The following is a 122442-nucleotide window of genomic DNA, read 5'->3' on the forward strand; positions in this document are numbered from 1 at the left end:
TTATGTTCACAGTAAAAGTCAATGTAAAGTACAGAGAGTTCTCATGTGTTCTCTGGCCCCAACACATAGCATCCTACAGAAATGCAAAATATTTTTTTTTTTTTTTTTGTCGGCCGTGGGGCTTGAACTCTGGGCCTGGGCGCTGTCCCTCAGCTCTTCAGCTCAAGGCGAGCGCTCTACCACTTGAGCTACAGCACCACTTCCGGTTTTCTGGTGGTTTATTGGAGATAGGAGTCTCACAGTCTCTCCTGCCCGGGCTGGCTTTGAACTATGATCCTCAGATCTCAGCCTCCTGAGTAGCTAGGATTACAGGCGTGAGCCACCAGCAAATTTTTAATAAGCAAAGGCAATGGTTGTGCTTTCAACTACAAAACATATCCATTGGTGATATGGGAAATATAGAAAAGTAAAAATTAGAAAAGACAGCCGGGCGCTGGTGGCTCACGCCTGTAATCCTAGCTACTCAGGAGGCTGAGATCTGAGGATCGCGGTTCAAAGCCAGCCCGGGCAGGAGAGACCATGAGACTCCTATCTCCAATAAAACCACCAGAAAACCGGAAGTGGCGCTGTAGCTCAAGTGGTAGAGCGCTCGCCTTGAGCTGAAGAGCTGAATGACAGCGCCCAGGCCCAGAGTTCAAGCCCCACGACCGACAAAAAAAAAAAAAAAAAAAAAGAAAAAAGAAAAGACAGTAAAACCAGAAAAGTTTGCTAGAGTCTATCTCAAAAATAACCAGCAAAACTAAGTGTTGGCTGGGTACCACTGGCTCACATCTCTAACCCTAGCTACTCAGGAAGCTGAGATCTGAAGTTCATGGTTTGAAGCCAGCCAGTGCAGGAAAGTCCATGAGACTCATCTCCAATTACCCACCAAAAAGCTAGAAGTAGATCTGTGGCTCAAGTGGTAGAGTGCTAGCCTTGAGCAGGAAAGCTAAGGGACAACTCCCAAGCCCTAAATTCAAGCCTTTATGAGCAGTGCGCATGCGCGCGCGCGCGCGCGCGCTCGCTTGCACACACACACACACACACACACACACACACACACACACACAGTTAAAAGACAGTACCTAGGCTCTGAGTACAAGCCCCCATTAAAAAACAGGGTTGGAGCTCAAATGATAGAATGCCAACTAAGTAAACTGAGCATGTGTAATGTCCTGAGGTCATGTGTAATGCCCTGGTACTTGACAAGAAAAAAATTAAAGAAATATATAGGATAGCTAGGCATAGTGCATACCTGTAATCCAGGAACTCAGTAGGTAGAGGCAGGAATCAAGGAATCAAGGCTAGCCTGGGGTATATAGAGAGCCCTGAAAAGGAAAAAAGGAAGGAAGGAAGGAAGGAAGGAAGGAAGGAAGGAAGGAAGGAAGGAAGGAAGGAAGGAGGGAGAGAGAGAGAGAGAGAGAGAGAGAAAGAAAGAAAGAAGGGAGGGAGGGAGGGAGGGAGGGAGGGAGGGAGGGAGAGAGGGAGGCAGGCAGGCAGGCAGAGTGGAGGGAGGAATGGAGGAAGGGAGGAAGGAAGGAAGAAGGAAGGAAATACAAGTACCCAAAGATATATGTGGTAATTTTGTTTTATTTTGTTTTACCAGTCCTGGGGCTTGAACTCAGGGCCTAGGCACTGTCCCTGAGCTGCTTCTGCTCAAGGCTAGCACTCTACCACTTGAGCTACAGTGTCACTTCCAGCTTTTTCTGTTTATGTGGTACTGCGGAATCGAACCCAGGGCTTTATGCATCTTTATGCATGCTAGGCAAGTACTTGACCATTAAGCCATGTTCCCAGCCCGTATGTGGTAATGTTGACCCTGATGTCATTTGTAACAATAATAGATAGCAACAGAAATTATTACATGCCAGGATTTATTCTAAAAACATGGGGTGTTAACTCAGTGAAGCCTTGAAGCAACCCTCAGTAACAGTAGGTATTATGGGATTTTTCATTTTATGGCTGAGAAGACTGAGATAGAAAGAGGTCACAATGCCAATTGAGGGTTCAGAAGTCCACACATCCAGCCTCCATGCCATAATTGTTTACACTACAGTGATAGTGAACAGAGGGAAAAAAATGTCAAAGGAGACTTTAATTTTTTAAATCAATAAAAGCTCATATAAACACAAAACAAGCGAGCAAGAACTTAAAAATAGATCTGGCCTGTCAATACAATGGACAAACTGTTGAGGATTTACACCATTGTCATGAAGGAGAAAAAAAAGAGCACGATAGAATGATGTATCTGTAATGCCATTTTAAAAGTTACACAATTATACGCTAGGCACTGGTGGCTCACACCTGTAAACCTAGCAACTCAGAAAGCTGAGATCTAAGGATTGTGGTTCAAAGCCAGCCCAAACAGGAACATCCATGAGACTCTTATCTCCAATTAACTCAAAAAAGTTAGAAGAGGAACTGTAACTCACGTGGTAGAGTGCTAGCCTCAAGCAAAACAACAACAACAACAACAACAACAAAAAACCCCAAAAACCAAAAAGCAAAAAACCTCAGGGACAGTGCCCAGGCCCTCAGCTCAAGACCCAAGACTGACGCACACACACAAAATTACATAATCATGAGAGTTAGATAATTGTTTCTACCCACAGAAAAAATAGTTTTGGGGGAAAAAAAGATGTACACTAAATGTCAACCATCCTTATACAATTAATATAAGCTTATAAAAACTGTTAACCATTTTTTTTCAGGAAACCAGCATTATGGGTGTCTTTTTCCCATCTCATTCCATTCTATATATTTGGGGAGTAAAATGATTCTGCATTCCTTTTAGAATCTCAGAGAAGCGATCAAGCTATGTTTAAAGGATCATGACCATTGCTGCTCCTGGCAGAACACAAGAGTGCTGGCTAGTTAATTTTCAGACAGAAAGCCTGGCTGCCACTTCATGCAAGCTCTCGCAGATAAGGCTCTGGGCAGTGGGCTGGCCTCAACACAGAGGCTTCCTGTTTCTCAGGAGCCCAGACACAGTTTCCATGATTGTGCTACAGACATAGGAGGAAACGTCTCTAGGCACCCGATCACATTAGATTTTGGCTGGATTTCCAGTTTGTGGCCTAGACACTTATATTATTGCTTCATTAAACACACTGGTCCTGTCTCTTTCCCTAGAACTTCTTCCTTCTGGACTCATAGACTATATAGACCCTTGGTAACTAACCCACAAGGAGATTTGGCAAAGGTGGTGACTTTATGCTCTTCTAATCTACCTGTGTGCCTGTCTGTATTGATTTTGTTTCATGCACAAGGATCTGTGCTTTTCTGTGCTTCATCTGTAGTGATGTACAAGCATCCTTTTGGGTCCTGATCAGCTTGCCTGGGAAATGGTTAGAAATTCAGAATCTTAGTTAGGTGCTTGGTGGCTTATGCCTCTAATCCTAGCTACTCAGGAGGCTGAGTTCTGAGGATCATGGTATTTGAAATCTTTGCTCCCATCCAGATCTGCTGAACTGACATGAATTTCTTTGCCCATTTTACTGAAAAACAAAAAAACACTCCACAGCTCTAGGTCACAGGTACTATTTTCTTCCTGTCTCTAATTTTAGGAGCCCAGAGGGTTTGTAGACTCTGGCATCTGAATGCCCTGCATCTTTCTTTCTCTTTGGTGACCACTTCTCAACCTTCTTAGTGCAGACGAAGAAGGGTTCATGAAGGCCCTGGGCTCCTTCACAGAGCTCTGAGCAAGCGCCTGGGAAGCCAGCCCATGGATCTAACCCCCATCTTGTTTTCTCCTCAGGCCTGTTTGTTATCTGGCAGAACCCTGCATGGCAGGTGAAAGAAGCCCATCTTCCCAAGAGCTGGGAGGAGACTCCCCCTTTCCCTGGACTCAGCTCCCCAGCTCTAGCCTTGCTGACCCTGACTGGCTTGGGGATGAGCACATCCGGGCAAAGAAGGCCAGGGTGGAGACCATCGTCCGAGGCATGTGTGTGTCCCCCAACCCTCTGGTACCAGGCAATGACCAAACCAGGAACAGTCCGTGTTGTCCAGAGAAGTTTCGAGAGCGGAAGAGGAAGCAGAGCCTTCCCATCCAGCAAGGCCCCTTGAGGCCAGGCTCTGCCCAGGACCAGGGCATGAGAATGGGGAGTCCCCGAGTGAAAGAACAGCTGCACCTACTGAAGCAACAGCTCCGACATCTGCAAGAGCACATCCTGCAAGCTGCCAAGCCCAGGGCCCAAGCTCGGGGCCTAGGAGGCACCTGGAATGCACCGCAGAAGAATGGCTGCAGCTCTAGCTCCTGGGCAGCTGGCAGTGACCAGCACCAGGGATCCAACAAGTACTTCTGTGGAGCAGAGACACACAAGGTAGCTGACGATGGACACCAGTCTGAGGAGCCCAGGTGTCTTCCTTCCACAGCCCAGGCTTTGCTGGAGATTCTGAGGAAGGAAGTGATCAGCGTGGTAGCCCAGGCTGTGGATTCAGTGTTCCAAAGGGTGCTAATGGATCTTCCAGACAACCTGCCCCAGCAAAGCACCAGCTTCCATAGGTCGGTAGCAGAGAGTAGAAGTGAGCATTCACCTCCTGGAGGGGGTGACTATAAAGATCCACTTGCTCCAGCATCTTTTCCCAGAAGGGTCCAGGCACAAGCTGGCATCCCTTTAGAAAACTCATCACTGACCAAGCCTCTAGATTCTCCTAAATACCCTCTCTCTCCAGGAAAGGTCCCCAAACCCTATCAGGGTTCCCCAGCCAACTGTCCCTTCACTGTGCCTTCCTATATCCAGGAAAATCAGGTTTATAATGGCTACTGGAGCCATGGTCGTCTCCAAGATTCATCTTCCCAAAGTCTCCCATCCCCAGAGTCTTCTCTGCGTCCTTTGGTTTTGAACCAGCCCCACCTCTCCCTGCCTTTTATGGCAGCCCATCTGGAGAGCCAACTCCTTCCTCCCTCAGTGAAGATAGAGCAGAGTGGCCTGCAAGCTGTCACCGACGTACTTCCTTTCTCTTCCATTCACATATCCTTTATTGGTCACTGAAATTCCTGTGGTCACTGCCCTGCCGAGAGAAACAGGAAAACTAGAAGTTGAGGAGGAGGTGGGGACAAATATCATACTGCGCAGGGAATAACTTTACCTTCTAATGGTTGGTTGGTTATTATTTATTTATGGTTTTACTCTGATCAAACTCAGAGCCTCTCACTGGTAAGCACTCTACCACTTGAGTCACACCCTCAGTTATTTAGCTTTTAAGTTTTATGTTTTTACCAGAATCAGACTTAAATTATGCTCCTCCTACCTGTACCTGATTAGCTGATATCATCACCACATCCGGCCTTTCTACTAGCTTCTTTTTTTTTTTTTTTTTTTTGGTCTGGTTGTGGGGCCTGAACTCTGGGCCTGGGCGCTGTCCCTCAGCTCTTCAGCTCAAGGCTAGCGCTCTACCACTTGAGCCACAGCACCACTTCCGGCTTTTTTCTTTTTTGCTTATGTGGTGCTGAGGAATCGAACCCAGGGCCTCATGCGCATGAAAGGCAAGCGCTCTACCACTAAGCCACCTTCCTAGCCCCTCTACTAACTTCTTTTTTATATATAGTAATTTTTTTATTGTGATTAAGTGGTTACACAAATTTCACAGTATTGTGGGATAGTGATGCTTAAAGTCACAAATACAAGCCTTCTTAATGTTACTTCTTCACCTTCCTTTCTTGTTTTTCACAGCCTGTTGACTACCTGACCATGCCAGGGTTTCATGATGTAGTGAAAGTATATTTCTATGACTCATCAGATTCTGCCATGACTGACTTGTTCATTTGGGTCAGAAAGGGTTTTGTTTGCTTTTATTTTTATTTATATGTTTATTTTTGGTGCCTGTCCTAGAGCTTGAACTCAGGGCCTTGGCATTGTCTCTGAGCTTTTGTGCTCAAGGATAGCACTCTATAGTTCCCCCCACAGTTCCATACCTGCTTTTGGTGTTTAATTGTAGATAAGAGTGTCACAGACTTTGGACCATGATTCTCAGATCTCAGCTACCCGAGTAGCTAGGACCACAGTCACCAATGTGATATGGAAATTTGATCAGAGACATACAGAGAAGCCATGCTTTGAGAGGTCAAACTGGGAGTTTTATTAGAAAGCTGGTGACTGCAAGCAGTCTAGTGTCCCAAAGAACCTGCAGTGCCAAATGTTGTTAGCATAAAGCTTAGAAAGGCAAAAGCCACATCAAAGCAGATGCCACATGGTATGTTTACAGAAGTAAAACAAGCCAGTTATGGGTTAACTAAGGTGGGCAGTTAGAGTCTGTTAGAAATTAACTAGTGGGGACAACCAGAGATGGAGATTTATTAGATTCCAACAATCAGGGAGGGGTAAAGAATAGGGATTTTCCTACCAAGGATAGAGGTTTTCTAACAGTCCATGACAAATCTGCAGTTCTCGAAATGACCTATGCCCCATCTATTGTTCTCAGAATTGAGTGAAATGTCCTTGTCACCTATTAAGGCATTAAGATGGCGGTGGAGGCCGGGTGCCAGTGGCTCACGCCTATAATCCTAGCTACTCAGGAGGCTGAGATCTGAAGATCGCCATTCAAAGCCAGTATGGGCAGGAAAGTCCATGAGACTCTTATCTCCAATTAAACACCAGAATACTGGAAGTGGCACTGTGGCTCAAGTGGTAGAGCACTTGCCTTGAGCTGAAGAGCTCAGGGACAGTGCCCAGGCCCAGAGTTCAAGCCCATAGATTAACCAAAAAAAAAAAAAATTTTTTATATATATATATATATATATATATATATATATGGCGGTGGGGATAAGATAGCTGCTTAAGCCTAGTACCCATATTTCACCAGCTCCTGACTTGGGTTTGCTTTTAAACTCAAATAAGCTTCCAAAATTATCTTAGACCCTAGGGATGGAAGAGCCCTATAATTTGGCTGCGAGCTACCCATACTGTTGAGTAGAGGGGGTGAATGACTTCATCTGAGGTGTGGCTGCCCCAACCTAATGACTCTGTAGATAAAAGGCTTGTGGGGCCTAGATAATTCGTGGGGAAGACATGAGGGACTGAGAACTTCTGGATCAAAAGAATAGTTTTTCCTAAGAGACTAGACCCAGAAAAAGCAATTGAAAAGAGTTAGAAGGCTTCCATTTAAGGATTAATTTCCAAGCTTCAGCGGCAGAGGCTGGACGCTGGGGCTAGAAACAAGTAAGTGTAGACCACTACCCTAGGAAACCTTAAAGGCTCAGGCTGTGCTGCAGCAGTCTGCATCTTACTGAATCTTCTTCCCAACCCTCAGGCAGACATCATTGTCCTATAAAACAGAATAACTCTTGGAATATTATTAGTTGATGAGTTAGAAGAAAATGTAGCATAGGCAAATACAGGTGTTTTTTTTTTTTTTTTTTTTTTTTTTTTTTTTTTTTTTTTACTGTGAAACTTCTTGGAGCCCTTAATATGATCTAAGAGGAGAATGGAGGAGCCTTAAACTTGTGTGACCCAAAACCCCTCTTCCAACCAGCATCTAACAGGACTGATGTTCCTGAGAACATGTGGACGTTGCTTTTGTTTTATTGAGCTTTGCTCATGCTGCTGCTATTTCTCATGAGCCCTGTCTCCAGGGTGGTGTCTGGAGTCTGCATGTGGGAACAATTCTGTCCTCCACATGGCCTGGACAGAGAGGAATGGGGTGGAGTCTGCTTACTGCAACCAGAGCAGGTCTTCCAGACCTAAGTGCTTTGAGTGCCCTCTGCTGGTGTCATGTTAACAATGCACTAAATCCCAGGCTTCCCTGGAAGGCAATGAGCGAAGAACAGTAAGAATAATTCATTAAAGTAGGGCTCTGGTGGCTTGCACCTGTAATCCTAGCTATGCAGAAGGCTGAGATCTAAGGATTGCGATTCAAATACAGTCTGGGAAGGAAAGTCCATGACACTCTTAGCTCCAATAAAACACAAAGAAAAAGTGTTCTGCTGTGGTTCAAGTGGCAGAACACTAGCCTTGAGGAGAAGCAGCTCAGGGACAATACCAAGGTCCTGAGTTCAAGCCCCAGGACTGGCAAATAATAATGATAATAATAATAATAATAATAATAATAAATAATAATTCACTGGCCACCACCACCACTTGGCAGTAGGAATCTTCTAGGAGGTAGATACCAGCATTGATTTGCAGTTACCTTCCTGAGTTTTTGGTAAGAGATTGCTGGTTAGACTCTGTTGAAGTCTGATAATAGGAACCTACTTAAGAACTCAGTCCTGCTGGGCACCAGTGGCTTACACCTGTAATCCAAGCTACTCAGCTCTAAGGATTGCAATTCAAAGCCAGCCCAGGCAGGACAGTTTGTGAGACTTTTCCTCAAAGATAACTACCAGAAAACCAGAAGTGGTGTTGTGGTTGAGTGGAAGAGCACTAACCTTGAGCCAAAAAACTACTCAGAGACAGTGCCCAGACCCTGAGTTCAAACCCCATGACTAACAAAAACAAAACTCGAAGTCTCTGAGCTGGTGCTGGGTGGCTCATGCCTACAATGTTTGATACTTTGGAGGCTGAGACCTGAGAAACATAGTTAAAAGCCATGTGGAGCAGGAAAGTGTGTGAGACTCTTATCCCTAATTTTGGGCACAAATCTAGAAGTAGAGCAGTGGGCAAAAGTGGTAGAGTGCTAGCCTTGAGTAAAAACGTTAAGGGACAGTATTCAGGTCCTGATTTCAAGCCCCAGTAGAGACAGACAGATAGACAGACAGACAGACAGACAGACAGACAGACAGACAGACACACACACACACACACACACACACACACACACACACACACACACAACCCAGTCCCCAAATACCAGTACAGCCCAGCAGAACCTGGGGCAACAGATGAAGAGATGCCGAGGCAGTGATATCTCAGAACATGGTTTATTAAATAATTAATATTCAATGACCACCATGAGGCAACAAATGATTTTAATTGACAGATGTTAAGCTGAAGCTGTTCCCCCAGCCCCCACTTTGTACGTTCAAATTAGCCCAGGACAAAATTAAGAGAGTTACAGGAAAATAGACAAAAAGGCACATTCCAAAGGGTAGATGACCAAAAACAAAAACAAACACAGAAAAACAAAAACAAAAAATCCGAGGAAGTATTTAAGCAGTTTTAGTAAGGGATCTAGGAATTTCCACACTAAGATAAATACATTGTCTTTTGATAGGAATGAATGGAAAAGATCAAACACTCATAATCCTGTGTCTTTAGACATAGGATAAAAAAAATAATTCAATCATTCATGGCATCATTCATGCTTCCAGCACACCATCAACCCTCCTGCAGCTAGTCACCATCCCCACAAGCCTCTAGGGTTCCTACACCCAAAAGTGTGCTGCTGTTTGCTTAGCACCTACATGTGCCAAACCCTGCCTGAGCCCAGAGAGTTTTGGGAGGCTTAGAGGTCCATCCTAAGGTAGACCTAGATGAGGCTTAAGAAGGCCAATAATGGGGCTGGGAAGGTGGCTCAGTGGTAGAGCGCTTACCTTGCATGCATGAGGCCCTGGATTTGATTCCTCACCACCACATAAGCAAAAAGAAAAAAGCTGGAAGTGGCACTGTGGCTCAAGTGGTAGAACGCTAGCCTTGAGCTGAAGAGCTAAGGGACAGCGCCAGGCCCAGAGTTCAGGCCCCATGACCAGACTGCCAATAAGGCAGGAGGGGGCAGGAAAATTCCCTGCAGCATGCTAGGTAGCTAGGTCAGCTGTAACCACAGTTAGTGGGTTTGGTTTATCATACTGGGGAGTCACAAGCCTGTTGCCCGATTTTATTCTGTGGGGAACTTCTCACCAGCCTGTGGACTGTCCCTGGGAATGCTAAGTGTTCTTGTGAGGGTCTTTGTGGGGCGGGGGGTGTCACACCATGGCATTCCTGCTTTGTTAAAAGAATATAAATTCCATATATGGGTATGGATAAGGCTGACCATCTACTCATTCCTTCAACCAACATACATTTATTGACCAACTATTATATGCCTAGCACTGAGATAGGCACATGGTACACAAAGATGAAAAGGTATGTCCTTGCCCTTAGGGAGCTAACAGTCTAAATGGAGCAACCACACATACAATAAAAGCTCTAGGAAAGTTGTTGCTACAACAGAAGCTTGAAAAGGAGTCTTGGGCGTCCTAGGTGAAGAAGGCCTGATTTAGCAAGGAAAGATCCCACAGGGGATGGAGCCTCTGAGTCTGAGTTTGACAGATGAACATTCTCCCAGGTAGATGGGGGTCATGGGGAACAGAGTGGGTGGTGGATGTAGCACAGAGCTTCAGTTTCCGGCCATGCAGGTGTATCATGTGTGGCAGTACTCAGGCTGGCTAGATGCTTGCAAAGGCAATTAGAATGACAGCCAGAGTGGAGACCATGTTTTACAGATGAGAAAGTTGAGGTAGGGGGAAGGTTAAAAAAAAAAAACCAACCAAAACCTCCTCATTCTTGGGGTTTCAAAATGGTTTGCCTAGGATACAGGCACCATCTTCCCCATCCCATCCTAAAAGGGTACAAAGTATAGCAAGCTGGATTTGGTATCATACATGACATATGATATGTAATCTCTCACATGTGGGGCTTGAACTCTGCGCCTGGGCGCTGTCACTGAGCTCTTCAGCTCGAGGCAAGTGCTCTACCATTTAAGGCACAGTGCCACTTCTGGTTTTCTGATACTTAATTGGAGATATGAGTCTTATGGACTTTCCTGCCTGGGCTGGCTTTGAACTGAGCTCCTCAGATCTCAGCCTCCTGAGTAGCTAGGATTACAGGTGTGAGCCACCGGCACCCAGCTCCTGGGAGTTTTAACTGCAGCACGGCTTCTAGTTAGAAAATGGAGCAAGCTCTCCATTCACCCAGAAAAAAATAAAAATAAATAAAACAGAAACTAGAAGGAACAAAAGACTCAACATTGGGATCATCTGGTAAGCATTATTTGATAGTTTTTTTTTAAATTGGCTTATCTGGGAGGGGATTTCACTTTACAGTTGTTAACATGGTGTTCCAATCACTTTACCCCCTCTGCCAGACTTGCTGCATTCTTCCCTCTAGGAAACAGTATCCCCAACAGATTTCCTTGTTCTGTTTTCAGAGTTGCAAATACTCTAAACTTGTGTTCTAACGTGTTATTTTTCCTTGACACTGAGACAAATCCAGGAAGGCTTAAACCCTGGTCACCTGAAGAAGGCCAAACTAATGTTTTTCTATACGCGGTATCCCAGCTCCAACCTCCTGAAGGCTTATTTCCCTGATGTTCAGGTAAAGACTCCTTAAGTTTCTGCCTCTTACTAGTAAAATTCCCAAGTGTCAGCATAAGGCTGGTCCTGGGTCTTTCAAGCTCCTCTCATAGAGCTGATAGAACCCATGCAATTTTCAGTGCTGAGACTGTGCAGATAATCATGAATAATTATGAATAGATTTGCGATAGGAAATTTGGGTATTTGAACTTTTAGGCTTTTCGAGCAATAGGTAATTCCAGAAAAACATGGAAGGTGAGGTAGGAGGAAAATCGCTATGAAGTGGAATTTTTGGCCTAGTTTTTTATCCCCTGGGAACCTTATGAAAAAAAGTAGTATTATATAAGTATTATATAAGAGTATTATATAAGTAATATAAACAATACATATTTTGGCTGTGGTCCACAATCAAAATCTGCATACAGATCAAGTGTGACAATAGGGAAAAATCACACTGATCAGACCCAAACCTTGCTTGCCTGTTTACATGTGGTCTCTAGCCTTCATGATTGGTTAAGAACTGTTAATACTTTAGATCTATCAGTTAAGATTTTTCAGGCCTTTTCTCCACATACAGTTGCTTTATGGATCAAATTCTTATTAGATTTCCCATTTATTCTGCAACGTCAATTTGCCAATAAACTTCTCCCTCACCATACTGTTACACCTTCCCTTGGCATTTAGCCAGGCTGAAGGTTCTGGAGCTTGACCCTAGGTCCTCTCAAAGTTGTATTTACACATCATGAAAATATTTTCATGGGTGAAAACCTTCATAAATCTAACACCAAAATTATTTGCTAATGGGCATTAGAGTTCATTCTGGTTTATTTTTAAGCTCAACTATATAGACTTGGCAAACAGCGGTGGATTGTTTTTCCAATAGAGGCCTAGTAGTGTTGGTTGAAGCCATCCATATTCACCCCACAAGGAACTTGGTACTGGTAGTTCTGATTCTGAGCTCCTCAGAGTAAATGTCTGACTTGATGGATCCTTTGTTTGCACAGTTCAACCGCTGCATTACTTCTCAGATGATCAAATGGTTCAGCAACTTTCGTGAGTTTTATTACATCCAAACGGAAAAATTTGCTCGGCAAGCAATTTCAGATGGTGTCACAAATCCCAAAATGCTGGTGGTTCTCCGTGATTCAGAACTTTTCCGAGCTCTAAATATGCACTATAACAAGGGAAATGACTTGGAGGTAAGACAATGCACTGGGTCCTATGTTTCTGAGATACATCTTCTCCCTGTAGGATTGGTGTTTTTTTTTTAAGACCCCCTGGACTGGAAATGTGTATTAGTGATAGAGTGCTTGCAACCCAGGGTTCAATTCCTCAGTACCACATAAACAGAAGATGCCGGAAGCAGCCCTATGGCTAAAGTGCTAGCCTTAAGCAAAAGAAGTTCACAGACAGTGCCCAGGCCCTGAGTTCAAGCCCCAGGACTGGCAAACAACAACAGCAGCAGCAACAACAAAACAGAGATCTCCTGTTTGTTCTTAAACCAGTGAGAATCATGGTGGCCTGAGGTTGTTCTCTGCACAAAGATGACAATAATTTCAACATCTTCTCTCAGCCAACAGGTAGATAGAAACAATACAATTGTCCTTCCTGAGATCTGCCAGGTGTTTTACTATTCTAGACTTTTTACTCTGTTGTCAGGCTATAGAACTTGTAGATCTCAATGTCTTGCTTCGCTTCAGGGCCAGGAGGCTGTGGACTCAATGCCGAGTTCAGGTGCAGTACCTACTCTTGACCTAGGTTTTCTCACTTGGCTCTTAATCTGTATTCTCAAACAATTTTATTTGTGAGCCATCCATGGCCATTCACCTTAAATTATGAAAACAGTGATGCTCAACGTTTCTCAGCTCCTTAGGATCTCTATGAAGACAACCTGTTAACACCTTAAAGGTGAAATGTCAATAAAGGGTGAGCCTAAGGTGGCATAGGTGTGAATTCCTATTGGGAGATATGGACAGCCTCTTGAGTGGCTGGCAGCTGTTAGTCTGGCTTCTTATTCTGCAGGTGCCATATGTATCTGGTCAAAGACTCCATTTCTCCCCTGCCTTCCCACTTGGCTGTGATCACGAGTAGTTTACAGATACCTCCAAGACTGTAAGATCTACTGGCCTCTACTGGTAGAATTCCCAGCCAGAAGTTTTGGAAACCTAAACCTCCTGTGGGGAGGAGAGCACTGCCAGGGCAGTGTGGTATGGTATCCCTGACACATCTTTCCATGTGGGATGGTCACTTGGCAGGCAATGGTGGCAAGCTCCTAGCTAAGCTGCATTGACAGGGCCTGTGGGGACACTCTCTCCCTTACTATGGTGCCAGTCCTGGAGATGGGTGTCCAGGGACAGCCCTCCTCTCCCCAGCTGGCTGTGGAAGTGGAAATGCAAGCCCTTGAGATCCTGCCTTCAAGGATGGTAGTTGAAGCTTGCGGGTATTCCTTCCCTCAGCAGGCCTAAGCAAAAGAGGTTGGAAAGACCTGGTTAGCGGAACGAGCTCCTCCTACAAAGAGAATGTTTGTAACAGACTTGTTCCTGGGGCCACCTCACTGGAACCATCATTTTAAGGTTGTGCCTGGCAAGGAGGAAAGGGTTTCCTAAGGCTTTAGAACCATGAGCCCTGTGGGCCAGGGATGCTCTTAGCACACTCGCCAGGGAGCAGACAACTTCTACCAGTGGGCTCTCTCTGGTACCAGTGCTTCCAGCCTCACGTCTTCTATTTCTTGGGGGTCTCTTTGGGGATGCAGGTCCCGGACTGCTTCTTGGAAATCACCAGCTTGACATTACAGGAGTTCTTCAGGGCTATCATTGCAGGGAAAGACTCAGATCCTTCCTGGAAGAAACCCATTTACAAAATTATTTCCAAACTGGACAGTGACATCCCAGAGATATTCAAATCTCCCAGCTATCCCCAGGAACTGTTTCAAAATTAGGATCAAAGAAAATGAGTGGCCTTAAATGGCAGTTTAACTGGAGAAGGGGCACAAGGACTCCCCCACCTCAGTAGGCACCATTACCAGTGTGATCACTTAGTTCCTTTGCCAGAATCATTATTAACTACAGTATAACGACTAAATCATGGGCATGTTGGCAGTACATTGAGTTTGGAATCAGAAGGCTTGAATCTCAATTCCACAGTTGCTGGGAACTTCCTGATGTCTCTCCATCTGTAAAATGAGGTTCTAAGGACTGCAGGATAAAATGTCCTGAAGTCTTCTGTGCCATGGGACACCAAATGCTAGCCTCTCTCCTTTCTCTAGCTTTCAGATGTTATCTTTTTTTTTTTTTTTTTTTTTTTTACAAATATAGCTGTTTCTTTTCAGTTATCTATTGAGCTCTATTTGTAGATAGTCTTACATTATCTTTATGCTTTCACCCTGAAAAGCAGCTATTATCCTAATTTTTAAAATGACCAAAAAGAAGGCTTTTTAAAAAAAATTTTTAACTGTGAAGCAACTCCTCAAAGGCTGAGGCCAGGCCAGAAGTGCAGAGTACCTCATGACTTGTGAACTAGACTGCACACCGGACCAATCATGCTGTCACTCAGACTTTCAAGTGGCAAATTAACCTAAGCAAGCTTCCAGCCACCTGACATCTGTGCCTGGCACTCAGGAATCCTTCATCACCCAAAATTTTCACTGATGCTTTCATTAAAGCTAGCACACACTCCGGAAGGACTTGAGCACTGCTTCCTGTTCACATTCTTCTGCCCGACACCTGATATAGCATCTAGTTGACTGAGGAAATTGAAGTCCTGGCTCTCTCTGTGCAACAGAAATGGAACTACAACGGGTGGTAGCTAGACAGAGCCTTCAAGGAGCACCTGGCTCAAGCAGCTGCTTAATCTGGAGAGGCAACTGAGGCCCAAGCAGGAGGCTAACATAGGATGTGCACACACTCACAGGTGTGAAGGGCATAAATGGGACATAGAACCACACACAGAAGTAGAGGTTCTCCAACTCCACAAAGGAATTACAGTCCATAACTGAATGTCCACAGATGACAAATGTCATGAAATCCACACACTCTCCCCCATTACTGGCCCAATGCAAATGGTAGACTGACTGAACAAAAAGCAAGATATCTGGAAAACTGAGCAACTGTATCTGTCTTCTAAACTACAGAACCAAGCCTGGAAGCACTGCCAAAGGTGTGTGGGTAGGGCTAATCAGAGTGGAAAAAGGGGTCTGTGACTGTGTTAGCATCTTCACTTCCCATTGACATGAAACAAGTTCCATATTCAGTGACTTTATTTTCATGACTTTATGGGTGGGTTGCTAGCTGAGACAGATGAGAATAAAAGTCCCTAAACTGTTGCTATGTCAGCAGAAAGAGGTATGAAAAAAGGACTTTTGATTTTCTCTTCAGGTGAGGAGCAATAAAATATGCTCGGGCTAAACCAGTCTTAAAATACATCTAGATTTTAAAACACATTAGATTTTAGTGCTGGGAATTGAACCTAGGGTCTGCCCCCCTCCATGCTAAGCATGTGCTCCATTACTGAGCTACACCTGTAGCAAAGGGCTTTTTTGGTGGTTTTTTGTTGTTGTTGTTGTTTTGTTGTTCATGGGGCTTGAACTCTGAGCCTGGGCACTCTCCCTGAGCTCTTCACCTCAAGGCTAGCACTTTACCACTTGAGCTAGAGTGCCACTTCTGGTTTTCTGGTGGTTACTTGGAGATAAGAGTCTCATAGACTTTCCTGCCTAGTCTAGCTTTGAACCATGATCCTCAGATCTCAGCCTCCTGAGTAGCCAGGCTTATAGGTATGAGCCACAAGCGCTTGGTTAGGTGTTATTTTGTTTGTCAGTCCTGAGGCTTGAACTCAGGGCTTGGGCACTGTCCCTGAGCTTCTTTGGCTCAAAGCTAGCACGCTACCACTTGAGACATAATGCCATTTCCAGATTTTTCTGATAATGTGGTACTGAGGAATCGAACCCAGGCTTGATGCATGCCAGGCAAGCACTCTACCACTAAGCCACATTCCCAGACGTCAGGATTATTTTTAAGTGTCCTTCAATACATCCAATTACAACCAGACAAAGTTCTCCATCAAAATGGAGGAACATAGTAAGCCCAAGATTCCAAAACTGACAAGGACTGTGTACCCCCGGAAAAGGCAATCAGTTCAGTGTGGAGACAGAAAAATCACACTCCACAGTGACATTGCATAGCTATTGAAGACATTCACAGGAAACAATTCCAAGTTCACATGGTTGTCTGATATGAAGCAGCTCTCTCCTTCACCCCAAACCTGAAGTTTGTTAGTTTATGTTTTAAAGACTGAGCCAAGCCACCTCCAGGGCAGTGAACCTCATCCCAAGGACCAATTAGATGAAATGTGCAAGCTCAAATTGAAAACATTTGTGTACTATAGGCTTTCCAGGACATGTTCTCTAGCCACTGAGCTAAACATAGAAGAATGTACAAATACGTACTTTCTGCCAACAGAAGAATTCTATTTTATTACAGTTTTTTGTTTCTATCAAGTATATCTCTTTCAGTGTTGGAAATGTATTCTTGAGTATAAGCCGAGCTAGGTATTATGTGCTGTCAACAGTCTTCACGTTGCCAAAGGTCTGGTCATTCTTTCCATGAAGGTATATGTGGGTGCTGTTCTCTCGCAAATCCAACATGTTCATAGTCTCTGATCAAGTACTACATAATGGAGAATGACCCGCCTGGAATGTGGTATGTGATGACAGAACCTCTGAGGAGTGAATGCTCAATTACTGATGAAAAGGAGGCAATTGGTTAGCATTCCATGAAGAAAAAAGTTCATTAGGAATCTCTATGTCAAATGTGGTTTCACACAATATGCATAATTCCAAACCAGACTTGAATAGTAGGACATAAAAGGCATCTACTGGGCTGGGAAGGTGGCTCAGTGGTAGAGTGCTTGCCTTGCATGCATGAGGCCCTGGGTTTGATTCCTCAGCACCACATAAGCAGAAAAAGCCAGAAGTGGCGCTGTGGCTCAAGTGGTAGAGTGCTAGCCTTGAGCTGAAGAGCTGAGGGACAGTACCCAGGCCCAGAGCTCAGGCCCCCATGGCTGGCATCTACTGAGCATATAAAGGATGCCTAAATCTCGTGTGTGTGTGTGTGTGTGTGTGTGTGTGTGTGTGTGTGTGTGTGTGTGTGTGTGTGTGTGTGTGTGTGTGTGTGTGTGTGTGTGTGTGTGTGTGTGTGTGTGTGTGTGTGTGTGTGTGTGTGTGTTTGTGTGTACTTTCCTTGAGCTTTTGTGCTCAAGGATAGCACTCTATCACTTGAACCAAAACTCCACTTTTGATTTTTTGGTGGTTAATTGGAGGTAAGAGTCACAAACTTTCCTGCCCAGGCTGGCTTTGAACCGTCATCCTCAGATCTCAGCCTCCTGAATACCTAGGATTACAGGTGTGAGCCACTGTTGCCTGGCTATTTGAGTATAAGTAAAGAATGCAACACTCTTTATCTTTGTCTTCAATGACAAAACATAGAATTCTAAGGAAAAAAATAATCTAAGATAGTATATGTCTGTAACCTAATCTTACATGTGTCTTTGGCAAATATTTCTTTTAAATATACTTATAAAATTAAACTTTTGGTATCAAGTTTCCCAGAGGAAGTTCTATATGTCTGAAGTGTCATGATCATGGATTTAGCCTTTTAGTTTAACCATTTGTTATGTAAAGTATATCAAATGTAGTTTAATGTATGCATTGAGAGCAAGTTTTAAAAATCCTGTCTTCATACATATTGTAAAATACATTGCATAGCTTATGTTTTCTCAGTACTGAGAAAATCAGAGAAGAAAAATAAATACAGTGATGAGTGGAAGATAAGGAACACTTAGCTAAAATAAGTTATAGCTCTATCAGGCTGTTGGTTAAATGATGTGTATTTGAGTTTGATAAGAGCTCTGCATTCCCTTTCTTTGCTGATTCTGGGAATCAAACCCAGGGCATCATGCATGCAAGGCACTAACTCCACCACTGGTCTTCACCCCAGGCAATGCTCTACAATCCTTCATCACTTCCAGGCTTGAAGCTTTGCAGAAATGATAAGCTTGCAATAATATGACAAATACAGTAATTCTCATGAAAGTACAAAAACATTCTTGTCAGATTTACTGTAAGTCACATCAGCACGTCTGTAAAGGATGAGCTCCCACAACCTAGTTGGAGCATTAATAATACATTCCACATCCCTAAGGTGTAGTAGCATGGTGCCTGCATTTACAAATATTAAGTGCTCACCTATGAAAGAAAATTCAGGAAAAGTACTTTACAGGGCTAAATTCCTACAGACCAAGAAAAAGGTTTTGTAGACTATAGAAACCTAAACAGTGTAACTGCCCAGGAGTTGTATGACCAAACAAAATACAACCAGATGCTAGCCTCTGGAGGAAGAAGGACTTAGGGGTGTGCGTGGGGGTGGGGTGGGGGGGGAAGGAGCTTGTAGGCAGTTTACCTTCTCTTATACCATGTCTTTTGCGGGTTATTTGCTGTCTTACAGTCTCACCTCTTTGTTTATACTTGTTGTGCCATTCCCCAAATTTCCAGTTACCCTTAAACAAATGTTCTCAATCTTTTTCTTCTATTTACTGATTTCTGTGGCACCAACTCTCATTTGCTTGATAGGGTGTCTGTCTGACCTAGAAATTCAGCCTTAGGCATCAGTGCTGTGGCTCCTTTTCCTTTTCCCCACTTACCCTCTGGGAGCTGGCCTGATGCTGCTTCCTTCAACTCTGGCTCCACAAGCTATAGGCTTTAGAGTTCCCATCTGTAAAATAGTACCTAGGCTCACAGTACAATTCTAAGGTTTAAAATAACACACGTGCAATACTCAACCCATCTCTAATGAATAGTATGTTCTCAGTAAATGCTAGCTGCCACATCAGTTGTAAATTTGTACTGCTTTATAGTGCAAAAATTATTTCTTGGCTTAAGAATGACACAGATGCGTGGCACTAATACAAAATGTTTTTTGTTTTTGTTTTTGTTTTTTTTGCCAATCAAGGGGACTTTGCTGCCTGGGCTGGCTTTGAACCATGATCCTCAGATCTCAGCCTCTTAAGTAGCTAGGATTACAGGCATGAGCTACTTGTGCCCGACTCAAATAATGAAAATTTTTATATATAATATATATGGTCACTATTCAACATATGGACCCTAGTTGTATAAATTAGTTAAAAAAATAAGAATTTAAGCATTAACCACATTTTTTGTTGTTTTTTTGTGTGCCAGTACTGGGGCTTGAACTCATGGCTTCACTCTCCTGGCTTTTTTTCTTTCAAGGCTGGTACTCTACCACTGGAACCACACTTCCACTTCAGACTCTTTTGCTACTAAACTACTTTCTAATCTAATCAATTAAAAGTTATATGTAAGCTGGGCACTGGTAGCTCATGCCTGTGATCCTAGTTACTCAGGAGGTTGAGATATGAGGATTACAGTTTGGAACCAGCCTCAGGCAGTAAAGTTTGTAAGACTGTCTCCAGTTAACCACCAAAAATCCCCAAAATCCAGAAGTAAATCTGTGGCAAAAGTGGTAGAGCATGGGCTGGGGATGTGGCTTAGAGGCAGAGTGCTTGCCTTGCATGTAACACAGCCCTGGGTTGGATTCCTCAGTACCACATAAGCAGAAAAGCCAGAAGTGACCCTGTGGCTCAAGTGGTAGAGTGCTAGCCTTGAGCAAAAGAAACTCAGGACAGTGCCCAGGCCCTGCGTTCAAACCCAAGAATGGAAAAAAAGAAAAGAAAAAAGTGACATTAGCTTTGAGAACAAACGCTCAGGGACAATGTCCAGGTCTTGAGTTCAAGCCCTAGGATTGGCACAAACACAAAAATAAATTATATGTAGGGAAATTAGGGTGTTAGTATACAATCTTGGATGATACATATTTTTAGTGTAACAACATTTGTGTCACTATACTCATCTGCTAATGAATAAAAGCACAGAAAACACACACACACACATACACCTTGCTGGTTCTTTTTAGCTATAAATGTTAATTATTAGAAGTGGCACTGTGGCTCAAGTGGTAGAGTGCTAGCCTTGAGAACAAAGTTCAGGGACAGTACCCAAGCCCTGAGTTCTAGCCCCATAAAAAAAGTTAATTAATTTTTCATCTTCTCTATCACAAATGAGGGTTGGAGATTATACCTTTTCCAGAATATTTTTTTGGCGGCAGGGGGAGGTGGGTAGCCTCAATTCGGTAACTCTTGAGTTCTTGATGAAATGAATTTCCAACAAAGCCCCACAGTCCTAGAATGCATTTTCTCTGAAGACCCCAGGCTGCCTCTTGAGATTGCTATCTAGTGTTCAGAAGCTTTTCTCATCACATCTCCCATTACTTCATCTAAGCTTAGGACAAACTTCTAAAACTTCTCTCCTGTAATTTTTGCTAAAGACAGTAGAAAAAAGTAAGTTTCTAAAGAAGATACAGGGGGACAGGTATTAGAACCTTAAACAGAACACAAACCTTTGCTTGCTGGATTGTAGATTCACCAGTTAATCCTGGGAACAGAAAGTTTAATAACAGTGGGCTTACATTCCTAAATGCCCTAATCTTGACATACTAGGTAGAAAGATAATCCTCATGTCATGTGAATGGCAGACATGATATGAATCCTTAAGTCCTGGAAACAGTAATAACCTAAAAAATGTGAGGCGGGGTTCATGATGTTGACTCAATGCTAAGACTATGCTGCTAAGTGACTGGTTCTCTTCATTACAGAGCCATGTTTATTCAGTTCAAACACATCAAAGCATTTCTCTGGGAGGTCAAGTCTTTTACTGTTTTAAGAATTAGAAAAGATGCACTGACTAGTTACAGAGCAGGTCTCAAATGTTTTGGAAGAAACCTGGCAGAAAAAGAACTTCCTGGCATTCAGTCCATTGCTGTTGTGCCAGAGCTGGTAGATTTGTCTCCAAGATCCATAACAGCTTTGTATGTATTGGGGGTATATGCTCATCACTTTACATCCTTCCAACAAAGTAAACATGCTTTACTGGAAACTTACCAAGAAGAGCACCAATAATTAAGATCCCAAAGGGAAAAGAAAACCATATTTGTTGTGAAAGCTCTACTATCTTCTTCCTCATGGTAGCTGTCACTATTACGAAGTCCTGAATTGAAACTGGGGAAGGGACTGTAGGGGAAGCAACTCATTCCATATATCCTTAACAGTTCCTCAAAGTCTCAGTTCCATAGCTTGACTGTTGTGCTTACACAAAGCTACACAAATTCTCTCTCTTTCTCTCTCCAATGAAATCAGAATATGTTCTGTGGAGTATACCAATGTCAGTTTCTTTGCTTTGATAGATTTTGATACAAAAATTCTTTTTATAAGATGTTATTTTCAGGCAGAGTAGGTAAAGAACATTGAGACTAGACATTTTTTTGGGGGGGGGGGTAATGTCCTATGAATCTATGATTTCTCCTGTAGCCACAACAGAAAACAAAAAAGTCCACTCCACATTCACTCTGTGGATTAGAGTATGTCTGACTTATGTTACCGATACTGAATTATTTGTGGAATCAAAGCAAGTACATTCTCAATTATTGATTCAATACCAACTTTTGCTTTGTTGAGGTTTGTTCGGTTTTGAGTACACAGTAATGGAAGCCATGAGCTACTTCTGCTCTTCTTAAGATCAGATAGGAGAAGCCATAGACAAGTCCCTGTTTGTCCTCTACTTCTCTCGACTCTCTCACAAATCACACTTCTCCTTTAGGTTTCCAAGTCTAGCACTGTCCCATAACTCATTTCTATTGAGAGGAGACTTTTCAGCCTCAGAGGCATACCCTTCTTTTCAGGCACAGGGGCACACACATGTTCTACATTAGAGGCATTTTCAATCTTGGCTTTCGAAGCTTCGTAAGACCAATGCTCTCTGTGCCTAAGCTGTTCCATGGCTGACAGGTTCCTTTGGAGGCTGCATTAACTCATTTAAGCTAGGTGGGTTTTAGTTACAACTGTATTGTCCACACATGCAAAGTTAATTAACAGACTCAGGTCTTGAGAAACCATGATGAACAAACCTAGATTTCAACCTGGGGATAAATAAAGATGATAATCTTCATTGCTTTGCCAGTTCTCAAACTTGACTACATCTTAGAGCAACCTGATAGCCTTTAAGAATTAATACTGTAGAGGCCTGGTGTGGAGACACATGCCTAGAATTCTAGCAATATAAAACAAGGAGGTTGAGGCAGGAGGACTCAGAGTTAGAGGTCAGCCTGGGCTTTGTAGCTAAGATCCTGTCTCAAAACAAAACAAAAAAGCTTGGCCCCACTCCTAGATTCTGGTTTGCAATTAATGAGGCCTAACCTGATTTTTAAGCTGTAAAAATTTTAGGAAAAGCCACATATTAGCATATGACACTACAAACGATACTTTTCACATTTCATTATTTTTTCCATGTATATATGTATAAAGGAATAATTGTATACTTAAGCACCACTTACAAAGTCTCAACAATCACCTCACTAGTACCTAAAGAAGCCATAAGCTAATGGCCTTGTTAATCCACTTGTTAATGGCCTTTTACCCTGACAATTAACTTTGGGAATACCTTTAAGGCTGTGTGTGTGCATGTGCGAGTGTGTGTACACACGCAGTAGTACCAGGGATAGAACTCAGGGCCTCAAGCTCACCAACGGCCTTCTTGCCCATGGCTGGTCCCTACCATTGGAGCCATGCCTCTAGCTCAGCATTTTGCTAGTTAACTAGAGTCTTGCACTTTTCTGCCCAGGCTGACTTCCAACTGTGATCCTCCAGATCTTACCCTCCTGCATAACTAGGACTATGAGTGTGACCACCAATGTCTGGCTTCCTTTCAGGTGCTGTGGAGGGTGAACCCACATTAATTTACATTGAGTGAAAGCAAAAATGCTCATATGAAAAACAAAATCCTCAAAGCATTTTCCTTTAATGAAAACTTCAATACTTAACTGCATATCTAAAAAAATGAACTGGTTCCTATCCAGAAAAGTGGGTGATCCAAGGTTTTCTTTTTTCAAAGCTCACATTCCACCCCTGAGTTACACCCTTAGTCCCAATACTGTTCTTCCTAAAGGAAAACTACATTTTCTAGGACTATTCAAACTATTTCAGAAAATGTAAGAAAATATTAGCACCTGTGGGTCTAATTGTTATAACTGCAAAGGGAACAGAGAACACTTACAAAAAAGAACTTCATGGGGCTGGGAAGGTGGCTCAGTAGTAGAGCACCTGCCTTGCATGCCTGAGGCCCTGGGTTCGATTCCATAGCACCACATAAGCAAAAAGCAAAAAGCCGGAAGTGGCGTTATAGCTCAAAGTGGTAGAGTGCTAGCCTTGAGCTGAAGAGCTGAGGGACAGTGCCCAGGACCAGAGTTCAGGCCCCACGACTGGACCCCCCCTCCCCCCAAAAAAAGAACTTCATGACTAATGGAAGATTACCTTCTCAAATGACATTTTTGTTTATCCATAACTGAAATGCTGTGCCTCTTCCAAAAGCTTCTTAGTTTTGAACTATGGCTACTACTTTGAACCTTATTTACTTATTTTTGCCCATGTATATTTGTGCCAAACCGATTCAAAAGGTGGAATTCAAATGAGGGTAGCCTATAAAACTAGAATTCTAAAATACTTAGAAATATAATTTTGTTATCCTAAACACTGCTAGGATCTAAAACACACATACAGGTAAGTTTAGGATATACCAGGAGAAACTGTTTCCCTGTGGTTCAGGATTTAGGATTCTCTTACTGTTTCCCCTGGGAATATTTGAAAAATATGTCTATAAGGAGTGTTTATAAGGATGCTTAATGTAACATTGCTATGACAGTGAAAAATTCAACAAAAGGAAAAACTGTTTTATGTATGTGTATATACGTATATGTATATATACATATATGTATGTATACATAAATATATATCTCATGCATAATGCAGTCATATATGCACACAGATGAGCATGTGTGTAAATAAGACAATGGGTATGCGGCACGGGTAAACATTCATGCTATGGCCAGTTCCTTCATGCTTGTAATCCTAGCTCTCAGAAAATGGAGCTCTGGAGGGCCACAGTTTAAAGCCAGCCTTGGCAGGAAGTTCAAGACTCCATCTCCAAAATAACCAGCCAAAATCTGGGCTGGAAGCATAGCTCAACAGGTAGAGTGCCAGCTGGAACACCAATACCAGAAAAAGTAAAGCAAGAAAAAAATTAATTTTGGGCTAGAAGTGTGGCTCAAGTGGTATAATGCGTAAGCATGAGGTCTTCATAAACTCCAGTGCTAAAAAAAAAAAAAAAAAACACCCCAAAATGTTAAATCATGGAGGAAACAATGTATTTACAAACAGAAAAAGGTTTGGAAATGCACACTACAAATGGTAACAGCAGTTACCTCTAAAACAAGGTTAACTGCTTAGGAGGAGTGGAAGGCGTGTTTTGTTTGAAAGCTTAACTTTTAAAATAATGAGCTGATATGTTGCTAGAATGCATGAATTTGAAAAAGATAATGCTTTAAGAAATAAACCATATCAAAAGTCAACCCATCTTTGATCGTGCCGGGTGCCAGCAGTCTTTCCTCAGTGGCAACAGAAAGCAGCGGAGTTCAGAGCAGGATACTCTGACCAAATCCACACCCAGATACAGCCACTCAGCTGCTCCCCTTAAAGGAAGGCATTCTCATCCTATTTCTCTGGCACAAGCTTGCACCATTTGATTACACTCAAGGTGCTTACCTGTAATCTTTTTTTTTTTTTCCTGTTGGTCGTGGGACTTGAACTCTGGGCCTGGGTGCTGTTCCTGATGTCTTCAGCTCAAGGCTAGTGCTCTACTACTTGAGCCCTGCACCACTTCCGGTTTTCTGGTGCTTAATTGGAGATAAGAGTCTCATGGACTTTCCTGCCCCGGCTGGCTTTGAACCATGATCCTCAGATCTCAGCCTCCTGAGTCGCTAGAATTACAGATGTGAACCACTGGCACCGGCTTACCTGTAATCTTAAGAAACAGAAACACTGGAAGGATGTGGGCCATGCTTCCAGTGAAAGCCAGGAAGGGACAAAACTTTAGCATCAACTTAGCATTGATACTGCTATCTGGCTCACTGAAAACTGTTGTTTTCACAGTCAGAATAAAAGTGACCAATATTTGTACATGCCTCTGATTTTTCCTTTCCTATAAGTACTCACTCGTTCAGAATTGTCACTGTTCCTTAGTTACCTGTAGGTTAATATGTGGCCTCCAGATCTGCTGTGCTTTACCACTGTTTTAACAGTGTCCTGTAAATACTAGTTCTAGTTCATATACAAGTCCAACTATTTTGATCTGCTAACACTGTCTACTGTTCCTGATGAAAACCAATGGTTGGAGAACCATCCCATAGAGACACTCTGCATCAACCTAGTTTCCAGAATGCCTATACAGTGTCATGTATTACTCTGCTTAGCTGTCATTTTTTCCCTACCAACGGTGGGAAAAGTGTTTTAAAAAATGGAAGGGCATTTTTCCATGATAGAATATTCCTAGGTGTCTAATTTGCAAACAAAGTATGTTTTTATTCAAAGAAAAAACTGTTCATAAGCTGGGCGTCAGTGGCTCACACCTGTAATGCTGGCTATTCAGGAGGCTGAGATCTGAGGATCTTGGTTCAAAGCCAGCCTGGGCAGGAAAGTCCATGAAACGCTTATCTCCAATTAACCACCAGAAAATCAGAAGTGGTGCTGCAGCTCAAGTAGTAGAATGCTAGCCTTGAGCTGAAGAGCTGAGGGACAATGCCCAGGTCCAGATTTCAAGTCCCACAACCGACAAAAGCAAACAAAACTCATTATCACTAATAGCATCTTCTTTGTACACATTTCTATTTGCAATATCTGGGGTTTGTATAATATGTATGGATATGTCAACAGCTAGAACATACAGAAGCAGTGAAAAAGGCAAACACAAAATTTGGTTTTGTAAATTAAACATATATTGACCTAGATGAATTGAAAACATATACTTTTTTTTTTGGTCAGTTGTGGGGCTTGAACTCAGGGCCTGGGCACTGTCCCTGCGCAATTTTGCTCAAGGCAAGCACTCTACCACTTGAGCGGCAGCACCACTTACTGTTTTCTGGTGGTTAATTGGAGATAAGTCTCAAGACGTACCTGCTTAGGCTGGCTTTGAACCGTGGTCCTCAAATCTCAGCCTCTTAGGTAGCCAGGATTACAGACAGTCATCAGCCTCAAGTTTTTGTTTTTGTGTTTTTAACATACTGGAGACTGAACTTAGGGGCTTGCACTAGGCTAGGCAGATTCTCTCCAAAAGCCATGCATCTGATCCCTTTTTGTAGTGGTTCTTTTCTTTCTTTTTTTTTTTTTGGGGGGGGGTCCAGCCATGGGGCCTGAACTCTGGGCCTGGGCGCTGTCCCTCAGCTCTTCAGCTCAAAGCAAGCGCTCTACCACTTGAGGCACAGCGCCACTTCCGGCTTTTTTCTTTTTGCTTATGTGGTACTGAGGAATCGAACCCAGGGCCTCATGCATGCAAGGCAAGCGCTCTACCACTGAGCCACCTTCCCAGCCTGTAGTGGTTATTTTCAAGGTAGGTTCTCACTTTATGCCTGGGTTGCGATCCCCATGTGGCAGGAATGATAGGTGTGTGCTACTGTATCCAGCCACAGGTTGAGTTGTGGTCTCATGAACTTCTTTTTGCCTGAGCTGGCCTAAAACCTTGACATCCCAATCTCTGTCTCTACTAAGAGGTAGTGTTAAGAGGTGTGAGCCACCATGCCTACCTTAATTTTATATTTAAAATGTTTTAGATACCAATTCTAAATATATTTATTAAACATCAACTATATATAACAGACATTGCGTATTACAGTGTTGCAGAATGGAAGGAGTACAACAAACTTACATATCTTGCAAAAAGATAGTTAAGGCAGGTGTTACCCTATTAGGAAAGAAATTAAGGAAGATGGAAAGCAAAGCCTCATAAGATCTGGGAGGAAGCAAGATGAGGGCCAGCTTCTGGAGGAGGTAACAGGTGAGATCATTCAAATTTCTAAAGCATAAGATAGGGGAAGTACAAACACCAAACTCTGCAGGGAATTACCAGAAGGTAAATCATACAGTGTGCCTGGAATCCTGGCTACTCAGGAGGCTGATATCTGAGCATTGGGGTTCAAAGCTAGCCTGGGCAGGAAAGTCAATGAGACTCTTTTTTGTTGTTGTTGTTGGTCATGGGGCCTGAAATATGGGCCTGGGCGCTGTTCCTCAGCTCTTCAGCTCAAGGCTAGCACTCTACCACATGAGCCACAGCACTCCTGGCTTTTTCTGCTTATGTGGTGCTGAGGAAGCGAACCCAGGGACTCATGCATGCAAGGCAAGCGCTCTACCAATGAGCCACATTCCCAGCACCTCCATGAGACTCTTATCTCCAGTAAACCATCAGAAAACTGGAAATGGCGCTGTGACACAAGTGGTAGAGTGCTAGCCTTGAGCTGAAGAGCTGAGGGACAGTGCCCAGACCCAGAGTTCAAGTCCAATGACCAACAACAACAAAAAAAGAGGTCAGGGACAGAGCCCAGGGCCAAAGCTCAAGCCCCAGAAACAGGGACAGAGAGTGGGGGTGGGGGGTGGGGTGCAGGTGGGTTATGAAACAAACAAGATTATCTCTCTAAACTATGTGCATAGCACAAATATATTTCCCTAGTCTTCAGGGAAAACTCCATTTTTCTGACACAAAGTTAAACTCAATATTTTAGTTATTTTTCAAGCTTTTGAGAGTAGTAACAGTATCAATCTAAGAAACACCAATTGCTTAAAGGAGACCATAGGTCTCTTACAGTGACCTTAGGCTTCTGAGTATATGGAAGATGTTCTTAAGAAATGACTTTCTAATTTACATCAGAATATACTTCCCAAAGTGGGTGGCCTGATGGCTCACACCTGTAATCCTAGCTACTCAAGAGGCTGAGAGCTGAGGATTGTGGTTCAAAGCCAGCCCCGGCAGGAAAGTCTGTGAGACTATCTCCAATTTACCACCAGAAAACTGGAAGTGGCACTGTGGCTCAAATAATAGAGTGCTCGCCTTGAGCTGAAGAGCTCAGGCACAGTGCCCAGGCCCAGAGTTCAAGCCCCAGGACTGACAAAAAGAAGGAAAAAGAAGGAAAAAGAAAAAAAGAATACTTCCCATCCTCTTGGCATTCACACTAAGTGCATTCAACACACAATACTGGAAAATTTATCATTCTGGAATTCACTGTCAACAGACCTGTGTATCACTTTAAATTATGGCAGAAGAGAATATCTTCAAATGTGGTTAAAACTTCTGAATTTTCATTACTGACCTGTTACTTATTGTCAAAAATCAGAGCGTAAGTACTTGGGAGAAAATTCAAGCTTCTTAAGTGGAAGACTCAAAAGTCAAACTTTTTACTATGTTGTAAGCCATTAGATTCCCAGGCTCCTTATGGGATCACAAATTCAAGGCTGGCAGCCAGAAGGCTGTCCATGATTGCAGCCTCTGAACCCCAGTCATGAAGATGCTCTTCAATCTGGTCAAATAAGAAAGTAATAGACAGAGAACTGAATTCAGATCAGTCCTGAGGAGCAAGTACAAATCAAATACATAGCTTCCAAAGTTAGATCAGGTCTCAATCCTATGTGGATCAGGGAACCAGTATTCAGTACTCTTCAGCCATTCTGGTCTTCTGATATACCAGGATTTTTTGCTTTGTCAGAGTCTGATTAAGAATCTTCTAGAAAGCAAGATCTGTCTTTGTCATCTCATTACTGTCATCTCTTGACAGTAGTTCACTGCTGCTGTGCTGTGTGGGCTTGAGTACCCTCTGAGGATGTCTATACAAAATATACCACCAATACTGTCCTTCATGGCTAGAAGTTAGGCAGGTATAGGCACTGATTGAGTACACATGAAATCCAACATTATATAGTACAAAGCAGTAATGAAAACCTGTTCAGAGATCTGGTAAATTAAATTGGCAAGGACATATAAAGTATTCTACAGCTGTAAAAGAGAAGGGGATGGAATGCTAGTGAGCAATAAAAAAGGAACCAACTATTGATGTATATAACAACTTGAATGAATCTCAAGGGAACCATGCCAAGGGAAAAAAGCTAGAATATCAATCACAAAAGGTTATGTATTTCATATGCATAACTTCTTTTTCTATAATTCTTTAAATCCAAAAATCATAGAGAACAGATGAGAGGTTACAAGGGTTAGAGAATTAGGGTGACCGCAAGGGTGTGTATGTGTTTACACAGACATACATACGGTGATTGTATAATACCCACACTGTATGTTCCATGCCATGAATAAAAATATAATGAAAACAACTTTAAAAGCCTTCCATACCCTCTGTACATCACCTGTATAATAATAAAATATAAAATTTAAAAAGCCTCCTGTAAATGTCTTTATAAGGAGGTACCATTGGAAAACACATAGAGGAAACAGCATATTCTCTATATAATCTATATTCTAGACATACCATATCCAGATTAGACAGTACTTACTGTCTTTGCTCAACAAATAACCACGACTCTCAAGGTGAAAATAAAATCCAGCCAGAATATTTAAGGTTTTATCCTTGCTAATAAACTTTTTCTGGTAAATTGACATCTGGATAAAATTTATTCCTCTAAGTTAAAAATTATCAAGTACTGAAAGGCAGAACTCAGTCCGGCACTTGCCCCTGTTTTCACCATAGGGGCAACCCCGCTCCCCCATAATAAAAATCCACATCAATCACTGGCGGCTCACAACTGTAATCCTAGCTACTCAGGAGGCAGAGATCTGAAGATCTCGGTTCAAAGCTAGCAGGAAAGTCTGAGACTCTTATCTACAATTAACCACCAGAGAACCGGAAGTGGTGCTGTGGCTCAAATGGTAGAGTGCTAGCCTTGAGCTGAAGAGCTCAGGGAGAGCACCCAGACCCCAATTTCAAGCTCCATGACTGACAAAAACAAAAATACATTGAATGTCAAAAATTGGCTGTGTATTATTGATGGCTTCTACAATCAGCTTCTAAAATATTTCAAATATGCTAACTTAATTCTGAATAAATGATTCTCAAAAAATACAGATCTTTAAAAAAAATTCTGTATCTCATCTGCCAAGTTCTTTTGGACAAGTTAGTTCAGTCATTGAAGTGAGAAATTTCTATATGTAGTTTAAAATGTCTTAAACTTTCTCCAACATTAGTATTAAGACTACTGTTTTGTATTAAGACACAAGACACCAGAAAAAAATGAAGCCAGGTGCTGATAGCTCATGCCTATAATCCTAACTACTCAAGAGGCTGAGATCTGAAGATCACAGTTTGAAGCCAGCCTGTGCTGGAAAGTCTGTGAGACTCTTATCTCCAATTAACTACCACAAAACCGGAAGTGGAGCTGTAGCTCAAAATGGTAGGTGCTAGCCTTGAGCAAAAATGCTCAAGGGACAGTGCCCAGGCCCTGAGTTCAATCCCATGACCAACCAAATAATAATAATAGTAATAATAATAATAATAAATTTTAAATAAAACTTAAAAACATACTACACAGCTCTCTGAATAAGAAAAATATTAATAAAATTGTAAGAAAGGGCTGGGAATGTGGCTTAGTGGTAGAGTGCTTGTCTAGCATGCATGAAGGGTTTGATTCCTCAGTACCACATAAAGAGAAAAAGCTGGCAGTGGTGCTGTAGCCCAAGTGGTAGATTGCTAGCCTTGAGCACAAAGAGTTCAAGCATCAGAACTGGACACACACACACACACACACACACACACACACACACACACACACACACACACACACACACACACACACACACACACACACACACACACACACACACACACACACACACACACACACACACACACACACACACACACACACACACACACACACACACACCTTGAAAGAAAACTGCTAGCAAATGAATGGAACTGGAATTTCATTCTCATGGCAACAAAAAATATTTACCTCGTTTTCTGCCAACACTAAATTTATCCTAGATACCTTTGGACTTTATACTTCCATTTCAAATGATAATACATGTTCAAGAATTTCTTAACAGTTCCACACTGGAGTGGGGCACTGGTGGCTCATAACTTTAATCCTAGCTACTCAGGAACTTAAATCTGAGGACTGCAGTTTGAACCCAGCCCACACAAGAAAGCTTATGAGACTCTTTATCTCCAATTAAACACAAAAAAGCCAGAACTGGAGCTGTGGCTCAAATGGCAGAGTGCTATCTTTTTTTTGGGGGGGGGGTGGTGGTGGTGGGGGTCCGGTCGTGGGGCCTGAACTCTGGGCCTGGGCGCTGTCCCTCAGCTCTTCAGCTCAAGGCTAGTAGTCTACCACTTGAGCCACAGCGCCACTTTCCGGCTTTTTTCTTTTTGCTTATGTGGTGCTGAGGAATCGAACCCAGGGCCTCATTCATGCAAGGCAAGTGCTCTACCACTGAGCCACCTTCCCAGCCCCGCAGAGTGCTATCTTTGAGCAAAAAAAGCTCAGGGACAGCACCCTCAGGACTTGAGTTTAAGCCCCAGGACCAGAACAAAAAATAAATAAAAACACATATACCCCCAAACAGTCTCATACTGGCCTAGCAGAATCACATATCAATCAATGGTCTCTACTTTCTTTTTGGTACCTCCTACCCTTTTTATTTTGCCTATCTCTCTTTTTTTCTTGGTTGTGGGGCTTGAACTCTGGGCCTGAGTGCTGTCCCTCAGCTCTTCAGCTCAAGGCTAGCGCTCTACCACTTGAGCCACAGCGCCACTTCCAGTTTTCTAGTGTTTTTTTTTTTTTTTTGGGGGGTGGGTCCGGTCGTGGGCCTGGGCGCTGTCCCTCAGCTCTTCAGCTCAAGGCTAGCGCTCTACCACTTGAGCCACAGCGCCACTTCTGGCTTTTTTTTCTGCTTATGTGGTGCTGAGGAATTGACCCCAGGGCCTCATGCATGCAAGGCAAGCGCTCTACCACTGAGCTACCTTCCCAGCCCCTCTAGTAGTTTATATTGGACATAAGAGTCTCATGGAGTTTCCTGCTCGAGCTGGCTTTGAACCGTGATCCTCAGATCTCAGCCTCCTGAGTAGCTAGGATTACAGGCATGAGCCACTAGTGCCCGGCTATTTTACCTATCTTTTTACTCTGAAGTCATCTGTCACATCAGATGCCTAAAGCAGCAGTCCCAGGGTTATCTATATCTGTATTTCCTGCATATTGGCAGAGGTGATCGTGACTCTTGTTGATTTTTCCCCTCCCCTTCCTGGTATGACAGCACAAAGCCTTGGCTGTGAAGCCCATGATCGTGGGTGACTAATACTCCTTATTTGGTTGGTACTAAGTGCTAAGAAACAATTAATAATAGCTAAAGTAAGACATCATCTACTAGTAAAACACAGAAGACCCAAATCTCCTAAACTACAGCACATATCCTAAAGTTTTGCTTTTGCTAAGAAAAGACATTGGGTAGTTTTAATTATGTAGTAAATGAGTTTCTATATAAACAATTCTACTTGGCCATATTGCAATGTAGGTTCATAACAACTGAAGTTAGGATAAAACTCAATACAAAGCTGGCTTAATAAAAGCAACTGAGAAAGACCTGTACATAGAAATGTATTATAGGGTAATAAGCAATTTAAAAAGTTTATTAAATACTACAAATAGTGGAGATTTAATGACACAAAGTATACATTCAATATTGATGTTAATGAGTATAAAAAATCTCTTAGGCTTAAAACATTCAAAACTTCAGGAAAGATAAAAGTTTATAGAAAGTAATCAGGATTTTTACTATGCTAAGAGTCTTTAGCACTATAACATCAGTTGTTAAACTCAAAGTGATACGATTTGACTGCTCGGAAATATTAGCTATAGTCACAGTATTTAATGTAGATCACACAACTAAGGGGTTTTCACTGGTGGCCCAAAAGAAAACACTTGAAAATGTTGGTCTTCAGTGAATGCATTTACAAACTTCTGAGCTAGCCCACAAATTGGAAATGACATTTGAATACAGTTCTTCAACTATCTTCTTTCATGCTAGAAGATGACATTTTTCTTTGCAGAATGAGGAGGGGAAGAACTCCTTTTCTGTATTTAAAGATAAATGTATGTGGGTTTTAGCTCTGTTCCTGGACTCTAGCTGGTATTATCCCAAGAAAGGAAATTCCATACAGAAGGCCACACTCTTCAGCAGTAAGCAATCTGACATGAACCTGAAAGCTTGACAGGCTTAAAGGTCACATGTCAGAGGGCTCAGCATCTCTATATTACTTCCCCGTGATTTTGATTTAAAAATCAATTCAAGTTCCAAGTAAGACAACTGTCTGAGTTCTATGGAGCACATATGCTCTGCTCACCAGGTTTCAGTCAGATTAAGAAAAAAAAAAATCAAAGCATAGCATAACAAAAAAGGTAGATCAAGAGAATAGAGGGAGAATCACCACTGCACACACACACACATACACACACAGAGTTAAAAAATATAAAACAGACATTCTCTGACAAACTGAACTTTGTCTCCATCTATAATGCAAAAAGATCAACAAAAAAACCCTCTTAAACAAAAATGAGTATTGTGAATATCACTGAATCTTGTAAATTGTACATGTTTTATGGAATCATTGAGCTAACAATATTCAATGAGAAAGATGTTTGGAAAAGTTCAGCTAGCCTATACTTAGGGTATGCCATATTTTAAAAAGCAAGAATAATTTTTTTGAAAAATAAGAGAAAAGGGCCCATGCTGTATAGCCCATGAATCTTATTGGCTTTATTGTGAAAGTTCATTGTTTTTAATTATAGTACAATCAGCTACCAGTTACATACAGTAAAAAAACAAAACAGCCACAAAGCAATGATGATATATATAGTCTGTGATATTGAACAGTGGAGGAAACAGTCTGTTGGAATCCTCCAGTAGATCCCCTGACTTCAGCAGATATGCTGTCTTGCCCTCCCCAAAACAGTTAAAAAGAAACATTAATGACTTGCTTGGGTACAGCAAGATTCTAAATCTCCTGGGGACACCAGAGAACTTTAAAAAACAAAAGTAGTAGAAACAAAATAAAAACTGATATGTGGAAGCATGGTGACACACAAGGAAGCTCCATGAGGTCTTGGCTTCAGATCACCTCAAAATGGGCCACCTGCAAAGAGAAGAAAACGTTGTCACAATAGGAAAGAACAGGCAGAGAGCTCAGTATCCTAACATGATTCAACCCTTCCCAAATGCATAGAAATCAAGCTTCTCCCAAGTCCTATGTTTTTATAAGTGAGTCAGATTACAGAAACTTGCTCTTTTCTAATATCCCATATTATAAACATTAAATATTAGCAACTATTAACTACTCAGAACTAGGAAGCAGCTTTTTTGTTGTTGTTGCTGTTGGTCATGGAGCTTGAACTCTGGGCCTGGGCACTGTCTCTCAGCTCTTCAGCTGAAGGCTAGCGCTCTAGCACTAGAGCCACAGCACCACTTCCGGCTTTTTCTGCTTATGTGGTGCTCACTTTACCACTGAGCCACCTTCCCAGCCCCAGGAAACAGCATTTTTAACAAAGCATGCTATCTTCTTTATCTTAAGCCCTTTGAAGCAACCACACACTAGGCTATTTACTTGACTGGGTATACTTACCTCAGAGGAATAATCACTCCATTCAAAAACTAAGTGTCATATATATTTGGTTCGATTGAGGGCTTTTTCAGCCAGATGACCACTTTCATCTGTGATTTTCTCCCAATCAGTCTGTCCGACCACAAAACCTATGGCCCTTTTCCTATCTGCATCCTTCTTTTCTTCCAGGTCTGCCCATCTTACCTAAAGAGAACACAGCATTAGGCTGTACACAAAAACAGAACAAAACACATACATACATACATACATACATACATACATACATACATACACATACACACACATACACATTATATGTGCAAAGGTCCCCTTCCCTCTTTGAACAGTTTGAATCTAGAAGTTAAAAGAAAAAATTGAAAATTAACCCAAAAGAGCTGAGAAAATAAACCATATATCCTAAGTCACATAAAGAAAATCCATATCAATCACCAAGTTCTAACCATTCAAGCTTCTGAGCAGTTAGTTTTCAGCTCAGTTCTGTCCTCTCTACCATTCTTCTACCATTCCCTTTTAACTCATGGACCTCTCTTTTCTTTAACCTGAAGCACTAATCTTGTCAAGTCTTCCTATTCATCATTTCCATTCCATCCTGCCATAGTGACCTTCCTAAAACACGCATAATTGTGACACTCCCCTACTTCAAAACTCTTCCCTCATGTGTGATATAAAGTCCAAGCATGGAAGTCCCATTTGGTCTGTCAATGGCTTCTACTCAGGCAAGCTTCTGTAGCATTTTATACAAACAATACACTTACACCTAGATCTCAGCACAAAGCCATTTCACAGCTCTGTAACTTTGCATGCACTAGTCTCAAGTCCCGAAACTTTTCCCTGTCCTTGCCCACCTGACAAGAGCCTAGACATACTCCCCTGCTTTTTCCATCCTTTCATTTGCTAATTAATCATTGCTTTCCCAGAATGTTTGGATTTTTAATGTACACTTTTGAATTTCCGCACTGTATAGTATAATTACCCATTTTTAGCTCTGTCTTCCTTATATATTGTCCATATACACTAAATAGGGACTACACACACCTTTGATCAAGTACTCTGTCTTACTAATCTCCACACAACAAATATTTCTTGAAATTTAACTTTAGTGAGAAAACAGGTAAATAATTCATTCAGCAGTAATCTTAACAATACCAGCTGATAGCCACTGACTTTCAACTAGTATCATTATTAAGATTACTGCTGATATATAATCCAGAGATATTTTCTACTAGTGCAGTTTGGGTTTCTTTTTGTTTTTTGTTTTAGTTGGTTGTGGGGCTTGAACTCTGGACTTGGAAGCTGTCCCTGCACTCTTCGGCTCAAGGCGAACGCTTTACCGCTTGAGCCACAGGGCCACTTCCGGTTTTCTACTAGTGCAGTTTCCTTTTTCATGCTAGTACCGGGGCTTGAACTAAGGGCCTGGATGCTGTCCCTAAGCTTCTTTTGGTTGGGGCTAGTGCTCTACCACTTGAACCACAGCTTCATTTCTGGCTTCTTTGTTGATTAACTGGAGATAAGAGTCACAAACACATCCTAGCTACTCAGGAGGCTGAGATCTGAGAATCGCGGTTCAAAGCCAGCCCGGGCAGGAAAGACCATGAGACTCCTATCTCCAATAAACCACTAGAAAACCGGAAGTGGCGCTGTAGCTCAAGTGGTAGAGCGTTCGCCTTGAGCTGAAGAGCTGAGGGACAGCACCCAGGCCCAGAGTTCAAGCCCCACGACCGACAAAAAAAAAAAAAAAAAAAAGAGTCACAAACACTCCTGACTGGGCTAGCTTCAAACCCTATATTCAGATTTTAGCCTCATCAGATCTTAGCCTCCTGAGTACCTAGGATTACAGGTGTGAGTCACTGGTGCCCAGCTGACACTGATTTTTTTTTAAAAAAATAAGTACTCTTACATGTTAACAAGTTTTAAAAACATTATCAGTCTATAAAAGTTCAATACTTAAACTGACACTGTTGCTGCAGTACACAGTACAAAGTCTACAAAGATTGTAAATTAAATATGGCTGTGACAAGGACAGGAAATGAGAAGTCTTTTGAAACTCCGTGCTCTTTTCACTGGACCTGGAGATACATTTTTGCACTAACGTACAATGACTCTTTAAACATCTGCAAGATTAGTAATAGAATTCCTAGAATTCTCTTAACAGTAACCACCTAGTAGTCAAAGAGAAGGTACTGTAGTTTCAACAGCGGAAGTAAACTGATAATTAGACTCTGCACTGTGTCTGCACATGCATGTGTGTGCATGTGCGTGCATGCACACATACACCATTCCTGGGGCCTGAACTCAAGACCTGGGCCCTGCCCCTGAGTTTCTTTTGCTCAAGGCTAGTGCTCTACCACTTGAGCCAGAATTCTAATTCCAGCCTTTTGTGTGTGTGGGGGGGTGGGGTGGGGGTGTAGTTTATTGGAGATAAAGAGTTTCAAACTTACGTGCACAGGCAGGCTTTGAATTGCGATCCTCACATCTAAGCCTCCTGAGTAGCTAGGATTACAGGTGTGAGCTACCAGCACCCGACTTGACTCATTTTAAAACAGATTTGTTTTAGTATGTAGAGAAGCTATGGGTGAATTTCCTACAAAGACCTTAGTAAAAAGCCTAATAAATAACATTGGCTTCATTATACAAAGATCTTTGTATAAGATCTTTGCAAAAGTATTTAATTTATACATACTCTTAGTTCCACTTGGAACCAAGGGCATATATTTTATAGAAAAATGACTATGAACCAGCTTTACAATGTCGGTGGGGGGGGGGGTATGATTGGGTGGGGGGGAGGGGGGAGGCTGGGAAGGGAGGTGAAGGGTAAACAAAGGAGGAGGCTGCAATGCTTGGTAAGAAATGTATGCATTATCCTGCCCATGTAATTGTAACCCCTCTGTACAGTATGTTCTCAAATAAAATAAAATAAAATATAATAAAAATAAAAAAAAAAGAAAAATGACTATGAATTGAGGAGCACAAATGGTGGACAGATAAGACTATGACAAGTAAAGAACAAGTAATCAGCTCACAGTAAATTCAAATCTATGCCCAGAGCATCCTCAGCAGAGGTAAATACAGTGAGCAAACACACCCTACTTTTCGGATTTGCAGTTCAGATTCTAAGACTTTAAAACTCAGATAAAAGTGAAGAAGATGGGATTAGAAGAGGAAGAATATAACCACTTTTTCTTTTTTAAATGAGGAAACAGACTTATTCAGTCCACTACTCTGAAGATTCAAGAGCATGGTGTTATTGCCTGCACAGTACCAATTTGAGTCCCATGGGCAATGTGTAACTGCTTTTATAATAAGCATAATGGGGGGTGTGGATCAGTGGTAGAGTCCTTGCCTATCATGGACAAGGCCCTGGGTAGATCCTTATCACTGAAACATAAATAAATAAAAATAAATTAAGCATGAGGATACTGTAAGTCAGTAAGAATTTAAAAGATGGAATTAAAAGTATTTTGGAAATGACTGTGCTCTGTTCACATCACTAATATACACCTATACTACATTGAAGTTACTTATTTACGTGTTTGACTCCTTCACTGAAGATAAATTTCTCAAAAAGGACTCATGCATAGACCTCATTTATAGATATTCAACTTGTGGAATTTAAAACACTAAAATATAAAAAGCAGGAAAATGACTTTCAGCTTGAAAAGGCTTCTTGAATGTCAGTGTGTCAATTCTATTTTCATGGGGGTATTTTTGATGTTGTTGTTATGTGGGGTCTGAACTCTGGGCCTGGGCACTGTCCCTGAGCTCTTCAGCTCAAGGCTAGCACTCTACCACTTGAGCCACAGCATCACTTCCGGCTTTTTCTGTTTATGTGGTGTTGAGGAATGGAACCCAGGGGCTCATGCATTTGAGGCAAGCACTCTACCACTGAGCACCTTCCCAGCCCTTCACAGGGGTATTTTTCAGATTTATAACACATTTGTTACTTTTCTTAGCTACAAAACAAAATCTTGATTATCATCTAAAGTTTTAAGGTACATATATTTCATCCACTGTCAATAAAAATATTTCCACGATATAAAAATGAATAAGGGAAATGTTTACTTCCCATAGTCATAAAAAATATAAACTGAAGTCCATATCACTGGCTATATTACAACCAATAAAGCAAGTGAAAATGATCAACTCTATAGAATCACCTTTTTAATATGCTTTATTCCAACTAAATAATGATTGTTATCTGAGTAAAACTAGAGAAAAAGAGTTCTCATTTCAGATAGGTTGGGGCTGGACACAAATGGAAGGCAATTAATGGGATTAAACTATATAGACAGAGTTGGCATAAGGACTGTCTGTAGTATTTGAAAGACCTTAAAAACCTGGATTATTTAAATTGATATCTATTGTCAGGGAGTTTTACTGGCATTTTTATTCTCTTAGTGTTTTATTTATTTATTTATTTTTTGGGTCCAGTCGTGGGGCCTGAACTCTGGGCCTGCGCGCTGTCCCTCAGCTCTTCAGCTCAAGGCTAGTGCTCTACCACTTGAGCCACAGCGCCACTCTGGCTTTTTTCTTATGTGGTGCTTAGGAATCGAACCCAGGGCCTCAAGCATGCAAGGCAAGCGCTCTACCACGGAGCCATCTTCCCAGCCCTTAGTGTTTTAATATTTAAGAACCCATGAATTCATTAAAAATAAATAAAAACAAACAAGAGATAAAGATAAATGATATACAAAATCTGTATATATATGTGTGTTGTGTGCACGTGCATGCATGTGGCTTGAGCCACAGCTCTACCTCTGGCTTTTAGGTGATTAACTGGAGATAACAGTCTCATGGACTTTTCTGCCTGGACTAGTTTCAAACTGTAATCCTCAGATCAACTCTTGAGTAGCTAGAATTAGAAGTGTGGGTCACTATTGCATTCATGCCTGGTTACCTGTTTTGTTGTTGTTGTTGTACCTAGGGCTTGAACTCAGGGTCTAGTCGGTCCCTGAGCTCTTTCGCTCTAGGCTAGTGCTCTACCACTTGAGCCACAGCTTTGCAACAGGCCTTTTTGGTGACTAATTGGAGATAAGAATCATGGATTTTCATGTCTGGGCTGGCTTTGAACTGCAATTCTGAGATTTCAGCCTCCTGAGTAGCTAGGATTCAGGTATGTACCACAGGTGCCTAGCTACAACCTCATGCTAGCTGGAAGTATGGTTCAGTAGTACACACCCAGCAAGTGTGAGCCAAGTTCAAACCCCAGTATCACAATAAATACATACATAAATAAATAAGGTGGTAAGAGAATATTATATGCATATTGAAAAAAAAAGACGTGAAATAATGGAGGATTTAGGCTCAAGGCCCGGGCAAAAAGTTCTAAAGACTTCATCGCAAGTCATAGCTAGTCACAGTAGAAAATATTGTCATTTCTGGCTCTGCTGAAGGCTGAGATTAGGAGGACCAAGGTTCTAGGCAAAGTGAGGCAAAATAGTTTTCAAGAGCTCATCAGAAAAAGCTTGGCATAGGGCACATGTATGTCATTACAACTATGGCATAAGTTAATCAGGGGAACTGTGGTCCAGTCTAGTAGGACAGAAAGGGAGACCCTATCTCAAAAATAACCAGAGCAAGAAAGGTTGAAGATGTGGTTCAAGTGGTAAATACCTGCTCTGAGTGTAAACCTGGCACTGCCAAGAAGGAAGGAAGGAAGGGAGGGAGGGGAGGGGAGGAGAGGGGAGGGAGGAAGGGAGGGAGGGAGGGAGGAAGAAAGAAAGGGGGGGGGCTGGGAAGGTGGCTCAGTGGTAGAGCACTTGCCTTGCATGCCTGAGGCCTTGGGTTCGATTCCTCAGTACCACATAAGCAAAAAGAAAAAAGCCGGAAGTGGCGCTGTGGCTCAAGTGGTAGAGCACTAGCCTTGAGCTAAAGAGCTGAGGGACAGCGCCCAGGCCCAGAGTTCAGGTTAAATAAATACATATATATATCCGTTCCTGAATATAATCTTATACATGCATATATACATATATCATATTCTGTGACTTAAAGCTTTGGTACTAAAAATTCACACTATAGGTATAGTTACAAAAAGTTGCCACTGGGTACCAGCAGCTCATACCTGTAATCCTAGCTAATCCTGAGATTTGAGGGTTGCAGTTTTAAGCTAGCCCTAGCAGGAAAGTCCATGAGGACCCTTATCTCCAATTGAACACTACATACCTAGAAGTAGAGCTGCGGCTCAAATGGTACATCCTTGAGCACAAAAGCTCAAGGACAGCGCCTAGACCACAGTTGCAAGCCATAGGACTGACATAAAAGAAAAAGAAAAAAAAAAGACAAGACATGGGCTAGTGTGGTAGCAACCACTTAATCAAGCACTGGGGAGATTGAGGCCAGCCTGGCCTATGTAGCGAGACCCTAGAGAAAAAAGATGCCAAGGCATATGCACTATGATTCTCATTATAGGATTTGTACTCTCAACAAAATGAGATAGTACAGGCATCTATCAGTAAGGGAAAGGGTGATAAATAACTGATTGTGGGAACAATGGCAACCAGATAGTCCTTTAAAATGAATGGTATTTCAATAGGTCAAGGTGGGTTAGCTGGGTACTGGGGCTCATGCCTACAATCCTAGCTACTCAAGGGGCTGAGTTCTGGAAGACTGAGGTTTGGAGCTAGCCAAGGCAGAAGATTTCTCTAGACTTCATCTCTAAAATTACCAGCAAAGATGTGCTGTGGTAAAGTATCACACAGTAAGCACGAGGCCCTTGGTTCAAACCCCAGTATTGACATAAATAAATAAATAAATAACAAGAATTACCTGAAAAAAAAGTATGTAGCAACTATACATAATAATTCTTTGTTATTTTGCTTTAAAAGATATACATTAATCATGAATTAAGAATCTACTTGGAAGACCCATCCTATGTCCTGGCTCCATTTCTGTCCTTTCACATCAAGGCTTCTTTCAAAAAATTGTCTCCATTTGCTGTTCTGTATTTCTTCATTTCCTATTTATTCTTCAATATACTCCAAATTGCTTTTTGTCTCTCATTTCTCTAAAAAGCTACAAACATAACCGTGTCCATGTGGCCATATCTAATAAGCAATTAATTCTGTTTCCAATTTATGCTTTGCACATCTAAAAATGGACTATTCTTCTTTAAAAACCTGGGTGCCAGTGGCTCACACCTGTAATCCTAGCTACTCAGGAGGCTGAGATTTGAGGATCACGGTTCAAAGTCAACTCAGGCTGGAAATGCTGTGAGACTTACCTCCAATTAACCACAAGAAAACCAGAAGTAGAGCTGTGGCTCAAAGTGGCAGAGTGTTAGCCTTGAGTAGCAAAAGCTCAGGGACAGTACTCAGGCTCTGAGTTCAAGCTCCACAACCAACAAAGAAAAGGAAGGAAGGAAGGAAGGAAGGAAGGAAGGAAGGAAGGAAGGAAGGAAGGAAGGAAGGAAGGAAGGAAGGAAGGAAGGAAGGAAGGAAGGAAGGAAGGAAGGAAGGAAGGAAGGGAGGGAGGGAGAGAGGGAGGGAGGGAGAGAGGGAGAGAGGGAGGGAGGGAGGGAGGGAGGGAGGGAGGGAGGGAGGGAAGGGAAGGGAGGGTGGGTCAGGTGGTGTGGTTCACACATGTAACCCTAGCTATTCAGGAGGCTGAGATTTGAGGAACACAATTCAAAGCCAGCCTGGGCAGGAAAGTCCATGAGACTCCAAAAAATTACTCAGAAAAAGCAGGAAGTGGCACTGTGGCTCAAAGTGGCAGCACACTAGCCTTGAGCAAAAGAAGCTCAGAGACACTGCCTAAGCCCTGAGTTGGAGGGAGAACACTTCTATTTAACTTCTAAATTTTGGTATACTCAAAACGATTCTCTTTTCTATTTATACTTTTTCTTTGGGCAAGATAATTTGGACTTATGGTTTTACTGTTTGTGCTAAGGCCACTCATTTATTTTCTGCTCATGGCTAACACTTTACACTTGAGCTATCTCTAGCCCCTCCTTCCTTCCCTCCCTTCTTCCTCTCACATCCTTTCTCCTCTCCTCTTCTCTCCCACCCCACCCTTGTAAATTGGAATAAAATATCAATAACTTTTCTGCCAAGGCTGGCTTTGAACTGTGATCCTCAGATTTCAGTCTCCTGAGTAGTTAAAATTACAGGCATGAAGACACCCTGAAAACATTACAGGAAAAAAAAAAATTACAGGAAAGAATAGGAAAAACTCTAGGGCTCCTTGGCACAGGCCGAAATTTTCTTAATAAAGATTCAGAAACACAACAAATCAAAGAAAGGTTGGACAAACAGGAATGCATTAAACTGCAGAGCTTCTGCCTGGCAAAGGACATAGCTAGTAAGATCAATAGAAAGCCCACAGACTGGGAGAAGATCTTCACTAGCCATACAACAGACAAGGGCCTCATAACTAAAACATAATTAGAACTCAAAAAAATAAATTCTCCAAAAACAAATCCTCAAACAACCAACCCATCAACAAGTGGGTTAACAACTTAAAGATAGACTTCTCTAAAGAGAAAAGAATGGCCAATAGAAACATGAATAAATGCTCAGCTTCTCTGGCCATTCTAGAAATGCAAATCAAAACAACATTGAGATTCCACCTCACCCAGTTAGATGGCTATAATAATAAAAAAAAATCTAATAATGACAGATGCTAGAGGGGTTGTAGTCAAAAGGGAACCCTCCTGCACTGTTGGTGGGAGTGTAAACTTGTCCAACCACTCTGGAAATCAGTATGGGGGTTCCTCAAAAAGACTACACATAGAGCTCCCAACCCAGAAATCCACTTCTGGGCATTTACCCAAATGATCACAAACGCTGGGAAGGTGGCTCAGTGGTAGAGTGCTTGCCTTGCATGCCTGAGGCCCTGGGTTTGATTCCTCAGCACCACATAAGCAGAAAAAAAAAGCCAGAAGTGGCACTGTGGCTCAAGTGGTAGAGTGCTAGCCTTGAGCTGAAGAGCTGAGGGACAGCGCCCAGGCCCAGAGTTCAGGCCCCACAACCGGGCCCAAAAAAACCCCCCAAAAACCAAATGATCACAAACAAGGCCATACTAAAGCTACCAGCACAATTATGTTTACTGCAGCATTATTCACCATAGCTAAGATATGAAACTAACCCAGATGCCCCTCAGTAGATGAGTGGATCAAGAAAATGTGGTATATATACACAATGAAATTCTATGCCTCCATCAGAAAAAATGACACTGCCCCATTTATTAGGAAATGGAAAGACTTGAAAAAAATCATAAGTGAAGTAACCCAGTCTCAAAGAAATTTAGGTCCCATGGTTTTCCTTATTTGCAATAATTAGTATACATATAGAACAATCTTATCAGATGAACTGAAAAGCTCAAAAGCCATGTACATATGACACTGAAGATGATGTCCCGCCGGGTGCCGGTGGCTCATGCCTGTAATCCTAGCTACTGAGGAGGCTGAGATCTGAGGATCACAGTGTTCAAAGCCAGCCCAGGCAGAAAAATCTGTGAGACTCTTATCTCCAATAAACCACTAGAAAACTGGAAGTGGTGCTGTGGCTCAAGTGGTAGAGCACTCACCTTGAGCTGAAGAGTGCAGGGACAGTGCCCAAGCCCAGAGTTCAAGCCCCACGACCAACAAAAAAAAAAAAAAAGGAAAAAGAAAAAAAGATGATACCCAAGATATGGACACAAGAGGTCTGTATTTATTGTTATTTAAGTGTACAATGTGATTTCTTTTTTTTGTTGTTGGTGTTGTTGTTGTTTCCTTTGTATGTTCTTTTCCCGATGGCAAATCCCCTGTTATTACTGTACTTGATTTTGGTACCCTGCATCTTGTATATATATATATATGTCTAATCTGGGGAGGGGAAGGGGAATAACAAAATGCTGAAACAAGAACACAGGATGACACATTGCAACAAGGATACCCACAGGACAGTATATTGGAAATGAACTTTACAACTTTGGGTGGCGGGGGGATGGAAAAGATAGTGGGACAACAACAGGAAGGGAAAGGGTAACAATGATCAACAAGTAATGTACTCGTTGCCTTACTCATGTAACTTTAACCCTCTGTACAGCATCTTTACAATAAAATAGAAATATAAAAAAAATTACAGGCACGAGCCACTAACACTCTGCTGGTCTCATGGTTTTAAAAAACACCTTTTCAGTCTGATTGTTTCTAATAAATTTCTATTTGTATATCCAATAATCAATTTAGTCTTCTAATTTACAATTAAATCCCTCACTTAAGTGACTCTTCCAGATTTCTCTTTCTCAGTAAATGATACACATGTGAAATACTCATATGACCTCAGCTGCCCTGGGACCTTTCATATATTCAATCTGTAGTCCCACAGATTCTCTTCAGCATCCTGGCTCTTTTGTCCAATGACGAAATGACACAACTAGATATTCCCAATTCTTACAGGTTGAGAGATTCTGTTCACCTTTTAGTTACTTGTACATTTTGATCTGAAATTTGCATAGTATGGCTTTTTTTTAAAATATAAAATACTTTAATTATGGCTCATGCCTGTAATCCTAGCTACTTTAGAAGCTGAGATCTGAGGATGGTGGTTTAAAGCCAGCTTGGGCAGGAAAGTCCATTGAGACCTTATCTTTAATTAACCATTCCAAAACAAGAAGTGGTGCTGTCGCTTAAAGTGATGGAGTGCTAGCCTTGAGCAAAAAAGCTCAGGGACAGTGCCCAGCCCCTAAGTTTAAGCCCCATGACACCCCCTCCCCACTTTTAAAAATTGTTCTTAAAAATAGCATTTATGTGATTATCTGCCTAAATCTTTCTAAAACCAGCCCTTCATCTGTTGGCAATTACTGATAAAGTTTCTTACCCTCTTCTTCCCCGGCTCAGAAGCACGAGTTTCATAATCATCAGGGAGCTGAAGATAATCTTCCATTCTGCTAGCAATCGCCTCCCAGTCACGTTTCCTTTTAGTGCCAGTTCTCAAGCCATCCAACTTGTCTGAGGGACAAACACAGAGCCACAGCATTAAGAAAAATTGTGAATTTTCATACAACACACAAACAAAGGAAAAGGAAGGCTGGAATACTTTCAGAGGGCACATCCATATTTTTGAGTGCAGCATTGCTTGAAGATCCAAACTATCTTCTCGGCTGAGATAACATCAAGTTCTCTGCCATTTCCAGTCTGTTTGGTGTTCCTACTGGCAGTCTTAAGTTAACCCTGTCTCCTAGCCTCTCTGTCCTGCTACTCTCACAAAAAACATATGCTCTTGTGTTCTGAAGGAAAATGAAAAGTCGGGTTTTCCTAATGACAATAATTTTCATTCCTGTTTTTTCTTTAATATAACTCATTTGATGTGCACACATCTGTAATACTGTGTCATATAAAAAGCAAGTCATCTGAAGAACTTAATAGCTATGCTCAAGATAATTTTTGGTTAACAGATAATCACCATAAGCTAATGCTTATCAATAAGATGACTGTATGGGGTTGCTACTTTTGATACACCATGATGTACTCTTGACCGTACTGGGGTTAAGGATTCCTAAGCAAAGAGATAAGATTTGATATTTCTTTTTGAACCTTGAATGAGAGGATAAGGCTTCTCAAGGACTAACAACTATAATCAATTGTATGAAAAGGAATTGTACATTTAGAAGTTGTGGAATATAAGAAAACATGTTGTATCTTTTTTATTGGTAAGTAACAATTTTGAACACAGATGTAAAATATAAGTTATAGGCATTTTTAGCTACAATGAAGCACTAAGCTTTTGAATCACTTGAAGCTATATAAACACAATATGTTAAAAGCAGGCTCCCAAAGGAAAGCCTGAAAACTTCAGAAAAACACAATAACCACACTTCATTGAACTCCATTAAGGGTACAAAGCACATGTAACAGAAGTCTCTAAGGCACCAAGTTGGAAAGAACTTGATATGAAAAGGAAAGCGCAATGGAAGCAGTGGTAAGGAGGGTGAGTTTATGCTTCAAGAGTACAAGTTACTCACATGACTAGCTATATAAAGCTTTAAAAATCAGAGAGATTTTTGCATAAGTGGCAAAGCTTTTAGTTTTCAAATTCCTCCCCCCACAAAAGCAATTCCACAGGAAAAAAATCAGTCAGGCAAATGACAACACTTTACAAAACTCAAGAAAATTTTATCATCTTGTTTGGATGGGTTCCACAGAACTAACCTTCTACCTCCTCTATGAACCACATGCTATACCAAATGGCTCTATCTACAGACCATACTATACGTGATGAAACAAGTGGCCCCTTGACTGCACAGGGACACAGGATATGGCATTAGAACATCAATGAGGTCCCTTAAGCAATAAAATTGGTCTCAGTTCAATAATGTAACAGCAGTAACAGAAGAGTAGGAAGCCCCAACACACATATTAAATAAACCTCCATGGATTTCCAAACTTACACAATCAATTTTGACATTAACATATTTTCAAAGGAAAAATTTTCACAATTTCACAAATGTTCACAATTCCAAGAATAGAGCCTGGCAGGCAACAGTGCAGAAGGGCAGTGTGAAAAACTGCAAGAACTTCTCCTCATAAAATAGGTACAAATCAGATCTATATTTCAACATGAAATCCAATACAGCATGCATTTCTAGTCAGAGCACCTTTGTGTAATTTGAAATTTTACTGTGCAAGCATATTATAGTTTCCTTTTGAGGGCTGAAGAAAGGCCTGTAGCTCTTCCATATGGCATACTGGAAACCCAAACACACAGATGGATGGTATAGGGTGAGGGAAGAGGAATCTGGGGTGTTAATTACAGAAGCCTGGTATCCAAAACACTCACACTAGTGATTGTTAGAGGTCTGAGTTTCAAAAGATCAAGTTTTAAGATGAAGATGAAACTTTAAATCCAACGTGGCAGGTCACAGAATTTTACCAGATCTTTAAAACAGTGTGTATTATTTTTACATAATGCAAGAATTCTTTAAATACATCTATGCATTTTCTAAATATAGATGGTATCTGGAAATTTGTTCAAGTTGAACATATAAGGTTTTTGTGCCTATACAAATAATTACATTCTAATTCTGAAGAGATGAGTCTGTTTCAATGTGCAGAATGCCAATATACAACTCTTGAAGTACAGACATGACATTGGGATGAGGAAAACCAAAATATTTCACATAGAGAAACTTAAATTAGGATGGTAACAGTCTCAAATATTCTAGTTCTTACAATCTGAGAAACTAAAATCATGTTATTGAGTTTAAATAGCTTCAATCCTGAATCCCAGCCTCTGATGTTATATAATACCCAACCTATGTATTAAGAGTGTCTGTGTCCCAGTTGGGAAGGAGCAGTCAGGTGTGACTGATATGGACAGGCAACTTTTAACAACTCTATGACCTTAATTCCAGCTATAACTCAGTCCTGTCTTAAACTGTTTCAAACTATACTATTTTATTTAAGAGACATAGGTAGAACTGTACTGTACACTGAGCATAGATCCAGAATCTGCAGTGAAATCTCAGCAGCTGCTTGAAATATAGGTAAGCACTTTCTTATTGACAGATTCATTTGTAACAAATAACTTTTAGCTCACAAATATCACTGCTAAAGGTCACCATGTGTCCACCCACAGCATAATCCTGTTACCAAGAGTAATGGAAGAATGTTGGTACTCAGAAAAATAAGTTACACGTGGTAAGCAAACACTTAATTTGTTATGGTAACTCTCAGCTGAAGCTCCTCATGAGGTAAGAGGAGAACCTTCTTCTCAATTGGCTCAATGGACCAATCTCAAAGAAGCATTCACTGAGAAAGCTCACATTTAATTTGCCTTCCTCCATAGCTGGATTAGTTCTCAAGATAATACAGCAGTCCAAGATGCAAGCCCTTTTAGAAAACACCATTGTTACTCCTATTAAAAACAAGCAAAGATTCAACTGCAAAACCTCTAAAATTTTTCTAGATTCATTACCAGATCTTCAGTGTCAATAGCTGAAATAATTTATGTAAGAAATCCATTTATGCAATTTGTGCAATATTGTCTTTAAAATTGATGGATTGTATAAGATGTATTTTCTGAGAAGTGGTAGATAAGCCAAAATTCCCCCCCCCCAAGCTAATATCAGTATTAATACCATGTTTTCTTGAACAGTCATCATAACTGAATGCCATTTTCTTTTTTCCTTAAAAACTAGAAAGGAAAATAGAAAATGAACTGGCTCCAGTTTAACAGAACACTATCACAAATTATAACGCCTTTGAAGAATATCTGCTTAGCTAAAATATTTATCACATTTATAATTTATGACTTCTCTTTTTTTACAATTTTCTCTTTGCCCCCAAAATAATTACTGTTTAGAGAACCAGAAGAATTACCTTAAAAAGTCTTAGAGATTATTTAAGAAGTACAGAACTTAAGTGGAGCTAACTTAATGTCAAAAAAGCAGAACAAGAGCATTTTATTTAAAAACTAATTTATGGTCATTACTTTCCTATATACTTTATATTTAATTGCTAAATATGTAAGTGTGTAAGGCCTAAGGAAGGAAATGGTTGGTTATTATTAAGATTTCCCAGAGAAAAGATTAAAAGGCTAGAAAACTGGATATAATTTTTACTTGACATACACTAAAATTTTTTTTTAGATTTTATAGTAAAGCACCTGTACTAATAGTATAGTAGTACTACAGTTTGTGGACCTATTTTTTGAGATAGGGTCTGGTTAACATCAAGTGGTAAACGAAGCAGATGTGCACAAGAGAAAATATGACCCATACAACTGTGTTTAAGACATAGTTTCTGAGAGCAGTGAAGCACCTAATTGCCAGGCTCTTGTTATTAAATGAAGATATTTAGATGATTACTTCACTTCTGGAATGACATTAAGAAGAGGAATGTAGAGACTGTTATGGTTTCATAGTCAGTAAGACCTTTTCTACACCAAAAACTCTCCCAAGTTTTCTTACAGTTTTTATTGATATATTTTAATTAGCATGGTAACATGAAGTAAAAAATGGGGAAATATTTTATAGTATCACTATGAAATACAGGAGGAATCTACTCAATATGTATGATTGACGGAAAAACCCACGTTCAGCAATTCCAAATTGTTATTTAGACATATCTTTTAAGTGGTTTATACTGTGGCACTCAGAACAACTTGAGGAAAATTTAAATGGAATCTCATAAAAAACAGCCTTCAAAATTCAGAATTATATATATCCACTTCTCTCTACACACAAACTTAGTTATTATTCAAGAAAAATATGCCTTTTAGTTTATTTTTAAGATTTAATATTTATTATGACTATCATCTTAAATATTCATAAAACAGGTTCAACTTTGAACTGAATTATTTTTAAAAACATTAGCTTCAATGTTTCTGATTAATATTAAAAAATGAATGTTGGAAGTGACAGTATTGTTACTAAGTTTACTAAGTATTTGTTTATTCTAAAAACATTAAATGGTATTGAAAGGAGTACTTTTATAATACTTTTATTTTTGCTGTTGTAAGATATTACTAATTAAACCAAAAGCTAGTGACGTATGCTGGAGGATTCAAAGTAGGCAAAAATCTTGCTTTAAGCAGAAGTTTTGGAAAATTTGTTCTTCTTATAGTGGAAAGCTCTATGACCATTACCATCAGGTACCACATATAAAAACAGGAAAAAGGAAATACCCACCTAGCTTTGCCTCAGATGTGTCCATCTCCCATTTGCTTTTCGGAATGTAACCCTAAATCGTACACAGAGAGAAGCTCGAAGGGTTAGAAAGAGACACATACATGCATACACTTTTGAATTGGAAAAGCATTAAAATTGGGAATGGATTCAGTTTCCACTGGCTAGTTATAAATATATATCCTTAGGGAAAACACAATCTCATTATTTTTGAAGAAATTAAATGGTCAAATTCGCCAAACTTCACTGCAGATTTTAGAACAGTGACTTCAAGAGAGTGTCATGAGGTGCTGTGAAGCAGCTACAGTTCAGGACTCACAACTGTAGTCTGAACAGCAGCTGTACAGTTATGATAACCATGTATAGACAGTTACTGTGCCAATACTAATATCCTTTGAAGATCAGATAATTTATAATATTAGCTATGTTATTTTCTAAATACAACTGCTTTTTAAGGGACTATATCCATGACTATATCAAAAATGTTCTTTAAGACAGTTACTTGATATACCAGTGTCATTTTAAGTACTTGAAAGAAGGGGAAAGGACTAGTATTACTGAACCCAACTACCCAATTATGAAGTTCAAACTTACTTTTAAATGACTCAATCCATATACCAGTTAGATCTTATAAAGACTAATTTTATTGAATCAATTTCAGAGCTTTTCTCTTTGGTCAGTTGTAAACTAGATTATTATTTCTAATACCTTTTCGAATTATGTTTCTTGTTATATGAAAACCCAGAAATCACCACAGGCAACTTACATTTTAGATTTCATAAGATAACTATGTGGTTTATTTCAAACATTTTCCAATTACTCAGTGTGCACAATGAACTATGTCCTTTCTCTTTATTCACCTAGCAAGTATATACTTTTTCCACGTGATTTATCATGAGTCCTCTTTTCCTTCACTAGGACTTTGTTTTTTCTTTCGTCCCTAGCATACAGAAACTTTAATATTAGGACTTAGGAAACAGGACAAATTCATCCAAAGTGTCAGCATTTTCTTTTATGTATCATTTCTACTGTTGAAAATGTGCAAGTTTATAGAACAGACTGACATGCAGCTAGATCAGAAAACATGTTGAAGATATCATGACAATACCTTCTATGAAAGAATTTACTTAAGTGTTATCATTATTCCAGGAAACCTGGTTTTATATAATACATTTCTAATCTTTAAAGCCAGAACTAGTAATTCCATTTCAACTTAAGATAGTATTTCAGGTTGTAAATTGTATCATCCTTTTGAAACACATTTTTAGAATGAACCAAGACAAAGCTATGGTAGTGCTGAAAGTTAAGGACTGAGGAAATTTTTATGTAAGTGATAGCTCAACACTCATCTGAAAACCTTAAGCATCACTGGAATAACAAAGTCTGAAACATACTAAGTTCACTACTGGATTCAATGAAGCAGTAAATAAAGACAAACTGTCACACCAATGATTCCCCCAAAAGGATTCTCTTAAGGAAGGTTTAGATTTCATCCAGATGCATTCATCGGTACGTATTAGAAAAATGCAAATTTTACTGACAATTATGTTAAAACACTGAATGATAATGAGACTTGCTCTTAACCCTTTGGTTAATATTCTCCAAGAATCTTTTACTCTTGGGATAGACTCCAATAGTAAAAGATTTGGATTCTGCTCTTTGCATGGGTTAAGAGAAGTTTTAGAACATAAAATTAAACAAGCAAGTATATTAGTTTCTCCATGCTGAAACCACTGTGTTCTTCCTTAAAATCAGGCCATCTTTCCACTGTGAAAAGTGGTAGGCTACTTAGAAATGAAAGATAGTTCAGCAGGGTAGAATTCTAAGGTTTACTTGCCAGGTCTCTGATGTGAAAATACAGTATAACAATGCCTTTCACTTTAAAAAATAAGTGTACATTCAATTAAAAGCTCCAAGTTCGACCTACATCTAAACAAATAAAACATTATAAACCACATCTTGACCTGAAATCTCCACAAAAGACAGCTTCAGAAAGTAAACAGCACTATAAGATTTTCATATGATCAGTTTCTATCACACACGCTGCAAGTAGCTATAAAGTTCATTAGCTATATTCCAGGACAGCGTGGGCCTTTAGGTAAATTTCTTGCCTACATTTAAGATTATGTGTATCAAAACAACTTAATAAAGAAAAAGATTTTGTGTTTTAAAAAACCAAACATATTGAGACTCAAATGCCATTAACTTGAAAGCTTTTTTTAATCCACATTTAAAATGTAGGAATGTAGAGGTCGACATCATCTCTATATAAACACAATCTCTATCAAGAGTCCTCTATAATACACTTAAGTTTAATGGGACCACTTCTTGAAGACTCAGTATACTCTAGCGCAGGTAGGAAAATTAGAGTTCTCAATTTTTACATTTTCAAAGGAGTATGAGAAGCAAATTTAGCAAGAGCTGAAGTATTAAATAAACCAAGTAGTATTCTGGATTTTTAAAAAGCAACACTATTCCAAGGCATTGCTCATCTCTGTACCTCATTAGCAAACACTGCAAAGTCAGGTTAACTTATAGGCCGCATTTTCTTGAATGACAGGGTAAGGCAAACATCTCTACAGAGGTGTTAAAAGCATTTACAGGAGGTACACAAGAATTTTAAACTCACATTATGTAAGTTTCTAATCAGCCTAAGTAAAATGCATTGCCTACACAGTCAAATCATTTTTCCCATCACTTAACAGGGTAAAAAAAAAACAACAAAAAAACCCAGAACAAATCCAGCAGCCAGTGGTAACCCTTCTATTAGCTCATTGACAGAAACTCAATTTTGAGATCTTGTAGTAGAGAGAGACCTGTGCCTATGTTGGGCAGGCTGTACCACTCATCTGCTGGAATGTAAGACTGCTTTTTCAAATGTAATCAATTTTCTTGACAAGTATATTCTTCTAAAACTACCCACAGATAGAGGAGTGAGTACAAAGGTAAGTTTTTTAGTACTTTGTTAAAATTTTTTTAAACAACACAGGCTTCCTTTGGTCCAGGTGAAACAAAAGTAGCTAAAAGTTTAAGATGGTTGTGGGAATTTTTACTATTAAAAAGTGTGTATCAGCAGTAGTAAAACCATCACGGATCTAAATATGAACCCTCCTTAAGAATTCTAATAAAGAGACACTTTGCTCAAAGTGGTTGGTCTGTCTCCTACCAGTTCGTTTTCCTCTTCTTCTGCATCTTTCTTTTCTTCCTTCTGTTCTTCAATATTAGCATCAAAATCTTCCATCTCTACCTACAAAATGGCAACAACCACATAGAAAATTCACCGAGTTAACTTTTAGGAAAATGTGGGTTCATTCACTAACATCTGGAATGAGCAAAGCTGCCCAGAACAAAACAGCATAGATTCATTATTAAATACTATGTAATATACATGAATGTATTTATGATTGTATTTATTATATGTATTTATGATTTTTAAATTTTTTGTTGGTCCTGGGGCTTGAATTCAGGGCCTGAATGCTAGCATTCTACCATTTGAACCACAGCACCAGTTCCAGCTTTTCTGAGTAGTTTATTGGAGATAAAGTTTCACAGACTCTATTGCCTAGACTGGCTTCAAACCATGATCCTCAGGAGATCTCAGCCTCCTCAGTAGTTAGTATTACAGGCATAAGCCATTGATGCCCAGCCACTATGTAATATTTAGCAATCCAAACTTTGAAGTAACACTGATAAAAGACATAAAGATATCCCTGCCTTTCATTTACCTGGGATATTCATCTTTATAATTCCCTAAAATGGTAATCAAAGTTTAATCAAAGTTAAAACAATTTTAAATACACATGGATTATTAAGATTTCATTTTAAAATCTTTAACAAGTATTTTTACAATCAAATGAAACATATAAACTCAAATTTCAAAAACTAAGAAAAAATATAATTTTAACAAGTAGGACAGAACTGGCATATAGCTGTAATCCAGCACTCAGGAGGAGGCTGAGGCAGGATTATTGTACTTTTAAGACTCTGACTCAAAGAAGTGAGATTGAAGTATATGGATTAGAGAAGTATTTAGAAGTTAAAAATAACATGATTTTTAACTGATGAATGGTAGAGGGACAGGGCTGAATGATGATAGAAAGGACAGTAAAGAGTTTAGAAACAACTTTCTCGATTGTCTCATCAACTGGTGAAATCAACTACTGACTGATGGTTTTAACTGAACAAATAGAGACTACTGAAAGAAGAACAGGTTTGGAAGAAATATATTTTGGATAGTCTGACTTTGGGACATACTAAAATACGAAATATTGGATTCTAAAAGGGGAGAACAACAGAAGGGACAATGTTCATCAAGATGTATTAACCTGACATGGAATTTTAACCTCTACTTAATATAAAAAATTCTTTCATGGGCCTGGGAAGGTGGCTCAGTGGTAGAGCGCTTGCCTTGCATGCCTGAGGCCCTGGGTTCGATTCCTCAGCACCACATAAGCAGTAGAAAAAAAAAAGCCAGAAGTGGCGCTGTGGCTCAAGTGGTTGAGCTGAAGAGCTGAGGGACAGTGCCCAGGCCCAGAGTTCAGGCCCCACAACCAGACCCAAAAAAAAAAAAAAAAAAAAAAATTCTTTCATGACAATAAAAGACTAAGAAATTACTGGTTCTGGATTTTTAAACATTGCTATAAAGTACACTATAAGTAAAGCTGATGAAATCTGAAAATGAACTATATATAATTAAATGGATTGGGAATGTGGCTTAGTAATAGAGTGCTTGCCTAACATGCATGAAGTCCTGGGTTCAATTCCTCAGTACCACATAAACAGAAAAAGCTCAAAGTGGCCCTGTGGCTCAAGTGGTAGACTGCTAGCCTTAAGAAAAAAAAATCAGGGACAGGGCCCAGGCCCTGAATTCAAACCCCAGGACTGGCAAAAAAAAAAAAGAGAGAGAGAGAAAAAAGATAATTTAAGAACTTTAATTCAGGACATTTATTTTACTTAGTATAGTATTTTTCCCAATATTAAATTTCCTGGTTTTGTAAAAGAATGTCTTTGTTCTTAGGAGATAGTTCTGAACAGGTTATGAGGCCTTGAATTTAACTCTTAATATAGTTCTACCATAATAGTATATATCTGTATACAGAAGAACATGACAAAACATTAACAATTAGTCAATCTCAATGATAGGCATATATATAGGTTTTCTTTACTGTTCATTTGATTTCTGTAGATTTAAACTTTTTCAAAGGAAAAGCAAGAGAAAAAAGTGTTATTTAAATTGCCTTTGAGCCAAAGGTGCATACCCAATTACCTCTTCAATAGCAGCATCTTGTAGCAAAGAACGAATATCTAAACGCATCATGTGACGAGGCGCAGTTTCCCAGTGATCAGCCATCTATTGTGAAATTTAAGAAGTCAAGTTATCTTTGGGAACTATTCAAATAGAACCAAGTAGACATCCATGATAAATTTAACTAACATTGTAATGTGTAACAGGTCAGCTCCAAGAAGAGCTAGACTACTTTTTTCACTCTTATATACAAAGGAAAAGAAATATTTACTAATGGAGATAGAAAAAACATTGTAAAACAAAATGAGATAAAGAAGAGCTTTCTATATGGAAATATAACAATGAAAGCATTTTGTACAGTATATATAATAAAAGAAAGGGAAACAAAAGAGGAGGCCTGGAGCACTTGCCTAGAAAACAAGAGGTCCCTGTTTAAATCTAATAACCATCCATCCACCCTTCCAAAAAAAATTTTCAGGTAACAGTGCTGAGATGAAAAATTTTAATTTTAGGGTACTCCACCATTCTGTTTCTGAAAATCACCTTATTAATTTCTTTAAGCTTTCTTCCATGAATATTTCTTTTGCCACAAGTCTGGTTATCAGCACTCATTTCAGCCAAATATACCTAAGCAACAATTAGTAATGATTAGACAAAGAAATAGAAAACTTGTATGTTAATGAAATGCTTTTAAAAGTTTTTTTTTAAAGGCTGTACCTCAAATCCCTTGGTTTTTGCTGCACTCCAAAACTGGTCAAAATGTCTAACTCTGTCATTGATAGCATCCAGAATGATGAAGGGGAAAAAGCCATCATCCAGAGTCTTTTTGAAAGTTTTGAACATGCTCGTGCGGTAAGTCTCCTCCATCTCTGCTTCATATTCATATTCCATTACCTAAGATGATCCCCCATAAAGAGATCTAGGATTAGTAACTGTAAAGAATCATTCTTCATCTTTGACCTAGTTAGTATCTGCATAGATATGATACTGTAGTCTTTCCTTTATACCAGAGTACCAAAGCTTATGTTCAGAAAACAAGGAAGTCTTCCCAAAAGCCTCATCTTTCTCTGGACACATTATCCTTCAAATACTATTAGTGAATCACATTCAGAAATACCCCATACCTTCTTTTTTACTTTCTTTCCAGAATCTGGATCTTTTTCTTCTTTTTCTACTTCAGTGATAAAGTAATCATCTAGGCTTAAAACTCTGGGTGCAGGTCCTCCAAATTCTACCTCTTTATCCTAAGAACAGTCAAAACAAATTAATGAATATTCACCATTCCCTCTTGTGGCTAAATAATATATTGGTGGTTTTAAAACAAGCAGAGGTAACAATATTTACTAAATAATATATTGGTGGTTTTAAAAGAAGCAGAGGTAACAATATTTATTTAAACTGATCAAGAATTTATATAGGACATCTACCATGGATCCATGGGCCATTAAATGGATCAAGTGAGAGATAGCTATATCAATAACACACGGTTCACCAAGTAACTGACTTATTGGCTTTCCCCTACTCACCCGAATAAGTTTTGCAACATGTGTCTTTCCACTGCCAGGCAATCCTCTCATAATAACAACAATCTGAAACATAATGGGGAAAAATCACTCAGAGATCTTGTTAACAACAACTTATCATTCATAGTAGTGCACAAATCAAACCTTGATACATTTTAAAGAACAGAAATAGGGCTGGGAAGGTGGCTCAGTGGTAGAGTGCTTGCCTCTCATGCATGAGGTCTTGGGTTCCATTCCTCAGTACCACGTAAGCCAGAAGTGGTGCTGTGGCTCAAATGGTAGAGTGCTAGCCTTAAACTGAAGATCTGAGGAACAGTGCGCGCGCGCGCGCACACACACACGCACGCACGCGCAACACACACACACACACGCAACACACACACACACACACACACACACACACACACACACACGGCAAAATTTTATCTGACCATAATAAAGAGAAAATAGTGGAAACTAAGCAATGGGTTCAAGAAGAAATCAAAGCAGAAATCACATTCTAGCACCGGTGGCCCTTGCCTATAATCTTAGCTACTTGGGAGACTGAGACTGAAGAATGCTGTTAGAGACTAGCTCAAGCAAAAAGTTTGAAAGAATACTCTTTCAAATAAGTAACTAGAGGCTGGGAAGGTGGCTCAGTGATAGAGCACTTGCCTTGCATGCATGCCACCCTGGGTTCGATTCCTCAGCACCACATAAGCAGCAGAAAAAAAAAAGGCAGAAGTGATGCTGAGACTCAAGTGGTAGAGCGTTAGCCTTGAGCTGAAGAGCTGAGGGACAGAGCCCAGGCCCAGAGTTCAGGCCCACGACCCGACCCAAAAAAAAAAAAAAAAAAAAAAATTCAAAGAAGTAACTAACTAGGAATCGTGGCATTTGTCTGTCATGCTAGCAATGCAGGAGCCATGATTAAGAGGACTGTGTGGTTCCTGGCCTGCAATCCAATCTACTACTCACCAGGCTAAGATCTGAGAACTAGGCTCAAAGCCAGCCTAGGCAGAATAGTCCTCAAGACCACCTGCAATTACCTCAAGACCACCTGCAATTAATCAACAAAATGCCATAGTGAAGGCATGACTTAGTGGTAAAGGGTCTGGTCTGAGCAAAACAGCCCAGTAAGATTGTGAAACCCTGAGTTCAAACCCTGGTATCAGCACACATAAACTGTCCATTATTCAAGCCAATAAAACTATGCCTTCAATGTAAATATAACTCAGTAAACTTCTCCCACACTTCAGATGATGATTCTGCTCCATGAGCTGGTCCTGGGGAGGGACTAAATGTTCTTGAAACATTCCATTCTCTCCTGCAGTCAACTCTGCAGCTATCTTGAGATCCAAGAAGGGCCAGATTTGCCAGGCATTAATGATTCTTACTGTAACAAGGCCATCAGAGTCAAGCTGATGCCAGAGTCTAAACCAGCCTGATACTGAACTTTTTTTTTTTTTTAAGTAATGTCATTTTTTTTTTTTTTTGGTCAGCCGTGGGGCTTGAACTCTGGGCCTGAGCGCTGACCCTCAGCTCTTCAGCTCAAGGTGAGTGCTCTACCACTTGAGCTACAGCGCCACTTCCGGATATTGAACTATTCTAACTATGCATTTCTCTCCCTGTCCCCAGCTGTCTCTTTATCCAAAGTCCAATGTCTGTATCCCAGAAGATAGCAGAAGATGGGTAAGATAAACTACATATGGCTGTCCTCCTGTGGCATATCTCTGCCATGTAATTTCTTTTCTCTGCTGTATTTTTCTTAATAAGCTTTCATCAAGAGAAAAGAGAGACAAACTGACATACACATATACTCTGAAAAAGAGAGAGAGTGATATCAATGAGACTTTTGGTTTGGATATGGTTTGAGTATGTTACTAAATGTTAGAAACTTGGTCCAGTATGGCAGTATTGAGGTTGTAGAAATTTCATTGGTGGGGAGAGAATAATTAGGGTCATTGGAGTATACTTTTTGCAGACTACTGGATAGCTTCCTTAAGACTGAGTATCATACTATTGAATCTCCAACAGTACAAGATAAATAAACTCTTTTTCCTTGCAAGTGTTCAGTCTCAGGTATTGTAAGATAGCAACAGAAAACAGACTATAGAAAACCAAAAGCTAGCTCTGTGAAAAGACAAAATTTACTGATAAATTATTGCCTAAATTGACTAAAGTAGAGCAGGGTGGAGAGGGATCAAATTATTACATCCAGAAATGAAAAGAATGGGCATTAGGGGCATTACTACCAATTTTACAAATGAATACTATGAGCAACTGTATACCAACAAATAACTTGGATGAAATGGGCAATTTCTAGAAAGTCAAAGAGTACTAAAACTGACTCAAAAAGAAAGACAATAATAGTAATTTTTTTAAAGGCACCCACAGAAAAAGGATCAGGCCCAGATTAAATTGACTGAATTCTACCAAATATTTAAGGAATTAATTCCAATACTTCTAAAAACAAAAACTTTTTTTTTTTTTTTTTTGGTGTTGGTCCTGGGACTTAAACTCAGGGTCTGGGTGCTGTTCCTGAGCTTTTTTTTTTTGGTCAGTCGTGGGGCCTGAACTCTAGGCCTGGGTACTGTCCCTCAGCTCTTCAGTTCAAGGCTAGTGTTCTACTGCTTGAGCCACAGTGCCACTTCTGTCTTTTTCTGCTTACATGGTGCTAAAGAATCGAACTCAGGGACTCATGCATGCAAGGCAAGCACCCTACCACTGAGCCATCTTCCCAGCCCCGTTCCTGAACTGTTTTGTTGAAGGCATGAGCTCTACCACTTGAATAAGAATCTCATGGGACTTTCCTGCCCACAACTGTCTTCATACCATGATCCTCAAATCTCAGCCTTCTGAGTAGGTAGATATAAGGCGTAAGCCACCCACATTGGCCAACCTAACTTATCTTTAGGCTAGTATTGACCTAGTATCAAAACTGAACAAACGCTGGGAATGTGGCTTAGTGTTAGAATGCTTACCTAGCCTACATGAAGCCCTGGGTTCAATTCCTTAGTATCATATAAACAGAAAAAGCGGGAAGTGGTGCTATGACTCAAGTAGTAGAGTGCTAGCCTTGAGCAAAAGAAACTCAGTGACAGTGCCCAGGCTCTGAGTTTAAGCCCAAGGACTGGCAAAAATAAATACTTAAAAAAAAAATAGTAAGCTAAAAAAAACAAAGGGGGCTGGGAAGGTGGATCAGTAGTAGAGTGCTTGCCTTTCATGCCTGAGGCCCTGGGTTCGATTCCCCAGCACCACATAAGCAAAAAGAAAAAAAGCCGGAAGTGGCGCTGTGGCTCAAGTGGTAGAGCGCTAGCCTTGAGCTGAAGAGCTGAGGGTCAGCGGCCAGGCCCAGAGTTCAGGCCCCAAGACCGGACCCCCCCAAAAAAAAACAAAAACAAAAACAAAAAAAACCAAGGGGACTAAAATAGTAAACTATTAATTCTACATATATACAATCAAATATCTGGCTTAAATCTCCAGTGTCAGTTTATTCAAATGAAGTCTAATTATTCTGCAATACAAGATAAACATAAAAGAATGTATACATTGGGAACTCACTAGTAAGTTAAACGCAATGTCTCCTTACTCTTTGTTCAACATACCAAAAAAACAAATATACTTTTCCTCTCTTCAAAATGCAATTAATTAAGATTTCCTGAACTGTTTTTTGTTTTTTTTTGGATCGGTCGTGGGGCTTGAACTCTGGGCTTGGGCACTGTCCCTGCACTCTTCAGCTCAAGATGAGCACTCTACCGCTTGAGCTACAGCGCCACTTCCAGTGTTCTAGTGGTTTATTGGAGATAGTCTCATGGACTTTCCTGCCCAGGCTGGCTTTGAAACCCTGATCCTCAGATCTCAGCCTCCTGAGTAGCTAGGATTACAGGCATGAGCCACCAGTGTCTGGCTCCTGTTTTTAAAAAAGTTTCCAATGTCTTTTTTTGCCAAGAAATTAAGCTCTAACTTCTTTAAGATGGTTTTAGATAGCTAATGAAACTGTATGGTAATTTAGAGATGCTACGATGCCTTGAATCTGATTTTATTTCAATGTTGCAGACAAGAAAGTCAATTCAGCATACTAAAAAGATCTATCATCTTTGAATTTGTAAGAAAACCAATTTTATTGGACTTACTCTTTCAGGTCTGCTCTCTCGGCCTGGTGGTTTCAAAATATCATCCACATTCTTTGATTCAGGCTTCTTCTCAACCCGAGGAGCTGGAGGTGGCTGGTGGCTTAGTGATGGAGCTGGCAGGGGCATTCGCTCCTCTGGGTAAGTTCTTCGTTCTCCTAGAATCCCAGCAGTTGAATAAACTCACAATTTACACATCCATTATCTTACCCTGATCATAATTGACTTTAAGTTTAAAGAAAGTTTATAATAATAATATAAATCTACTGAAATCAAGAAAACAAAAAGATTTAGGCATATTTCAGGAAAACAGGACATTCTGCAAAATATTAACAAAATCAACAAGACAACTGACAAGATACAGAAGAAGAAATTCTTTGCTGGACAATCTCAAGCATCATTGATATTGAGTTCTGTAATTCTGTTTTTCAGTTTTAAGAACCAGAGTCATCAGGAATTTATAGGAATAAATTTGGAAAGTTTAGAAACAAATAGGGAGAAGTTTCTAGTTCAAGTGTAATTTATAGTAATAAAAACTTTTAAAAGGAGATTAGATGTCCAACAATAAAGATCTTATATTTTATTTACTCAATAGAATGTCACAGGATCACTAACAAATGAAAAAACATGTCTGGTATAATTATCAAACAGAACAAGCACAACAGAAACTATCTTGCTTTTTGGGTTTTTTTTGCCGGTAGTTGGGCCTGAACTCTGGGCCTGGGCGCTGTCCCTCAGCTCTTCAGCTCAAGGCTAGCGCTCTACCACTTGAGCCACAGCCCTCCTTCTGGCTTTTTCTGCTTATGTGGTGCTGAGGACTCAAACCCAGGGCTTCATGCATGAAAGGCAAGCACTCTACCACTGAGCCACCTTCCCAGTCCCAGAAACTATCTTTAGGGTTGGGTGTAAAACTCAACAGTATGGCTGTTGCCTATTATGTACAAGGCCTTGAGTTCAATCCTACCTAGAAAAGCAAAAACAAAAACAAAACTCCTGCTGGGCACTGACGACTCACGTCTGTAATCTTAGTTACTCAGGAGGCTGAGATCTGAGGATCGTGGTTCAAAGCCAGCCCAGGCAAGAATGTCCGTGAGATTCTTTGTTTGTTTTGGTTTGGTTTTTGTTTTTGTTTTTTTTGGTTGGTCGTGGGGCTTGAACTCTAGGCCTGGGTACTGTTCCTCAGCTCTTCAGCTGAAGGCAAGTGCTCTACCACTTGAGCCACAGCACCACTTCCAGCACCACTTCCGTGAGATTCTTATCTCCAATAAACAACCAGAAAACCAGAAGTGGCGCTGTGGCTCAAGTGGTAGAGTGCTAGTCTTGAGCTGAAGAGCTGAGGGACAGCGCCCAGGCCGAGTTCAAGCCCCACGATTGACCAAAAACAAACAAACAAAAAAAAACACCACCACCACCAACAAAAACCTCCCTGTATTTATACCTTGATTACAGCTTTATAAATATGTATGAGAAGAGAAAGAGAAGAAATATAAAAAAGCCAAACTATGTTCATGGTCTTAGAGGTAGAGCACTTGCCTCAAGTGTGAGGCTCTGAGTTCAAATACCATACAAAAAAATACAAAATTACAATAGTTGTACTGTGCTGAGATTAGAAATTATTTTGTTCCAAATTGTCCTTAACAATATAAAAATATCTTTTACATAATCACTACATATACACACACATGCTCACACTTTTTTTTGGCAGTACTGGAGTTTGAACTTTGGTCCTCTAGCTTGCTAGGCAGGCGCTCTAATTACTGAACCATGCCTCTAGCCATTTTCCTCCTGGGAATTTTGTGTGTTTCTGTCACCACTGGGGCTTGAACTCAGGGCCTGGGTATTCTGAGCTTTTAAGTTCAAGGTTAGTACTCTACCACTTGAATCACAGCTCCACTTCTGGCTTTTTGGTAGTTAATTGGACATAAAGAGTCCCACAGACTTTCCTGGCTTCAAACTGCTTTTCTCAGATCTCAGCCTTATAGTAGCTAGGATAACAGGCTCAAGCCACCAGCTGACTCTACTGGTAATTTCTGAGATAGAGGTCTTACTTTCTGCGCAAGTGTGGGCCTAGACAAAATTCATCTTTATTAGGATTCTTGGTAGCTAACAGACACTTGCCATCATGACAGCTTTCAATGAAAAGGCATCTTAAGACCTTTACTGCCCAAGCTGGCCTAAAACCTTGATCCCATTAATATCAGCTTCCCAAGTAGCAAGGATTACAGGGGAGAGTAACCAGAACCAGTCCCAATTACACCAATTTTTATAATACTGAGAAAAATCAAGTACATTTTACTCTGCTTAAATCCACAGTTATATGGAAAGCATTTCCCACTGTTAATATTCTTAACATTCTTATAGTTAATAAGACACTATTCTACCTCCAAACATAGATGGGCCTTCATATGCTGGTCGGTCAGACTTCCGGTCATAGGATGGCCTATCAAATCCCCCTCTTCTAGAAGAGGAATGGTCTTTTTTATCTCGATATGATTGAGTCCTAGAAGGTATAAAAGGAAATGCTTTACTAACAACACTATGATCTGCCCAATCCTCTCCATGGGCAGTTACTCTACAGTATTTATTTATATTTTGATTCTGTCTTTTACTTTAGATCTGCCTTTCATGAACATATCTAAAAAGCCCATCAACTGCAAAAATAAGTATTTTGTCTATAATGTCTTCACCTTTATCAATAATACTGTTTTCTTTCCTTTATGGATATTTTCCATTTCCCACTTAATTTTTTGGAATATAAAATAAAATGATGCAAACCTGTACTTTCCTGGAATCTTTGAGAATTTTTTGTTCTTCAATTACATATATGCATGAAAAGAATATCATTTACTAAACTTCCTGTCAATAAACTGACTTTTGCTGAACTTACAGGCACATACCCAGCAAAGATACTTTTTCATAGTATACCTATCATCTCGGGGGCGGCGTTCTCTGTCAAATCGATCTCGTTCATAGTCAATAACACGATCTCGGTCTCGATCTCTATGTGTCTCTCGATCTCTTTTAAAATCCCGATGATCTGCTATGATATTACTCTGACGATCAAAGTAGGGGTCACGATCTCTGTCTCTATCATAGCGATCACGTTGGCCTATATGCTCTACGAAAATTATTTTTAAAAAGTAAAATTTATATCCATGTTCAAAAATCTAAGGAAAAAATACAAATCTAAGAACAAGCATAAATTAAGATCCTACATTCAATTTAAGAGTTTTTAGCTATATTAAAAAGCATAATCTCACTAGAAGGAAAAAAAGTCATATAATAGGCCATAAAATTAAGTTTAAAAATACTCATCTCTCTGGGAATCCTACCTGTCTCAAAGTTTGATCTTTCAGGTAGTGGATCTGGGCGTAGGGTTATTCTTTCTCCATATGGTATCTGTTCAACTTTATTAGTGGACATATCTGATAAATCAAACAGAAATAAAATATAGTTGTACTAGAAAAGCTTAAGAAAACCAAAGCTCAAGTTAATTATTGTAGAATCTAGGCATGGTAGCACATGATTATAATCCTAGCACTCAGGATGCTGAGGTAGGAAGATTAGGAGTTCAAGGTTAATCTGGACTACATAGTATGAGTTATATAGCTGCAGCCCAGGTTAGGCTACAAAAGTGAGACCTTACCTTAAAAGCAAGCAAACAGCAAAAACCTCCTGTACAACTCCAAATACAAGTCCATTGTTATTACTTACCTCGACCATGGCCGTAATCAACTGTCTGCTGTACTGGTGGTGGTTTGGACATTGGTGGCATACCCATAGACATTGGGCCTGGAGGGGGAATGGAAGAGTGAACAGGTGGAGGTGGTAATACTGGAGCAGATGGAATTGGTGCAGTGTCTGACTTAAATTCTGAGTTTAGTCCTTGTTCATCATTTGTATCCCAGAGCCCATAGAAAGAATCTTCATCCCATCGTTCCTGTTCCACAGCTGATGGTGGTGGCTTCATGATTGGAGGAGGAGGCGGTGGGGGAGGAGGAGGAGGCAGAGGTGGAGGTATAGGCACAGGTGGCCTAGTCATAGGAATAGATGATCTTGCTGGTGGAACAGATGGTCTTACAATTGAACCTGGTGGCTTACCCATAGGAAGGGGTGGTCTATAAGACCCTGGAGGCTAGAGAAGAAAGTACATTGCTTAGCAAGCATACTACCGCGTTGTCACAGATTAGTGGAAATTAAAATCTGATTATTAATTCATAAAAAGTAAATTAGACTCATTCAAACTTTAAAACTTTGTGCTTTGAAAGACACCAATAAGCCAGGTAACCAGTAGCTTACACTTGCAATCCTACCTACTCAGGAGGCTGAGATTTGAGGATTGTGATTCCAAGCCAGCCCAGCAGGAAAGTCTGTAACACTCTAATCTCCAGTTAACCACCAAAGAGGTAGAAGTGGAGGTGTGGTTCCAATGGCAAAAGGACAGCCTTGAGCAAAAAAACTAAGAGACAGTGTCCAGGCCTTCAGTTTAAGGTTCAGTACTGGCAAAAAAGACATCAATGGAAAAATGAAAAGACAAATGATAGAGGAGAAAATACACTCAAATCTTCTAACTAACTTGAGTTCAGAAGATATAAAACTCAATAATAAGACATATAACAAAAAAATATATAAGGGCTGAAGATTTCAATATTTCTCTAAAGAAAGCATAAAAGTGACCAAGATGCACATGGAAAGATGCTTTCAATATCATTAGTCATTAAAAACTACAGACTTAAAACCACAATGAGATTTCATTTCATACTCACCAGAATGACAATAATTAACAAGAGACAAAACCAGTCATGATGAGGATATGGATATCCTCAAGCAAATGCAGCAGTGGTACTCACTAGGCACTACATTGAAAATGAATTATACAGCCAGGCGCTGGTGGCTCACGCCTGTAATCCTAGCCACTCAGTTACTTAGGAGGCTGAGATTTGAGGATCATGGTTCAAAGCCAGCCCAGGCAGGAAAGTCTGTGAGACTCTTATCTCAAATAAACAACTAGGAAACCAGAAGAAGCGCTGTGGCTCAAGTGGTAGAGCGCTAGCCTTGAGCTGAAAAGCTGAGGGACAGTGCCCAGGCCCAGAGTTCAAGCCCCACGACTGACAAAAAAAAGTTTAAAAAAAAGAAAAAAGAAAGAAAGAAAATGAACTATACAACTTGTAGGTGGGGATGGGAGAAAAAACTGGGAGACAGCAAGGGAAGGAGTGACATTGTCAAAAAAGAAATGTACTCTTTATATCACCTTTGTAATAACAATTAAGAAATTTTTTTAAAAGAAGGTATTTTAAGACTGAGAGTGAGCAGGGCTGGTGGCTCACGCCTGTAATCCTAGCTACTCAGGAGGCTGAGATCTGAGGATCTCGGTTCAAAGCCAGCCCAGGCAGGAAAGTCTGTGAAACTCTTATCTCCAATAAACAACCAGAAAACTGGAAGTGGCGCTGTAGCTCAAGTGGTAGAGCACTAGCCTTGAGCTGAAGAGCTGAGGGACAGCGCTCAGGCCCAGAGTTCAAGGCCCAAGACCAACCAAAAAAAAAAAAAAAACAGACTGAGAGTGGGACTATAAAATGGTGCCACTGCTTTGGAAAATACTTTTCCAATTTCTCAAGAAGTAGTTAAATATGATATGCCTTGATATCTATCCAAGAAAAACAAAAAAACATGTCCACTCAAAGACTTGCACACAAATACAACAGCATTGTGTCTATCTATTGGTGGATGGATAAACAGAATGTGGTATGTCCATACAATGGATATTATTCGGCAACAAAAAGAAATAAAAAGCACTGATTGATGCTATGTGAGGAACTTGAAAGCAAGTTCACTAAGAACACTGAAAGAAGCTAGGCATAAAAAATACCCCACATATTGAATGATTCCATTTAAGTAAAATGTCCAGGAAGGCAAAACTACAGAGAAATTTGCCAGGGATGAGGAATAAAAATTTACTATAAACTGGCACAAAGACCTTATTTGAATGACATATAAAATTAGGTTATAGTAAAATGTGGCTTACTGAATTTAGTTTTAAAATCACACATAATATGGCAAATCTACAATAACAACTTAAAAAAAAGAACGGGAGAAAAAACAGGGGACCAGTGGCTTATGCCTATAATTCTAGCTATTCAGGAGGCTGAGATTTGATGATCATGGTTTGAAGTCAGCCCAGGCAGGAAATTCTTTGAGACTCTTATTAATAATTAGCCACTAAAAAGCAAGAAGTGGAGCTCTGAAGGGGTAGAGCACTAGCTATGAGCACCAAAAGGACAGCACTTGAGTCCTGAGTTCAAGCCCCAGTATTAACATCAAAACAAAGCAAACTAAAAAACCGAAGGGGGAGGGGAATGGGTTTAACACTATTATCTCTTCCAGGAAGGTACTGCACTCTCTTTCATCTCTGACTTTATTTAGAGTCAAATATCATAGGCCCACACCAAACCTACTCAATTTTGTTGTTTTTGTTTTTTTGGGGGGGTCTGGTTATGGGGTCTGAACTCTGGGCCTGGGCGCTGTCCCTCAGCTCTTCAGCTCAAGGCTAGCGCTCTACCACTTGAGCCACAGCACCCTTCCCGCTTTTTTTCTTTTTGCTTATGTGGTGCTGAGGAATCGAACCTAGGGCCTCTGGCATGCAAGACAAGCGCTCTGCCACTAAGGCACCTTCCCAGCCCCAAACCTACTCAATTTTGGTGGGTATAGTCCTGCTATACATTTTAGGTAAAACAACCACAGTATGGGAAGGATGTGGGAAGAAAATGGTGATGGTAGATAGGAATAGTGAGAAGATGGTTAACAGGTACAGGAACATGTAGCTAGACAGGGGAAGTGTCTAATATTCTGACACAGCAGAGTAACTAGGGCAACAATTTTTTGTGTATATGTGATACTAGGGTTTGAATTCAGGGCTTACTTTGTATTTTGATAGGTGCCATGTCTTCAGGCCTAGATGACAACTATTAAATGAAATAGTTCAAAACAGTTAGGGGGACTTGGATATTCTTGTTTTTGTGTTTGTTAGTACCAGGGCTTGAATTCAGGGTCTAGGTGCTGTCCCTTAGCTTTTTCACTCAAGGTGGGTGATGCTCTACCATTTGAGACACAGCTCCATGTCCATGTTTTTGCTGATTAACTGGAGATAAGAGTCTTATGGATTTTACTGCCTAGGGTAGCTTTGAACCTTAATCCTCAGATCTCAGGCTCCTGAGTATGTAGGATTACTGGTGCCTGGCTTGTATATTCTTTTTCTACCAGTTGTGTGCCTTAAATTTGAGGCCTAAGTACTGTTCCTGAGCTTTTTCACTCAAGGCTAGTGTTCTACCACTTTGAGCTACAGCTGCACTTCTGGTTTTCTGATGGTAATTAGAGAGAGAGTCTCATGGACTTTTCTACCCAGCCTGACTTTCAGCTATGATCCCAGATCTCAGCCTCTTGAGTAGCTACGAGGACAGGCATGAGCCACCAGGGCCCAAAATGTACTTTCTTTTTTTCTTTTTTTTTTTTTTTGGGGGGGGTCCGGTCGTGGGGCCTGAACTCTGGGCCTGGGCGCTGTCCCTTAGCTCTTCAGCTCAAGGCTAGTACTCTACCACTTGAGCCACAGCGCCACTTCCGGCTTTTTTTTTCTGCTTATGTGGTGCTGAGGAATCGAACCCAGGGCCTCATGCATTCAAGGCAATCGCTCTACCACTGAGCCACCTTCCCAGCCCTCTCTTCTTTTTTTTGGTGCCAGTCCTGGGGTTTGAACTCAGGGCCTAGATATTGTCCATGAACCTTGGCTCAAGGCTAGCACTCTACTACTTGAGCCACAGAATTACTTCTGGCCTTTTCTGAGTAGTTTACTGGAAATAAGCACCTCACAAACTTTCCTATGCTGGCTGGCTTCAAACCATAATCCTCAGATTTCAGCCTCCTGAGTAGTTAGGATTATAGGCAGGACTGTATATTCTTAATACAAAGAAGTTATAAATATCTGAAGTGACAACTATGACAATTACTCTGATCTGATCATTAAGTATTATATACCTGTGTTAAATGTCATGACACACTCCATAAAGATATAACAACTATGTATCGATTAAAATGATAAAATATATTAAAAACACAAAGTACAAAGTCTCTATGAGCCAGGCACTCAGAGAGGCTAAGGCAAAAGAATCAAGAGTTTGAGGTCAGCATGAGTAAAATAACCAGACTCTGTCTCAAAACCACTGCACGGAAACAATTACATCTACCAAAAATATTAATAGATGATGGCTACAAGATGGTATAAACTACTTACAAGATTTCTGGATTTTTTTTTTTTTAATGCCAGTACTATGGTTTAAACTTAGGACACTGTGTTACTCGGCTTTTCCGCACATAGATGAGCCACACCATACTTCTTACTTTTTGCTGTTTAAGTGGAGATAATCTCTCAGATTTATTTGCCTGCTCTGACTGGCTCTGAATCTCCATCCTCAGATCTCAACCTCCTCTTTCACTAGGTTTATAGGTGTGCATTTACACCTCAGTTAGGAATCATTTTTAAAGTACCTTTCTTCTTTATTTTTGGTCAACCAAGGTCTCTGGCTGCCACCATATCATAAGGATTGTTAATAGAAACAACTTTATTTGGAAAGAATGGCAATGTCCTATTCTTTGACTAAAGTTTCACAGTCAGAATTTAAAATTACTCTTATTATCTAAAATAGGAATCTGATACAATGAAATTCATTAAAAAGTTATAATACTAAAGTGGAAATTAGAACCAAATTACCTAACAAAATAGAATTGTTCGATAAATTATTATGAAGCAAAAATAATATAGCATGTACCAATAATGGAAAATGTTTATAACTTGCTAAATGAATAATGCAGAAATGTAGATTTATAATCTAGAGCTTCTGCCATTTGCCAAGAGACACAAAGATGAAAAGATGCAGTTTTTATCCTGTTGGCTTGGTTTACAAGGTAACCTGACAAGAAAACAGACAACCAAAATACGCTATGGTAAAGCCTATGACAGGGATCAGTACAAGATGCTATGGAGGTAGTAGCTATGAAGGTAATATTCAGGTGAAGAGAAAATAGTAGAAATGAGTTCTAAAAGACAAACAAGAATTACTCAGTTGGAGGAGTGATGTGGGAATAAAGAAAAGAAGCTTTAAATACAGACAATCACATGCACATACAAAGGCATGAAGAAGTATAAGAGTCTGGTATTCGCAGAATTAAATACCTCCATGTGAAGGAAGAATTGAGCACAAGCAATGTTAATAAGAGCTGAGACCAAGCTGGGTACCTGCAGGTGAGGATTAAGGTTCAAAGCCACCCCAGACAGGAAAATCCATGAGACTCCTTATCTCTAATAAACCACTCAGAAAAAGTCAGAAGTGGTGATGTGACTCAAGTGGTATAGTAATAGTCTTGAACACAAAGAGGCTTAGGGGTAGTGCCCAGGTCCTGAATTCAAACCCTGGGAATGGCCAAAAAAAAAAAGGAAAAAAAAGACCTGAGGCCAGCACAGGACAAAACATAAAAAGCCCATGCAAAAGCCTGAAAGCAATGAGAATATATTGAGTAATTTTAAAGCCAGGGAGCAACATGGTGATATTTATGGTTTATTTTGACCAAAAATCATATCTATGCTGCTTGAATTGGAGTTAGGCAGAATTTAAAATACAAGGATTGCCATATAATTGTAACTCCTCAGCACCATATAAGCAAAAAGAAAAAAGCCAAGCCGGGCGCTGGTGGCTCACGCCTATAATCCTAGCTACTCAGGAGGCTGAGATCTGAGGATCGCGGTTCAAAGCCAGCCCGGGCAGGAGAGACCATGAGACTCCTATCTCCAATAAACCACCAGAAAACCGGAAGTGGTGCTGTAGCTCAAGTGGTAGAGCGCTCGCCTTGAGCTGAAGAGCTGAGGGACAGCACCCAGGCCCAGAGTTCAAGCCCCACGACCGACAAAAAAAAAAAAAAAAAAGGGGGTACATGAGCCAGGTGCCGGTGGCTCACGCCTGTAATCCTAGCTACTCAGGAGGATGAGATCTGAGGATTGCGGTTCAAAGCCAGCCCAGGCAGGAAAGTCCATGAAACTTATCTCCAATAAACCACCAGAAAACCGGAAGTGGCGCTGTAGCTTAAGTGGTAGAGCGCTAGCCTTGAGCTGAAGAGCTGAGGGACAGCGCTCAGGCCCAGAGTTCAAGCCCCATGACCAACCAAAAAAAAGGAGGAGGTACATGTTTTGCATATAAATTATACCTCAAAATCTGATTTTAAAAAAATCACTGTTGCTGGGGAGCAGTGGCTTATGCCTGTAATCCTAGCATATGGTAAGATGACTGCATATGGAAGGTAGGACAGAGCAAAGACATAGGGCTGACTTTCAAATTTTAATAATGTGACTGGGTCATGATGAAAAAAGAACAACTCAGTATGAGGAATTATCATGAGGTACGTTTTTGAACACACTGAATTTGACAGGAGACATGACCATAGATAGAAACTTTGTAGGTAGATGGTTATATACAAAAGTCAGAAAACATGTTCTAGATAGCCAACAACATCTTAATAGTCACTAATATCTACAACTTGTATGAGTGTTATGTTTTAGATAAGCATGGATGAGTACATTGAGAAATGAAGAGTTAATTTGATGAAATATTTCAATAGTGGATTTTTGTCCTTCATTTTATTAGTTGCATTATAACCTTTTTTTAAAAGCCTATTACTGGCTTAACAGTAAAATAGTAAACAACTAAATAAAGCAAAAGCCTCAAAGCAAAACAACGGGAGGACTTAATCACTCAACTCTTTAACATAAATATCACTTTTGCTATTAACAGTATGGGGAATGTTTTGAGATATGATGTTGCATTCCTGTGCCCAATCTAAAAAGGGAGGAAGCAGTACAGTAAGACTTACAGTTAGCCCTGCAACAATGAAAAATAAAGAGCATTTGAACAAAAAATTAACAAAAAAACTTTATAAACATGAAAACATGAAGCCATGTACAATTCAGGTATACTTAGCCTACTTATCAAAACCAGAGGAAAAGGGGAATTTCTGCCACACTTGAACATACTTAAAGAAACTCAAAGGAAAATTGCGAAAAGCTTTTACTTTTAAAAAAATTTATATTTTTACAGTGGTAATTTTTTTTTTTTTTTGCCAGTCCTGGAGCTTGAACTCAGGGCCCGGGCACTGTCCCTGAGCTGCTTTTTTGCTCAAGGCTAGCACTCTACCCATAGCGCCACTTCTGGCTTTTTTTGTTTATGTGGTACTAAGGAATCGAACCCGGGGCTTCATGCATGCTAGGAAAGCAGTCTACCACTAGGTCACATTTCCAGACTGTTACTGTAATTTTTTAAAAATCCGATAACAAAACAGAAAACATTTCATTTTCTGAACACACATTTTCCCATACCGGATACATCCCTTGTCTTGATGTATTCTGCAATCTTGAGTCCTGAGGTGGTAGATGGTCAGCCAACTGTAGCTCAGACCCAAAGTCTTTCATCTTTTGAAGCTGTTCTTTCTGTTCCCTGTAAACAAATGAAACTGCCATTGTACTTAAATCCTGTTTATACCATGCCTAAATGACAATTAATATCAATTTTTTAAAAAGGACTAAAAACTTTGTCCTAAAACCTTCTGCAGTAACTACAAAGCACATCTAAGGTAACAATCTCTTGCTTTTGAATAGCTAACATCAGTCATATAAGACTATAAATAACTATCAATTATTAGTGTTGTTCAAGGACAGTTTCTACAACCTGCCTCAATAGTTTATTCTAATATATTATCTACTTGTCCTGTTTTTCTTTCATCCAACCAAAAGTTCTTTTGTCATTTTTTAAAAACAGTATGATTTAGTCCTGTTACAAAATAGTGGCCTATAAGTAAAACATAGCTTAAGAAGGTTTTTTCACTTGGCTTTCACGTAAGTTTTTAAATTTTGAATGACTTGCCATTATTTATAAAAGTAAATATTTCACACATATAAATTCAAACTTTGAAGAGCTTGGGAACACTAGGTCTACATACCCACACACTGAGCAGAGTAATGATTTCAGTCTACCATAAACCTCCCCTATTTCACTGAGTTCTACCTGGCCCACTTTCACCAATTTGTCACCTGTACATGGTCTCTGCTGTAGATGGTAAGAATAATTATCAGTCTATACCTTTAAAAACAATCTTTCATAATCCTGAATATTAGTTATGTAATAACCTTTTGGGTTTTTTAAGTCCCTAGTTAATTCTTTTTACTTTCCCTTACAATGTTTGCCTTAAACATATTCAACACCCACCACAACTGCTCTGGACAACTGCTCTTTTACAGTTTTATTCTAAGGGTTTTTGGTGTTTTTTTTTTATTTTTTTAAACAGTGTAGTAACCCAAATGGACACAAAGATTATTGTCTGCCTCATTAAATATTCCTTCAGCTATTCCTAGACTCTATCCAGATACAACATAACCTAATAGCATTCAACCATGTTATTACCCATCACTCCACATAGTTTAATTTTTATGTTGCCTAAAAAGAGCTTAAAAAAAGAAGAAAATGAAGAAGAAGCAGCTTTTATTCAGTATTACTATGCAAAACAATAGTAGATGAAAAAACAAATTTTTAAAAAGGAAAGGAAAGAAATTTTGGTAGTTTAGCAGCACCAATTAGTTTGGTCTTCTCCATAAAAGCAAACTTTAGAGTCAGACAGACTGAATTCAAATTCTGGGTCTGCTACTTAATAGCCAAGTGGGTCTTAGTATCATCTGCGAAGTGGGAACTATACTACTTATTTTTATAGGCTTTAGACATAAGGATTTGAGATAGGATGATTAAGATTATGAACACTGGATTGGCCATTAGCAAAGTGCCCAGCACAGAGTAGAAGTGAATTAAAGTTAACTACAATTTAATGAATAGGCAAATGTTTTATGGTATGCTTTCACATAATCTTCATGAGTAATCTGAGAAAAATAAAAACTGTAGACACCTTATGGTTTAAGTAGCCAGAGAAAATGATTTTGCTGCCTGGTTTTTCATTTTTTCTTTCTTTTTTCGGTCCGGTCCGGTCGTGGGGCCTGAACTCTGGCCTGGGCGCTGTCCCTCAGCTCTTCAGCTCAAGGCTAGCGCTCTACCACTTGTGAGCCACAGTGCCACTTCCGGCTTTTTTTTCCTGCTTATGTGGTGCTGAGGAATCGAACTCAGGGCCTCATGCATGTAAGGCAAGAGCTCTACCACTGAGCCACCTTCCCAGCCCATGGTTTTTCATTTTTTCTACAGTAATCTTGCCATATTATATTTTCTTTTAGTGCTAACATTTCAGATATAAGTTTAATTGGTGTAATAAATATACAAATGGCCAGAATTTTAATAAATCAAATACAATGTATTTGACTCTATCAAACACTAATCATTATTCTCTCAAGCTTACTTTATGACTCCTAAATTCCTCCTTCATGATATAGTTGGTTTAAGGATTAAATGAGTTATTGTATACTGTACAGAGTACTTAGTACAATTCCTTGAACAGTTATGCATGCAATAAATGTTAGCTGTGTTATCATTGCTACTACATGGTAAACACTACATAGATACCTATATACAGTTGATTGAGGAGATCCAAATTCTATTCTCAGTCTCACAAAGAAAACATTCTAGTTAGTGAAAGATAAAATATCTCAAAAAGAAAGTATTGACAGACAAATCTGAAGACATTTCCAGGTAAATCACTCTTCAAGAGAGAAAAACAAAGCACTTTCCAATTATAGCAAAGGTTAGTGAATATGAAGACTACCATCTCTACAACAAACTATTCAACTGTAAAAATGAAGTTACACATGAGCCCTGTGAAATCCAGTCCTAAAAAGCCAAAGTTTAACACTTGAACCATGCACAGGCAAGGCATGCCAACAACACACCTACAGAGGCCAAGAACTGCAATCAATTTGCACATCTCAGAGATTCAATTTTAGCACAGTTCCTAAATACCCATCCTAACTCTGAAACAGCACAGAATGACCAGAAATATAAATTGAAAGTATGTGATAAAAAATGAAGTAAAATATTCTATTTAAATATATCACATCATTTTAAAAAGAGCAGTCTGGTTTGGACTAAAAGAAATGATCTTAAGGAGTGAACTTACCGAAGCATTTTCAGTTCTTGTGCAGCTTTCAATATGATTTCGTGCTGCCTCTGACTGAGAACCATTACCCCTCCAAGGCCTTGGTCAGAGTCTAAGTTTGCATCGGACCCCATCATTTCAGAGGAATGATGTGAGGAGGGCATATGTTCCGCCATGGGGGAATGTCTATCCACATCAGATGGGTACCATCTGTCTGACAACCGTTCTCTTTCCCAGTCCATTCTTTCAGGAACATAATCTCGCTTTTCCCGCCATGTATCTCCTCTTTCTGGATACTCTCGAATCCTCAACTCACCCCTATCACGGAAATCTCGGTCATACCCATGGTCTCGATTTCTTTCTTCTCTCCATCTATCATCCCGATATCTATCCAAAGGTGGAAGAGGTGGGAGGGGTGGTAAAGGCGGAAGAGATGGAATATCCCGTTCACGAAACTGTGATTCTTGTTCATCCAGTGGTCTCCCATAATCTCTGTCCCACTCATTATCCAAATTTCTATCATACATATCCATGGGTCTTCCAATTCGATCCACATCCCTGTCCAAGTCCCTATCCATTTGGTTACTATAGTTCTCATCCATATCCTGATCTCTTTCCCAATCATCCCACCAGGGACCTCGCCTCTCTCCATCATGAGACCTAGATGGTGGAGCTGAGAATCTGTCATCTCTGCTATATGGATCTACCACATCATCTTGATAGTCACGTTCACAGTCTCTCCAGTATCTCTCTCTATCCCAGTCATCAAGTCTTTCTCTTTCCATTGGAGGATTTCTACCATCTATTGGGAACTCCTCATGTCCTCTTTCCTCTCCATGATTCCATGGAGCCCGAGGAGGCTCATCTCGGTGATATGGATATAGTTTCTCCCCTCCATCTCCTGGTTCTTGTCTGAATGGACCTCTGTCACGACTAAAATCTGTTCTTCCCTGCCCCTTTTCCCGACTGCCAGGCCCCCGGGGTAGTCCCCTCTCTCTGCTCCCAGCTCTTCTGGGTGGTACTCTTTCCCTACTCCCAGCCCTTCGAGGAGGTCCTCTCTCCTGACTGCTGGTCCTCCGAGGTGGTCCTCTTTCCCGACTGCCGGCTCTACCTCTATCCTGGCTGCCTTGTAGACCACCTGGCACTTTCTCACGACTGCTTCCCAGTCTCACTAACCCTCTGTCCCGGCTTCCTTCTCCTCGGCTCATCTTCTCTCGGCTGTCCTCTCTTCTACCCATCATTTTATCACGAAAGTCTTCTTGCTTGACTAACCCTGGGCCTCGACTGATTGCCTGGCCACGACCTCTGTTTACTAGTCCTTTATCCCGGGTGTCCTCCATTCTGCTTTGACCAGGACCTCTGCTGCTTCTATTGCCTTCTAATCTATCTCTGTTATCTGGCTGCGGCAGCCCTTTATCTTGGTTGTTTTCTGAATGGGACAGGTCAATACCCAAAGGTTTAAAATCATTATCTGCAGTTAATGATGATGATGTTGCTACTGCTGCTCCTCCCTCCATGCCCCCTGCTTTTGAGGGAAAAGTAGATTGAGTAGGTACAGGTTTATTTGCAAGGGATATAGGCTGAGTAACAGCTTGGGCTTTGTCCATTTGAGTCTCCAAACTTTGAGAATTCTGGTCCCAATTAGAGGGCTCTATGGACCCTTCCGAGACTTCGTTTTTAGGTGGCTCTTGTTGAGAGTCGCTTAGATTCTCATTTGACTGAGCCGCCTTGGCATCCTTTACATCTGCAGCAATGGAAAATGCAGCTGATTGCATTTTAAAATTCTTCTGCTGGTTACTACTGGTGTCTGCTAATGGTTCTTTGTTTCGTGAAAGAGGCTCTGCTTGTGACTTAGGTTGCTGCTGATGTTGCTGTCCAAAAGTTGGTTTGGGGCCTTTCCACTGTGGTCCACTCTGTCGAGGACTTAGGGATGTATTGGGGGTAATATAAAATTGAGATGCCGGCCCCCGGGGAATCATTCCCCATTTGCCTTTAGTGCCCTCTGCTGGGTGACCTTCATATCTGGGTCTTGGCCCATCGGGGCGATTTCCTTCAAAACGAGGCCCTTTGGGTCTCGGTCCTTCACACCTTGACCCTAAATCCTCAAATCTTCGAGGACCATCAAATCTACAAGTAAAACAAAAGATATTACTCAAGACAGTAAAGCAGAAAAAAAATTCTCCATGTAAGAATACTTAAGGCACTCTTGCCTTAGAATTTGTTTGTAACAATGACTCTTCCAGTCATTAAACAAATCCCATGTCATCTATATCTTAGAACAGCATGTTAAGGCGGCAGTGCTTGGAGGTCTTAGGACTAGCTTTGGAAGTCACATCAGTATTATCTAATCCACTTAAACACATCTCATGCAGCAAGTCACTCATCTACAGAATGGTTAAAAAGCAATTAAAAATATCATGCTTTGGTATACAGAAAACTCATTTCAGATGAAAAATTAACAAATCCATAACTATGAGTATTTTTAGAATTAAATTATAACTAAAAACTAAGCATGAAACAATTAGCAAGAAAGTAGAAGATAATTGTAAATATTGTAGGGCTAGCACTGCCATCTTCATTATTGACAAAAGCTTTTAAAAATACAGCCAATGCTAAAAGAGTGCTCTGACATTTTTAAAAGTCTGGACAGAGATTTTTTGCTATGGACCCAACTCATTCACTGAATAAATATTTAGTACACATCCCCCCCATCACACTATATAACATCTATATCACTAATATTACTTATTACATATATAGTAATATATTACTATGTACTACAGACATATAGTGCTTATTTATGATCAGATGGAGAGTATCCAAGTGCAAATAGAGCACACCAAAAGTACAAAAAGGGCAGAAGAGGAAAGAGTGGTCAAATTTTATCCAGGTGAGAAGAGCACCGTCCAATAAAGGCTCTATACAATCAATAAGTGATGTTTCAATTGAGTCTTAAAAGACAAGTTCTGAGAATGGGCTGTTGGAAAATGTTGCAGATGAAGGGGGAAAAAACCCCAGCAGATCTTAGGCTAAGGAAATAATATGAAGAAAGTAATAATATGAGAAAAGTACATTCCAGGATAGAATGTCTAGAATCACAGATAGTTTAGCATTGTTTAATTAAGCCAAGAGGAGAAAAAGCCAAGAGAGCTGAGAAAGGGGGAGGAGCAAAGAAAGAGGGAGGAGTGAAAAGACCACAAGTTAAGAAATAAGACGAAGAAAGCTAGGCATTGTTAGCTTATACCTATAATCCTATCTTCTTGGGAGAATGAGACTGAGAAGACTGTGCTTCAAGGCCAGCCTGTGTTAAAAACATCATAAAACTTCTCAACCAGTAATTGGGCACAGGGATGTGTACCTGTTATCTGAGCTCCATGGCAGGCTGAAATTGAGAGTGAAAGTTCTAGACCAGCCCAGACAGAAAAGTCCATGAAACTCAATCTCAACAGAAGAAGCTGGGTATGCCAGTCATCTCAGTTGTAGCAGGAAGTGAACTGGGATGATCACAGTCCAGGTTCCTGCCTAGTTAAGCACTACCTTGTTTCAAAAATAACTAATGAGCCAGGCACTAGTGGCTCACACCTGTAATCCTAGCGACTCAGGAGGCTGAGATCTGACGATCGCAGTTCAAAAGGCTGTGAAACTCTTATCTCCAATAAACCACCAGAAAATCTGAAGTGGCACTGTGGCTCAAGTGGTAGAGCGCTAGCCTTGAGCTGAAGAGCTGAGGGACAGCACCCAGGCCCAGAGTTCAGGCCCCATGACTGATAATAAATAACTAATGCATAAAAAGGCAGAAGAGCCAGGTGCTAGTGTTTCACACTTATAATCCTAATACTTAGGAGGTTGAGATCTGAGGGTTGAAGTTCAGAGCAAGGCAGGGCAGACAAATTGAAAGACCATCATTTCCAATTAATTAGCAGAGACGTAGTTCAAGTCGTAGAGGGTCAGCTGTGAGGGGGGGAAAAAAAAAGAGTCTCATTGTTCAAGTCCCAGTCCCAGTTCAAAAGGGGTGAGGGAGATGGAAAATGTGGCTCAGAAGTAGAGAACCTGCTAGGCACCGGTGGCTCACACCTGTAATCCTAGCTCCTCAGGAGGCTGAGATCTGAGGGTCTCGGCTCAAAGCCAGCCTGAGCAGTAAAGTCCATGAGACTCTTACCTCCAATTAACTACCAGAAAACCAGAAGTGACACTGTGGCTCAAGATGTAGAGTGCTCCCCTCGAGCTCAGGGACAGTGAACAGGCCTGGAGTTCAAGCCCCACAACTGGAAGAGAGAGAGAGAGACAGACAGACAGAGACAGAGACAGACAGAGACAGAGACAGAGACAGAGACAGAGACAGAGACAGAGACAGAGGGGCCAAGAGGCAGACAATTACCTGTGTTCAGAAAGACCTGCCTTTTGTAGCCAAAACTACTAGGGATTGGCTACACAAGGTATATAATACCCATTCTCCTTTTTTCTACATAATAGAACCTCTATTTTTAGACAAAATGGTTTCCACACAGCAGTTCTTCCTCTCCTTCTTTTGTGGCTAAAACTTGTCAGCCAAGTTCTGGCCAATGGGCTGAGAGTGAACATGTTTCATACGTGCCTCTAGGTTGCTCTTGTAAAGGGCAGGGCACAACCTCTTTACCTTTTTCTTTTTCATACTGGCTCTGACATAGGATGAAGCTCCCTGGACCACGTAAACAAGAGCTATATACTAAGAAATGGAGAGATAACCAATCAGAAGAAGGTTGGGTTGCTGATCCATCATATAAATCAAGAGAGAATAAATTTCTAACTTGATGAAGCCATCTGCCTTTTGAGCACTATTACATTAATTCAGCCAGTTAAGGAGTATGAAAATACTATGTAAGCAATTAAGGCCACTAAATTATGGTCCAACTTTTAAAAGTTTTCTTAAAAAAAATAACATATATATTAAAATATATATACCAAACCTTGAGCTAACATCACATTAAATAGAGGAAACAAAAATCATTTCCCCCAAAGTCAAGAATGAGACAATCATGTCCATGTTCAGTATGCTACTAGAATCCTATAGCCATACCAATAAGGTAAGTGAAAGGTACTGAAACAGGAATGGAAGAAGTCAAATTACCCCTATTTGCACATGATACTATCTTAGATCCTACAGATGCTACACCAAAACACTTGATCTGATCAATATCTTTGGAAATATAGCAAGCAGTATATATAAACAATATCTATAAGTCAGTAATTTTATATGTTAATAATGAATACCTTAAGAAATGAGGATAACAATTCCATTCACAACAGCTTCAAAAATTTTAAGATATCTATGTATTAAGTTAATCAAGCAAGTAAAAGACCTCAACAAAGAAAACTGCAACCTTAAAAGAGCCTGGCACTAATGGCCTGTTACTAGAAAAACAAAACAAACAAAAGAATCCACTACCTTTTAGAAAGAAATTGAAGATAACATCAGAAGATTGAAAGCCCTTCCATGCTCATGGATTGGCAAAGTCAGTACCATGAAAATAGCCATCCTGCCAAGAGTAATCTACAGATTCAAAGCCATATAATACTGAAGTCTAAATGTCATTCTTCATAGAAATAGAAAACTGCATATGGAAGCATTAAAAAGCCTCTCTTTTTGTTGTTATTTACAAAAGCATTTCTGAGTAAATAAACCACATTGGAGGTATCACAATACCATTCTTCAAAACACAGAATGTTGAGGTACGGATCAAGTGGTAGAGCCAAAAAGCCAAGCAAAGCGTGAGCCCCTGAGATCAAGGTACACACACACACACACACACACACACCAATCAACAGTAGTTGTGAGTGATCAGAAGCTTTGATATTAAAAGGATGTCTACCCTTCCTCAAAATGGCCAATAAATTCTATTCAGTAACTATCAAAATTCCAGAAGGTTTTAAAACCAGACAAGCTGATTCTAACAAGAATAATCAAGACAAACTAAGACAAGTATCAGCAAACTACTGCCAAGGAGCCCAATAGAGCTGACTGATTTTTAAATGTTTTTAAATGATGAGGGGAGCAAACAGAGAGAAAAGTGGAAAGGAAATGCCAGCCCCTTACCTAGAAACACATAAGGAATTTACATATATATATATATATATATATATCAAGACTATTATGAACGAATATAAATTAAAACCATTTGACACGTCAGCAAGAACATAGAGACCAAGGGAACAAATATTTTGGAAACAAATATACTAGATACTTAATTTATGACACTGAAAACATTAGTAGGGAAGGGATGATTTTTTTTTCAATAACTTGTCAGACTCAAACTGTAGAAAATAATGAACTTGGACCAAATCTATATGAACGTTGATTTTTTTTTTTTAATGGTTAAAGAAATAGTAGAGGGCTGGGAAGGTGGCTCAGTGGTAGAGAGCTTGCCTTGCATGCTAAAGGCCCTGGGTTCGATTCCGCAGCACCACATAAGCAAAAAGAAAAAAGCCGGAAGTGGCGCTGTGGCTCAAGTGGTAGAGCGCTAGCCTTGAGCTGAAGAGCTGAGGGAGACAGCGCCCAGGTCCAGAGTTCAGGCCCCACGACCGGACCCAAAAAAAAAAAAAAAAGAAATAGTAGAAAAGAATAGTCTAATATATTTATGGCCTTTTAAACAAGATCCAAAGAAGTATTCACCATGAAGAAAAAGATTTATAGACTGGATTATTAAAACCAAGATTTTTTTTACCTCCAACCCATTTGTTCACTAAGATTTACTGGATCCAATTATGGTTTTTGTTTTTTAATTAAATATTTCTATAGAAACTGATACATCAAGACGTTTTTTTTCTTTACAGGCCTACCCACAAACAAAGATCAAATTTCATTTTTAAAAACTAGAACATGGGGCTGGGAATGTGGCTTAGTGGTAGAGTGCTTGCCTAGCATGCATGAAGCCCTGGATTCCATTCCTCAGTACCACATAAACAGAAAAAGCCAGAAGTGACACTGTGGCTCAAGTGGTAGAGGGCTAGCCTTGAGCAAAAGAAACTCAGGGACAGTGCCCAGGCCCTGAGTTTAAGCCCCAGGACTGGTAAAACAACAACCACAAAATAAACAAAAAATTAGAACAAAATGTATATTATCTTCCAATTATCAATTGAGATAACTGGATCCTGCCATAAACATAAGATAATGACATCATAATGATTTTCCTGCATTTTGAAACATTCTATCAATTCCTTATCCTAGAACCCACTGTTGTCAATTCTTTCAGAGAGAATGGTTTCAAATTAGAATTAAAAGAATTAAAAGATACACGCAGATTAATTGGCTCATGACTGATCCCAGGTCCTCCAGATAGTCTGAGGCCTAACTAGCAAAATGCCCAACTATTATGTGCAAAGTAACTAAAGCAAAAAGGGCTCTACCTACATGCATGACTCAAATGGTAGAGTGCTTACCTAGCAAGTCCAAAGTAATTTCAAATCCTAGCATTACCCCTCCAAAAAACAAAAACAGAGAGAGAGAGAGAGAGAGAGAGAGAGAGGCAGTCTAAAGTATTCTAGGCTCTAAAAATGTCAAATTTATCATACAAGTGAAATTTCCAATTTTGAGTCTTTTAGATGAATATTCTCAAAATAAAGATTCAATGAGCAAACATCTCTAAGAATAAAAGTAATGTAGTACTGTGACTACACAGTTACTAAACAGGAAGGACTTCATCACATATTCTATGACATGACCTTGTACCATCTAAAAGGATATATGACAATCTTATGTGATACAAGGTAAATTTACTCTATCAAAATATTTATTAAAATGTCCAATCTGATTTTCACTATCCTTTTATTTTATTATTATTTTTTAATTTTTATTTTTTGCCAATCCTGGGCTTGAACTGAGGGGCCTGAGTGCTGCCCCTAAGCTTCTTTTGCTCAAAGCTAACACACTACCATCTGGGACATAGCCCACTTCTGCCTTTTTCTAAGATTAACTGGAGATGAGTCTCACAAACTTTTCTGCCCAGGCTGGCTTCAAAAAATCCTCAGATCTCAGCCTCCTCAGTAATTAGGATTACAGGTGTGAGCCACTGGTGCCTGGCTTTATAACGTATTTTAAATGTTAAAATAAAGGAAGTCCATTGAATCTAGGTGTAAATTATAACAACTACTCTTTTGATATATATACAGGGGCCTAAGAAAGTGAAAGGTAAGCCAGGCAGAGTGGCTCATGCCTATAATCCAGCTGTTCAGGAAACTTGAGATCTGAGGATCGTGGTTTGAAGCCAGCCTAGGCAGGAAAGTCTGTGAGACTGACACTCGTCGGTTGTGGGGCCTGAACTCTGGGCCTGGGTGCTGTCCCTCAGCTCTAAAGCTCAAAGCTAGTGCTCTACCACCTGAGCCATGGCCCACTTCCAGCTATTTCTGCTTATGTGGTGCTGAGGAATTGAACCCAGGGCCTCATGCATGCAAGGCAAGCACTCTACCACTGAGCCACCTTCCCAGCCCATATGAGACTTTTATCTCCAATTAAATACCAGAAAACTGGAAGTAGTGTTGTGGCTCAAAGTGACAGAGTGCTAGCCTTGAGCTAAAAAGCTCAGTGACAGTGCTCAGACCCTTAGTTCAAACCCCACAGCTGACGAAAGAAGAGAGAGAGAGAGAGAGAGAGAGAGAGAGAGAGAGAGAGAGAGGGAGGGAGGGAGGGCGGGAGGGAGGGAGGGAGGGCAGGAGGGCGGGCTGGGAAGGTGGCTCAGTGGTAGAGAGCTTGCCTTGTATGCATGAGGCCCCACAGCTGACGAAAGAGAGAGAGAGACACAGAGAGAGACAGAGAGAGAGACAGAGAGAGAGATAGAGACAGAGAGAGAGACAGAGACAGAGAGAGAAGGGAGGGAGGGTGGGAGGGCAGGAGGGCAGGCTGGGAAGGTGGCTCAGTGGTAGAGCGCTTGCCTTGCATGCATGAAGCCCTGGGTTTGATTCCTCAGCACCACATAAGCAAAAAGAAAAAAAGCCAGAAGTGGCGCTGTGGCTCAAGTGGTAAAGCGCTAGCCTGAGCTGAAGAGCTGAGGGACAGCACCCAGGCCCAGAGTTCAGGCCCCACGACTGGACCGAAAGAAAGAAAGAAAGAGAGAGAGAGAGAGAGAGAGAGAGAGAGAGAGAGAGAGAGAGAGAGAGAGAGAGAGAGAGAGAGAGAGAGAGAGAGAGAGAGAGAGAAACAAACAAATAAAGAAAGGTGTTTCTAAATAAGAAATCTACAATACAAGTAATATCCTAGGATATATCAAGAACTCCTACAATCAGTAAAGAATAAAACAGAACAGAAGCCGGCATCAGTGACTCATGCCTGTAATCCTAGCTACTCAGGAGGCATCTGAGATCTGAGGATCATAGTTCAAAGCCAGCCCAGGCAGAAAAGTCCAGAAAAGTCCGTGAGACTCTTATCTCCAATAAACTATCAGAAAAATGGAAATGGCGCTGTGGCTCAAGTGGCAGAGCGCTTGCCTTAAGCTGAAGAGCGCAGGGACAGTGCCCAAGCCCAGAGTTCAAGCCCCATGACCAATTAAAAAAAAGAATAAAACAGATAATCCAAAGAGAAGAAATCCAACCAAATAACAATCAAAAGAAGTATAATCTCATCAAGGAAAAAATATGCTAAAACTATGCTAAAATTTAAATTAATACCAACCAACCCTGGCACCCATGGCTTGTAATCCTAGCTACTCAGGAGGCTAAGATTTGAAGATCTTGGTTCAAAACTAGCCCAATCAGGAAAGTCCATGACTCTTATCCCCAATTATCCAGCAAAAAGCTTGAAGTGGAGCTGTGGCTCAAGTGGTAGAGTGTTAGCATTGAGAACAAAAAATTAGAAAGTGCACAAGCCCTAAATTCATGTCTTAAGACTGGCACAAAAAGGAAAAAAAAAAGAAGTTTAACAATACCAAGTATTAAAATGAATTTAAAAAAACTTGTAATACTGAAATGCTCATGGTAAAGGTATAAATTGAAATAACCACCTTGGAAAACCATTTAATAATAATGATAATGTTATCTATCAACCCAGACCACCTATAAACTATATTCAAACAATTCAATATTTTAAACAGAGCAGTATACTGATATAATAGAATATTACACAGGAATAAGAAATGGGAAAAAATTTTATGGGTGAATCTCACAATAATACAAAGTCAAGTGAAAAATGCCACACTCAAAAAGTACATACAGTATGATTCTACTCAATACATACAATATCACACATCTCAGATATATATAAAGCATCAAAACACAGCACTTTTCATATTAAATAAGACTAACACCATCACCATTAGAATCAACAAATTATTGTACAATGAAATATTGTACAAAAACAGGACTGCTACATATAGCATCGATGAATCTCACAAATATATCCAATGAAAGATGCCACCAAAGAGTATGTACAGTATAACTCTATGAGTATAAGGCTCAAAAACAGGCAAATGAATGTATGGTATAAAATTTAAGTATAGTGGTTATCTTTAGGGGGAAAAATGACTGAGGGTCAAGCATTAGTGACTCATGCCTGTAATCCTAGTTACTTAGGAGGCTGAGATTTGAGGATAACAGTTCAAAGCCAGCCCAGATAAAGAAAGTCCATAAGATTTTTTTTTTTTTGGGGGGGGGTGTGGGTCCGGTCGTGGGGCGTGAACTCTGGGCCTGGGCTCTTCAGCTCTTCAGCTCAAGGCTAGCACTCTAACACTTGAGCCACAGCGCCACTTCCGGCTTTTATTTTCTGCTTATGTGGTGCTGAGGAATTAAACCCAGGGCCTCATGCATGAGAGGCAAGCACTCTACCACTGAGCCAACTTCCTAGCCCAGTCCATGAGATTCTTATCCTCATTAATCACCAAAAAGTTGGAAGAGGAGCTGTGGCTCAAGTGATAGAGTGCTAGCCTTGAGCAAAAAAGCTTAGGCACAGTGCCTAGGCCTTGATTTCAAGCCCTAGGACTGGTACAAAAATAAATAAATAAACAGCCGGGCACTGGTGGCTCACGCCTGCAATCCTCGCTACTCAGGAGACTGAGATCTGATGATCACGGTTCAAATCCAGCCCAGGCAGGAAAGGCCGTGAGACTCCAATAAACCATTAGAAAACCCGGAAGTGGCACTGTGGCTCACGCAGTAGAGCTCTCACCTTGAGCTGAAGAGCTCAGAGACAGCACCCAAACCCAGAGTTCAAGCCCCACAACCAACAAAGATAAAGACATAAACAAATAAATAAGGAATCTGTTAAACTAGGTAAGCATAGTATATATAATAAATTGAGGATAGGCTCATAATCCTCTTAACCTGAATAAATGTTAATTCTGGAGAAGTATAACAAACCACTGGCCCCTTAAAGAGCAGAGAGCAGTGTGGCAGAAGGAGATCAGAACCAATGATAATGTGAAAAGAAAAAAATAAGGGCTGGGAAGGTGGCTCAGGGGTAGAGCGCTTGCCTTGCATGCATGAGGCCCTGGGTTTGATTCCTCAGCACCACATAAGCAAAAAGAAAAGAGCCGGAAGTCGCACTGTGGCTCAAGTGGTAGAGCGCTAGCTTTGAGCTGAAGAGCTGAGGGACAGCGCCCAGGCCCAGAGTTCAGGCCCCACGACTAGACCACCCCCCCCCCCGCAAAAAAAAAAAAGAAAGAAAGAAAAAGAAAAAAAAAATACATGCAACTGGCAGAGCAGAGAGGATGAGGCCTAGAAAAATATCAGTAATTTTTAAATAATTGTAGTGGCATGCTATAGAAGTGGGATAGGATAATTAATTCTGTGTAAGACAATTATCTGTCACAGAAGCAGGTCTAGAAACCAAGAGTTATAAAAACACATTAGGTTCAATGAACAGAATAAGCATTCTGGGAGACTCAACATCTTACAGGCCAGTGGTCCCAATTGTCAAATGACCAAAGTTCAAGCAGAGTCTACCAAATGCTTCCTATAGGAAGTATAATGGACTTAAAAGTAGGATGGTTCTACATTCTAATGTCATCTCAGAACTGTCTGGGGGAATTTATAACCTCCCCAAATCATTGTAAGAAATAATTAGGTTGATACACGCAACCCAGCATGGCAAACTAAATGCAACACACGAGTTGCCATAGAGAGGTAATACATTGCTAAGATACTTTCAGCACTAAGATTATTAACAGCACCCTTCAGAAAAGCTTAAAATAGCCCTACATTTACAAAGCCAAGATTTGGTAGGCAAAGAGAAAATATTAAGATGACAGAAATGGGAATAGAAAGTATTTTTCATGAGGTATTAAAATTGTCCTCTGCCAAATGATGTGGCCCAAACTTTTAATACTACCTACACAGGAGGTGAAGGTATGGGGATCATGGTTGGAGGCCAGCCTGGGCAAAATGTTTATAAAGCTCCACTTTAACCAATGGGTGAGGTGGCTCAGACCTGTCATCCTAGCTATGTGGGGTAAGTATAAATATACAGGATCACAGATAGGCTGACCCAGGCAGAAGTAAGACCCTCTCTCAAAAGATAATCAACAAAAAAAGGGCTGGCAAAATGGCTCAAGTATTAAGAGCACTGGCTTAGCAAATTTGAGATCAGGAGTTCAAACCACATTGCTGCCAGAAGAGGGTAAGGGGAAGAATGCCCTTCTGGCAAGTTAAATTACTCTCTAGATCTAAATGGCAGTGTTTAATCACTAGATAAAATTCAAATCAAGAAGATGAAACACATTACACATGTAAATGTAATTATCTATAGCATGAATCTACAGTATGGCATGAAAAGTGCTTGACTAGTGCTTTTGCTTTGGGGACCTTGTTCCACATGGGGACTAAGTTCCACATGGGTATAGATTTGGTTGTACTCTCCCAGCCACATGATGATCTGACTGAGCAACTTATTTGTCCTCTTAGCTCCAGTCTGTAAAGGATAAATATGAAACAGAAGAGTCTCCAGAGATACTGATATATATACTGATTCCTACAAGTCTTCTTGATAGACAAAGAAATTAATTACACTTTCTCTTAGCTTTGACTTAGGATGGAGTTTGTGGCACACTGATTATTATTTTAAACTTGTGAAACAAGTTTCCTGGCCAACCTGGCCAGAAAAGTCTATGGACTCTTATCTCCAATTAACCACCAAAAAGGCCAGAAGTGAAGCTGTGGCTCAAGTGGCAGAGCTTGCTTTGCACTTGCCAGGCAAGAGCTCTACCACTGAGCTAAATCCCCAAATCCTAGAGCTCCAGCCTTGAACAAAAAAAGCTCAGGGGCAGTGCCCAGGCTAAGTTCAAGCCCCAGGATGGGCATCAAAAAGTAATAATAATAAATGAATAAGTTCAAAATGATGATATAGATCCACTGATACTTAGATGGAAAGCTAAGCAATTCACACATAAGAGAAAAAGCAAGTGATAAGACAATAAAGTCAGAATGACCGTGTGTGTGTGTGTGTGTGTGTGTGTGTGTGTGTGTGTGTGTGTGTGTGTGTGTGTGTGTGTGTGTGTGTGTGTGTGTGTGTGTGTGTGTGTGTGTGATATGAGACATGTTTTTAATCAATGACAGGGTTAAATGACTCAGTTTTTTTCTATTCTTTTCTATAATGTTTATATTTTCTATAAACAGTATTTCTAGTACATTCTAATACATACATTTCTTAATTTTCAATTAAGAAAAAAAACTTGATTGAAAATATTTTTCTACAGAGAACTTACCATATAGATCACCCTGGGAGAAAAACATATTCATACAAACTTGGAAAGATGAATTCAACACATTTTTATTTATCTTCTTATGGTTTATTTGTTTTTGTTTTTTTTGAGACAGGATCTTGCTATATATAGACCTGGTAGGCTGCAAACTTCCTCCTGTCTCAGCCTTTTAAGTGTTGGGATTTCAGAAATATACACACCAGGCCCAGCTGAATTTTATACTTTTAAAAAAGTTAAACAAAACAGCTGGGTGCTGGTGACTCATGCCCATAATCCTAGCTACTAAGGAGGCTAAGATCTGAGGATTGCAGTTAGAAGCCAGCTCAGGAAAGAAAATATTGGAGACTCTTATCTCCAATTAAGCAACAAAAATTTGTTGCTCAAGTGACAGAGTGCTAGTCTTGAGGAAAAAAAAAAAAAGAAAAAGAAAAAAAAGCTCAAGGACAGTTTCTAGGCCGAGTTCAAGCCCCCAGGTCCTATACCCAAAACAAGCAAAAACAGAAACTGCTCATTATAATTTTCTTTTCGAAATATATATTGAGATATGGAGAAAAGAAAAAGATTTCCCTAATTAAAAATAGGGAAGGCACCATGAGGAAAGGGATTTTGCCACTTTTGTTTTACTCATGGCTGTAAGCACAGAGCAGGAACTTCATAAATATTTGCTGAATAAGGTTCTACTTAATAGACAAGCATGATGACACATACCTGTAATCCCAGCCCTCAGGAAGCTTATGTGAGGCCAGCCTGAGGTACCGGATGAGACCCAGGCCACCCTATTCTAATGAACAGTATTTGCCAATCCAAGTATTTGTCAAATAAATGAAAATAAAGAAAGAAAACCAAGTTTTTGGGTTGTGGAGTTTTGGGGGCAATACTGGTGTTTGAACTCAGGATAAGTACTCTACCACTTAAGTCATATCCTCAGTCCTTTTTTGCTTTAGCTATTTTTTTTAATAGGGTCTCATGCTTTTTGTTTGGGGCCAGTTTCAGACCTGTCCTCCTACTAATGCTTCTGACCAGCTGGGATTACAGGTATGTATTTCAAACCCTGTCTTAAGTTTCAAAGTATTATTTCTGAACCAACCTGAAAAGCCAATACCCTATAAAACACATTTGTAATGAATCATACTATATCACATTCAAGAAATGGCATGTTATCTTTTCTAGATTATATCAAATAAGCAAATACTATTAATGTCATTAACCTATAAACCAGGAATATACAAAGAAATTACAAAAATTGTATAAATGTTTTGATTCCTTTAAAACTTATGCAACTTAAGTTATAACAGCCCAACAAACAAACCAATAACAACAACAAAAAAACCCCAGCGGACCTACCTTGGGCCTCTTGGACCTTCCAAGTAACTACTTCTAGGAGGATCTGGAAGCAGTCCACCTGACCTCACTGGCATGTCCTTGGCTGCAGAGATTGACTGAGAAGAGTCCCCAAGTCCTTGTTCAGATGAGAATGAACTGTATGGCAAAGTAGGCTTGCTTAGAGGAGGTTTAGAATTCACTTGCTCTGATTGTAGTGGAGGGTGATAAGCTGATGGTGGGGCTGAACCAAAAGACACAGGCGTGGGAAGAAGTGCTGGTCTAGGTTTCTCCGGAACTTGTGAGTTCTGAGAACCGGAAGCTGGTGGAACTGGGGCTGTTGGTAACTGAGGAGGCATCCCTGGTGGAACTCCAGGGGGAGGTATTCCCGGAGGAGGTGTGGCTGAAGACAACGGCGGGAGGGGCAGGACAGGTGGAGGTGCCCCTGAAGAGAGAGATGGTGGGGGAAGGACTGGGGGTGGCCCTGTAGAAGAAAGGGAAGGTAGAGGAAGGACTGGGGGTGGCCCTGCTGAGGAGAGAGATGGAGGCATCACTGGTGGAGGAACAGAGGTTGGTAGAGAAGGTGGCATTACGGGTGGTGGCATGCCAGGTGGTGGCACAGTAGCAGGTAGGGCAGGGGGCATGACTGGTGGTGGCAATGATGGAGGCAATACCGGAGGGGGCATTGTTGGTAAAGGTGGAGGCATCTGAGAATACGGAACAAAAGGAGGTGGCATTGACATGTTCCCCATATACTGGTTCTTCATGTTCTGAAATGAATTGACTTTCTCTTGGAGATAGGTATGAGTGGCTTTCATATGTCCCTGCCACGTTTTCCACTGCTTCTCATACTCCTGAAGCTGATCTTTATGAGGATAGGAATGGAGCTGTTCCTCCCACAGCTGAAACTCTCGCTCCCATTCTTGGTAGAGATGCTGAAATTGTTGCTGCTGCATCTCATAATGCCGCAGCTGCACATCTACAGACATGGTCTACAAACAGAGGAATAAAAATTATTTGAAGGCATTAAAGAACCGATTGTAGCCAGGTGCTGGTGGCTTATGCCTATAATCCTAGCTACTCAGGAGGCTGAGATCTGAGGATTGCAATTCAAAGCCAGCCCCGGCAAGGAAAGTCCATGAGATTCTTATCACCAATTAACCACCAGAAAATCGGAAGTGGCGCTGTGGCTCAAGTGGTAGAGCGCTAGCCTTGAGCTGAAGAGCTGAGAGACAGCACCCAGGCCCAGAGTTCAAGCCCCATGACTGACCAAAGAAAAAAAAAAAAAAAGAACCAATTGTAAGTTAAAATATTAATGAGTTGATGGTATATGAAGCCTTAGGAAATTAGAACAATAAAGACTTTGAGAGGCCAGAAAATAAGCTTGTTGTCTTCTCAATGATGACCACTCTTTATTCTTCCTTCCTTACAAACTTATCATAAAGTTGGAAACACCAACCAAACACAAAAACAAATAGCTACCTCAACAACAAGTAGTTACCAAGTTTTTTTTAATATTATTAAGGATTATTTTTAAAACCTGAAAAATAATATATTGTTAAAGATCAAAAGACAAAAGATTGGGGCTGGGAAGGTGGCTCAGTGGTAGAGCGCTTGCCTTGCATGCATGAGGCCCTGAGTTCAATTCCCCAGCACCACATAAGCAAAAAGAAAAAAAGCTGGAAGTGGTGCTGTGGCTCAAGTGGTAGAGCGCTAGCCTTGAGCTGAAGAGCTGAGGACAGCGCCCAGGCCCAGAGTTCAGGCCCCACGACTGGACCCCCCCCAAAAAAAGACAAAAGATTATACTCCAAAGCTACAAGACAAACAAAATCCAAATTACTTTATCATTATGGTATATTTACTTAGGTTTTTTGTGATTATTTCTTTTGGGCTTTTTTGGTAATTATTTACTTACATGTTTCCATAGTGGTTTGTAGGCAAAACACAAATACTTGTTTTTTTTTTTTTTGGGGGGGGGTCAGGCTTAAACTCAGGGCCTGGGCGCTGTCCCTGAGCTCTTTTGCTCAAGACTAGTGCTCTACTGCATTGAGCCACAGTGCCTCCCAATTTTTCTGGTGGTTAATTGGAAATAAGCATCTCACAGACTTTCCTGCCTGGACTGGCTTTGAACTGTGATCCTCAGATCTCAGCCTCCTGAGTAGCTAGGATGACAGGTGTGAGCCACCAAGCCAGGCATTAACTTGAATATATGTGGCAAAAATCCCTGCTTCTTAAATCCCTTAATAATATAATATCTAATATCTGATCTAGATTGACATGATCAGGAGACTCTACCTACCCTTTCCCAAAAGATTAAATCTTCTCCAAGCCCCAGGTAAATGGTAGATACTTACTTACGCATTCTTTGGGAAACACTAATTGTCATACTTGATATCTTTAGTTCCTCAATAGTCAATTCTCTTTCAAGAATAATATATCTTGGGGCTGGGAAGTTGGCTCAGTGGTAGAGCGCTTGCCTTGCATGCCTGAGGCCCTGAGTTCGATTCCCCAGCAAAAAGAGAAAAAAAAGCCGGAAGTGGCGCTGTGGCTCAAGTGGTAGAGTGCTAGCCTTGAGCTGAAGAGCTGAGGGACAGCACCCAGGCCCAGAGTTCAGGCCCCACAACCGGACCCCCAAAAAAAAAAAAAAAGAATAATGTATCTTTCACATATTCTTGGGACAATTGTCCAATTGCCAGTGATGAAAGCACTTACCTGTATATGCGGTGGCTGCTGTATAACTTGCTGGTACTGCTGTAGGATCTGCTGTAGCTGAGTGTGTTTCTGCATTATTCCCTGATATTGGAAGCCTACTCGATGCTGCTGGTGCTGCTGCCAATGTGCTGCTGCAGCCTGCAACTGTTTTAACCTGGCATCTTCTTCTGGGTCCTCAGACTAAAGGTAAAAGAGGATACATTTTATCTAAGTCATAAAGCACAACCAAATTCTTATTTATAAATGTATTACAAAGTTCCAAAATCCCTACACCTCAGTCAGCCTGAGAAAAACTAATATATGTATGTGTATACACGTATGCTCTCACACACACACATACACACACCACACACACACACACACACACACACACACACACACACACACACACACACACACACACACACACACACACACACACACACACACACACACACACACACACACACACACACACACACACACACACACACAAATTTTTGTTTCTTTTTTCATGTGTGCCAGTACTGGAGCCCTGAGTAAAACTCAGGGTCCACTCTCATTCAAGGTTAGTGCTCTACTACTTAAGCTACACCTGTACTTCTGGCTTTTTTCTGGGTAACAAGCCAAAGTTAACTTCAAACCTTGGTTATCAGATCTCAGATTCCTGAGTAGCAAGGACTATAAAAGCATGTGTCCAAGTGAGAAAAGCTATTCATATATTAAAACACCTAACTCTATATTGTTATCATGATGTTATATAAATTTCATAATCTTTCACTAGAATAAAAGGCTTACTCTTCCTAAATAGGTCAACAACTTCCCCAAAAAGTAAACCTACAATTATACTCCTTACACTCTAAGGGAAAATGCTTCTTTTCCATTTCTTTTCTTGGTCACTTTTTACCAAAGGCCTACATCAATCAATATGATTCAATAAAGCTTAAAGAACAATGACTTTAGCTGGGAAGGTGGCTCAGTGGTAGAGCGCTTGCCTTGCATGCATGAGGCCCTGGATTTGATTCCCCAGCACCACATAAGCAGGAAAAAAAGCCGGAAGTGGCGCTGTGGCTCAAGTGGTAGAGTGCTAGCCTTGAGCTGAAGAGCTGAGGGACAGTGCCCAGGCCCAGAGTTCAGGCCCCATGACCGGACCCAAAAAAAAAGAACAATGACTTTAGGACTACTGTGAGAATCTAGTTACTATGCTACTAGTGATGAAGATGATCCTATTTAATGCTTCAATAGCTCTATAGACATTTACTATTTAAAGAGGCCCATTTGGCCTATGAGGAAACTGAAGCACAGAAAAATTGACCAACTTAACCAGAGTCATAATTAGCAGGGTCAGTGCCTGCATCACTGCCTAGATGGCTGAAAGTTGAAAATTTTAACTACTACCCTGTGCTGTCTTGATGAATACACCAAGACATGTCCCCTTTGTACAGAGAAATACTCCACTTAACTCTTCATTCTTACTTAACCTGATAAGGCAGACAACTGATCACAAATAAAATTTTACAGGTCACTGAATATATAAAAATGTATAACCATTTACTTATTCATTTGTTTATTTATTTATTTATTTTGTCAGTTCTAGGGCTTGAACTCAGGGCCTGGCATAGTCCCTGAGCCTCTTTGTGCTCAAGCTCAAAGCTAGTACTCTACCACTTGAGTAACAGAGCCACTTCCGGCTTTTTTGAGTAGTTTATTGGAGACAAGAATCTCACAAGGACTTTTCTGCTCAGGCTGGCTTCAAACCACAGTCCTCAGATCTCAGCCTCCTGAGTAGCTAGGATTACAGGCATGAGCCACCTGAGCCCAGGTGAAATACCCATTTATAATTGTACATAAATGAATCAGAAAAAAATTGAATTACTTAATAAACACTAATTACCTGGGGTTCCTCAGGGGGGAGAGGAGGTGGTGCCTCCTCATTTGGAGGTGGTAATGGAGGTTCGTCAGATGAAAGAGGTTCTGAGACTTGAGTAGTGGAAGGAACAGTAACTTCCTCTTTTACTGGTTCAGGCGCATCCTTTGCTATGGCAGGCCCCTTTTTGTGTCCCGGCAAATGTACTTTAGTCCTCTGCTGTAAACTAAGCAGATGCTGTCGATACCAGTACTGCTGTTGTTCCTACAACAGAAACCATTCTTTAGAGTTTTAGTGGACAGTAGTCTATTTCTGCAAGTTGGTTTTGATGAAGTTACAACTGTGTGTTCATGTGTTTATAGTAAGTGAAAAGGAAAATGGGTGGGTGACTCATACTGTAATCCAAGCTACTGTAATCCTAGCTACTCAGAGAGGTTGAGATCTGAGGATCCCAGTTCAAAGCCAACTTGAGCAGAAAAGTATATGAGACTCTTATCCCCAATTAACCAACAAGAAGCCAGAAGTGGAGCTGTAGCTCAAGTGGTAGAGCACTTGCCTTGAGAAAATCTCTGGGACAACCTGAATTTTTTTAACTCAGGCCTTGAGTTTAAGCCCCAGGATCAGCACACATGCATGTATGTACCACCCACATACATGCTAGTGTGTGAGAGCACACGCACAAAGACACACACACAAAAGAAGCTAGATTGAGAAAGGCAAATTTATATGATGAATTAAAACATATGCAGTAAATCAACAAATTTACTCAAAACACATGCTTTGGAGTCTTCATTTCTTGCATGGGGAGAAAAAAATATTTCCCCCATTTTTTCCACTTCTTCTACTTAATTCTGTTATATAAAATAAATCCTGCTAACACTGTTTAAGAAGATGTTTCTCTACAAGTCGTTATGTCGAAAACAAACTTTATAACTTTGGTGGGGGGGGCAGGGAAGACGGGGAGGGTGGGAAGGAGAAACAAAGGAGGAGGCTACAATGCTTGATAAGAAATGTACTCATTGTCTTGCCCATGTAATTGTAACCCCTCTGTACAGTATTTTTCACAATAAAAAAAATTAAAATTAAAAAAAAAAACAGCTAACACAAAAAGAGGCTGGAGGCATGGTTCTGGTGACAGAGCACCTGCCTAGTAATCATGAAGCCCTGAGTTCAACATAAAAAAAAAAAGAAGAAGAAGATGCTTCTCTGTAATCCTGGTTACTCAGGAGGCTGAGGCCTGAGGATCACAGTTCAAAGCCAGCCTGGACAGTAAAGTCCATGAGACTCTTATCTCCAATGAACTACTCAGAAAAAGCCAGAAGTGGTGCTGTGGCTCAAGTGATAGAGCACTAGCCTTGAGCACAGAGAGGCTCTGAGACAGAGTCCAGGCCCTGAGCCCTGAGTTCAAAGCCCCAGGACTGGCCAAAAAAAAAAAAAAAGAAAGAAAGAAAGAAAGAAAGAAAAAGATGCTCTGTAAATGAAAACATTTATATGATTTACCCATAGAAATTTTTTTTTGGGGGGGGGGTCCAGTCATGGGGCCTGAACTCTGGGCCTGGGCACTGTCCCTCAGCTCTTCAGCTCAAAGCTAATGCTATACCACTTGAGCCACAGCACCACTTCCGGCATTTTTCTTTTTGCTTATGTGGTGCTGAGGAATCGAACCCAGGGCCTCATGAATGCAAGGCAAGCGCTCTACCCCTGAGCCACCTTCCTAGCCCACCCATAGAAATCTTATGATTAATTAACACAGTCTTACCTTTTCTTTATGCCTTCATACTCCTACATTATGCTTTATTTTAGTGTGTGTGCAAGTGCATATATGCATATGATGACTGAATTCAAGCCTTACTTGGTTTGCTTGCTTGGTAGGGCTCTACCACTTATGCTACACCTCTAGCACAGATTTGTGTTGCTTGTTTTAGAGATGGAAGTCTTGAGAATATTTCAGTTCAGGTTGGCTTTGAACCACAGTCCTCTAGATCTCAGCTTCCCAAATTGCTAAGATTGTTGTATGAGCTACTTGTACTGGCTTTTTTGTTTGTTTTTTTTTTAAACTCAGGTCTTCTGCTTGTTAAGCTGAACTACCTTTCCTGTCCCATTTCCTTCTTTAAAATGCCATTTCCTTCTTTAAAATGCTCACTGTATAATTAGAGTACACGCACCCCTACATAAGACAGGTTAGGTTTTAAAATACTTTCACTTGGACTTAAGGGCATGGCTCAAGTGGTTAAGTACTTGCCTAGCAAGTGAGGGGCCCTGAATTCAATCCCCAGTACTCTAAATAAATAAATAGCTTCCTATTTATTTTAAAAATATCAGTTTTATCTTCAAAATTATACTGTAGCTTAATTGTCTGAAGTATTATTTTATGATTCCATCTCTAAAACACAAAAACAGTAAATTCAATATGGAAAAATAAGTATGAAGTAAACTCAGTGCTCATTATTCATAAATTCTATAGAAATGTAATTTGGGATACTTTATTAATGTTTATTTCTAACTCCAATATAAAGACTTGCTGAGCATCCCTAGTCATTCACAAAATGTGGAAGGCAGTGAAAAAGTGGACCCCTGGGTTCACTCCCAGCTAATGATTCTGGGGGCTGGGAAGGTGGCTCAGTGGTAGAGTGCTCGCTTAGTATGCATGAAGCCCTACGTTCCATTCCTCAGCACCACATAAACAGAAAAGCCTGGAAGTGGTGCTGTGCCTCAAGTGAAAAATTGCTAGCCTTGAGCAAAAGAAGCTCAGGAACAGTGCTCAGGCCCTGAATTCAAACCCTAGGCAAAAAAAAAAAAAAAAAAAAAAGATGCCAGGCCCCAGTGGCTCACACCTGTCATCCTAGCTACTCAAGAGACTGAGATATGAAGATCACAGTTCAAAGCCAGCCTGGCCAAGAAAGTCCGTGAGACTCTTATCTCCAATTAACGACTAGAAAACCAGAAGGGGCGCTGTGGCTCAAGTAGTAGAGCGCTTGCCTTGAGCTGAAGAGCTGAGGGATAGAGCCCAGGCCCAGAGTTCAAGCCCTACAACCACCAAAAAAAAAAAAAAAGATGTGTCTTCTAGTTTCAGCTCTTGACCTCTTGAAAAGCATCCTTTTCATAATTTATTTAGTGTCACATTTTTCAAATGTTTGTGCTTTTTGTTGGTTATTTTGCTGTTTCAAATAGCCCCCAAAGCATAGCTGAAGTAGTCTAGTGTTCCTAGAGCAAAAGGCAGTGTGATACACCTTACAGAGAAAATGCATATTTATAAACTTCATTCTGACAATTGGTAACAGTGCTGTTGGCCATGAAGTCATGATAATAAACCAGCAATAATTATAAAAAAATAAATAAACATACATACATAAAAACAAAGATATGTTAACCAACTGAAAAATATGATTAGAATTTCAGATACACTTTTAAGATTTTTTTTTTTTTTTTTTTTTGGGTACGGTCGTGGGGCCTGAACTCTGGGCCTGGGCGCTGTCCCTCAGCTCTTCAGCTCAAGGCTAGCGCTCTACCACATGAGTCGTAGCGCCACTTCCGGCTTTTTTCTTTTTGCTTATACGGTGCTGAGGAATTGAACCCAGGGCCTCAGGCATGCAAGGCAAACGCTCTACCACTGAGCCACCTTCCCAGCCCCTCAGATTCACTTTATAACTCCCCTAGGAACAAAGGCTCCATATTCACTATTTCAGTATTGGTGACAACTTTAAAGTACAGGGACTAGGAATGTGGCTCAGTGGTAAAGTGCTTGTCTAGCATTCATGAAGCTCTGCGTTTGATTTTGATTCCTCAATGCCACATAAACAGAAAAAGCTGGAAGTGGTGCTGTGGCTCAGTGGTAAAGTGCTATCTATCTTTGAGCAAAAAAGAAACTCAGGGATAGTGCCCAGGCACTGAGTTCAAGCTCCAGGACTGGCAAAAACAAACAAAAAAACATAAATACCTCAAAGAAAATCAACTGTACAAATAAGCAATAACTAATTAAAAATAATGAAAAAATCTTACCACTCAGGAATACAAAGGTATGGTAACACTATTCACTAAAGAACTGCCATAGATACTTCTACAAATAACAGCATATGGACTAAGATGTAGTGGTACACACTTGTAACCCCACTTCTCAGGAGGTGAAGCAAGAGGATCACGAATTTGAAAACAGACTGGTAGAGTGAGAGCCTGTCTCAAGAAAAAAAGTTTTCACTGAGCACTGGTGGCTCATGCCTGCAATCATAGCTACTCAGGAGGCTGAGATCCCCTGAGGGTCAAGGTTGGAAGCCAGCCAAGGCAAGAAAATCAGTGAGACTGTAATCACAGAAAAAGCCATAAGGGGCTCTGTGGCTCAAATGGTAGCGTGCTAGCCTTGAGCAAATGGAGCTCAGGGACAGCACCCAGGCCCAGAGTTCAAGCCCTAGGACCAGGTGGGAAAAAAAAGTTTCCATCAAGGAAGTATTCATGGAAGGCATTACAGGAACAAGCCCTCACCAGACACTGAATCTGTGCTTATTCTGGGACTTCCTGGTCTCTAGAACTTCCAGTGAGCGGCATGATACGATACTCTTGAAACACTGGGCAACTAAAGCAGTGTGCCATACTCCAATCAATCATATGATCAAAAGACATTGTATCTCTGGGAAAGGAAAAAAAGCATGGAGAAAATGTCTTTTGAAGGTCTACATGGATGGCTAAGTCTGAAGGGAAAACAGCTACAACAAAGAAAGCCTTCCAATATTTCTAAGTAAAAGAGCAGCTCATTATTAAAGGAATCAAGAAGACACTGTACTAAAAGGTGACAATGAAAATGTAAATCCAACTGACTTTTTTTTAGTGCCAGTCCTGGGGCTTGAACTGTCCTTGAGTTTCTTTTGCTCACCTAGCGCTCTACCACTTGAGCCATAGCTCCACTTCTAGTTCTTTTAAAGTATTTTATTAAACATAAGAGTCTCATGGAGGGGCTGGGAAGGTGGCTCAGTGGTAGAGCGCTTGCCTTGCATGCCTGAGGCACTGGGTTCCATTCCTCAGCACCACATAAGCAAAAAGAAAAAAGCTGGAAGTGGCGCTGTGGCTCAAGTGGTAGAGTGCTGGCCTTGAGCTGAAGAGCTGAGGGACAGCGCCCAGGCCCAGAGTTCAGGCCCCACGACCGGACCCTCCCCCCCCAAAAAAAGAGGGGCTGGGAAGGTGGCTCAGTGGTAGAACTCTTGCCTTGCATGCCTAAGTCCCTGGGTTCGGTTCTTCAGCATCACATAAGGAAAAAGAAAAAAGCCGGAAGTGGTGCTGTGGCTCAAGTGGTAGAGCACTAACCTTGAGCTGAAGAGCTGAGGGACAGTGCCCAGGCCCAGAGTTCAGTCCCCACAACCGGCCCCCCCCCCCAAAAAAAAAAAAGAGTCTCAAGGACTTTCCTGCCCAGGCTAGCTTCAAGCTACAATTCTCAGATCTCAGTTTCCTGGTAGCTAAGACTGTAGGCACCAGCCTTTGGTGAAGGCCCAACTCAAACTCTTGAATACAATGGCTTAACCTCTATCCCATTCTAACAACCCAACATAAAAAGAAGTTCACTTTGCTGGAGGCATGCCTCAAGCAGAATGCCTGTTTGCTTTAGCAAGGTGAAAACCACAGGTTCAAACTTAGAAAACACAGATACATAGGCACAATTATGGATTGGACATAGCTCAAATGGTAGAGTGCTTGCCTAGAAATAGTTAGCCTTGGGGCTGGGAAGGTGGCTCAGTGGTAGAGCGCTTGTCTTGCATGCCTGAGGCACTGGGTTCCATTCCTCAGCACCAAATAAGCAAAAAGAAAAAAGCAGGAAGTGGCGCTTTGGCTCAAGTGGTAGAGCACTAGCCTTGAGCTGAAGAGCTGAGGGACAGCGCCCAGGCCCAGAGTTCAGGCACACGACCGAACGCCCCCCTCAAAAAAAAAGTCTCATGGAATTTCTGCCACTGAGTTCTACCACTGAGCTATCTTCCCAGCCCCTCTTTTTTTTTGGGGGGGGGAGGGGTGTGTTTGGTCGTGGGGCCTGAACTCTGGACCTGGACGCTGTCCCTCAGCTCTTCAGCTCAAGTCTAGCGCTCTACCACCTGAGCCACAGCACCACTTCCAGCTTTTTTCTTTTTGCATATGTGGTGCTAAGGAATCGAATCCAGGGCCTCATGCATTAAAGGCAAGTGCTCTACCACTGAGCCACCTTCCCAGCCCCTCAGTGAGACTCTTATCTCCAATTAACTACCAGAAAACCAGAAGTGGTGACCACAGGGACAGCACCCAAGCCCAGAGTTCAAGCCCAAGACTGGAGGAAAAAACAAAAACAAAAACAAAAACATGAATCCACCAATAGAACCAAACTGGTAGGTAAGACAAATATTAAAACTTTCAGAATAGTAAAGAAACAGATGTGGAACTTTAGAGAAAAATTGAAACAAATAGGTGAAATGGAAATATGTAAAACAGTATAAAGACAACTATTTCAATAGGCTAAATACTGATTCAGCAAAAGCAGTGAGCTTGTGGATCAAATGAGAAAAACTAAAACATGAAAAACTAACTAATAGGGGCTGGGAAGGTGGCTCAGTGATAGAGCGCTTGCCTTTGCATGCATGAGGCCCTGGGTTCGATTCCTCAGCACCACATAAGTCAAAAGAAAAAAAGCCGGAAGTGGCGCTGCGACTCATGTAGTAGAGCGCTAGTATTGAGCTGAAGAGCTGAGGGACAGCGCCCAGGCCCAGAGTTCAGGCCCCATGACCGGACCCCCACCCCCCCCAAAAAAAAAAAAGAAAAAGAAAAACTAACTAATGATGATGCATTTCATTGTGACATTGCACTTCAATCATATTCACCCCATCACTTTCTCTTCTCCCCTACTCCCAGCTACCTTTCTCCTTCCCTGTATTTTCACAGCTCTACAAATGAATAATGACTTCTGAAATATCCTCAATGGCTCCAAGAGAAAGGTGATTATTTCAGAAAAAAGAAGTCATAGGCAGGCACTGGTGGCTCATGCCTATAATCCTAGCTACTCAGGAGGCTGAGATCTAAGGATCACGGTTCAAAGCCAGCCAGGGCAGGAAAGTCTGAGACTCTTACCTCCAAATAGCCACTCAGAAAACCAGAAGTGGTGCTGTGGCTCAAGTGGTAGAGCGCTAGCCTTGAGCTGAAGGGCTGAGGGACAGTACCCAGGCCCAGAGTTCAGGCCCCACGACTGACCAAAAAAAGTTGTGCCTGAACTTGCTAGCAATGACAAATAAGAAGCTAGTTTTATTTTTTTACTTTTTTCTTCTCTCTCTCTTTTTTTGTTGGGTATGAGGCTTGAATTCAGGGCTTAGGTGCTGTCCCTGAACTTTTTTTGCTCAAGGTTAGTGTTCTACCATTTGAGCCACATTGCTACCTCTGGTTTTCTGGTGGTTAATTGGAGAGTCTCTCTCTTAGGGTGGGAGTGGGGGATATGGGGGGAAAGGATGATAGGAAAAAAAAAGAGCGGGTAACTATGTTTGACAAGAAATGTACTCATTATCTTACTTATGTAACTGTAACCCCTCTATACAGCATCTTTACAAAAAATAAAATTAAAAAAAAAAAGTCTCTCTCTTTTCTGTATGGGCTGGCTTCAAACTGCCATCCTCAGATCTCAGCCTCCTGAGAAGCTAGGATTACAGATCTAAGCCATTTTTTTTTTTTTAATTTTTTTTTGGGTCCGGTCGTGGGGCCTGAACTCTGGGCCTGGGCGCTGTCCTTCAGCTATTCAGCTCAAGGCTAGCACTCTACCACTTGAGCCTCAGTGCCACTTCCGGCTTTTTTCTTTTTGCTTATGTGGTGCTGAGGAATCAAACCTAGGGCCTCATGCATGCAAAGCAAGCGTTCTACCACTGAGCCACCTTCCCAGCCCTCTAAGCCACTTTTGAAAGTCTTATTACATCAGACATTGACATTTCATAAGGGATGCTGGTGGGGGAAAATCATAGCCTATCACATTTTTTAAAAGATTAAGCCAAGACACAAAGACATAAATTTAAGACATAGATTGAAGACAAAGAATTTAAGAACTACTTGCTATGTATACAAAGACTTTTCAAGAAGCACTTAGTGACCACTTGGTAATAGCACAGTAATGAACTAGGTTAGTAAAATAATTTTTCAAGTAGGGAAATGTAAAGAAGGGTGAATGTGTATAACAGTTTAAAGATTAATTTGGAAGGTTACCTTCCCAATCCATGCTGATTATTAGAAATGTCTGTAATACTGAATGTTCTATGTCTTTATCTTAAAGCAAGCAGAGAAAAATCTGGTAAAATAATCGAGTCATATTTCCATTTTAGAAATTTATTTTAAATATTTTTGAGGCTCACATTCTAGTCTAGGGCTACCAGGTAAATTTAGTCTCCATTTTCAAAAAGAAGAAAAATGCTGCTTTACTGACTCTTCCTCCAGCTCTTGCCCTCATTCTCCCTCAATCCTCTTCAATCACAAACTTCTTGAAAGAGTTGTCTATACTCACCATCCCCATCCTCACCTTCCATCACTCCTCAAATCAATGCAATATGGCTTCAGTCACTATGATACTGCTCCTGCCAAGGTCAACAATAATCTACATGTCAGTAAGTACAAAAGACAACTCAATTCTCAACCTTGCTTGACCTTTCAGCAGTGTCTGACATAGCTGACCACTCCCTGTTCTTCACCCGCTGTATCCCTGGATTCTCTGTGCTTCTTCACCAATTTAATTTGGCCTTTCTTCCAAGGATTTCCTTAGATGCTGCTATTCTGTGAGGCTAACAGCCATGTCCTTGGTTCTTAACCTGCCACATTCCTCAGAAGACCTCATGTATTTCAGTGTCTTTAATAGTATTTTATATTGATGAATTACCAGACGTTGCTTTCACACTTCAGGCTTTTCATCTAACTCCCAAATGGACATTTCTACTTGGAATCTATGTCCTAAGGACCTAAAACTCCAGTAAAACTTAACTCATCCATCATTTTCTCCTTCAGATGTTCTTCCTCTTCCTACTCTAGGTTTTCCTATGTACTAAAGGGACTTACTGATCACTCAGCCGTCTATCCTAAACCTAGGATCTTTCTTTAATATCTCCCTTGCCACAACTACTTAATTTATCTCCAACTGGCACCTAACACTAAATATTCCTCCACTCTTTTCTACTTTTCTAAATCTCCATGGACACTGTCCAAGTCTAAACCACTATTTCTTGCCTGAAGTACTTCATCAACTATATTTTTTTTAACTTTTCAATTCCACTCTCCACACTACAAGTAGAGTAAATTTTCAAAAATACCAATCAGGGCTGCAGCTGTACTTCAGTGGTAGAGTGCTTGCCTGGTATGCAGGAGGCTGGAGACTCAATCTCTAGAACCACACAAATACAGCCCATCTATCACATTTGCCTACTGGAAATCCTTCAATGGCTTCCTACTGACTTTAGAATAAAAGAAGCATCTTCAAATGGAAACATTGTATGTTTTTCCTTTTCTTTTTGTCTTGTTTGTTCATTTATCTGTCTTTAGGAGGGCAAGGAGGGGGCACAGAAGTGGAGGGACAAAGGGTGAACAAATGCAGCAGTGGTACTCACTGTGTACTATGTTGCAAATGAACTTGTGGGTAGGGACAGGAAGGAAAAACTGGGAGAGCTCACCTTGACCAAAAGGGACAGGAAGGAAAAATTCGGAGAGCTCACCTTGACCAAAAAGAAATGTACTCAGGGCTGGAAATGTGGCTTAGGGGTAGAGTGCTTGCATTCCATGCATGTAGCCCTGGGTTCAATTCCTCAGTAGCACATACACAGAAAAAGCCTGAAGTGGAGTGTGGCTCAAGAGTTAGAGTGCTAGCACTGAGCAAAAGCAGCTCAGGGACAGTGCCCAGACCCTTAGTTCAAGCCCCAGGACAGGAAGGGAGGGAGGGAGGGAGGGAGGGAGGGAGGGAGGGAAGGAGGGAGAGAGGGAGGGAGGGAGGGAAGGAGGGAGGGAGGGAGGGAGGGAAAGAAGGAAGGAAGGAAGGAAGGAACTCATAACTGGATGCTGGTGATTCACGCGTGTAATCCTAGCTACTCAGGAGGCTGAGATCTGAGGATTGCAATTCAAAGCCAGCCTGGAGGGCTGGGAAGGTGGCTCAGTGGGAGAGCACTTGCCTTGCATGCATGAGGCCCTAGGTTCAATTCCTCAGCACCACATAAGCAAAAAGAAAAAAAAAGCCGTAAGTAGCGCTGTGGCTCAAGTGGTAGAGCGCTAGACTTGAGCTGAAGAGCTGAGGGACAGCGCCCAGGCCCAGAGTTCAGGCCCCATGACAGGACCCAAAAACAAACAAACAAACAAAGCCTGGACAGGAAAGTGTGAGACTCTCCAATTAACCACCAGAAAACCAGAAGTGGCTCTGTAACTCAAAGTGGTATAGCTCAGGAACAGCATCTAGGCCCCTAGTTCAAGCCCCACACTGACCAAAAAGAAAGAAATATATTTATTACTTGACTTAGGAAACTGTAATCTATCCATCACCTTTATAATAACAATATAAATACATGAACAAACATTTTGAATATCAAAACAAAAGAATCTTCACGGGGTGCTGATGACTCACATCTGTAATCCTAACTACTCAGAAGGCTGAGATTTGAGGATTGTAGTTTGAAGGCAGGGCAGGGAAGTCTGAGAGACTTATCTCTAATTAACCACGAGAAAACTGGAAGTGGTGCTGTGGCTCAAAGTGGTAAAGAGCACTAGCCTTTAGCAAAAAAGCTCTGAGACAATGCCCAGACGCTGAGTTCAAGCACCATGACTACCACCACCAACAACAAAAAATTGATTTCCATCTATTATGTGCTAAAACCTATGCAGGATGCTATAAATACAACAGTAAGTTTTAAAAAATAAAGCTCGTTGGGTGCTGGTGGCTACTTTGGAAGTTGAGATCTGGAGAATCACAGTTCAAAGCCAGCCCAGGCAGAAAAGTCCGTGAGACTCTTTCTCTCCAATAAACTATTCAGAAAAAGCTGAAGTGGCGCTGTGGATCAAGTGGTAGAGTGCTACCCTTGAGCAAAAGAAGCTCAGAGACAGGGCCCAGACCCTGAGTTCAAACCCTAGGATAAGGGCTGGGAAGGTGGCTCAGTGGTAGAGTACTTGCCTTGCATGCATGAGGCCCTGGGTTCGATTCCTCAGCACCACATAAACAGAAAAAGCCAGAAGTGGCACTGTGGCTCAAGTGGTAGAGTGCTAGCCTTGAGCTGAAGAGCTGAGGGACAGCGCCCAGGCCCAGAGATCAGGTCCCATGACTGGCAAAACAAAACAAAACAAAACAAACCCTAGGATAAGCACGCATGCACAAAACTCTTTAAAAATTTCAGAGCCTACTCAGAAAACTAAAAAGCAAATAAACAAGAAACAAAGAGAGAACAGCAAGTATTTATCCTGGCTTTCCTAAATGTATTTCCAAACAGCTCTAGTTAATAAATGAAAGTTTTTCCATACAGCATTCCATTTTAAGTGGGGAAGAAATAGCAGGGGGGAAAATCACTTTATGGTGAACTGGAGAAATAATTTACTGACACAAAAGACCATAAATGGAATCACTACATAAAACATTAGATGCAAGACTGATAGCAAGTTTTACAAAAGCGGAGGGTCCAGACTGTTACCACCTGAACCAGGAACAGGCATATGTGTCTTGTGATAGGATACAGTGTACCACTTGTGCACTACACTTGCCAAGAAAAAGCAGAACTTCAACCTAAATCTATGAAGTATTAGAATTAACATCTAACCACAAAATAAGAATAAGAGAGAGAAACAAATTAAATGATACCATGAGATAGCAGACAAGCCAGAAGAATGTGGAATATTCTCTAGGGCACTTGCTACAGACTTTTCTTCATACTCAAAAGCACAAGATAGGAAGGGAATAAGAGAAACTTAGATGTGGGGATCCCAATTGAGGGCAATTTGTGTCCTTCAAGGCATACCTGTCAATGTCTGAAAATATTTTACTGTCTCAACTGGGCATAGAAACTGGCATCTAGTGGGCAGGAGATATTGCTAAATCTCTCATACAAGATATTATACTGAGCCGGGCACTGATGGCTCACGCCTGTAATCCTAGCTACTCAGGAGGCTGAGATCTGAGGATCACGGTTCAAAACCAGCCAGGACAGGAAAAGTCTGTGAGACTCTTATCTCAAATAAACCACTAGAAAACTTGAAGTGGTGCTGTGGCTCAAGCAGTAGAGCACTCGTCTTGAGCTGAAGAGCACAAGGATAGTGCCCAAGCCCAGAGTTCAAGTCCCACAACTGACAAAAAAAAGAAAGAAATTATACTGGGTTGTGAAAGTGGTTTAGTGGCAGAGTGCTTGCTTAGCATGCATGAAGCCCTGGGTTTGATTCCTCAGTACCACATAAACAGAAAAAGCCAGAGTGGTGCTGTGGCTCAAGTTGGTAGAGTGCTAGCCTTGGGCAAACAGAAGCCCAGGGACAGTGCCCAAACCTTGAGTTCAAACCTTAGGACTGGCAAAAAAAGAAAAGAGAAGAAACTATACTGAGATAAATGTTTGTAGTACTGAGGCTGAGAAACCCTTTTTTAGATTAAGTCTTCTGTGTACCCTTTTGAATTTTGATTTGAATCAACAGAACATTACTGAGTTAATTTAGAAAAGTCTGAACATGACAGGTATCTAGAAATTATTATAAGCCGGGCACCGGTGGCTCACGCCTGTAATCCTAGCTACTCAGAGGAGGCTGAGATCTGAGGATCATGGTTCAAAGCCAGCCCGGGCAGGAAAGTCTGTGAGACTCCTATCTCCAACAAACCACTAGAAAACTGCAAGTGGCGCTGCGGCTCAAGCGGTAGAGTGCTCACCTTGAGCTGAAGAGCACAAGGACAGCGCCCAAGCCCAGAGTTCAAGCCCCACGACTGACAAAAAATATATATATATATTATTATATTTGTATTTGTGTGTGTGACTGCTGATATTGGGGCTTGAATTCAGGGCCCGGGCACTGTCTCTTAGCTTTTATGCTCAAGGCTAGTGTTCTACCACTTAAGCCAAACCTCCACTTCTGGCTATTTGTTAGTTAATTGGAGATGAGTATCACACACACTTTCCTGCCAGAGCTGGCTCTGAACCTTGATTCTCATATCTCAACCCCCTGAGTGGCTAGGGTTATGGGTATGAGCCACTAGCACCCAAAAAGAAATTTGTTTTTTGTTTTTAAAGACACTTGCTCGGGCTGGGAAGGTGGCTCAGTTGTAGAGTGCTGGCCTCGCATGCATGAGGCCCTGGGTTCAATTCCTCAGCACATATAAGTAGAAAAAACTGGAAGTGGTGCTGTGGCTCAAGTGGTAGGCGCTAGCCTTGAGCTGAAGAGCTGAGGGACAGCGCCTAGGCCCTGATTTCAGCCCCACAACTGGCAAAAAAAAAAAAAAAAGAAAGACACTTCTCTGTAGCCCAGGCTGGCCTTGAATTTCTGATCTTCTTATCTCACCATCCCATGCTGGTATGTATGTACAACCATAATAGGCTCAAGAAATCATTTTTGGTTCTGTTCATATGTCCAAACAATACAAAAAATCTGACTGGACTAGTATCAGATGATACCTGGAAACTAATACTTCTTACATAATAATATGTTTTGTGAAGAAAACTTTTTTTTTTTTTTTTGGGGGGGGGGGGTCCAGTCGTGGGCCTGAACTCTGGGCCTGGGCGCTGTCCCTCAGCTCTTCAGCTCAAGGCTAGCACTCTACCACTTGAGCTACAGCGCCACTTCCAGCTTTTTTCTTTTTGCTTATGTGGTGCTGAGGAATCGAACTCAGGGCCTCAGGCATGCAAGGCAAGCACTCTACCACTGAGCCACCTTCCCAGCCACCAAGAAAACTTTTTTTTCGCTAATAATGGAATTTGAACTCAGAGCCTCGCACTCTCTAGGTAAGTACTCTACCACTTGAGCCATATGGCAGCCCTGAAGTATCTTTTATCATATACATAAATAAGAATGTAAGAATAAACCAGGTGTTGATGGATCACACCTGTAATCCTATTCAAGAGGCTGAAACCTGGAGGATTGAGATCTGAAGCTAGTGCTAGCAGACAGAAAAGTCTGGGAAACTCTATGTCTAATTAACCAACAAAAAGCTAGACTGGAGGTATGGGCCAAATGGTAGAATGTCAGATGTAAACAAGCAAGCCAGAGCAAAAAGAAAGGCATCTGAGTTCAAGCCAAGTACGACAATAAAAAGAAAAAGCCAAGAATGAATGAAGGAAAGCAGGGATGAGCTGGGTGCTGTGCCACACACTAGTCCCAGCTACAAGAGAAACAGGTGGATAACAGTTCAGGCCAGAGTGAGTTTGAAAATAAACTAAAGCAAAAAGGACTGGGTGTATGACTCAAACACAAGTGCCTGCTAGTAAGCTCAAGGTTCTAAGTTCAAACCACAGTACCAAGGAAAGGGAGAGGGAAGGGGCAAGGACATAGGGATAATGGACATGCAAAACACCCTAGGTTTGCATCCCAGCATAGACACACATACATACACATAAAAAAAAAGAAAGGCTAGGTGCCCGTGGCTCACACCTATAACAATAGCTACTCAGGAGACTGAGATCTGAGGATCACAGTTCAAAGCCAGCCCAGGCAGGAAAGTCCATGAGACTCAAATCTCCAATAAACCACCAGGAAACCAAAAGTGGCGCTATGGCTCAAGCGGTAGAACACTTGCCTTGAGCTGAAGAGCTCAGGGAAAGCACCCAAGCCCAGGGTTCAAGCCCCACTACCAACAAAGAGAGCGAGAAAGAGAGAGGGGAGGGAGAGGGAACATTTCGGCAGCAACAATAAAAATTGCCTAGACAAAGTTTTTAATAAAATGGCAAAATCTGGGGGCTGGGAAGGTGGCTCAGTGGTAGAGCGCTTGCCTTACATATATGAGGCCCTGGGTTCGATTCCTCAGCACCACATAAGCAAAAAGAAAAAAGCCCGAAGTGGCACTGTGGCTCAAGTGGTAGAGCGCTAGCCTTGAGCTGAAGCTGAAGAACTGAGGGACAGCACCCAGGCCCAGAGTTCAGGCCCCATGACCGGACCCAAAAATAAATAAATAAATAAAATAAAATAAAAGTAGGGTCTCTCGCCGGGCGCTGGTGGCTCATGCCTGTAATCCTAGCTACTCAGGAGGCTGAGATCTGAGGATCGCGGTTCAAAGCCAGCCCGGGCAGGAGAGACCATGAGACTCCTATCTCCAATAAACCACCAGAAAACCGGAAGTGGCGCTGTAGCTCAAGTGGTAGAGCGCTCGCCTTGAGCTGAAGAGCTGAGGGACAGCGCCCAGGCCTGGAGTTCAAGCCCCATGACCGACAAAAAAAAAAAAAAAAGGTAGGGTCTCACTTTTATTCCCCTGGCCAGCCTGGAATGAGATTCTCATACTTGTGCTTCCCTATAGCTGAGATAACAGGTGCACAACACCATGATCTAAAATGGAATCTCACTAACTTCTTTTTGTCTGGACTGGTCTCAATTAAAGATTCCCTGATCTGTGCCTTCCATGTAGCTAGGATTACAGACTTAAGCCATCACAAGCAATATATGGCAAAATCTTAAAAGCTATTGAAAATGAATGATGAGTATTCATAACATTTTCCCTATTTCATTTAAAATCTTTTACCATAAAAAATGCCTTGAAGGGCTGGGAAGGTGACTCAGTGGTAGGGCGCTTGCCTTGCATGCATGAGGCCCTGGGTTCGATTCCTCAGCACCACAAGAGCAGAAAAATAAAAGCTGGAAGTGACACTGTGGCTCAAGTGGTAGAGCACTAGCCTTGAGCTGAAGAGCTGAGGGACAGCGCCCAGGCCCAGAGTTCAGGCCCCACGACCAGACCAAAAAAACAAAAAAAGAAGTCTTGGTAATGTATTCAAGAAACAAAATTCGATTAAAAAAAAGTATGCAGAAGGGTTGTCAGAGATTGGTACTGCCACAAAGAAATATTTATCATCTAGTAAACAAAAGTATTCTAAGTCTAGAGTTGTCAAACTCTTGAATCTTACTCAACCAGTACTCAAGTAAGGCAAGGCACAAGTTGTAAGGCACTGTCCTTAGTGATGTTGAGGATAAAAAAAGATAAGCAGTCTTTGTTAACAAGACACTTAAAATCTGAAGAATAGAAACCAAAACAGGTGGATAAACACAGGCATACCTTCACAAAGACCGTGATATTTGAGATGTGCATTGAAAGCCATACAACTCTAAGAGGAAAGAGTAGACTGAGGAAGTTGGGTTGAACTCTAGACAAAGGTAAAAAAGCGGGTTGGGAAGGTGGCTCAGTGGTAGAGCGCTTGCCTTGCATGCATGAGGCCCTCGGTTCGATTCCTCAGCACCACATAAGCAGAAAAAAACGAAGTGGCGCTGTAGCTCAAGTGGTAGAGTGTTAGCCTTGTGCTGAAGAGCTGAGGGATAGTATCCAGGCTCAGAGTTCAGGCCCCACGACCAACCAAAAAAAGAAAAAAAGCAGTGTTCATAGTTTTCTATTATGGCCAATCTGACACATACACACCTTCAAAAAGCAAAGCCAAAAATTCATTTGTTTCTTTTTTTTTTTTTTTGGGGGGGGGGTCCACAGCGCCACTTCCAGCTTTTGCCTTTTTGCTTATGGGGTGCTGAGGAATCGAACCTAGGGCCTCATGCATGCAAGGCAAGCACTCTACCACTGAGCTACCTTCCCAGCCCCTTCATTTGTTTCTCTACAAAGCCAAAAAAACAAAAATAAAGTCTAGTAGAGGTGAGGACATAAATACCATAGTTTGACTTGAACTAATTCTGAAAACACTAGAAACTCAAAACCTACAGGAAACTTAAGGGCGGAAGGAAAAGAAGAACAGAAATTCAATCTCTATAATAGAGCAATTCAAGAAATGGAGGTGTGGCTCAAGTGGTAGAGCACCACCCTGGAGGGCAGGGGGAGCTAGACAAGAATTTGAGGACAGTATTGGTACACAGAACAGGCATGCATGAGAACGTGTGCGCGCGCGCACACATACACACACACACACACAAAGCCAAATATAATAAGAGTGATTTGGCAGAAATAACTTGGGAAGGTAGTTAATTTTAGTGTAAGCAAAGACAAGTATTTATCCTGTTTTATCCTAGTACCTATAATATTTCCTCTTTCTGACATGCCATGCTTCATTTTATAATAGAACTTTACTGTTCTTAATTTCTTTTTTTTTTTTGGTCCAGTTGTGGAGCCTGAACTCTGGGCCTGGGCGCTGTCCCTCAGCTCTTCAGCTCAAGGCGAGCGCTCTACCACTTGAGCTACAGCGCCACTTCCGGTTTTCTGGTGGTTTATTGGAGATAGGAGTCTCACGGTCTCTCCTGCCCGGGCTGGCTTTGAACCGCGATCCTCAGATCTCAGCCTCCTGAGTAGCTAGGATTACAGGCGTGAGCCACCAGCGCCCGGCTCCGGCTTTTTTCTTTTTGCTTATGTGGTACTGAGTAATCGAACCCAGGGACTCATGCATGCAAGGCAAGCGCTCTACCAGTGAGCCACCTTCCCAGCCCCAGTGTTCTTGATTTCTAACACCAAGCCACTTTAAAATTAGAATACTACATATCTCTATCTCTTGGAAATCTCTTGTATGTAAATCTGAAATTGTTTATCAAGAAGACTGTCTTTTCCTTAGTGAATCTAACAGTGTGTATGTTGAGGTATCATAACAAACACTTGATAGATTGATTCACTTGAATGATGGATGGACTGATGTGAGAAAAGTTCTCACTACGTGGCCCAAGCTGACCTCAAACACAATCCTCCTGCCATGGACACCTGAGTACTAGGATTACAGGCATGCACCACCATGCACAGCTTCTATCCTACTTTAGTTCTACCTGTAGGAGAGAAAGTATAAATTCCTACAAGGGAATTAATTTATTCCTATTAATCTTTGTTCTATGGGAAGGAGCCCTTCAAAGAGATGTTTGGAGGATGGATCTAGGGAAGAACTATCACAAAACTTTTTTTAGAACCTTAGCCAAATTCCAATATTATTATTTTGAATAAATGATAACAATGAAATGTAACAAACTGATAATGTCTTAAAACTAGCTTTAAGTAATGTAAGAAGAAGACATATGAGTCAAATTCTAAATAGACAAATATACCCACAGAGGACTAAATATCTATAGAATCCTAAGCATAATCAGGATGTTTCTGGTAAGACAAGAAGCCCATCCTTCATTGGCTGAGAAAGTTTAGTCCAGAAAACAGCTATCCCTGGCGCGCGCGCGGGTGTGTGTGTGTGTGTGTGTGTGTGTGTGTGTGTGTGTGTGTGTGTGTGTGTGTGTGTGTGTGTGTGTGTGTGTGTGTGTGTGTGTGTGTGTGTGTGTGTGTGTGTGTGTGTGTGTGTGTGTGTGTGTGTGTGTGTGTGTGTGTGTGTGTGTGTGTACAGAGAGACAGAGACAGAGAGAGACAGAGACAGAGAGACAGAGTGTGAGCACACAGACACTGGCCATGTGTGTGTGTGTGTGTGTGTGTGTGTGTGTAGACAGAGACAGAGAGATGAAGGCAGAGAGACAGAGTGTGAGCACACAGACATTATTTTCCAGAAAGCTGGCCGTGTGTGTGTGTGTGTGTGTGTGTGTGTGTGTGTGTGTGTGACAGAGACAGAGATAGAGAATGTGAGCACACAGACATTATTTTATTTTGGTACTACTGGAGTTCGAACTCTGGTTTCTTGACTGCTAGGCAGGCAGGCATTCTCTGCTTGAGCCATGCCTCCAGCCTTCGACATAAAGTTAGTTGGTCGTAAGGTTTACACCTATTTGTGTCAGTCCTTTAAGGAGGTTTTTTATGCTGCCTCTCAAAAGGAACTGTTAGGTTAAAAAAATTAAAACAGGTTCTTTGCAATAAAATGTAGTAGGCTGGTCAAAGGAAACCAGGGCACCTATCTGAGAAGCAACTCTTGAGTCACCCCACTACTCCATGGTGTCTACAAACATCTTCGGTACTGTTTTTATTTTAGACGACTAAAAGGCTGTCAGGTCCGGCCTCTTAAGAAATCCACTGAAGTAGACATGCGTGTTGGAATTAGGCTAGACACTCACTAGTTAAAGCCCTAAGGCTTGCTCACTTTGGGCTTCTAGGTGAAAGAAGCTCTCTGGAAGGTGCTTTCTTACCTGTGGAGTCATGGTAGAAGGATCTGGCTCAGGAGCAGCTTGCTGTTCAGCACTCTTGTTCTTGGCCCCACTCTCCAAAGGCTCTTGCTGGACAGTTGTCTTATTCCCAGAAGGGACGGAGGGTGGTGGTAGTAGCTGGGATTTAGAATGGCCCTGGGAGGGGCGGGAAGGTGATGCCTGAGAAGGGGGTAAATAGTTCTGGGAATGGCTCAAAAAGGACTGCGAGGAGGACGAGGAGGAAGAATAAGTAGGGGTGGGCGCGAGGTAGGACTGGGAAGGTGGGGACTGGGAAGGGGATGGCTGAGCGGGAGGCAGGTAGGGCTGGGACGAGGACGGGGGGTAAAACGAGGGTGGTGGCTGAGGTGGGGGCATGAATGACTGCGAGGGGGGCATATATGACCCGGGCGGTACAGGGGGAGATTCGGGAGGGGAATCCAGCTCCATTGGAACCAAACCAGGAGGCCCATCTCGTTGGTGGTGGAGCATCTGGTGTTTGTACTGCTGCTGCTTCTGATAGCTGAGGACCGGCCCGGGTGGCGGGGGCATCGGTGGCGGCGGGGGCTGCCAGTCTCCGTAACCGCCCCCCGGCATCACCGGCGGGGGCGGCATCGGGGGCGGAGGAAGGTGGTGGGGCTGGAGCACGCACTGCATCTGCTTCTGGTGCATCTGCTGCAGCTGCTGGAGCTGCGCCAGGTGCTGCTCTCGGAAGCTCAAGAAGCCCGACGAGGAGGGGGCTGCGGCAGCCGTCGAATTCGGGTACCCCGGCCCCGGCGAGGCCTCAGGAAGCGCCACCGGCGGCGGCGGAGGCGGGATCGACGGCGGTGGATAGTGGTTGTTCCCGCCATACCGGCCCCAATTCGGGTACATCTCCGAAAAGAAGGCGCAGAGCTCGTCCTGGCGCCGTTACTCGTCGCAACCGACCTCCAAGGAGTCCCGGCGGCGGCGGCGACAGCCGGAACTCGCGGCGCTTACAGGCCACGGAACGTGTAAACGGAGCGCGCCAGTGCGCCGGCGCTACCGAACTGGGCCCGCGACCGGGAAGGCGGGGACCGCACTGAAACGACTACGCTTGCGCAGTAGCACCGAGACGAGAACAAAGGCAAGATAGAGAGGCCGCCGGCTTGGTGACTCGCGGCTGCCCTCTTCCTTCAGGTTCGGGGACTGTAGGCAGGGGTGGAATGGTCTCATAGAACCCAGAAACCATAGAGTCTCACAGCCAAAAGGGGTGGTAGACATCCTATTGCTGCTCGGGTTCATTTTTGAAAGGGGGGGAGTGGAGGTGGGGGGAGAAGGATGATAATTCCATTCACTAAATCAACAACAAAACCCACGAAACAACAAGGAATGGCCTAAGCAATACATAATAGTTACATGAAGAAAACTTACAAGAATCCAAGAATCATGCCTGAGGAGAAAATTGGATTTGAAGTAGTGGAGGGGTTTACCATGGTCCTGCATGAAGAGAGGAGAAATTGTAAAGATTTCTTCCCCAATTTAGTGAGTAGTCTTAATTCATTCTACCTAAAAGCCCAACTGGGAACAAAGCTCTGAAAAGTGGAATTGTATTTTGAATTTAAATATATGACCACTTCAAATTCCTGCAGGCATGTAATAGGTAAACCTTTAGCAGATACTATGAAAAAAAGAGAAATAGAATTGTTTAGAATTTCTCAGCACATTAAAAACAAAACAAAACTTTGTTGTGAGGATCTCCTCAGAACTAGAGTAAACATGGGGGAAAAGTACAAAGATTGTGTCAAAGCTGGGGTACTGGTGGCTCACGCCTAGCTACTCAGGAGGCTGAGATCTAAGTATCACGGTTCAAAGCCAGCCCCGGAAGGAAACTCTCTGTGTGACTCTTACCTCCACTTAACCACCAGAAAACTGGAAGTGGCGCTGTGGCTCAAGTGGTAAAATATTTGCCTTGAGCTCGAGGGACAGAGCCTGGGCCCAGAGTTCAAGCTCCATGACGGGAGGGCGGGGGAGCCTTTGTTCAAGCCCCATGATGGAGGGGGGGGGGCGCTTTGGCTCGAATGAATTATTAAAAACAAACAAAGGTGGCACACTATATTTGGAGGGGGGAGGGGGAGAAGTGTAGAACATTACCACTTGAGATTTTCATCTCAGCAACCTAGATCTTCACCCAGATCTTCTATTACCAAGTAGGAATTTAGTTGTGATCCTTGTAATTTTTATTGAAGTAGAACATATATGTGTGTGTGTGTATAAATAAATTACATGCTATAAGTACACAGCATAGTAAGTTTTTACATGTTTTACAGGAAACAGAACATTACCCACCCTAGAAACCCCTGTTGTATTTTTCATTTGAGAGTAGGGAGCAATACTGGGGCTTGAATTTAGGCCTTTGCATTCCCACTTAGCTTTTTGGCTCAAGGCTGATGCTCTTACTATTTGAGGCAGGCCTCCACTCTGGCTTTTGCTGATCATTTGGAGATAACAGTCTCTCTGACTTGTCTGTAAGGACTCAGATCTGAGCCTCCTAACTAGCAAGGATTAAAAGTGTGAGCCACTAGTACATGGCTTATTTTTAATATTTTTAATTGAAATTCCTTTTTGAAAAATATAAAAATTAGGGGTAATAGAAGAGTGGTTAACAATTATATAGATATGATAAATTTGATCAATGTACATTATATGCATGTATGTATGTAGACATCACAATGAAACTCTTATACAATTTATACTAATAAAAATTTAATATATGAAAATAAATGTAATTCACTATAGTAGCAAAGAAGAAAATCATGTGATCATCTTATTAGATGCATAAAAAGAATTTAATAAAGTAAAATTTCATTCTTTTCAAAGAAATTAGAGGGCTGAAAGGTGGCTCAGTGGTAGAGTGCTTACCTTGCATGCATGAAGCCCTACGTTCGATTCCTCAATACCACATAAACAGAAAAAGCCAGAAGTGGTGTTGTGGCTCAAATGTTAGAGCACTAGCCTTGAGCTGAAGAGCTTAGTGACAGTGCCCAGGCCCAGAGTTCAGGCCCCACAACTGACAAAAAAGAAAAAGAGATTAGATTTTTAAAAATTATTATAAAGGTGATATACAGAGAGATTACCATTTCCTAAATCAGGTAATGAGTACATTTCTTTTTGGACAATGCCACCCTAGCTACTCAGGAGGCTGAGATCTGAGGATCACGGTTCAAAGCCAGCCGAGGAGACTTTTATCTACAATAAACTACTAAAAAACCGGAAGTGATGCTGTGGCTCAAGGGTAGAGTGCTTGCCTTGAGCTGAAGAGCACAGGGAAAGTTCCCAGGCCCAGAGTTCAAGCCCCATGACCAACCAAAAAACAGATTCCATCCCCACACAAGTTGTATAGTTCATTTTCAACAGTATCTACTGAGTACCATCATGGCATTTGTTCACCTTTAGTCTCTCCATTTCTGTGCTACCTCTTACCCTACCAAAGACAGATAAATGAACAAACAAGGGCTGGAAATGTGGCTTAGTGATAAGAATGCTCACCTAGTATGCATGAAACCCTGGGTTCCATTCCTCAGTACCACATAAGCAGAAAAAGCCAGAAGTGGTGCTGTAGCTCAAGTGGTAGAGTCCTAGCTTGAGCAAGGGAAGCTCAAGGATAGTTCCCAGGCCCTGAGTTCAACTGGCATAAATAAAGAAAGAAAGAAAAAAGAAAAAACCTCTCATTTCCCCATTTCCATTTCCCATCATCCATTTTGATAAATATTATTTTATATGATCAGAGGCACAGAAGCATTGCGCTTCGTGTTCCTCCCCTAGTCTCAGTGTGTGTGAGGGTCTCATATCACGCCCCAGAGTATTTTTTTTTTTTGTGCTAGTCCTGGGACTTGAACTCAGGGCTTGGGTGCTGTCCCTGAGATTCTTTTTCTCAAGGCTAGCACTCTACCACTTGATCCATAGCTTTACTTCCAGCTTTTTCTGAGTAGTTTATTGGAGATGAGAGTCTCACAGACTCCTGCCCAGGCTAGCTTCAAACCACAATCTTCAGTCTTAGCCTCCTGAGTAGCTAGTTTTTACAGGCATGAGCCACTGGCTCCCAGCATATGTTTAGTTTTTTCTTTTTTGTTGTTTGTGGGGCTTGAACTCTGGGCCTGGGCACTGACTGGGCACTGTCCCTCAGCTCTTCAGCTCAAGGCTAGTGCTCTATCACTTGAGTCACAGAGCCACTTCTGATTTTCTGAGTGGTTTATTGGGGATAAGAGTCTCACTGACTTTCCTGCCCAGGCTGGCTTTGAACTGTTATCCTCATATCGCATCCTCCTGAGTAGCAAGGATTATAGGTGTGAGCCACTAGTACCTGGCTGTTAGTCTTTTAGGGAATCTCCAGACTGCTGTCCAGAGTGGTTGCACTAATTTAATATTCCCACCAACAGTGCAATAGTGTTCCTTTTCCCCCCACATCTTTGCCAGCGTTTATTGTTTGAATTCACAATGTCAGCCAATCCAACTGGGGTGAGATGGAATCTTTTTTTTGGTTGGTCATGGGGCTTGAACTCTGGGCCTGGGAACTTTCCCTGTGCTCTTCAGCTCAAGGCAAGCACTCTACCCTTGAGCCACAGCATCACTTCCGGTTTTCTAGTGGTTTATTGTAGATAAAAGTCTCCTCGGCTGGCTTGGAACTGTGATCCTCAGATCTCAGCCTCCTGAGTAGCTAGGATTACAGGCATGAGCCACTGGCCCCTGGCAAGATGGATCTCAAAGTTGTTTCAATTTGCATTTCCGCTATGGCCAGGGATGTTGAGCATTTCCCATATGTTTCTTTGCCAGTCTTACATCTTCTGAGAAGTTTCTCCTTAGTTCCTTTGCCTATTTAGTGATTAGTTTTTGTTTTTATTTTGCCTTCTAGTAGTTAATTTATTGAGCTCCTTGTATATTTTGGATATTAGGCCTTTGTTGTATGTATTGCTGGTAAAGATTTTCTCTCAGTCTGCTAGCTGTCTTTCTAGTTTAGTAACTATATCTTTGCTGTGCAGAAACTTTTTATTTTGATGTAATTCCACTTGTCAAGTCTCTCTCTTATCAGCTGAGCCCATTAGTTTAGATTTTAAAGGTTCACTCAAGGCCCATATGCCACTCAGAGAATGTCTGTCCCCAGTTCAAGTTAAGACCTTAAAATTATTTGAGACAAACTTGTATGCTGTCCTCCATCACTGCCTGCCACCCATCTACCTATACTGACAATTCTGTAGAGCCTGTGAATTATGTTATAAATAACCAAATGGCCCTTGGTACAGAGAAGGTTTTCCACCTATGGCCGATCTGTGGCATTATTAGGGGGCAGCAGAATTTTAAGAAGTAGGAATAAGCTGGGTGTGGTGGCTCATGCCTGTAATTCACTGAGATCTGAGGATGGAAATTCAAGGCCAGCCTGGGAAGGAAAGTCGGTGAGACTCTTTTATCTCCAATAAACCACCAGAAAACTGGAAATGGCACTGTGGTTCAAGTGGTAGAGCACTCACCTTGAGCTGAAGAATGTAGGGTCAGTGCCCAGGCCCAGAGTTCAAGTGTCATGACTGACAAAAAAAAAGAAAGAAAGAAAGAAAGAAAGAAAGAAAGAAAGAAAGAAAGAAAGAAAGAAAGAAAGAAAGAAAGTAGGAGTAATGGAAGGAAGCTAGATCACTAGGGTGTGCCTTTGAAGAGATTCCTGGGATCCTGCCACTTCCTCTTTTTATTTCCTACCCACCTGCCACAAGTGAGCAGTCAGTCTCTTTTGTCACAGGTCCACAATAAGGTACATAAGGTACTGCCACAGGCTTAAAATAATATAGCCCAGAGACCATGGACTGAAATAAATCATGAGTCAAAAATAAATCTTTCCTCCCTTTAAATTGATTTCACTCAGGTATTTGTCACAGCAATGTAATTTTTTTTTTTGTTGGACATGGGTCTTGAACTCTGGGCCTGGCCACTGTCCCTCAGCTCTTCAGCTCAAGGCTGGCACTACCACTTAAGCTATAGCACCACTCCCTTCTTTTTCTACTTATGTGGTGCTGCCCAATTGAACCCAAGGCCTCATGCATGCAAGGCAAGCACTTTACCACTGAACCACCTTCCAGCACAACAGCTGGGAAGTTACATAACTTTGACACACTTAGCAAATAATAAATTAAAGCAGCTTGGTTCAGTGGTTCATGTTTATAATCCTAGCTACTTAGGAAGCCGAGATCTGGAGGATCAAAGCCAACCAGTAAAGTCTCCAAGATTCTATCTCCAAAATGACTAGCAAAGAGCTGGGCTGGAGGTGGAGCTCAAGTGGTAGAGTGCCAGCATAACAAGCAAGCTGAGCTAAGAATGAGACCCTGAATTTTAAAATGTAGATCAATCAATCAATAAATAAACAAGAACTTCATTGATCTAATGAAGAATATCTACTAAGAAAATCTACAGGAGATGCTTTTTTTTTTTTGTCAGTTGTGGGACCTGAACTCTGGGCCTGGGCGCTGTCCCTGAGCCCTTCAGCTCAAGGCTAGCACTCTATCACTTGAGCCACAGCACCACCTTCGGCTTTTTCTGCTTATGTGGTGCTGAGGAACCGAACCTAGGGCCTCATGCATGCAAGGCAAGCGTTCTACCACTGAGCTACCTTCCCAGCCTGAGATGCTTTCTTTCTTTTTTATTTTTTTTTTGGGGGGGGGTCCGGTCATGGGGCCTGAACTCTGGGCCTGGGTGCTGTCCCTCAGCTCTTCAGCTCAAGGCTAGCGCTCTACCACTTTGAGTCACAGCACCACTTCCAGCTTTTTTCTTTTTGCTTATGTGGTGCTGAGGAATCGAATCCAGGGCCTCATACATGCAAGGCAAGTGCTCTACCACTAAGCCACCTTCCCAACTCATCGAGATGGTTTCTTTTTTTTTTTTTAATTTATTTTTTATTGTGAAAATACTGTACAGAGGGGTTACAATTACATGGGCAAAATAATTAGTACATTTCTTATCAAGCATTGTAGCCTCCTCCTTTGTTTCCTCTACCCAATCCTCCCCCCCAGATGCTTTCTTTAATGGTGGAAATTTTTAAAATTTCTCACTAACAGTAAGAACAGACATCATGATTAGTGCATGAGTTGTTTTGCACCCTCTAATAGATACCTTTAAGGTTCTATACCAAGTACCTTATTTGGAAATAGAGTACAGATGAGGCCATACTGGATTTTGTGGACCACTAATCACAACAACCGGAATTTTCACAACAAAGGGACCACATGAAGAGACAACTGGAGGTCTGGTTTAACTTGTAAAGTGCTTACCTAGTAAGCACAGGACCCATTTGCTATGAGTGAGCAGCTCTCCTTAGGCACAGGCCTCCAGTGTCACATACTGCTGCTGTCACAAAACAACAGTCCAGGGACTATAGCCTGGAACCTCAGAAACTATGAGTCAAAATAGACAAAACCTTCCCCAAAAGACAGACAAAGGTAGAGAATGCCATTATTCCATGCAAGCCAACAATCCTTTTTGTATGTACATATATACATACCCTATGGTGTCCCTGGAGAAGAACACTAATTCTCAAAATAGTAACAAAGGGGTTATAAAGAGGACTTTGAGTGTGTGTGTGTGTGTGTGTGTGTGTGTGTGTGTGTGTGTGTGTGTGTGTGTGTGTGTTTTGTTTGGGTGCTAGGTCGTGAGCTCTCAGTAGGCTTTTGTTTTTGTTTTTCCCTTGTGGCTAGCACAATACTACTTTTGCTACATTTCCAGTCAGTATTTTTGCTAATTAATTGGATATAGAGTCTCTCGGACTTTTCTGCTGACACATCTTTTCTTTTTTTTCTTTTGTCCGTTGTACTGTCTCTGAGCCTCTTTGTGCTTAAGGCTAGGGTTCTACCACTTGAGCCACAGTGCCACTTCTGGTTTTTAAGTGGTTAATTGGACATAAGAATCTCATGGGGACTCTGCCTGGGCTGGCTTCAAACCGAGATCATCAGATCTCAGCCTGAGAAGCTAGGGTTACAGGTGTGAGCCATTAGCAACTGGCTTTTACTTTTGTTTTTAAATTTGAGTGCTGATTACCTAGGTATGTTCAAATTTTAAAAGATTCAAGTTTTACTACTTATAACTGATGAATTTTTTGTTCATTTTATTGTTGTTGTTTTTGTCAGTTGTGGGGCCTGAACTCTGGGCCTGGCACTGTCCCTCAGCTCATCAGCTCAAGGCTAGCATTCTACCACTTGAGCCACAGCACCACTTCCAGCTTTTTCTGCTTATGTGGTGCTTAGGAATCGAACCCATGGCCTCAATGCATGCAATGCAAGCACTCTTATCACTGAGCCAATTTCCCAGACCATTTTTGTTCATATATTATTCAATAAATGTACTTCTGCAAAAGTGTTAAATGATGGCAATTCAAATGAATGTC

At 41.2% G+C, this 122442-nt stretch overlaps 2 protein-coding genes across 4 annotated transcripts; one reads left to right on the forward strand and one right to left on the reverse strand.

Moving 5' to 3' along the window:
• Positions 1-1766: 1766 nt before the first annotated feature.
• Prox2 (prospero homeobox 2) lies at positions 1767-14126 on the forward strand. The gene is made up of 5 exons (XM_070017573.1): positions 1767-1786; positions 3737-4952; positions 11103-11210; positions 12193-12387; positions 13941-14126. The coding sequence occupies exons 1-5, from the start codon at positions 1767-1769 to the stop codon at positions 14124-14126; spliced, it is 1725 nt and encodes a 574-aa protein (XP_069873674.1).
• Positions 14127-33921: 19795 nt separating this feature from the next.
• On the reverse strand, positions 33922-115076 carry Ylpm1 (YLP motif containing 1). Of its 3 annotated transcripts, none has more exons than XM_070029975.1 (21): positions 114075-115076; positions 94965-95201; positions 93092-93271; positions 90404-91371; positions 75423-77528; positions 72694-72811; positions 64998-65418; positions 64616-64708; positions 64209-64401; positions 63665-63783; positions 61287-61441; positions 57178-57240; positions 56776-56895; positions 56369-56545; positions 56195-56278; positions 55673-55756; positions 53573-53653; positions 50410-50461; positions 45600-45730; positions 34804-34986; positions 33922-34317 (listed from the first exon to the last, which is right to left on the reverse strand). In XM_070029975.1, the coding sequence occupies exons 1-20, from the start codon at positions 114939-114941 to the stop codon at positions 34840-34842; spliced, it is 6396 nt and encodes a 2131-aa protein (XP_069886076.1). In that variant the 5' UTR covers positions 114942-115076; the 3' UTR covers positions 33922-34317; positions 34804-34839. The 3 variants fall into 3 exon arrangements, 2 of the variants coding, with proteins under 2 accessions (XP_069886076.1, XP_069886066.1); XM_070029965.1 differs by having other exon boundaries at positions 72682-72811; XR_011373537.1 differs by lacking the exons at positions 33922-34317; positions 50410-50461 and having other exon boundaries at positions 34802-34986; positions 72682-72811.
• Positions 115077-122442: the final 7366 nt, after the last annotated feature.

This window comes from Dipodomys merriami, unplaced genomic scaffold (assembly GCF_024711535.1).
Source record: "Dipodomys merriami isolate MVZ:Mamm:240054 unplaced genomic scaffold, mDipMer1.0.p SCAF_1, whole genome shotgun sequence".
Taxonomy (NCBI): domain Eukaryota; kingdom Metazoa; phylum Chordata; class Mammalia; order Rodentia; family Heteromyidae; genus Dipodomys; species Dipodomys merriami.

Coding starts and splice junctions, on each gene's coding strand:
- Prox2 (XM_070017573.1), top strand. CDS start 1,767: ATGTTCCCAGCCCGTATGTG. Junction 4,953..11,102: donor TTCCTTTCTCTTCCATTCAC/ATATCCTTTATT, acceptor ACACTGAGACAA/ATCCAGGAAGGCTTAAACCC. Junction 12,388..13,940: donor ACAAGGGAAATGACTTGGAG/GTAAGACAATGC, acceptor TTGGGGATGCAG/GTCCCGGACTGCTTCTTGGA.
- Ylpm1 (XM_070029965.1), bottom strand. CDS start 114,941: ATGTACCCGAATTGGGGCCGGTATGGCGGGAACAACCACTATCCACCG. Junction 57,241..61,286: donor GAGAGAGCAGACCTGAAAGA/GTAAGTCCAATA, acceptor ATTATGTTTCAG/ATTGTTGTTATTATGAGAGG. Junction 34,987..45,599: donor CTGAGCCGGGGAAGAAGAGG/GTAAGAAACTTT, acceptor TGTTCTCTTTAG/GTAAGATGGGCAGACCTGGA.